Genomic DNA, 144,179 nt, shown 5'->3' with positions numbered 1-144,179 from the left:
ACTGTATATATAGCAGAAAAGGTGTAAAAAAAATATATATATATATGTATCCTCTGAAGAGGGGGGTGGCAATGGTTTGATAAAAAAATAAGAGGAAAAATTACTGTTGTTTCTACATTGATAAATCTTGATCATAACATTGCTGGTCTCTACCCCAATGTCAAACACTTGAATTAATTATTAAGGGGGCAAGATGACATCACTTTAACACACAATCTTTTAAATATAATTTGTGGATAAATCAAGGGGTCTTCAGATTTTAAATCAAATACCAAAAGGATCATTGCTATAAACTTTATTAAAACAATTCCATATAGCTTAGTAGTACCCCTCCGGGCTTACATTTATGGAAACATAAATACTGACATACATTTTTTATAAGACTTTATTTTGATGGCCTTGTTTCACCCTAATTCAGGGACCTCATACACATCAATTTAAACCAAAACCATTCCCCAGAATGCTCTAATGCTGGTTAAGTGTGCCTTGAATTCTAAATAAATCACTGACAGTGTCACCAGAAAAGCACCCCCACACCATCACACCTCCTCCTCTACGCTTCACGTTGGGAACCACACATGCGGAGATAATCTGTTCACCTACTCTGCGTCTCACAAAGACACGGCGGCTGCAAACAAAAATTCAAATTTGGACTCATCAGACCAAAGGACAGATTTCCACCGGTCTAATGTCCATTGCTTGTGTTTCTTGGCGCAAACAAGTCTCTTCTTATTTGTGTCCTTTAGTAGTGCTTTCTTTGCAGCAATTTGATCGTGAAGGTCTAACTCACGCAGTCTCCTCTGAACAGTTGATGATGAGATGTCTCTGTTACTTGAACCCTGTGAAGCATGTATTTGGGCTGCAATCTGAGGTGTAGGTAATGAACTTATTCCCTGCAGCAGAGGTATCTCTGAGTCTTCCTTTACTGTGGCGGTCCTCATGAGAGCCAGTTTCATCATTTGTAGTTATTATGGATCCCCATTAGCTGTTGTCAAGGCAGCAGCTACTCTTCCTGGGGTCCAGCAGATTTAAGGCAGTTATACAATTTTAAAAACATTACAATACATTCATTACAGAATTCACAACACACTAGCTGTGTGCCCTCAGGCCCATACTCCACTACCACACAAAATCCACGTGTATGTGTGTGTATAGTGCATGTGTCTGTGCCTGTTTGTGTTACTTCACACCTCCCATAGTCTGTCAGTCTTGGTGACTGTGGAGAGACCTCTGGGGGCATGGTCTTGTAAGGTATGCATGGGTGTCCGAGCTGTGTGCTAGTATTTTAAACAGACAGCTCGGTACCTTCAGCTTGTCAACCTCTCTTACGGAAACATGTACTGATGTTAATCTCTCTTCCACTTTGAGCCATGAGAGATTGACATGCATGTCATTAATGTTAGCTCTCTGTGTACATTTAAGGGCCAGCCGTGCTACCCTGTTCTGAGCCAACTGCAATTTTCCCAAGTCAATGCACTCTTGGAAATATTTGAAAACAGCTTTACCAATAGATACCACACAATTTGGGAGAAAAAAGGGTAAAAAACATCAACATTTAACACGGTTCCTGTTTCTCTATGGCTGCATTTACACAGGCAGCCCAATTATGAGAAACAGAGCTGATCTGATCGGTCAAAAGACAAATTAGTTAACATGTAGCCTATGGGTCCACAGACAACACACTCAGTGTTCATTTGTCCTTTTTATTTTAACACTGGAGAATTTGCTTGTGGTACGCCATCAGGACCAACACTATAAGCTTGTTTTACTCCGTTGTTTTTAGAATCCCACTTTGACCCTTTAAACAGCAGCCAAACCATCATTTCACAGCTATTTCTTGAAATGAAGACCAGATGTTGCTTTATTTTTAAGAAATATCTTGGTGTGAATTAAGTCATGTTTTGAATGTGAACTGCCATTAATAAACCTGCTCCACTCTCTAGATTTCATCTCCCCAGGTGTGAGATTCATGAGCTAGCAGGAGGGGAGGATGAATTCATCTTTGACATTGCTCTCTCAGCTAATTTTTAGCTTTCTCTCGCACTCTTTTGTTCTCTACCCATTGTTTTTCCTCCCTCCAGGGGCTATGCAAATCTAACCTTCCATCAAAATAGTTTCAACAGCCAACAGTGGGGGCCTATTTATTTAGATTTTAAAAACAATTCCATTAAAGTGTATTAGCTATAACGATAATGGGCTCCACAGCACAGCTGCACATTAGAATTGCATTAGAGAGGCCAGCATTACTTTTTAATAAGCCTAGCCTCTGGAATTATAGAGAAATAAGTGAGCCTTTTACTGAGTTCCCTTGTCCCTCTGTCTCCCTGCTTGTTTGTTTGTTTACCAAAGCCTCTTCTCCTCTCACCACTGACAGGCTGGATCACTGCGGCTCAGCCTCTGGCTCCCATTTTGTGTTCCTCCAGTCTGTCTGTCTCTGTAGTGTTGATCAGCAGACTGTGTCCCAGACTAGACCAGATAACCCTTTGATGTTCCCAGACACCCAGACCAAACCCTGCTCTCAGAGGCTCGGAGCCCCCAGCCCTCCGGCCCTGGCAGAGATCGTGAGAACAAACTTTGAGGTAGATGACTCCCAGGCAGGCTAGGTGAATCTCAAAGGCCTCTGAGGGAAATTCAATCTCAGGTTAGATTACAAAACTGGCAAATTGAAGCATTATAATAATCCCCTACCTGTCCCTATGCATCTATTACTTTATTATATGTGATTTTTCATTGAAGAGCCAGAGCATCCCAGGTTTCGGACATTAGCCACAGAGGATCTTGTTATGGGATTACTTGCATGCAACCAAGATGCTTTTTTTAAATGAAATATGTAGGTACATTCAGATGCCCTACACACAATCTGCCTGAGAGGATTGAAGAAATGTGTTTCATCTCTGTGTTTGTTGAATGAGGAAACCAAAGCGTGTCTAAAAGAAACTTCTCTCCTGTTTAAAGGTAAGTTAGGTTGTTCTCAGCTTGCCCAAGGCTCTATCCGGAGCAGATAGATAAGAGCTGACACGGTAGCTACTCATTACTGTCTCATTAGCAGCCCAAGGACAAGGTAAATAACCCTCACTACCCACTAACACACACAGACCCCACAGGACCCACTTCCCAAACACACATCTGACATCAGCAACACATTCATATATTTACCCCTGTAGCGTAGTCTTTTTCTGAGCATATTTGGCGAGCCAGTTGGGGGGGTTGGATGTTATAACTCGGGCTCATTCCCAAATGGCACCCTATTTACTGTATAGTATACTACTTCTGACCTGAGTGCTGGTCAAAACAAGTGCACACGTAGGGAATAGGCTGCCATTTGGAAGGCACACTGACTTTGTTGTGGTTCAGACACTAGCTAGCTCAGAGCTGTTGATGCGGCTGCATTCATAAACAGGTGATGGGCCTGTGTGTGGTTGCGGTTCATGAGGAAAATACAGGGTATTTTCAGTCTACTAATATAATGATAAATGTCGTAGCACTTATATGCCACTGGCAAATGCTGTTATCCAGAGCAATTTACGACTTGGTGAGTTCATACTTGTTTAGTATGTGTATTCTAAATTCTAAATTCTATTACATCAGAAGATGTTAAATATTTGTATTCACCATTCATTAACAATTTGATTGATTAATCAAAATACTGTAGCTTTAATCCAGTTTTTGTCCCGAGTTGAACTCAGAACTCAGACCAAACTTACCTTGCTAACTCCTCAAACCTGCTTCATAGAATACCTATCAGGGCTCTCCAACCCTGTTCCTGTAGAGCTGCCCTCCTGTAGTTTTTTTTTTAACCCAACCCCAGTTGTAACTAACCTGATTAAAACTTGTTGGGGACAGGGGGCTGTATTTTCACTTTGGATGCCCATAGTGAACTGCATCCTACTCTGTCCTATTATTATTACTATTGGATAGAAAACACTGAAGTTTCTAAAACTGTTTGAATTATGTCTGTGAGTATAACATAACTCATAGGGCAGGCAATCTTCCAAACAGGAAGTGAAATTCTGAATGAGTGTCTAATTTTAAGTCATCGCCTCTTCCCTTCCCCTAGGGGAACTCCTCGCCATAACAGATTTTTAAGTTCACCAACCAGCTAATTATTAGAATCAGGCGCGAGAGCAGGGTTGGAGATAAAACCAACAGGACGGTAGCTCTCCAGGAACAGGGTTGGAGAGCCCTAAGAGGTATTCTAGGAAGCAGGTTTGGTCAACTCTGAGTTCAACTCGGGACAACCTGTCATACGAAAGTGCCTCAACTTTTAGCAAGATACAGTGCCTTGCGAAAGTATTCGGCCCCCTTGAACTTTGCGACCTTTTGCCACATTTCAGGCTTCAAACATAAAGATATAAAACTGTATTTTTTTGTGAAGAATCAACAACAAGTGGGACACAATCATGAAGTCGAACGACATTTATTGGATATTTCAAACTTTTTTAACAAATCAAAAACTGAAAAATTGGGCGTGCAAAATTATTCAGCCCCCTTAAGTTAATACTTTGTAGCACCACCTTTTGCTGCGATTACAGCTGTAAGTCGCTTGGGGTATGTCTCTATCAGTTTTGCACATCGAGAGACTGACATTTTTTCCCATTCCTCCTTGCAAAACAGCTCGAGCTCAGTGAGGTTGAATGGAGAGCATTTGTGAACAGCAGTTTTCAGTTCTTTCCACAGATTCTCGATTGGATTCAGGTCTGGACTTTGACTTGGCCATTCTAACACCTGGATATGTTTATTTTTGAACCATTCCATTGTAGATTTTGCTTTATGTTTTGGATCATTGTCTTGTTGGAAGACAAATCTCCGTCCCAGTCTCAGGTCTTTTGCAGACTCCATCAGGTTTTCTTCCAGAATGGTCCTGTATTTGGCTCCATCCATCTTCCCATCAATTTTAACCATCTTCCCTGTCCCTGCTGAAGAAAAGCAGGCCCAAACCATGATGCTGCCACCACCATGTTTGACAGTGGGGATGGTGTGTTCAGTGTGATGAGCTGTGTTGCTTTTATGCCAAACATAACGTTTTGCATTGTTGCCAAAAAGTTCAATTTTGGTTTCATCTGACCAGAGCACCTTCTTCCACATGTTTGGTGTGTCTCCCAGGTGGCTTGTGGCAAACTTTAAACGACACTTTTTATGGATATCTTTAAGAAATGGCTTTCTTCTTGCCACTCTTCCATAAAGGCCAGATTTGTGCAATATACGACTGATTGTTGTCCTATGGACAGAGTCTCCCACCTCAGCTGTAGATCTCTGCAGTTCATCCAGAGTGATCATGGGCCTCTTGGCTGCATCTCTGATCAGTCTTTTCCTTGTATGAGCTGAAAGTTTAGAGGGACGGCCAGGTCTTGGTAGATTTGCAGTGGTCTGATACTCCTTCCATTTCAATATTATCGCTTGCACAGTGCTCCTTGTGATGTTTAAAGGTTTTTGTATCCAAATCCGGCTTTAAACTTCTTCACAACAGTATCTCGTACCTGCCTGGTGTGTTCCTTGTTCTTCATGATGCTCTCTGTGCTTTTAACGGACCTCTGAGACTATCACAGTGCAGGTGCATTTATACGGAGACTTGATTACACACAGGTGGATTGTATTTATCATCATTAGTCATTTAGGTCAACATTGGATCATTCAGAGATCCTCACTGAATTTCTGGAGAGAGTTTGCTGCACTGAAAGTAAAGGGGCTGAATAATTTTGCATGCCCAAATTTTCAGTTTTTGATTTGTTAAAAAAGTTTGAAATATCCAATAAATGTCGTTCCACTTCATGATTGTGTCCCACTTGTTGTTGATTCTTCACAAAATAATACAGTTTTATATCTTTATGTTTGAAGCCTGAAATGTGGCAAAAGGTCGCAAAGTTCAAGGGGGCCGAATACTTTCGCAAGGCACTGTACATTTATATGGCAACGAATCCTTCAGAACCAACCTGCTCTGGGACAGGCTTACTCACAGGTAACTCCACCTACCCGGAATGAAATGACTAAGCAGCGAGTTGAGGACCAAGGAAATCAGAATCACTCCCACTTGCAAAGAGTGTGCCATCATCACCTTCATTTGAGGAAGACGATTGATTCAATATTTATAAATCAAATGTTTTTTGTGTAAAAAAAATAGTTACAGTGCCCTCGGGAGGTATTCCTTGACTTTTTCCAAATGTTGTTATATTTTACCAAGATGGCATAGCAGTCAGACATTTGTCCTCGTTTTGTCTTGTCCCGTGTATATTTACATCTTTCTTCGCATATCTTTTACATATTTTCTTTTCCAAAAACTCAACTTCAAAACACAACCCGCCTCACCAATTTAAAAAATGGTATTATTCACCTCAAATCTGAAATCCACAATAGAAGCTAGCCAGAAGCTAACGTTAGTGGTCATCAGCTATCCTTTAGCTCGAAAAGCTATCGGCAGTTTTGTACAACGCGACTCAGACCAGAACATAACGGACCTATTTTTCTCTCCATATCCCCGGATTTCTACCACAAGCTCTGGACATTTACACCTGGATCTCGCAGATAGCTAGCTGCTATCAGTGTGACTATTGGCTTACGTCGATCCCGGAGCAAACATCAATTATTCTGGAGCTAGCCAGCTAAAGAGTTCCATCAGCCACTCCTGGGCTCCAATCACCTATCCGGACTCCCACCAGGCCTTCACGACTGGACTACCGACGTTACCCGCCCCGAGGGAGTCATCCAACTGGCCCCTCCGTTGTGACATTACCTGAACAACCATCTGCGGCCCGCTAATCGTTAGCTGTCTTATCGGCTGCTATCTGAATAGGTCTATCAGACCATTTTTTCTTGGATCACTATAATTATATATATTTTGCCAATTGGATTGATCCCCTCTACCACATGGTACCCCACTAATCTACTGACAGAAATGCACGAGGTGGCTAAAACAGACCTCCAACCTCTTCTAGCTTGTTACCCATGGCCCGGCTTGCTGTCTGAATCGCCGTTACCCCAACCAACCTCACCACTCACTGGACCCTTATGATCACTTGGCTAAGCATGCCTCTAGTGACTCCCCATCCCGCATGAGGGAGCGTAATCATCGACTGACATTAATTAGCATAACGCAACGGACATAAATATTCCTAGAAAATATTCCTATTCATGAAAATCACAAATGAATATACTGAGACACAGGTTAGCCTTTTGTTAATCACCCTGTCATCTCAGATTTTCAAAATATGCTTTACAGCCAAAGCTAGACAAGCATTTGGGTAAGTTTATCGTTAGCCTAGCATAGCATTTTGTCCAGCTAGCAGCAGGTAACTTGGTCACGGAAATCAGAAAAACAATCAAACTAAATAATTTACCTTTGATGAGCTTCGGATGTTTTCACTCACGAGACTCCCAGTTAGATAGCAAATGTTCCTTTTTTCCCAAAATATTATTTTTGTAGGCGAAATAGCTCCGTTTGTTCTTCACGTTTGGCTGAGACATCGCCCGTAAATTGCAGTCACGAAAACGGCTAAAAATATTCCAAATTAGCTCCATAATATCGACAGAAACATGGTAAACGTTGTTTATAATCAATCCTCAAGGTGTTTTTCAAATATCTATTCGATAATATATCAACCGGGACTGGTGGCTTCTTAGTAGGAGAGAGAGAAACAATGGCCTCATTTGTCCCTTACGCACCAAACACTATGAGAGACTTCAGCTGACCACTGACACAATGTTGACGTTCAGGCTCATTTTTCTAAATAAAAGCCTGAAACTATGTATTGTGCACTAGACACATTAGGGAAGCCATAGAAAAAGTAATCTGGTTGATAGCTCATTCACTGCTCAATAGGGACGCATAGGAACGCAGAGCCTTCTAAATAAGAGTCCCTTCCTGTTTGGATTTTTCTCAGGCTTTCGCCTGCAATATCAGTTCTGTTATACTCACAGACAATATTTTTACAGTTTTGGAAACTTTAAAGTGTTTTCTATCCTAAGCTGTCAATTATATGCATATTCTAGCATCTTGTCCTGACAAAATATATTGTTTACTAAGGGAATGTTATTTTTCCAAAAATGAAAATACTGCCAATATGCCTTGTCCGTTGCTTTTCTGGTTAGTGTTTATTGGCTTATTTCACTGTAGAGCCTATAGCCCTGCTTATTATACCTTATCCAACCTTTCAGTACCACCACCCACACATGCGATGAAATAACCTGGTTTCAATGATGCTTCTAGAGACAATATCTCTCTCATCCTCACTCAATACCTAGGTTTACCTCCAATGTATTCACATCCTACCATACCTTTGTCTGTACATTATACCTTGAAGCTATTTTATCGCCCTCAGAAACCTCATTTTACTCTCTGTTCCAGACATGCTAGACAACCAATTCTCATAGTTTTAGCCGTACCCTTATCCTACTCCTCCTCTGTTCCTCTGGTGATGTAGAGGTGAATCCAGGCACTGCAGTGCCTAGCTCCACTCCTATTCCCCAGGCGCTCTCTTTTGATGACTTTTGTAACCGTAATAGCCTTGGTTTCATGCATGTTAACATTAGAAGCCTCCTCCCTAAGTTTGTTTTATTCACTGCTTTAGCACACTCCAACACGGAGGTTCTAGCTGTGTCTGAATCCTGGCGTAGGAAGACCACCTTACTACAACTTTTTCAGACAAGATAGAACGGCCAAAGGGGGCGGTGTTGCAATCTACTGCAAAGATAGCCTGCAGAGTTCTGTCCTACTATCCAGGTCTGTACCCAAACAATTTGAACTTCTACTCTTAAAAATCCACCTTTTAAAAACAAGTCCCTCACCGTTGCCGCCTGCTATAGACCACCCTCTGCCCCCAGCTGTGCTCTGGACACCATATGTGAACTGATTGCCCCGCATCTATCTTCAGAGCTTGTGCTGCTAGGCGACCTAAACTCGAACATGCTTAACACCCCAGCCATCCTACAAACTAAGCTTGATGCCCTCAATCTCACACAAATTATCAATGAACCTACCAGGTACCACCCCAAAGCCGTAAACACGGGCACCCTCATAGATATAATCCTAACCAACCTGCCCTCTAAATACACCTCTGCTGTTTTCAACCAAAATCTCAGCGATCACTGCCTCATTGCCTGCATCCGTAATGGGTCAGCGGTCAAACGACCTCCACTCATCACTGTCAAACGCTCCCTGAAACACTTCAGCGAGCAGCCCTTTCTAATCGACGTGGCCGGGGTATCCTGGAAGGACATTGATCTCATCCCGTCAGTAGAGGATGCCTGTTTTTTTTTTAAATGCCTTCCTCACCATCTTAAATAAGCATGCCCCACTCAAGAAATTTAGAACCAGGAACAGATATAGCCCTTGGTTCTCTCCAGACCTGACTGCCCTTAACCAACACAAAAACATCCTATGGTGTTTTGCATTAGCATCGAAAAGCCCCCGTGATATGCAATTTTTCAGGGAAGCTAGAAACCAATATACACAGGCAGTTAGAAAAGCTAAAGCTAGCTTTTTCAAGCAGAAATTTGCTTCCTGCAACACAAACTCAAAAATGTTCGGGGACACTGTAAAGTCCATGGAGAATAAGATCACCTCCTCCCAGCTGCCCACTGCACTGAGGATAGGAAACACTGTCACCACTGATAAATCCACTATAATTGAGAATTTCAAAAAGCATTTTTCTACGGCTGGCCATGTTTCCACCTGGCTACCACTACCCTGATCAACAGCACTGCACCCCCCACAGGAACTCACCCAAGCCTTCCCAATTTCTCCTTCTCCCAAATCCAGTCAGCTGATATTCTGCAAAATCTGGACCTCTATAAATCAGTCGGACTAGACAATCTGGACCCTTTATTTCTAAAATTATCTGTCGAAATTGTTGCAACCCCTATTACTAGCCTGTTCAACCTCTCTTTCATGTCGTCTGAGATTCCAAATTCCAAATTCCAAAGATTAGAAAGCAGTTGCGGTCATCCCCCTCTTCAAAGGGGGCGGATACTCTTGACCCAAACTGCTACAGACCTATTTCTATCCTACCCTGCCTTTCTAAGTTCTTCGAAAGCCAAGTCAACAAACAGATTACCGACCATTTCGAATCCCACCATACCTTCTCCGCTATGCAATCTGGTTTCAGAGGTGGTCATGGGTGCACCTCAGCCACGCTCAAGGTCCTAAACGATATCTTAACCGCCATCGATAAGAAACAACACTGTGCAGCCGTATTCATTGACCTGGCCAAGGCTTTTGACTCTGTCAATCACCACATTCTTATTGGCAGACTCGACAGCCTTGGTTTCTCAAATGATTGCCTCGACTGGTTCACCAACTACTTCTCTGATAGAGTTCAGTGTGTGAAATCAGAGGGCCTGATGTCCGGGCCTCTGGCAGTCTATATGGGGGTGCCACAGGGTTCAATTCTTGGACCGACTCTCTTCTCTGTATACATCAATGATGTTGCTCTTGCTGCTGGTGAGTCTCTGATCCACCTCTACGCAGACGACACCATTCTGTATACTTCTGGCCCTTCTGTGGACACTGTGTTAACAACCCTCCAGACGAGCTTCAATGCCATACAACTCTCCTCCCGTGGCCTCCAATTGCTCTTAAATACAAGTAAAACTAAATGCATGCTCTTCAACCTATCTATGCCTGCACCTGCCCGCCCGCCCGTCTAACATCACTACTCTGGACGGTTCTGACTTAGAATATGTGGACAACTACAAATCCCTAGGTGTCTGGTTAGACTGTAAACTCTCCTTCCATACTCACATCAAACATCTCCAATCCAAAAGTTAAATCTAGAATTGGCTTCCTATTTTGCGACAAAGCATCCTTCACTCATGCTGCCAAACATACCCTTGTAAAACTGACCATTCTACCGATCCTTGACTTGAGCTTTTGAGCTCCTCTGTGGAGATGGGAGCAATCTCTGCAGCACTCCACCAATCAGGACTTTATGGTAGGTTGACCAGATGGAAGCCACTCCTCAGTAAAAGGCAAATGACAGCCCGCTTGGAGTTTCCAAAAGGCATCTAAAGATTCCTTGGTTTGATGATGCCATGCATCACGTCTGGAGGAAGCCTAGCACCATCCCTACTGGGAAGCATGGTGGTGGCAGCATCATGATGTGGGGATAATTTTCAGGGGCAGGGACTGGGAGACATGGTGGCAGCATCATGCTGTGGGGATAATTTTCAGTGGCAGGGACTGGGAGACTAGTCAGGATCGAGGCAAAGATGAGCAGAGCAAAGTACAGAGAGATCCTTGAAGAAGACCTGAAAATGTCTGTTCAGCAACGCTCCCCCAATCAGACTCAAAACTGTAATCGCTGCCAAAGGTGCTTCAACAAAGTACTTAGTAAAGGTTCTGAATACTTATTTAAATCTGATATTTCCGTTATTTACATTTAACAGCAAACATTTCTAAAAACCTGTTTTTGCTTTGTCATTACGGTTTACTGTGTGTAGATTGATGAGAAAAAAAGGATTTAATCAATTTTAGAATAAGACTGTAAACTAACTAAATGGATAAAAAGTCTAGGGGTCTGAAAACTTACCGAAGGCAATGTATGAACCTCTACAGGATCGCACCCGTGGGACTGTTGAGCTAATGTAGGCTAATGTGATTAGCATGAAGTTGTAAGTAACAAGAACATTTCCCAGGACATAGACATCTCTGATATTGGCAGAAAGCTTAAATTATTGTTACTCTAACTGAAATGTCCAATTTACAGTAGCTATTGAAGTGAAATAATACCATGCTATTGTTTGAGGAGAATGCACAGTTATGAACTTAAAATGTATTAATTAACCAATTAGGCATATTTGGAGAGTCATGACACAAATTCTGAACAGAAATTCAACGCTTCATTGGATCAGTCTAAAACCTTGCACATCCACTGCTGCCATCTAGTGGCCAACATCTAAATTGTGCCTGGGCTGGAATAATAAATTATGGCCTTTCTCTTGCATGCTTTTTTCATTGTATTATCTTTTACCAGATCTAATGTATTGTATTCTCCTACATTGATTTAACATTTGCACAAAATTCAAAGATATGCATATCCTTTCTTCAGGTACTGAGCACAGGCAGTTAGATTTGGGTATGTCATTTTCGGCGAAAATTATATAGAATTAATTTTAAACTTCTCACAATGTGATACATTGGTATGACTTAATAAAAAAAAGATTGATGGAGTGGGGAAAGGTGCTTGTGCATTTCAATGCACACCAAAGACGGCATTAACAATAAGATATAAAATAAAGACAGCATTTCTAAAAGCCTCTTTCAAACTGTGGCCTGCTGAATTTGCAAGATACAATTTCTTTCATTTTGATTTCGGCACAAATGAAAAAGTGGCACTAACTCGCGCATTGATTGACGGTTCAGCATTGTCTCAATTAATAGTTTGGCGATCGACAAGCCATGTGCGACATGTACACACAGTTACAAACCTGCTACAGTTAGTGGCAGGGGGACAAAGAATATCTACCGTCATAGTACGGGTGAAGCCTGAGCTGGAATGTGAAGCTGGAGAATGGTAGACCTGCTGAGTTTCAGATGTTGGATCTTAATTGAGCCAGTTTGTTACAGCAGGAAAATCATCCTACAGCAATGGGAAATGTGAATTAATATGGGAATTATAGTTCATGGACATCTTTGTAGAGGTTTCTACATTTTTTATATGGGAAAATCTAGTCTGACTTTGCAAAGTGGAAATGACAAACGTCAGAAGCCTTTTAAACCTCAAATACACTACAGTTTATACATATCCTGCAACAGGGTGATGAAATTAAAACCCTACATGTGTATCTTTCTATTTAACCTTCATTTAACTTGGCAAGTCAGTTAAGAACAAATTCTTATTTACAATGACGGCCTACTCAGGCCAAACCCTAACGACGCTGGGCCAATTGTGCGCTGCCCTATGGGACTACCATTCACGGCCAGTTGTGATACAGCCTGGAATCGAGCCAGGGTCTGTTGTGACGTCTCTAGCACTGAGATGCAGTGCAACCTGTTAAGGATATGGCAGACATACGCCCCCTTTGGAGAGATTGGGTACCCCTAGTAAACTGGAAAAAAAATCTGTCAAAAATTGCTAATATATGCAAATAAAAATTATTATTGGATAGAAAACACTCTAAAGATTCTAAAACCGTTGGAATTATGTCTGTAAGTATAGCAGAACTCACAGGGCAGGCATTCTTCCAAACTAGTTTTTGTGGCCATGAAAGTTGGAGCAACTTTGACGTCATGGCCCCCACCCTTCCCAACGAGCTATGATTCTGGGGACACTTTCTATCTCTTCCGCTAGATGTCCTCTTTCATTAGAGCTTCAAATCGTTCAAACCCTATGGGAGTGAAATTAGTGCGTGCCACGAGAGAATAGGCTGTGCGTATGGGCGCGAATTGGTCCCAGCCATTCCTTTGTTTCCAGCACTCAAGAGAAGGGCAAACGATGGCCGATTGAATTGAAGTTTGTTTTGCATGTCTAAAACATCATAAAGCTTGCTTCTGCACTTAGTTTGACCTGTTTAGTCGACATATAATGTGTAATTTTGAAGTTTTGATGCGCAACTTATCCGGACCAGAGGACGTTTTGGGTGCATTTCAGCTGATGTTATTAGCAGTAGCTAATACAAAGACGCAAGACTTGAAACCAAACGATGTATTGGGTAAGTATGAAGCCTTCCATAACATTCTGAACGAAGACCATCGAAGGTAAGGGAATATTTATGCTTAAATCTGTGTTTCTGTTGACTCCAACATTACGTGGAAATGTAGCTTGGAACTGAGCGCTGTCTCAGCATATGGAATAGTGTGCGATTTCTGTAACGTTAAAAATAAATCTAACACAGCGGTTGCATAAAGAAGCAGTGTATCTTTCTAACTATATGTAGAACATGTATATTTAGTCAATTTACGTTATCTTGCCGCGCTACATAGATTTCCTGCGGGCATTTTTGAGTAATTTCTGAAGGTGAACTCACTGTAAATGGACATTTATGGATATAAATGGCATATTATTGAAAAAAAAAATATGTACTGTGTAATATGTCATATTACTGTCATCTGATGAAGATTTTCAAAAGGTTAGTGAGCGATTTATTTTTTAATCCTGCGTTTGTTGATTGCATGTTTTGGCTATTGAAATGAGCTGTGTCTGGTGGTGGTTTTACATATATATGTGCTATGTTTTCGCCGTAAAACATTTTAGAAATCTGACTTGCTGGCTAGATGAACAAGGTGTTTATCTTTCATTTGAGCTATTGGACTTGTTAATGTGTGGAGGTTAAATATTTTTAAGAATATTTTTGCGTTCCATGCGCCACCGTTTCAGCTGAACGTGGGAGGGTTGATCCCCAATTGGGAACCAGTATCGTAGACAGGTTAAACCGCTGCACCACACAGGAACCCTAAAGGTGAGGCAGAGGTGGAGTCTACATCTAGGTAGAAATGTAACACCAATCAGGCCCCCAAGGACTGATTTAGATAACTGCTAAGTGTTTCGTGATAATCCAGAGATTGTGCATATGTGTATTCATCCTAGCTTCCTGTTATAGATCCTGAAGCAAATGTTATAAATCCTTTACGAAAGGGTTCTGGTCAAAAGTACTGATATACAAAGAGAATACGGTGCCATTTGGAACACAGCCTTTAGGCGCAAGCCCCACATCTACCTCCAATATAATACCAAGCTGAACTCATTAATCATTTAGGGAAAGCAATTTGTAGAGCACCTGTCCCAAGCAGGAGGATATAAGGGCCTCCAACAGTGGAGGCTGCTGAGGGGAGGATGGCTTATAATAATGGGTGGAATGGAGGCAATGGAATGGCATCAACCACATGTGTTTGATACATATCCATTAACTCCATTCCAGCCATTATTATGAGCCATCCTCCAATCAGCAGCCTCCACTGGCTTCCAATGACAGGAGCACTGCAGCTCTAATGGGTGAGAGCAGAGCTAGTTTAGAGAAATATTGCATTCGTTTGTATTGTGTGATCAGCTGGCTATATTGGTTAGCCAGCAATTTTTTCTCTGCAGAAGTGGATCTGCGTTTACACAGGCAGCCCATTCTGATATTTTTTTCACTCATTTGTCTTTTGACCAATCAGATCAGTGTGCGAAAATATCTGATGCGATTGGTCAAATGACCAGCTAGTGGAAAGAAGATCAGAATTGGGCTGCATGTGTAAACGCAGCCTTAGACCCTGTGTTAAAAGCCTGTGATTTCCAGGTGAAATGTATGCTTAGTGCTTAGTGTAGGGAGAGGAGAGCTGCTGATTGTGATTAATGGTGCTGCTGCGAGCTTCCACACTGAGCCAAGGTCTCTGGAGTCTTTACTCTCAGGGATCGACTTAACATGGATACGGTCAGTCAGGGTTCCTGCGCAACAAAAATACTAGATATCAAGCAACAAGGTATCAGACCTGACCTCAAACATTCCAGTTACAGTAAATTACAACTTACATGAATAGATTGTTTTTATTAACACATACAAATGCATGTGAAAACAGAATTGCAGTTCATACTGTACCTAACCAATAAACCTCCATCTAAAATCAGTTTCTGTTGGTTACTAAATTTCTTCCCATCTTACTGCAATCTATTATTCCTGTTTTCCTCTTTCCAGGATGCCAGCTTAGCAGAGCAGGGGCGAAAGCATAAAGGATTACTGCTGTTTGGATGCCAACCCTCCTCTCAGAGGAGTGTCCAGAGTGCCATGCAGTCAGCACTGGGCAGAGAGAGGACACAGGATGCTGTTCTCTTCTAGGCTCACAGCAGTTAAGTCCTACAGTGTTGCCAGCCAGGGACAGACTGGGATCAGTAATCATCCCGGGCATTTACAACACTGGCTCATTTTTGCCCTAGCAACAACCACACTGGGCCATTTTACTCCCTGAGAGGTCCATGTTGGCCGATCTAGTGGAAATCACTCAATTCTGCATCCAGGACGAGACTCATCTCAATAAACATCAACCTGTCCATTTTTTGACAAATAATGATAATTCTGTGCAAAGCCCCCAATTCACACCGTCCCACTGAGCTAAAGATGGCCCAGCTCATCTAGCATTTGCCAGAATTGCCCTTTGGCCAGTCCGTTTCTCCTGAAAAAAATATCCCTTGCCCCCTCTTGTTTTCTGAGCTGAGCTTATGAGGACCTCTCAGCTGTGGTCATAACGGGAATCATAGCAGACATCTTGTCCCAACAGACATTTTAGAATGTTTCCCCTAAGAAACCAAATGACTTTTTCAAATAACGCCACTCTTCTCCCATGAGATAGACTGGAGGAGAGTGGAGGGTTCTGTATGTGTAATAGCAATGGTGTCTGAAATTATTATTATTAGGATAGATACTGTATGAGTTTCATGTGTGTTAAGGGGGTTGACAAGCTGGGCATGATGTTTTCATGTGAAAACCAGCTACAGTACCAGACAGACAGACATTGTTCCAAATGTAGAGTAAAACTATACCCAACATAGGGCACTACTTTTGAGCCCTATGGGTGCCATTTGGGACATAACCTTAGGAAAGAAATCTGTCGTAACACTTCAAATGGTCATTCTTCCCTTTATCCCTGAGGACAGATGGAAGTATATCTGCTCCTTATCATCCAATGTCAGGGGCTCCCCATGAACTCCCCTCTACAGTATCAATACAGGCATGGCTGATAAACAGATAGTATTTTCCCATCAAAGCTGATAGAGACAACCTTAAATGCAAATAGTCAGCGACAATGACCTTGCAAAAGTCGAGTGAGTTTTATTTCCAAAGTGTTCATTAAAAATACATAATACACTATATAAAATACATTTGAAACTAAACTTAAGTAAGTAGAAGTTTAACAGCCCTGAACAGAGATGACATTATAGGTTACATTAATGACAGGTGTAGAGAGGCTTGGGGAGTTTGTGTGTGTACGTGCATGTACAGCAAATTAGGAGTGTTGATTTTTTAAGGTTGATTCAGGTGTTAAATGAACTCTGTAAGTGTAAGGTGTGCGTGTTGGCGGCAGGGCAGTCAGGTGCAGGAGAAAGAACTTGGTATAAACAGAGTCATATAATAAGAACTCAAACTCCAAAAACCAAAATATACCAAAAATAATCAAATGGGTACAAAACCCATCGCGCACTAACATACAATCAAACAATCTCCAACAAGGACATGAGGGGAAACAGAGGGTTAAATACACAACATGTAATTGATGGGATTGGAACCAGGTGTGAAGGAAGACAAGACAAAACCAATGAAAAATGGATCAGTGATGGCTAGAAGATCGGTGACTTCGACCGCCGAACACCGCCCTCGGTAGAAGTCGTGACAGTAACCCCCCCCCCCCCCCCGGAGGGTAGACGCAGGGCGATCCGGATGGAGACGCTGGAAATCTCACAGCATTGAAGGATCCAATACGTCCTCCACCGGAACCCAGCATCTCTCCTCCGGACCATACCCCTCCCAGTCGACGAGGTATTGAAGGCCCCTCGCCCGACGTCTCGAATCCAGTAGGGAACGAACGGAGTACGCCGGGGCCCCTCGATGTCCAGAGGAGTGGAGGAACCTCCCGCACCTCAGACTCCTGGAGTTGGCCAGCCACCACCGGCCTGAGGAGAGACACTTGGAACGAGGGGTTAATGCGGTAATCGGGGGGGGGGAGCTGTAACCTTTAACATACCTCGTTCACTCTCCTCAGGACATTAAATGGCCCCACAAACCGCGGACCCAACTTCCGACAGGGCAGGCGGAGGGGTAGGTTTCGGGTCGAGAGCCTGACCCTGTCCGGGGCCTCACTGCGGTGACGGTCTGCGCCCCTTTTCTGGCGCAGTACGGCATGCTGAAGGTGGACATGTGCGGCATCCCATGTTTCCTCCGCGCACCGGAACCAGTTGCCCACCGCAGGAGCCTTGGAGTGACTGATGCCAAGGAGCCAGAACTGGCTGATACCCCAAGACACACGGAAGGGAGAAAGGTTAGTGTAGGAGTGGCGGAGCGAGTTCTGGGCCGTCTCTGCCCAGGGCACGAACGCCGCCCACTCCCCCGGCCGGTCCTGGCAATAAGACCTCAGAAACCCATCCACATCCTGGTTAACTCTTTCCACCTGCCCGTTACTCTCGGGGTGAAAACCTGACCCTTGACGTGAACTGGGGACCCCGATCAGACACTATATCCTCAGGCACCCCGTAGTGTCGTTAGACGTGTTTAAATAGGGCCTCCGCAGTTTGTAGGGCTGTAGGGAGACCGGGCAAAGTGAGGAGATGACAGGACTTAGAAAAACGATCCACAACGACCAGGATTGTGGTGTTACCCTGTGAAGGTGGAAGATCGGTTAGGAAAAATCCACCGACAGGTGCGACCACGGCTGTTGTGGAACGGGTAAGGGTTGTAGCTTACCTCTGGGCAGGTGTCTAGGAGCCTTGCACTGAGCGCACACCGAGCAGGAGGCAACATAAACCCTAATGTCCTTAGCTAAAGCAGCGCACCGTCCGACCGATCCCAGGATGACTAGAGGAGTGTGACGTGTGGGCCCAATAGAACAGCCGGTAGCGGACAGCAGACGGAACGTAGAGACGCCCATCTGGACACAAAGGGGGAGCGGGCTCTGCGCGTGACGCCCGCTCAATGTCTGTGGCCAGCTCCCACAATACCGGCGCCACCAAGCAAGAGGCGGGGAGTATGGGAGTGGGATCCATGGGCCACTCCTCTGTGTCACAGAGCCGGGACAATGCTTCTGCCTTAATAACTTCTTTGGGATAGGGGGCAGCATTTTCACTTTTGGATGAATAGAGTGCCCAGAGTAAACTGCCTCCTACTCAGTCCCAGATGCTAAAATATGCTTAGAAAACACTCTGAATGATGTCTGTGAGTATAACAGAACTCATATGGCAGGCAAAAACCTGAGAAAAAAATCTAACCAGAAATCTGAGGTTTGTATTTTTTGAACACAGCCCCCATCGAATACAGAGTGGGATATGGGTTATGTTGCACTTCCCAAGGCTTCCACTAGATGTCAACCATCTCTAGACCGTTGTTTCAGACTTCTACTGGGAAGTGGGAGCGAATGAGAGCTGTTTGACTAAGGGGTCTGGCAGCAGCCTTGTTCTAAGTCACGCGCGTTCACATGAGAGGTATCTCTCGTTCCATTGCTTTTCTACAGACAATGGAATTCTCCGGTTGCAACATTATTGAACATTTATGATAAAACATCCTAAAGATTGATTCTATTCTTAGTTTGACAAGTTTCTTCGACCTGTAATATAACTTTTTGTCCGACTGGACCTGAACGCGCGTTTGGATTTGTTTACCAAACGCCCCAACAAAAGAGGCTATTTGGACATAAATGATGGACATTATCGAACAAAACAAACATTTATTGTGGAACTGCGATTCCTGGGAGTGCATTCTGATGAAGATCATCAAAGGTAAGTGAATATTTATAATGCTATTTTTGACTAATGTCGACTGGCGCAACATGGCGGATATATATTTTGGCTGGTTTGGGCTCTGAGCGCCGTACTCAGATTATGCTTTTTCCGTAAAGTAAAAAAAAAAATCTGACACACTTCTCCTTAATGCAACCGCTGTATCTAAAGTACCATGCATAACACTTGAATTTTCATCAACATTTATATTGAGTATTTCTGTGAATTCATGTGGCTCTCTGCACAATAACCGCATGTAACGCGCCAATGTAAAATGAGATTTTTTAAATATAAATATGCACTTTATCGAACAAAACATACATGTATTGTATAACATTAAGTCCTATGAGTGTCATCTGATGAAGATCATCAAAGGTTAGTGATTAATTGTATCTATATTTCTGCTTTTTGTGACTCCTCTTTGGCTGGGTTTTTCTGTGGCTTGGTCGTGATCTAACATAATCGCTTGTGGATCTTTCGCTGTAAAGCCTATTTTCGCTCCAATAGGCTGAGCTTCTTCGAGAAGAAGGCAAAAGGGCGGAGCTTCGGTGGCGACCCGAGCACTGAGAGAGCACAACTCCTATCCCAGCCTCGGACGTGTTCACCTCCACTTTGAACACTAAAAAGGGATCCGGACGAGCCAGCACTGGAGCCGAGGTAAACAGAGCCCTCAGGTGACTGAAAGCCCTGTCCGCCTCAGCTGTCCACTGCAAGCAACCTGGGCCCCCCTTCAGCAGTGAAGTAATGGGAGCTGCTACCTGACCAAAACCCCAGATAAACCTCTGGTAATAGTTGGCAAACCCTAAGAATCGCTGCATCTCCTTTACCGTGGTGGGAGTCGGCCAATTACGCACGGCTGCAATGCGGTCACTCTCCATCTCCACCCCTGACGTGGAAATGCGATACCCTAGGAAGGAGACGGACTGTTGTAAGAACAGGCATTTCTCAGCCTTGACGTACAGGTCATGCTCCAACAGGCGACCAAGCACTTTGCGCACCAGGGACCCATGCTCAGCGTGTGTAGTGGAGTATATCAAAATGTCATCAATATACACCACTATAGACCCCGGTAGTCAATACACGGACGCAGACCGCAAACTCGAGGAGAAGGTTGAAGTGGAGGACCAAATGTACCCCTGACGCAGGGATTCGGAGACATGTTTCCATAGCCTCCATCTCCGCCTGTGAGAGGGGATACTTGTGACTCCTGGGAAGTGCAGCGTCTACCAGGAGATCTATCGCACAATCGCCCCATCGATGAGGTGGTAATTGAGTCGCCTTCTTTTTAGAGAAGGCGAAGCCAAATTGGCATGTTCAGGGGGAATGCGCACGGTGGAGACCTGGTCTGTACTCTCCACCATAGTAGAACCAACGGAAACCCCTAAAAACCTACCTGAGCACTCTCGTGACCATCCCGTGAGAGCCCTCTGTGGCCAAGAAACAGTGGGGTTATGACAAGCTAACCAAGGTAGGCCCAGCATCACAGGAAATGCAGGAGAGTCAATAAGGAATAAGGAAGGAACCAATAAGGAACAATCTAAGGCGTGAATGGGGAAGGGCACATCCAAGGGAACAATAGTGATCCCTAAACTATGAGCTAACGCTCTAGCAATGAAATTCCCAGCCGCTCCTGAATCTACGAGCGCCTTGTGCTGGGAATGCGGGGAAAACTCAGACAGGAAAAGTGACAGACAGAAACATATGTGCAACAGAGGACTCTGGGTGAGAATGGTGCCAGCTTACCTGGGGTGACGCCAGAGCACTCTGCCTGCTGTCTCGATTCCCAGAGGAACCAAACCGGCACCGACCAGCAGTGTGACCTCTGCGGCCACAGATGGTGCACGAGGGGAAACCCCTCCGGTCTCCCTGCGCTCCATGCCTCCCAGCTTCATGGGTATCGGAGAGGGTGTGCGGGAGGATGGAACCACCAGACCCCGATCTGGATGTCCGCGAGTAGCCAGCAGGTTGGCCAGCCGGATGGACAGGTCCACCAGCTGGTAAAACGTGAGGGTGGTGTCTCTGCAGGCAAACTCCAAAAAACATAAATAATACAATGGGTACAAATCAAATCAAAATCAAATCAAATCAAATGTTATTTGTCACATACACATGGTTAGCAGATGTTAATGCGAGTGTAGCGAAATGCTTGTGCTTCTAGTTCCGACAATGCAGTAATAACCAACAAGTAATCTAACTAACAATTCCAAAACTACTGTCTTATACACAGTGTAAGGGGATACAGAATATGTACATAAGGATATATGAATGAGTGATGGTACAGAGCAGCATAGGCAGGATACAGTAGATGGTATCGAGTACAGTATATACATGAGGTGAGTATGTAAACAAAGTGGCATAGTTAAAGTGGCTAGTGATACATGTATTACATAAGGATGCAGTCGATGATATAGAGTACAGTATATACGTATGCATATGAGATGAATAATGTAGGGTAAGTAACATTATATAAGGTAGCATTGTTTAAAGTGGCTAGTGATATATTTACATCATTTCCCATCAATTCCCATTATTAAAGTGGCTGGAGTTGAGTCAGTGTCAGTGACAGTGTGTTGGCAGCAGCCACTCAATGTTAGTGGTGGCTGTTTAACAGTCTGATGGCCTTGAGATAGAAGCTGTTTTTCAGTCTTTCGGTCCCAGCTTTGATGCACCTGTACTGACCTCGCCTTCTGGATGATAGCGGGGTGAACAGGCAGTGGCTTGGGTGGTTGATGTCCTTGATGATCTTTATGGCCTTCCTGTAACATCGGGTGGTGTAGGTGTCCTGGAGGGCAGGTAGTTTGCCCCCGGTGATGCGTTGTGCAGACCTCACTACCCTCTGGAGAGCTTTACGGTTGTGGGCGGAGCAGTTGCTGTACCAGGCGGTGATACAGCCCGCCAGGATGCTCTCGATTGTGCATCTGTAGAAGTTTGTGAGTGCTTTTGGTGACAAACTGAATTTCTTCAGCCTCCTGAGGTTGAAGAGGCGCTGCTGCGCCTTCTTCACGATGCTGTCTGTGTGAGTGGACCAATTCAGTTTGTCTGTGATGTGTATGCCGAGGAACTTAAAACTTGCTACCCTCTCCACTACTGTTCCATCGATGTGGATAGGGGGGTGTTCCCTCTGCTGTTTCCTGAAGTCCACAATCATCTCCTTAGTTTTGTTGACGTTGAGTGTGAGGTTATTTCCCTGACACCACACTCCAAGGGCCCTCACCTCCTCCCTGTAGGCCGTCTCGTCGTTGTTGCTAATCAAGCCTACCACTGTTGTGTCGTCCGCAAACTTGATGATTGAGTTGGAGGCGTGCGTGGCCATGCAGTCGTGGGTGAACAGGGAGTACAGGAGAGGGCTCAGAACGCACCCTTGTGGGGCCCCAGTGTTGAGGATCAGCGGGGTGGAGATGTTGTTGCCTACCCTCACCACCTGGGGGCGGCCCGTCAGGAAGTCCAGTACCCAGTTGCACAGGGCGGGGTCGAGACCCAGGGTCTCGAGCTTGATGACGAGCTTGGAGGGTACTATGGTGTTGAATGCCGAGCTGTAGTCGATGAACAGCATTCTCACATAGGTATTCCTCTTGTCCAGATGGGTTAGGGCAGTGTGCAGTGTGGTTGAGATTGCATCGTCTTTGGACCTATTTGGGTGGTAAGCAAATTGGAGTGGGTCTAGGGTGTCGGGTAGGGTGGAGGTGACATGGTCCTTGACTAGTCTCTCAAAGCACTTCATGATGACGGAAGTGAGTGCTACTGGGCGGTAGTCGTTTAGCTCAGTTACCTTAGCTTTCTTGGGAACAGGAACAATGGTGGCCCTCTTGAAGCATGTGGGAACAGCAGACTGGTATAGGGATTGATTGAATATGTCCGTAAACACACCGTCCAGCTGGTCTGCGCATGCTCTGAGGGCGCGGCTGGGGATGCCGTCTGGGCCTGCAGCCTTGCAAGGGTTAAATGTCTTACTCACCTCGGCTGCAGTGAAGGAGAGTCCGCATGTTTTCGTTGCAGGCCGTGTCAGTGGCACTGTATTGTCCTCAAAGCGGGCAAAAAAGTTATTTAGTCTGCCTGGGAGCAGGACATCCTGGTCCGTGACTGGGCTGGATTTCTTCTTGTAGTCCGTGATTGACTGTAGACCCTGCCACATGCCTCTTGTGTCTGAGCCATTGAATTGAGATTCTACTTTGTCTCTGTACTGACGCTTAGCGTCAGTCTCTGTACTGACGCAATTCTCCTGTGATATTTCAATTACATGCTGGGAGATAGTTAAAGTGTAGCTTCAGTATAAGAGACACACGGCACAAATTTTGCGTGAGACACACATGGATATCATTTGAATTTGAGGTGTAAGAAATAAGTTGTTCATGCAAAGTCAGTGTTAAATTGATTTAGGATGAACAAACTGCCATGACACGGATTGATCTAAATTAAAATATTTTTTCAATCATATCATTGTTTTGTAGGATATGTAATGACATATGTAGCATTAACCCATTACAGTCTAAGCCCTGTCTACACTGGGGGCGTCTACTAAGCTATATGGAAATGTTTTAAGAATATCATACCAATGATCATATTGCTATTTGATTTTGAATTTTAAGACCCCTTGAAGAAACAAAAAAATATTTTGATTATTTGATTCAATGTTTCATCAAATGGCCTTAATTGTAACGATCATCATTGCATGAAGAAGTGGACCAAAGCGCAGCGTGGTACGTGTTCATGATTTTTAATAAAACTGAACACTAGAAATAAAAAACAAACAAAGCGGAAACAAACTAAACAGTTCTGTCTGGTGCAGACACACAAAACAGAAAATAACTACCCACAAAACACAGGTGGGAAAAGGCTACCTAAGTATGGTTCTCAATCAGAGACAACGATAGACAGCTGCCTCTGATTGAGAACCACAACCGGCCAAACACACAGAAATAGAAAACAAAACATAGAATGCCCACCCCAACTCACGCCCTGACCAAACCAACATAGAGACATAAAAAGGATCTCTAAGGTCAGGGAGTGACATTAATGCTTAATGCTATTATGCTTAATACTATTGGCCTTAATGCTATTAGCCCAAACAAATTAATTGAATAACAGATTACCTACATGGAACAACAGATAGTCCTGAAATGTAAATCAAAAGGAAGTTTGTTCTGAAGTGTCTGTCCTATATCTTAGAGATAGAAGATATATATATATACAGTGCCTTGCGAAAGTATTCGGCCCCCTTGAACTTTGCGACCTTTTGCCACATTTCAGGCTTCAAACATAAAGATATAAAACTGTATTTTTTTGTGAAGAATCAACAACAAGTGGGACACAATCATGAAGTGGAACGACAGTTATTTGATATTTCAAACTTTTTTAAAAAATCAAAAACTGAAAAATTGGGCGTGCAAAATTATTCAGCCCCTTTACTTTCAGTGCAGCAAACTCTCTCCAGAAGTTCAGTGAGGATCTCTGAATGATCCAATGTTGACCTAAATGACTAATGATGATAAATACAATCCACCTGTGTGTAATCAAGTCTCCGTATAAATGCACCTGCACTGTGATAGTCTCAGAGGTCCTTCAAAAGCACAGAGGGCATCATGAAGAACAAGGAACACACCAGGCAGGTCCGAGATACTGTTGTGAAGAAGTTTAAAGCCGGATTTGGATACAAAAAGATTTCCCAAGCTTTAAACATCCCAAGGAGCACTGTGCAAGCGATAATATTGAAATGGAAGGAGTATCAGACCACTGCAAATCTACCAAGACCTGGCCGTCCCTCTAAACTTTCAGCTCATACAAGGAGAAGACTGATCAGAGATGCAGCCAAGAGGCCCATGATCACTCTGGATGAACTGCAGAGATCTACAGCTGAGGTGGGAGACTCTGTCCATAGGACAACAATCAGTCGTATATTGCACAAATCTGGCCTTTATGGAAGAGTGGCAAGAAGAAAGCCATTTCTTAAAGATATCCATAAAAAGTGTTGTTTAAAGTTTGCCACAAGCCACCTGGGAGACACACCAAACATGTGGAAGAAGATGCTCTGGTCAGATGAAACCAAAATTGAACTTTTTGGCAACAATGCAAAACGTTATGTTAGGCGTAAAAGCAACACAGCTGAACACACCATCCCCACTGTCAAACATGGTGGTGGCAGCATCATGGTTTGGGCCTGCTTTTCTTCAGCAGGGACAGGGAAGATGGTTAAAATTGATGGGAAGATGGATGGAGCCAAATACAGGACCATTCTGGAAGAAAACCTGATGGAGTCTGCAAAAGACCTGAGACTGGGACGGAGATTTGTCTTCCAACAAGACAATGATTGTCACGGTCGTCCTCCTCTTCGTCTGAAGAGGAGAGGCGAGATGGATCAGAGGACCAATATGCGGCGTGGTAAGTGTCCATGGTAAATCTTTAATAACGAAAGACTGAACACTATACAAGAGAGTAACAAAAACAATAAACCAAATTCGACCGTGAAGCTACAAAATGAGACCTGTGCTGAAACAAGCCATCAACATAGACAATCACCCACAAACAAACAGTGCAACCCAGGCTACCTAAGTATGATTCTCAATCAGAGACAACTAATGACACCTGCCTCTGATTGAGAACCATACTAGGCCGAAAACATAGAAATGCCCCAAAACATAGAAAAACAAACAGACTGCCCACCCAACTCACGCCCTGACCATACTAAATAAATACAAAACAACGGAAATAAAGGTCAGAACGTGACAATGATCCAAAACATAAAGCAAAATCTACAATGGAATGGTTCAAAAATAAACATATCCAGGTGTTAGAATGACCAAGTCAAAGTCCAGACCTGAATCCAATCGAGAATCTGTGGAAAGAACTGAAAACTGCTGTTCACAAATCCTCTCCATCCAACCTCACTGAGCTCGAGCTGTTTTGCAAGGAGGAATGGGAAAAAATGTTAGTCTCTCGATGTGCAAAACTGATAGAGACATACCCCAAGCGACTTACAGCTGTAATCGCAGCAAAAGGTGGCGCTACAAAGTATTAACTTAAGGGGGCTGAATAATTTTGCACGCCCAATTTTTCAGTTTTTGATTTGTTAAAGTTTGAAATATCCAATAAATGTCGTTCCACTTCATGATTGTGTCCCACTTGTTGTTGATTCTTCACAAAAAAATACAGTTTTATATCTTTATGTTTGAAGCCTGAAATGTGGCAAAAGGTCGCAAAGTTCAAGGGGGCCGAATACTTTCGCAAGGCACTGTATATTTCTCCATGTATTTAACCCCTAATTTTTAGCACTAAACAGTCTCCATATATACACTTCTATACATTTTTTCAACTGGTACTGGGGGACCTTCCGACGAGTCTTGTGATGCCTGTGGCAAAACATGTACGTATTCATGAGAGTCTCACCTTTCCACACAGAGGTCATATTAGTGTGTAGCTCAGACTTTTCGGACGCTAAAGACAGAACTTGGCATATCGTCTGTATCGACTTCAGACGAGTCCCAAGATGCTTGTGGTGGACGTATAGCAAGCTCCGTCACCTTTCACCGCATATATCTCTAGTTTAAACGGACACATTTTTTCCGGGGATTTAATTATTATGCAAATTAGATTTATGTGGGGGTGCGGACGTTGACTCCAGGGGGTAATGTACATTGGTCACACGATGAACCCAATTCAAATAGTTCCTGGCTGAAATATCACTTATATTATTTAAAAAAAGGCAAATGTGTCATCCCAAATAAATTGGTTCGTTATTCATTACTAGCTAATCTCTATAAGGCTTGAGGAAGGAGTTAGATGGCATAGTAATGAAACAAGGGACTTCTAATGTAAGGGGAGACAAAGCTAGAGGAAATTAGTTCACATTTGATCGCTATGGCTATTGTTCCACACTTTAAGTTTTGAGTGAGGAGCATTATACTGTATCAGAATATCATTTTCATTTCCTACTCTAGATGGATGATAACACAAAGAAGGCTTTGTGTAAGGGGCTTTAATTAATGTTTTCCTTTTTCACCTTATTGGTGGGAAAGACTGGGCCTGGGAAATGAGTTCATGGCAATGGATTGACTGACTGGAGTCATCTTTGTGTTGTTTTGGTGTTTAAAGATACTTTCATGGTTTTGCCACCATTTGCCACCAGCCTTATAAAGATGAGTGCATGTATAAATCCATAATGTTAATGGGCTGTGTGGAGATGTTGTTTCATCGTCATCAGAGATGGTTCTGTCCGTGGAGTAAAGTTTGGCGGTTTGGCCTGTCATCTTTTAGGTAGACAGGAGCAGGACAGAGACTGGGGGAATACAATACTAATTCATGAGGCAATGCACTGCCAGCCACCATTAATCTCATGCCACCCCAATGCCTTACTATTAAACATTTATTTAATTTACATACAAATCGGAATTGCAAAGTAATCTGATGTCAAAGCAAATGCCTGGGAGTGAAAAGTTTCTCTGGGCGTCTATCCCTGGCTTGGTGTTGTGTGGCCGTGTGACTGCTGGCCGATCAGTGTTGAAGTGAGAATGTCTAGCAAGGTCAATTTCATTTCCAGTGTTTGAAACAATTTGGTGAAATAATGTATCATTATCCCACAGTGAGTTCTGAAAATAACAAATCATCCTACACGTCATCATATACGTCACCTGTCAAACATTTTGTTTTTTACTTTTAATAATCGTTTAGTTAAAACTCTGCATTTAACAAATCTACCAACATCTTAGTTTTGTCCTTGCCCTACTTTTTTCATTCAACTTTCTCAGCCCGGACGCTTTATCTGGACATTGTTCTGCAGGACACCCGCCAGCCGAAAAAGCTAAGTAGTAACATTAACACTCTGCCATCTAATTGCAATTGCTGTACTCAAAATATACAGGATAAATGTTGCCTTATGGTGAGGATAGCCGAGTTGCAAGCCCAGCTTCAGATGCAATCATTAGGCAAGGGCAATTTAAGTGTAGGAAAGGATGAAATGGTGTCTGTGCCACCAGTAAGTACAGATAATAGTATTTGAAAGCCCTAGTCATTGGTGACTCCATTACCCACAATATTAGACAAAAAAATGATCATCCATAAATCATACTGTTTACCAGGGGGCAGGGCTACCAACGTAAAGGCTAATCTGAAGATGGTGCAGGCTAAGGCTAAAACTGGCGAGTGTAGAGAGTATATATCGATATTGTTATCTACGTCAGTAGCAACAGTGTTAGGATGAAACAGTCAGAGGTCCCCAAGCTCAAGTGTCGGCATCGAGTAATTGTCTCTGGCCCCCTCTCATCTTATCTATCAACATAGACAGGATTCTAACTCCTCTAGCTCCACAATAAGGTAGGGTGCAAGCCAGGCAACAGGCTGTGTAGTCAGTGTAGTTTTCCCCATTGAGACAGTGTCTGCGCCTGGATCTTGGTCGGGAAAAATCTAAACATGGCGGTGTTTGCCTTAACAATCTCACTGGAAGACCTCCTCAATCCATGTCATTTTTGAAAGAGACTGTGATAATACCTCACAACTCCGAATAGGACTACTTAATCTTAAATCCCTCACTTCCAAGGCAGTCAGTCAATAAACTAATTACTGATCATAACCTTGATGTGATTGGCCTGACTGAAACGGCTTTAGCCTGGTGAATTAGTTAAATGAGGTCTCTCCTCCAAGTTACACTAGTGACCATATCCCCCATGCATCCCACAAAGGCGGAGGTGTTGCTAACATTTTGAACAGCAAATTTCAATTTATATATATATATATAAAATATTTCTAGGGCAGCTTTTTTCCACCTAAATAATATTGAAAAAAATCTGAAACTTTATTTTAAAATATTATACAGAAAAGCTAATCACTTGTCACTTAGATTAGAATACTGCAATGCTCTGCAATGCTCTTCTCTTCAGCTAGCTAGATAAATAAATACACTTCAGTTAGTGCTAAATACAGCTGCTAGAACTAAAATATTTTACTCCAGTGTAAACCTCTCTACACTGGCTTCCTGTTAATTCTAGGGCTGATTTCAAGGTTTTACTGCTATCCTATACAGCATTACATGGACTTTCTCCTACCTATCTCTCTAATTTGGTCCTGCTGTACATACCTACACATGCACCACGGTCGGAAGACGCAGGCCTCATGGTCCCTAGAATTTCTAAGCAAACAGCTGGAGTCTGGGCTTTCTCCTTTAGAGGTCAATTTTATGGAATGGTCTTCTTATCCATGTGAGAGACTCAGAATTGGTCTCGACCTTTAAGTGTTTACTGAAGACTCATCTCTTCAGTAGGTCCTATGATTGAGTGTAGTCTGGCCCAGGGGTGTGAAGGTGGATGGCAAGGCACTGGAATGATGAACCACCCTTGCTGTCTCTGCCTGGCCGGCTCCCCTCTCTCTACTGGGCTTTTTTTTGCTATACTCAACATGAGGGGGTTGAGTCACTGATGTGATCTTGCTGTCTGGTTTTGCTCCCCTTCAGGCTTGTGCGGTGGAGGAGCTCTTTGTGGGCTCTACTCAGTCTTGTCTCAAGGTAGTAAGTTGGTCTGTTGTGATCCCTCTAGGGGTGTGGGGGGCTGTGCTTTGGCAAAGTGGGTGGTGTTGGGCCAACCTGCCTGGTTGGCCCTGTCCGGGGGTATTGTCGTACTGGGCCACAGTGTCTCAGACTCCAGCATCTATGCTGCACTAGTCTATGTGCCTGTTCTGTATGGTGAAATTCTCCTGTCTTATCTGCTGTCCTGTGTAAATTAAGTATGCTCCCTCTAATTCTTCGATCTCTCTCTGACGACCTGAGCTCTAGGACCATGCCTCAGGACTACCTAGCCTGAAGAGGGAGTACAAAAAAGGTCAGATTAATACTGCCATTGAGAAAATTCAAAACAAAATCGAGACATGATCTTTCAAGGAGTCTCGCAAAAATAAGCATTATTGCGGTCTAACTACTCGCTTTTCAAAGTGCTCTGAACAAATTAAGGGAATCGTTCAAACATTGGCACATTCTAAAATCCGATGACAGTATCTCTAATGTGTTTTCGGACCCTCCCTTGGTCATGTTCTCGTAGGGCAGAAATCTCTGAGATCAATTGGTAAACTCTGATTTACCCCACCAAATATTGCATCACAAATGTGTATTTACGCCTCTACTGGATGGAAACTACAAGTGTATTGGCTGCACTCAATGCAATGGCACTTAAACATTTAGATCCGTCAAACAGCCCCAAACAGGGAAACAGATCCCAATCAAAGGTGTTATCACGTGCTCCACTAAGGCAGTTATTTATCTTATAACTTGTCCTTGTGGTAAAAATGATGTGGGTAAAACAACGTGTGAATTTAAAGTGCGAATCTCGGAGCATCGTTGTCACACCATGATCTGTTTCCCCTTTCTTTGTGATTTTCTCCACCCCCCTCCAGGTGTCACCCGTCTTCCTGTGTGTATTTATACCTGTGTTCTCTGTTTTTCCGTTGCCAACTCGTCTTGTTTGTCAAGTCAACCAGCATTTTTGTTCTCAGCTCCTGCTTTTCCTAATCTCTCATTTTCTCACCCTCCTGGTTTTGACCATTGCCTGTCCTGACTCTGAGCCCGCCTGCCTGACCAGTCTGCCTGACCAGTCTGCCTGCCCCTGAGTCTGCCTGCCGTCCGGTACCGTTGCCCCACCTGTAGTTTACTGACCCTGCCTACCTTGATATGTCTGTTGCCTGCCCCTGTTGGAATATTAAACCATTGTCAATTTGACGTGTCTGCATCTGGGTCTTACCTTGATTCCTGATAATCGTAGTGCCATTAAGTGCAGGAACTCGACTTACCCAGTTGCAGCCCACTTTTTGGAAGTGAACTACTTGATTTCGTTCCTACGTTATGTCGGCATTGAACATGTCACCTCCTTGGAGAAGTGGTGACCTCGACAATTTATTGCTAAAATGAGAGGCTGCCTGGATCTTTAATTTAAAAGACCCTTGCTCCATTCGGTCTCAACATAGACTTTGATCTGAGGCCATTTTTGTGATTTTGCTATTCATTGTAAATGTTTGTAAGCCTATGTAGCTAAATTGTATCTATGATCGTATGCTCTCATTCATGTCATTTTTATATCTAAGAATTAACCAATGATATCAGGCCACACCCAGCAATGATTACAGACCCCTCTGTTTGTCATTTGACACTGTGTTTGTCATTATACCCTGATGTAGACAGCTTGTCTGTCGAAAAGTTGGATATTAGGTTAATAATTTATTGCACCTGAGCTCCTAGTGTGCGGCTCTCCTTTTCTTTTTAAAACTGTAACTCGACCACTCAGCAACATTCACTGTCTTCTTACTAGGCAACTCCAGTGTAGATTTGATCTGTGTTTTAGGTTATTGTTCTGCTGAAAGGTGAATTAATCTCCCAGTGTCTAGTGGAAAGCAGACTGAACCAGGTTTCCTCTAGGATTTTGCCTGTGCTTAGCTCCACTTCATTTTTTTAATCCTGAAAAACTCCCTCCCTGATACAGCCACCACTATGCTTAAAAATCTGAGTGGTACTTAGTAACGTGTTGTATTGGATTTGCCCCGAACATATCACTGAATTCAGTACAAAAATTGTATTGCTTTGCCACATTTCTTGTGATATTACTTTAGTGCCCTGTTGCAAAATTTCAAATATTGTATTATCTACAGGCTTCCTTCTTTTCACTCTGTTAATTAGGTTAGTATTGTGGAGTAACTACATTGTTTTTTTTTATCCTCTCTCATTTCTCCATTGAACTCTAATTGTTTTAAAGTCATAATCCCTGAGCGGTTTCCTTTTTCTCTGGCAACAGTTAGGATGGACGCCTGTATATTTGTAGTGACTGGGTGTATTTATACAGAGTTTAAAGTGTAATGAATATCTTCACTATGCTAAAAGGGATATTCAATGTCTGTGTTTATTTTGACCCATCTACCAGTAGGTGTACTTCTTTGCGAGGCATTTGGTAATATCACTGGTCTTTGTGGTTGAATCTGCGTTTGATATTCACTACTGACAGATAATTGTAGTGGGGCAAAAAAGTATTTAGTCAGCCACCAATTGTGCAAGTTCTCCCACTTAAAAAGATGAGAGAGGCCTGTAATTTTCATCATAGGTACACTTCAACTATGACAGACAAAATTAGAAAAAAAATCCGGAAATCACATTGTATGATTTTTAATTAATTATGGTGGAAAATAAGTATTTGGTCACCTACAAACAAGCAAGATTTCTGGCTCTCACAGACCTGTAACTTCTTCTTTAAGAGGCTCCTCTGTCCTCCAGTCATTACCTGTATTAATGGCACCTGTTTGAACTTGTTATCTGTATAAAAGACACCTGTTCACAACCTCAAACAGTCACACTCCAAACTTCACTATGGCTGGTTCTTTCAGCATGACAATGATCCCAAACACACCACCCGGGCAACAAAGGAGTGGCTTCGTAAGAAGCATTTCAAGGTCCTGGAGTGGCCTAGCCAGTCTCCAGATCTCAACCCCATAGAAAATATTTGGAGGGAGTTGAAAGACTGTGTTGCCCAGCAACAGCCCCAAAACATCACTGCTCTAGAGGAGATATGATTGGAGGAATGGGCCAAAATACCAGCAACAGTGTGTGAAAACCTTGTGAAGACTTACAGAAAACGTTTGACCTCTGTCATTGCCAACAAAGGGTATATAACAAAGTATTGAGACAAACTTTTGTTATTGACCAAATACTTATTTTCCACCATAATTTGCAAGTAAATTCATAAAAAATGTTACAATGTGATTTTCTGGATTTTTTTTCTCATTTTGTCTGTCATAGTTGAAGTGTACCTATGATGAAAATTACAGGCTTCTCTCATCTCTCATTGGAGTGGGTCTAGGGTATCAGGTAGGGTGGAGGTGATATGATCCTTGACTAGTCTTTCAAAGCACTTCATGATGACAGAAGTGAGTGCAGTGTGGTGATAGTCCTTCAGTTCAGTTATCTTAGCTTTCTTGGGAACAGGAACAATGGTGGACATCTTGAAGGATGTGGGGACAACAGACTGGGATAGGGATTGGTTGAATATGTCCGTAAACACACCAGCCAGCTGGTCTGCGCATGCTCTGAGGAAGTGGCTAGGGATGCTGTCTGGGCCGGCAGACTTGCGAGGGTTAACACGTTTAAATGTTTTACTCACGTTGGCCACGGAGAAGGAGAGCCCACAGGCTTTGGTAGCAGGCTGTGTCAGTGGCACTGTATTGTCCTCAAAGCGAGCAAATAGCCTGTTTAATTTGTCTGGGAGCAAGACATCAATGTCCGCGACAGGGCTCATTTTCTTTTTGAAATCTGTGATTGACTGTAGACCCTGCCACATTGTCTCGTGTTTGAGCCGTTGAATTGCGACTCTACTTTGTCTCTATACTGACGCTTTGCTTGTTTGATTGCCTTGCGGAGGGAATAGCTGCACTGTTTGTATTCGGTCATGTTTCCGGTCGCCTTGCAATGATTAAAAGCAGTGGTTCGTGCTTTCAGTTTTGCACGAATGCTGCCATTAATCCACAGTTTCTGGTTAGAGAAGGTTTTATTAGTCACAGCGGGTACGACATCTCCGATGCACTTGCTAATAATCTCGCTCACCGAGTCAGCGTATACATGAATGTTGTTGTCTGAGACTATCCGGAACATATCCCAGTCCACGTGATAGAAGCAATCTTGGAGCTTGGAATCCAGCGTTGTATTGATCTGAGCACTGGCGTTTCCTGTTTTCGTTTCTGTCTATAGATTGTTAGCAACAATGGTCAGATTTGCCAAAGGCAGTGCATGGGAGGGCTTTGTATGCATGGCGGAAATTCGATTAGCAATGATCCAGAATTCTGAAAACTCGTGTCGCACATTTTTTATGCTGAAAGAATTTAGGGAGTATTGATCTTAGCTTTGTTAAAATCCCAAGCTACAACAAATGCAGCCTCAGGATGAATGGTTTCCAGTTTACATAGAGTTCTTTCAGTGCCGACGATCTTCAGTGTTTGAAGTGATTGTCTTTGCTGTGTTGTGGGCTAGCTCCTGTGAACAACAGTGTCCTGATGAGAAAGCATATTTTCTACGACAGGGGAAATCGTGCCTCACTAGCTCATTGTCATCGATTTATCCAAATAAATGTCACTAGTAAACAGCTTAAACAATTGCAAATGCAGCTGATGTTGTTATTCTTTTTGACTTTTGGCATGACTAGCTAGCAAGCAAGGGATAAGAATGTTGCCAGCCAGTATGGCAATAGAACATTTAGAACGAACAATTGGGTTGCGTCCATAGATACAGAACAAAAAGACTGAACGACTGGGTCATGTCTTTGGCACCGAAACCAATAGAACAAACAACCGGCCGGCATGGGTAGCAACCCAATAGTTGTGTCGGGACTATATCTTGAGGAAAGATCATATAGTATGAATAGATTCATCCAAATAAAGTTAATGAAAATACGTCAATCATTATTTGAATGTTGGTAACCCGTATAAAATTGATAATTCCCTCGAAGCCCTCAAGCATTATCACTTAATAGTTTAAGCTTCTGTCTTAAGCATCCTACATAATGCCATAGATTCAGTTTTTGAAAATTGTAAACTTGAAGTCAAAAAAGTGAAGCATGATGTAAGATGCATACCTAGTATTCCAACTGATTATAGTCTACTAAAGCCAATGACTTACCATGGTAAAAAAAACAACGTCTATCAGATAATCACATAACTCTACTTATTGCTGACTCAGTAATGTGGATTGTGAACCAATAATGAAGCTTTGACTAATGAAACGTTTTTTGACACAATTTGGTGAAAGCTCCACAACATTCAGGAAGCATCGGTTTCCCATCACTAAATACAGGGCTAAACAGATCATATGGACCTAGTTAACCATTAAACTTTTAAAATACACTTCTAATCCAATTTGATCCCAATAGATATTTAATTGTCAGGGAAATACTACCACATACAGTATATAGTTTAAATTGGTAAAGGACTCTCACTAACGGGTGCCACAAATATAGCCACTTACAAGGCACGGCTTAAAATATTGTACTTAACTAGGCAAGTCAGTTAAGAACAAATTCTTATTTTCAATGACATCCTAGGAACAGTGGGTCAACTGCCTTATTCTGGGGCAGAAAGACAGAGTTTTACCTTGTCAGCTCGGGTATTCAAGCTTGCAACCTGTTGGTTACTAGTCCAGCGCTCTAACCACTAGGCTACCTGCCGCCCCTATTAATTATCCTGTGATTATTTCCCCTCCCACAATGCACCAGGATTTACAGTATACTACATTAAATGTACAGCAAAACTGCGATACCATACTTTTTTGTTGAATTGTATTGACAAACTCAGATGTGACCTGTTCTTGAATTCATTGAATGTCCTTTTGGCTGGTGCATTCAGCTGTTTTAATTTGCTCTCAGGATGGATTTGATCATTCTTAGTTGTGAGTTCCAGCATACAGCAGATGGAGGCTGTATCTTCTTCTCTTCATCCAGAAGGTCTACTGCAATGGTGGACTTGTGGGCCAAGAGCCCCTGTTTGGCAAGAACCTTCTGTGAGGTTCGACACATTGAAATTCCATCCTTGATAACGAGCTGTAAAAAGTGCAAAACAGGACTCACAGTCGGGTATTAAATCAATAGTTACAGGATCATTCTCCGTTTTTGTCCCGTGTGACACCCCTTAAACATTTTGATGGACAGCATGCCATTCTACATGTCTCAGTCATGAATGAAATAGCCAGTAATTCCCAAGAATTACTTAATCTGGGATGATGACCAAAAATCCACAGTGACACATACACTAGGAGCAAAGCTGGTTCTGGGGGACCTTCAGACGATTCTTGTGAGGCTTGTGGGCATCCTTGAGTAAAACAACCGACATGTACGAGTTCGTAAGAGTCTCACCTTTAATAATACTTTGTAGGCCAACCCGTTCGGACGCTACATGTGATTTAGTGATAAGAGCGATTTTCGCGATGTCTCCTGGTCTGACAAACACTGCTAGAGGTCTGCCTGCCACCTTTCACCGCAGATGCGGAAGTATGACATCGGCTGATGCTGTGGGATTGAGATGCATCTAATGGTAAATATCTCTACCTGAAATTGACGGATTTTGATGGGAATGGTTGTAAAATGCTAATTTAATTTCCGCGGGGCCTTGAAATTGACTCTAGGTCATGTTAAATCAACACTGAAAGTGTGGAGCCTGTGGACCCACACCGGAACAGTGTAAAGATTTATTCAAATATTTCCCAGAGTGCCTTGCCTTTTGAGTAAATTGTAGAGTTACCATCGATGACTGTATTTGTTAGTGACAGAGACATCCTTGTTGCATTCATCTATTTTCAGTCCTGTGGACTTCAAGTGAAATACTAAGCGTGTATGTTATAAAAACACAAGAACAACATTTCTTTAACACAATACCATATGAAAGGGTCTACCGTAATTGCTGGACTATTAAGCGCACCTGAATATAAACCGCACCCACTGAATTATTAAAAAATATGTATTTTGTACATAAATAAGCCACACGTCTATAAGCCGCAGGTGCCTACCGGTACATTGAAACAAATGAACTTTACACAGCCTTTAAACGAAACATGGCTTGTAACAAAAATAAATAGGCTTTAACGAAACACGGCTTGTAACAAAAATTAAACAGTAGCCTACCAAAAAAGTCATTGGACACTATCTTCCTCCTCCTGTGCACTCAGAATTGCTTCATCCGATGTTGGATCGCTGCCCTCTTCAACACGCAGCAGTCCAGCCTTTCGAAACCCGTTGATGATAGTGGATTTTTTGACAATGCTCCACGCTGTCAGCAGCTCTATTTCCTTTTCCAACAGCCAGATCGATCTCCTTCAACTTGAAAGCTGCATCATATGCATTTCTCCGTGTCTTTGCTATGATGAGGGTGACAAAATGACTACCGTAATCAGAATGATGGGAAGTTTGAGCGCGCTCGATTTACATCACTTTATGTGACGGTGCTCAGTTTTTTGGTGGCATGAATCTTGTGAAAGCGGGAAAAATCCATAAATTAGCCGCGTCATTGTATAAACCGTGAGATTCAAAGCATGGGAAAAAAGTAGCAGCTTATAGTCCGGAAATTACAGTAGTTGTATCCGAATACAGGGGCCTGAAATGAGTGATGGGGAAATTAAGCTTCCTGAAGCATTGATCATGTCCAGCCAATTGTGTCGAAAATCTGTGAATTACTCTAGGCATTGATCTACACGTTGTACACTAGCGGAACCCCATGGTCAAAATCATTAGGAGCAGCCAAATTATTATAAATAATAACGCCATAGTGTGTGTTCAGGGTAACCTTTTGTCTTCAACCGAAACCAATACCAAACCAATCAGGTGGTTGTTTGACAAAACAAAGCTTTTGACTTCAAAGAATACGTGCTTCTGATAAAGTGACACAAGCATCGGCACACTGCTTTGAAGTAAACTCCTTAGTGTTTTCGACGCATACTTCGGAACAGCAATATTAAACTTAACATCACTACTATTTACTAGTGATGGGAAACCGAGGCTTTCTGAAGGCTTTGGCGCTTTCACCGAATTGTGCCGAAAGACGATTCATTACACGAAGCTTCATTATTTGATCACAATGCACAATAGTGACATCTACTGGTTAGCAATAAATAGTAGTCTATGATTATCACTTAGAAAACATTGTGGCGAAGCGGTAAGTCTCTGCCTTTAGTAGCCTATAATCATTTGGAATACCAGGTTTGCATCTTATATCATGCTTCCATTTTTTGCCCTCAAGTTGACTGTTTTTCAAAAACGGAATCTATGGCATTATTTAGGGTGCCTAAGACAGAAGCTTATAGTATAATAAATGCATCAAATGATTTTAACAACATTGCAGAAAGTCCAGAAACAATTTTCAAAATAGTGTGTCTTCAATGAGACTCAACGTAATAGCATCACGTCCCTGAATATTCCATAGTTCTCTACTACACCTGCTATGGTACTGGTTATGAGAAACATTTTGTGCAAAAACTGAAATATATTGGTTAGAACGGTGTCCAGTATAGGTCAGTGTTTGAAAGTAGCTTGGAATCAAAGAAATCACTGGAACCTTGGCGAAATCAGTGGGATCTCGCATTTTGCAACACACACGGTTTGAAAAGCATGTGATCAAATGACACTTCGGGCGTCATTGATGAATACTTCTGATAAAGTGCACACTGCTTCAAAGTTAGCGCTTAGTGATTTCGATGCATGCCTCGGAGCTCTGGTATCAAATGTAACATCACTTCTATTTGCAGAGTTTGCTCCAGGTAGATGATGCCATTCCAAGTTGTTGTTTGCAAAGTTTACAAATGGCTTTGAATTTCTCTCCAGTATTTTCAGGTATCATAAAATGAATTTAAAGCAGCCAATCCAATAGTTTCTGAAAAGTAGTCACTTCCTGACATCTGTATTCAAATATTTTAAAAGTAGTAGCCACAATCACCCGACGTCAACCCAATTAAGATGGTTTGGGATGAGTTGGACTGCAGAGTGAAGGAAAACAGCCAACAAGTGCTCAGGATATGTGCGAACTCCTTCAAGACTGTTGGAAAAGCATCCCAGGTGAAGCTGGTTTAGAGAATGCCAAGAGTGTGCAAAGCTGTCATCAAGGCAAAGGGTGACTACTCGAAAAATCAAATATAAAATATAGTTTGATTCGTTTAACACTTTTTTCGTTACAACATGATTCCATTTGTGTTATTTCATAGTTTTGATGTCTTCACTATTATTCTACAGTGTAGAAAATAGTAAAAAAAAAAAAAAAAACCCTGGAATGAGTAGGTGTGTCCAAACTTTTGACTGGTACTCTATAAAACACAGGAAAGGTATTTTACTGTTGAAATTACAGAAAAGTCTCAGTGTGCTGTAAAACACATTTAGTAGTTTACTGTGCATTCTACAGTATTCTACTGTTGAAATTACGGAAACAAATGTAACTACTGTGTAACTATTTCTGCCATCATACAGCTATACTACCATATGATTGTGTTCCTGGTCAATCAAAGACATTACAGTAGTTAAGCTGGCTTTGATTAGAATCAGGCTGGTTGGTTCTCATTCATTCCTTCACAGCTGGGCAGCCCGGTTGACTCAATGTCTGCTGTTGATTGACGTCTTCTCATTCTGCAGAAGTCTGCATCCCAGTCAATCATTGACCCACTCAGAGAGGTGGCACAATGATGTGAAATATTCACCGCCAGCCAATGGTGGCTACTTAAATAGTCTAAGACCTTCAATCATCATAAGAAAAAATTGCTCCCTTTCTCCTTTCAAAGGTTTTCCTTTCCGTTCAATTTCTCATCCCTCACTGGAACCAACAGATAAGTCTTTGATCCCAATCTACATAACCGTGTCATAGCACCACTCATATAGTGAGCATATACTGCTAGCCTTATAAAATGTTACAAATAAATCCATGATCCAATAATATGATATATATTATGACGAACATCTGCTCAAAATGTATAACTTACATACACTAGATTATGATACAAATATTATGATTTAAAAATGTAAAATGTCTGAGCATTATAATTTCTGTCTGGTGTAAAGGATGTAATTATTCTCCGTCTTGATTTACAGAGCAAATGGATAGAGAGCTTAAAAATTCACTCATAATCCTCCTTTTAACTATCATTAGTCAGCTCACTGTGCTATTCAGTACAGTGCCCTCTGGTCTCTATGCTAATGTAAGATATGCTCCTTCTCATAACAGGTTACCAGTGTGCTCTGCTGCTCGTTACGCCTTAAATCACTTGAGCCAGGCGAGCCTAGAGATGCTGGTTGAATCATGAGAGAGGGGCAGGAAGAGCAATACATCATGTCTCATCATCTCAGGTTGCCTTAAGTAGGTAAACATCTCTGTAGACCAAGTGTAAAGACTTCCGATGTTCACAAACCGTCTACTCTACCTATCGGGGGAAGCCATAGTCCCAAAACGAATTTGTGTCATGAATACAACAAGAGGTTAACTTTTGTGTCACTAGTTTAATATTGAACGATTACAGTCAATTTAACCTTTCAAAGTCACTTTGTCAGTTATTGTGTTGTTTATTCAAACAGTTTACAGCTCTGTAGTTTTCCATAAAAAAACAGAAGACAGAAAGGATGTATGCTCCTATCTAACAAATAGAGAAAACAATTCACAGAAGACATAGTCTGCTTAACATAACAAGTGATGTTGCGAGTTGTTTCATCTTCTGCATTGGATCTGTGCAATGTGGATTCTCATCAGCATGTGTAGCAATTGTCTGTTTGTTTGATAAGAGTATCCCATTGCACCTTGAAAATAATAAATCCAGCCATGCATGAAACAAAAGTGTTGGTGCAAGATGGTTTCTCTACTCCAGTGATTACCAGAGAATGCAATGTAGCGTAGCATTCATAATCACATAGTTGGTGCTAATTATCATAATACACATGACTTACAAATCTCTTCCAAAGTCTCACTTCCCTTCATGGCAGAAAAACAATCCAGTGTAGGCTACAGCCATTCAAATACAAAACAACAAATGATCCTAGCGTACATTGAAAGGAAACCAGTAACTGTTGTATATGATTGGGAAATTGTGTATAGATATCATGGAAAAGTGACTTCGTTTTTTGTTTTTCAGTCATAACTGATGAGGCATGAGCGAGTCAAATCAAATCAAATTGGTCACATACAAATGGTTTGCAGATGTCATTGCGAGTGTATTGATATGCTTGAACTTCTAGTTCCGACAGTGCAGCAATATCTAAGAAGTAATCTAACAATTCCACAACTACTACCTAATACACACAAATCTAATATATACATATAAATATATGGATGAGCAATGACCGAGTGGCATACACAAGATGTAATAGATGGTATAAAATACAGTATATACATATTAGATGAGTAATTCAAGATATGTAAACGTTATTAAAGTGGCATCATTAAAGTGACTAGCGATTCATGTGTTAAAGTGGGCAATGATTTCAAGTCTGTATGTAGGCAGCAGCCTCTCTGAGTTAGTGATAGCTGTTTAACAGTCTGATTCACTTGAGATATAAGCTATTTTTCAGTCTCTCGGTTCCAGCTCTGATGCACCTGTACTGACCTCGCCTTCTGGTCGGTAGCGGGGTGAACAGGCAGTGGTGGTTTTTGGCCTTCCTGTGAAATCGGGTGCTGTAGGTGAACTGGAGGGCAGGTAGTTTGCCCCCGGTGATGCGTTGTGCAGACCGTACCACCCTCTGGAGAGCCCTGCGGTTGTGGGTGGTGCAGTTGCCGTACCAGGCAGTGAAACAGCCCAACAGGATGCTCTCCATTGTGCATCTGTAAAAGTTTGTTAGGGTTTTAGGTGACAAGCCAAATTTCACCCGTGGGCGGCCCGTCACGATGTCCAGAGTTGAGACCCAGGGTCTCAAGCTTAATAATGAAGTTGTTTGTGGCTGGTGCTAACAGTCTATATTGTGTGTGTGTTGGTGTGAGATAGGCAGGGGACAGACACAATGAGGAAATGGATCATGGCACCTGAGAGGGAAGGATTTGCAATGGTAATCTCCCTGTTTGGCCAGGCCTCCATTCTTACCCCTTTAGCTGTTTCGCAGATTAAATGTTTATCAAGCACATATCGTGACTTGACTTTAACATTAATCTGAATACTTATTTAATTGATTACCTAAATGTGTTTAACTGTTACCCAATGAAATTAATCATGTAACATTTAACTATTGTACTAACTAACTAACTACTGTGCTCCCAAGATGGCATAGCAGTTCAGACGTATTTTTGTCCTCGTCCTGTCGTGTCCCGTATATATATATATATATTTACAACTTTTTTTTCACATACATTTTTAATTTTCCAAAAACTCATCTTCAGAACACTCTCCTGCAATCCGTTTCACCAATTTATATTTATATAAAAAAGTATTATTTACCTCAGATCTGTGATCCTCCGAGCGGCTAGCCAGAAATTAGCCAGAAGCTAGCCAGGAGCTAGCCAGAAGCTGGTCCAGAAGCTACTCTGAAGCTGGTCCAGGGGCTAGTTCAGAAGCTAGTTAGCTTATTTACTGGCTAATCGTTGGTACTCAGCTGACCACGGTTTGTGGTCATCGGCTGTCCTTTGGCTCGAGAATCTATCGCCAGTTTTGTACGGCGCGGTGCAGCGCGGCTCGGAGCGGAACATATCGGACCAATTTTTCCCTCCATGTCCCTGGATTTCGGCCGCTGGCTCTGGACGTCCATGCCTGGATCTCGCAGCTAGCTAGCTGCTATCCCTGTGACTATCGGCTTTCGTCGATTCCGGAGCTAACATCAATTGTTCCGGAGCTAGCCAGCTGAAGAGTTCCATCAATCACTCCTGGGATGCAGTCATCTATCCGGACCCGTTTTGCTGCCTACGCGGTGCCCCACCGAGCCTTCACGGCTAGACTGCCGACGTTGTCTACCCGAGGGAACTGTCCGGCTGGCTCCTCCGGCGCAACGTTGCCTGGGCGCCCATCTGCGGCCTGCTAGCCGTTAGCTATCTTATCGGCTGCTATCTGAATAGACAATCGGACAATTGTATTTTTATTGATTTATTTATTTTTCTTCTTGGGCCTCTATAACTATATCTATTGTTTTTATTTTTGTTGTTTTTGTGTGATTTGGATTCATCCCCTATACCACACGGAAACCCACTAATCTACTGACGGAACGCAAGAGTTGGCTAATAACAGACCTCCATCCTATGCTAGCTTGCTCCTATGCTAGCTTGCTACCGATTTAGCTGTCTAAATCGCCGTGACCCCCAACCAACCTATCCACTCACTGGACCCTTTTGATCACTCGACTGAGCATGCCTTTCCTTAATGTCAATATGCCTTGTCCATTGCTGTTCTGGTTAGTGTTTATTGGCTTATTTCACTGTAGAGCCTCTAGTCCTGCTCATTATACCTTATCCAACCTATTAGTTCCACCACCCACACATGCAATGACATCTCCTGGTTTCAATGATGTTTCTAGAGACAATATCTATCTCTTCATCGCTCAATACCTAGGTTTACCTCCACTGTATTCACATCCTACCTTACCTTTGTCTGTACATTATACCTTGATGCTATTTTATCGCCCCCAGAAACCTCCTTTTACTCTCTGTTCCAGACGTTCTAAACGACCAATTCTTATTGCTTTTAGCCGCACTCTTATTCTACTCCTACTCTGTTCATCTGGCGATGTAGAGGTGAATCCAGGCCCTGCAGTGCCTAGCTCCACTCCTATTCCCCAGGCGCTCTCTTTTGACGACTTCTGTAACCGTAATAGCCTTGGTTTCATGCATGTTAACATTAGAAGCCTCCTCCCTAAGTTTGTTCTATTCACTGCTTTAGCACACTCTGCCAACCCAGATGTTCTAGCTGTGTCTGAATCCTGGCTTAGGAAGACCACCAAAAATTCAGACATTTTAATTCCAAACTACAACATTTTCAGACAAGATAGAACTGCCAAAGGGGGCGGTGTTGCAATCTACTGCAAAGATAGCCTGCAGAGTTCTGTCCTACTATCCAGGTCTGTACCCAAACAATTTGAACTTCTACTTTTAAAAATCCACCTCTCTAAAAACAAGTCTCTCACCGTTGCCGCCTGCTATAGACCTCCCTCTGCCCCCAGCTGTGCTCTGGACACCATATGTGAACTGATTGCCCCCCATCTATCTTCAGAGCTTGTGCTGCTAGGCGACCTAAACTGGAACATGCTTAACACCCCAGCCATCCTACAATCTAAACTTGATGCCCTCAACCTCACACAAATTATCAATGAACCTACCAGGTACCTCCCCAAAGCCTTAAACACGGGCACCCTCATAGATATCATCCTAACCAACTTGCCCTCTAAATACACCTCTGCTGTTTTCAACCAAGATCTCAGCGATCACTGCCTCATTGCCTGCATCCGTAATGGGTCAGCGGTCAAACGACCTCCACTCATCACTGTAAAACGCTCCCTGAAACACTTCAGCGAGCAGGCCTTTCTAATCGAACTGGCCAGGGTATCCTGGAAGGATATTGATCTCATCCCGTCAGTAGAGGATGCCTGGATATTTTTTTTAAATGCCTTCCTAACCATCTTAAATAAACATGCCCCATTCAAGAAATTTAGAACCAGGAACAGATATAGCCCTTGGTTCTCCCCAAACCTGACTGCCCTTAACCAACAAAAAAACATCCTATGGCGTTCTGCATTAGCATCGAACAGCCCCCGTGATATGCAGCTGTTCAGGGAAGCTAGAAACCATTATACACAGGCAGTTAGAAAAGCCAAGGCTAGCTTTTTCAAGCAGAAATTTGCTTCCTGCAACACTAACTCAAAAAAGTTCTGGGACACTGTAAAGTCCATGGAGAATAAGAACCCCTCCTCCCAGCTGCCCACTGCACTGAAGATAGGAAACACTGTCACCACTGATAAATCCACCATAATTGAGAATTTCAATAAGCATTTTTCTACGGCTGGCCATGCTTTCCACCTGGCTACTCCTACCCCGGTCAACAGCACTGCACCCCCCACAACAACTCGCCCAAGCCTTCCCCATTTCTCCGTCTCCCAAATCTGCTCAGCTGATGTTCTGAATGAGCTGCAAAATCTGGAACCCTACAAATCAGCCGGGCTAGACAATCTGGACCCTTTCTTTCTAAAATTATCTGCCAAAATTGTTGCCACCCCTATTACTAGCCTGTTCAACCTCTCTTTCGTGTCGTCTGAGATTCCCAAAGATTGGAAAGCAGCTGCGGTCATCCCCCTCTTCAAAGGGGGTGACACTCTTGACCCAAACTGCTACAGACCTATATCTATCCTACCATGCCTTTCTAAGGTCTTCGAAAGCCAAGTCAACAAACAGATTACCGACCATTTCGAATCTCACCATACCTTCTCTGCTATGCAATCTGGTTTCAGATCTGGTCATGGGTGCACCTCAGCCACGCTCAAGGTCCTAAATGATATCTTAACCGCCATCGATAAGAAACATTACTGTGCAGCCGTATTCATTGATCTGGCCAAGGCTTTCGACTCTGTCAATCACCACATCCTCATCGGCAGACTCGACAGCCTTGGTTTCTCAAATGATTGCCTCGCCTGGTTCACCAACTACTTCTCTGATAGAGTTCAGTGTGTCAAATCGGAGGGTCTGCTGTCCGGACCTCTGGCAGTCTCTATGGGGGTGCCACAGGGTTCAATTCTTGGACCGACTCTCTTCTCTGTATACATCAATGAGGTCGCTCTTGCTGCTGGTGAGTCTCTGATTCACCTCTACGCAGACGACACCATTCTGTATACTTCTGGCCCTTCTTTGGACACTGTGTTAACAACCCTCCAGGCAAGCTTCAATGCCATACAACTCTCCTTCCGTGGCCTCCAATTGCTCTTAAATACAAGTAAAACTAAATGCATGCTCTTCAACCGATCGCTACCTGTACCTACCCGCCTGTCCAACATTACTACTCTGGACGGCACTGACTTAGAATACGTGGACAACTACAAATACTTAGGTGTCTGGTTAGACTGTAAACTCTCCTTCCAGACCCATATCAAACATCTCCAATCCAAAGTTAAATCTAGAATTGGCTTCCTATTTCGCAACAAAGCATCCTTCACTCATGCTGCCAAACATACCCTTGTAAAACTGACCATCCTACCAATCCTCGACTTTGGCGATGTCATTTACAAAATAGCCTCCAATACCCTACTCAACAAATTGGATGAAGTCTATCACAGTGCAATCCGTTTTGTCACCAAAGCCCCATATACTACCCACCATTGCGACCTGTACGCTCTCGTTGGCTGGCCCTCGCTTCATACTCGTCGCCAAACCCACTGGCTCCATGTCATCTACAAGACCCTGCTAGGTAAAGTCCCCCCTTATCTCAGCTCGCTGGTCACCATTGCATCTCCCACCTGTAGCTCACGCTCCAGCAGGTATATCGCTCTAGTCACCCCCAAAACCAATTCTTTCTTTGGCCGCCTCTCCTTCCAGTTCTCTGCTGCCAATGACTGGAATGAACTACAAAAATCTCTGAAACTGGAAACACTTATCTCCCTCACTAGCTTTAAGCACCAACTGTCAGAGCAGCTCACAGATTACTGCACCTGTACATAGCCCACCTATAATTTAACCCAAACAACTACCTCTTTCCCTACTGTATTTAATTAATTAATTTATTTTGCTCCTTTGCACCCCCATTATTTTTATTTCTACTTTGCACATTCTCCCATTGCAAATCTACCATTCCAGTGTTTTACTTGCTATATTGTATCTACTTTGCAACCATGGCCTTTTTGCCTTTACCTCCCTTATCTCACCTCATTTGCTCACATCGTATATAGACTTGTTTATACTGTATTATTGACTGTATGTTTGTTTTACTCCATGTGTAACTCTGTGTCGTTGTATGTGTCAAACTGCTTTGCTTTATCTTGGCCAGGTCGCAATTGTAACTGAGAACTTGTTCTCAACTTGCCTACCTGGTTATATAAAGGTGAAATAAAATAAATAAAAATAAAAAACTCATTAGGATCTGGGGCACCACAAGAGTGGTTCTTTAAGACTTACCATTTCCCATATTTACACTCTAAAAGGTATTTACCTATCACATCTATAAATCGTCAACGTATTAATCATAACCTCATGTCATATCATAATTCTGAACAGTCATAACCTCCTTGCATCTGCTAAAACCCGAAACTTACTTATGATTCAGTACTACACAAATTGGTTTAATTGTTTATTTACTAACTAATTAAATGGTAACTCAGGATAAACATACACATGTAATACAGTAAAACAGGTCCCAAGCAGACTGACAACAAAATGGCTGCTTGTTAGAAAAGACATGGAAAGGGCAACACTTAACATCACATTTAGAAACTACTCTCATTTATAGTACTCCTATGCTTGCACACAAACTGCCACCCGCTTGGATTAACACGTCATGAATGTATTTACGTGAAATGCCTTGGTTTCTCTAGGTGGACAGGGCCTTGGAAAGGGGGTAGTGCCTTTTCACAGCACGCTTGTAAGGCTATGACTGTCCCACAATGGTTCCAACAAGTCTTCTACTGTTGTTCTTCTCTGTAGTTGTCCGGTATCTGGTGACATGTCATTTAGTCCTGAACAGAACTAAAGAGTTGAATTTCCTTCCAATCACTCCTGAATCTGCCTCTTTAAAGATAGGCTAACCAGCCATGTTGATGGTTCGCTGTGGGGGGATGACAGTACCGTAATACGATAGTTAGAGCAGAGTAGTAGAATAGTCCCACTTCAATTCGCTTTCTAGATACTTTACTTAGGACAGCTAATCAGCCGTACCAGTGATTGTCTGGGAGGTGAGTTTATCGTCTCTACCTCATGTTGAGATTCAGAGTTCAAACTACTTTAAGTGTAAAGCTGCAGCTCTACGTCTCTCTGATCTGATATGTTAATTCTTAACCCATTTATACAGTTTGTTCAAAAGGGGCGGGTTTTGTCAGGCTGATATGCTCTCTGACCTCACTCAATGGTGTGAATGGTCCCTGTGGAAAGCTTATGTAAAACAAATCTCATAGTTTCTCAAATCACAACCCACTCTTTGTCATGTTCTGACCTTAGTTCTTTGGTTATGTCTTTGTTTGAGTATGGTCAGGGCGTGAGTTGGGTGGGTTGTCTATGTTCCTTTTACTATGTTGTGTTTTGCATTTGGCCTGGTATGGTTCTCCATCAGAGGCAGGTGTCGTTAGTTGTCTCTGATTGAGAATCATACTTAGGTAGCCTTTTCCCACTTGTGTTTCATGGGTGATTATTTTCTGTTTCGTATCTGTACCATACAGAACTGTTTCGGTTTCTTTAGATCACCTCTGACAACGTTCAATGTTAGAAATATTGTTTCAGTAGTTGCTTTTGAACGTGTTAGTGTTTCGGTGTGAAAAGGTATTCTTGAAAATAAGCACATTTCTTGGGTGAATTTGGAGATGGAGACCTGAATCTTCTCCATTTGATTTACAACAGGGCATGAGTTGTTAATCCACACAGTTCCCTCCTCCCCCCACCTGCGGGTGAGAGGGGGTCTGGTTGAAGTCATTCATTGTAAACCTGATCTGACCTATTTGGGTCCTCACATGACAGTCATAACACACAATTTCCCTGCAGAGAATATGGAAACTGTAGAGTGGTATCACTCTTCTTTAAACTTAATTTTTATGTCCAAGGCTGTGAACATACCCATATATTTGTAAAGAAAATGGAAATACCACAGAAAAGGGTTGGGAATGTCAAAGTTAGAAACTACTTTTGCCCTTAAATAATAGCAAACTATACACACTTTTGTCAACAACAAAAAATATCATAAAGTATAAGCCAAAGGATAGTATAGTTGTCTGTATAGAAGTCTTAATTACACTTCACTATAAAATAATAATTTAAATGATTCTCTCCCAATGGATACTCTATAGCAGCTTGTCATGATTAATCAACGATCTTCAACTACATATCAAAACTAAGAGTCAGAGAAAAAGTCCCCCCTCATAAGGGCTGCTGCCTCCCTAGTGTTTTCTGTCTACAGCTCTCTCTGAAGTCATCTGAGAAGTAAGGATTGCTGAAATCTCAAATAAATGAGAGAGAGAGAGAGAGAGAGAGAGAGAGAGAGAGAGAGAGAGAGAGAGAGAGAGAGAGAGAGAGAGAGAGAGAGAGAGAGAGAGAGAGAGAGAGAGAGAGAGAGAGAGAGAGAGAGAGAGAGAGAGAGAGAGAGAGAGAGAGAGAGAGAGAGAGAGAGAGAGAGAGAGAGAGAGAGAGAGAGAGAGAGAGAGAGAGAGAGAGAGAGAGAGAGAGAGAGAGAGAGAGAGAGAGAGAGAGAGAGAGAGAGAGAGAGAGAGAGAGAGAGAGAGAGAGAGAGAGAGAGAGAGAGAGAGAGAGAGAGAGAGAGAGAGAGAGAGAGAGAGAGAGAGAGAGAGAGAGAGAGAGAGAGAGAGAGAGAGAGAGAGAGAGAGAGAGAGAGAGAGAGAGAGAGAGAGAGAGAGAGAGAGAGAGAGAGAGAGAGAGAGAGAGAGAGAGAGAGGAAAATACATGAAAGGAGGAAGAATCAGAATTCTTCACTGATCTCTTTCACTATGAAGTTACAGCATTAACTAAGGCGTTTCAAAGAGCTGTCAGTCTAGACGAGGTCAGGAATGTCAGTCTAGACGAGGTCAGGAATGTAAGCCACCCGCCCACTCAGCCTGTCTTTCAAACTTCCTGGTTGTAAGAAAATAATTATCAGAATGACCATTCACGACCTATAAATATATTTTTAATGATGACATATTTCCTCAGAATGTCACTTGGTGAAGTCCATGGGATTAAAAGCAGATGAATGTAACATCCATGTTTCTCTCACTAACAAATACATTAATGGGTGGTAACTCTACAACCCACTCTAAAGGCAAGGCATTCAGGGAAATATTTCAAATAAGGCTTTATACTAAGCAGTGTGTTAATTTAACATTTCTAGCGCTAGCGGAACCCCTCGACAACATTCCGCTGAAAAGGCAACGCGCAATATTCAAAAATATTTTTTAGAAATGTGTAACTTTCACACATTAACAAGTCCAATACAGCAAATGAAGGATAAACATCTTGATAATCTACCCATCATGTCCGATTTCAAAAATGCTTTACAGCAAAAGCACAACATGATTGTTAGGTCAGAGTCAAGTCACAAAAACACACAGCCATTTTCCAGCCAAAGAGAGGAGTCCCAAAAATCTGAAATATAGATACAATTATTCACTAACCTTTGATGATCTTCTACAGATGACACTCATAGGCATCATGTTACACAATACATGTGTGTTTTGTTCGATAATGTGCATATTTCTATCCAAAAATCACAGTTTACATTGGCGCGTTACGTGCAGTAATCCAGTGATTTTGCAGAAATACTCATAATAAACATTGATAAAAGATGCAAGTGTTATTCACAGAATTAAAGATAGACTTATCCTCTATGCAACCGCTGTGTCAGATTTCAGCGCTCAGAATCCAATCCAGCTAAATAAAATTCCGTCATTGGAGTCAACATAAGTTAGAAAAAACACTATAAATATTCACTTACCTTTGATGATTATCAGAAGGCACTCCCAGGAATCCCAGTTCGACAATAAATGACTGATTTGTTCCATAAAGCCCATCATTTAGCCACTTGTTGTTAGCGCGTTCAGCCCAGTAATACGTCTTCATGAGGCGCTTCCTCAAGACAAAAACTCGAAAAGTTCCATTAGAGTCCGTAGAAACAAGTCAAATGATGTATGCAATCAATCTTTAGGATTTTAACATGAATCATCAAAAATGTTCCAACCGGAGAATTTCATTGTCTGAAGAAAAGCATTGGAACGAGAGCAAACTGTGTCGGGAGAGCGCGTCATGAGACGGAGGCTCTCTGCCAGACCACTCACTCAGAGCTCTCATGAGCCCCTCCTTTATAGTAGAATCCTCAAACATCTAGTGGAGCCCTAGGAAGTGCAACCTCATCCATATCTGACTGTGATTTCAATAGGCACTGTTTTGAAAATCGATTTCTCACTTCCTGTTTGGATTTCGTCTCAGGTTTTTGCCTGCCATATGAGTTCTGTTATACTCACATACATCATTCAAACAGTTTTAGAAACTTCAGAGTGTTTTCTATCCAATACTAATAATAATATGCATATATTAGCATCTGGGACAGAGTAGGAGGCAGTTCAGTCTGGGCACGCTATTCATACAAAAGTGAAAATGCTGCCCCCTATCCCAAAAAGGTAGTGTCTGTATGAGTCCATAGAGGCAACCCTTTCAGTTTTGATTTAACAAAAATGTGGGACAAATTACTTTTTTTAACAATGGAGAAATTTGCTGGGCACTTAACAAAAGACACACCGGCTCAAAGAGCTCTCTCCATGATTATGGAAAACTGCTATAAACTAAAGGCAATTTTCACAAAATGAGACACTCTCTAGGTTCAGGCACACTCTGACTAAGGAGGGGTTGGAGAGAGAAATGGTCGGACAGAGTGGAGAAGCTAGATAGATAACACTTTATAATAAGTCTAATTTATACACCATTGTAAATGTGTATCAATGCTTTATTAACGACTACTATACTTCCACTGGAATAAGCACTGTTCCATGGATGGGTGGGTGGTCTGGCATGTGTGTGGGTGCGTGGGGTTGGTGGTCTGGTGTGGGTGCGTGGGGTTGGTGGTCTGGCGTGTGGGTGGGTGCGTGGGGTTGGTGGTCTGGTGTGTGTGTGGGTGCGTGGGGTTGGTGGTCTGGCGTGTGTGTGGGTGCGTGGGGTTGGTGGTCTGGTGTGGGTGCGTGGGGTTGGTGGTCTGGCGTGTGTGTGGGTGCGTGGGGTTGGTGGTCTGGCGTGTGTGTGAGTGCGTGGGGTTGGTGGTCTGGCATGTGTGTGGGTTTCGTGGGGTTGGTGGTCTGGCGTGTGTGTGGGTGCGTGGGGTTGGTGGTCTGGTGTGTGTGTGGGTGTGTGGGGTTGGTGGTCTGGTGTGGGTGCGTGGGGTTGGTGGTCTGGTGTGGGTGCGTGGGGTTGGTGGTCTGGCGTGTGTGTGGGTGCGTGGGGTTGGTGGTCTGGCGTGTGTGTGGGTGCGTGGGGTTGGTGGTCTGGTGTGTGTGTGGGTGTGTGGGGTTGGTGGTCTGGCGTGTGTGTGGGTGCGTGGGGTTGGTGGTCTGGTGTGTGTGTGGGTGCGTGGGGTTGGTGGTCTGGTGTGTGTGTGTGGGTGCGTGCATGCTTGTGTTGTGGTTGATAAAACACTGTTCATCCGGTACATACAGAAATGGAACAACACTATTGTGTGCTGCTCATTATTTGCCATCCTTATGCAGGAGGAAAAAGGGCAACACTAATGCTGAGGGCTGAAGTGGGTTATAGTCCCTCCAAGAAGGACAGTGTGTGTTCCAAATCTCACCTTTTTCCCTATACAGTGCACTGCATTTGACCAGAGCTCTATGGGTCCTGGTCAAAATTTGTGCACTATAAAGAGAATAGGATGCCATTTGGACCAGAGAGGAGAAGCTAGTATATCACCATTACCATGAGATAGTAATATATGAAGACAGATCTGCTGCTTACTTGAGGGTTTTAAATACTGACAGCAACCTCACCACCACACCACACGTTGCCAGTTTCAACTCTGATCCTACCAATTAAAGTTAATTAAGGAAAAGCCTACTCAAACCATTTCTATAATGTTTTGACATCAACAAACAAAGTTTTTAAATATAATTTTTCTGAGCACCATCCATATATTATATACAGTACATGGTTATTTTTCACACATCACTAATTTCACTTGAAATCCAGCTCCAACAAACAAATGAAGCTCCTGCAAGCCATTACATGTATAAACAGTAAAACAAGAGGTTTAGATGAAGTTGTATTTGTTGGGCATTTTTCTTTCCCAAAGTAGAGGCTGGCAATAAGTAATCAAATCTGTATTTTACTTTACCTCCTCTCGATGGTCCTATTTCCCCACTACTTTCTCCATTAGGGGAAGTGATGAATGTCAACATGTGTTTAAGCCATTTGATGTGTTCTTTTAGTAGCGTCTCCTTGTCTCTGCTTATTTCTCATCCAGCAGTAAATATCTCTCTATGGCGTCTCTCCTCCTCCGGTAAGCCTACAGTGCTGATTTACACAATCTAGTCACAAATGCCACCCTATTCCCTATATTGTCTATATATTACTTCTGACCAGAGCCCATAGGGAGTAGGGTGCCAATTGGGATGCCGCCACAGATTAAGAGCATATGGTACAGGTACAAATGTAGGTTTTTAATTTGATCACACTTTTGTTGCTGAGAATTGTCCTGCACAACAGGAAATGCGAATTACCTATAACACATGGCCCTTTTGGCCAGATAATAGTCTAACTAGCAATCAAGCAACATTATGGACTAAGCATTCAAATCCTGTTGTTGCAGGATTATTTTGCTGTGACAATTTACAGTACCAGTCAAAGGTTTAGACACACTTACTCATTCAAGGTTTTTATTTTATTTTAGATTCTTCAAAATAGCCACCCTTTGCCTTGATGACAGGGTTGATGTCAGATGATTGTGAAGGTCAGGTGATCTGGTGCAGGACTCCATCACTCTCCTTCTTGGTCAAATAGCCCATACACAGCCTGGAGGTGTCATTTGTTAAAACTTCTCTAGGATAGGCGGCAGCATTAGGAATTTTGGATGAAAAGCATGCCCAAATTCAACTGCCTGCTACTCATCCCCAGAAGATAAGATATGCATATTATCAATATATTTTGATAGAAAACACTCTGACATTTTTAAAACTGTTTGAATCATGTCTGTGAGTATAACAACTTATTTAGCAGGCGAAACGCCGAGGACAAACCATTCAGATTTTCTATTTTTTGAGGTCACTCTCTTTTCAATGTGTTTTCATTGGGAATCCAGATTTCTAAGGGACCTTCTTGCAGTTCCTACCGCTTCCACTGGATGTCAACAGTCTTTAGAAACTGGTTTAGGTTTTTCCTTTGTGTAATGAAGGTACGGCCATCCAGAACGAGGGTAACTTGAAGTGTATGGTTAGATAGAACAGTTTGTTTTCCTCCTGTATTGAACACAGATCATCCCGTCTTCAATTTTATTGATTATTTACGTGAATAAATACCTAAAGTTGTATTACAAAAATAGTTTGAAATGTTTTGGCAAAATTTACAAGTCACTTTTGAGATATTTTGTGGTGGTCATGTTGCGCAAGTTGGAACCGATGTTTTTCTGGATCAAATCAATTGACATTTTGGATATATATTGACGGACCATTTGTGATGTTTATGGGACATATTGGAGTGCCAACAAAAGAAGTTCATCAAAGATGAGGAATTAATTATATTTTTATGTCTACGTTTTGTGTCGCGCCTGCAGGGTTGAAATATGCTTCTCTCTCTTTGTTTACTATGGTGCCATCCTCAGATAATAGCATCGTTTGCTTTCGCAGAGAAGCCTTTTTGAAATCTGACATGTTGGCTGGATTCACAACAAGTGTAGCTTTAATTTGGTATCTTGCATGTGTGATTTCATGTAAGTTTGATTTTATAGTAATTTATTTGAATTTGGCGCACTACATTTTCACTGGCTTTTGGCCAGGTGGGAAGCTACATATCCAAGAGAAAACAAATGATAGTCCCACTAAGCGCAAACCAGATGGGATGGCGTAACGCTGCAGAATGCTGTGGTAGCCATGCTGGTTAAGTGTGCCTTGAATACAAAATAAATCCCTGACCGTGTCACCAGCAAAACACCCCCACACCATCACACCTTCTCCATGCTTCACGGTGGGAAGCACACATGCGGAGACCATCAGTTCACCTACTCTGCGTCTCACAAAGACAAGACGGTTGGAACCAAAAATCTCAGATTTTCACCCGTCAAATGTCCATTGCTCATGTTTCTTGGCCCAAACAAGACTCTTCTTATTATCGTTGTCCTTTAGTAATGGTTTATTTGCAGCAATTCGACCATGAAGGCCTGATTCACGCAATCTCCTCTGAACAGTTGATGTTGAGATGTGTCTGTTACTTGAACTCTGAAGTATTTATTTGGGCTGCTATTTCTGAGGCTGGTAACTCTAATTAACTTATACTGTGCAGCAGAGTTAACTCTTGTTCTTCCTTTCCTGTTGCAGTCGTCATGAGAACAAGTTCCGTCATGGTGCCTGATGGTTTTTGCGACTGCACTTGAAGAAACGTTCCATGTTCTTAAAATTTTCCGGATTGACTGACCTTCATGTCTTAAAAGAAATGATGGAATTTCATTTCTCTTAGCTTATTTGTGCTGTTCTTTGCTTAATATGGACTTGGTCTTTTACCAAATAGGACTACTATATTCTGTATACCACCCCTACTGCACCTTGTCACAACACAACTGATTGGCTCAAATGCATTAAGAAGGAAATAAATTAATTATCTTATCAAGTCACATCTGTTAATTGAAATTCATTCCAGGTGACTACCTCACGGAGCAAGCTGAGATAATGCCAAGAGTGTGCAAAGCTATCATCAAAACAAAGGGTGGCTATTTAAAGAATCTCAAATAAAAAATGTATGTTAATTTGTTGAACACTTTTTTGGTTACCACATGTTACCATATGTGCTATTTCATTGTTTTCATGTCTTCACTATTATTCTACAATGTAGAAAATAGTCCAAATAAAGAAAAATCCTGGAATGAGTAGTTGAGTCCAAACTTTTGACTGGTACTGTAAAGGTCAAATTAAGATTCTACATCTATACAGTACTGTAGACAATTGTTAGATCCATTGCTTGGCCTGATGCTTTTTAATAAACACTTCACTCAACTTTTTTATCACAGGTTTAATTAAGCCATCTGTGTGTGCTAGAGGTTTCTGTCTGTGGTAGGAGATCAGGAATCTGTGGTATGAGACCAGGACTCTGTGGTTTGACACCAGGAGTCTGCTCTGAGAGCCGACAACGGGTCCTCATTAGCATGTACAGAGCAGAGGTTTGGTGGGAGGAGGAGGAGGAACGACTGCAGCGCATCTGATGAGATGTCTGAGTCATTCACCTTTTCAGACCAAATCAAACAGAAAGAGATGAATAAATGCATTAGTGATGAACACACTGACAGCCAGCAATCAAGAAGGTCTTTGCAGATGGAGCCATAGATAATTTTTTCTTCTCTTCAATTTTGTTCAGAAGTTCCGCTAAATGTCAACATCCCACTTCAATAAGGAAAGGAGCAATTCTTCCACCATTAAATTGTGAGTGTTGACACTAAGAGAAAAGAGGAAGCAAAAACTGTTTATACTCACACTTCCATTGATTTATCCTTTATTGCTTTAGATTTATGAATGATTGTAAATCTGATGGCGTCTCTCATAATACAGTGACCAGCCTTTAAATCAACCTGACAGCCTTATTATTGGTCTACTGTCAGAGGGAGGGAGGGAGGGAACAGCTCGGTTGGCGGATTAGGAGAAATATAGCACACGATTCCCTGTCATGAGGTGTTGATCAGGAGAGCTAGAAACTGATGGCGGAAGTTAATGCCGAGTTTGAAATGAGAAGTGCGTTGAGTGGAGTTGGAGAAGAGGAATGACCACAGTAGTGTCAAAGAATAGAATGAAAAATAAAACAGTTTTGATATTTGAAGTGGATGTGTTTATTTTGGGATGCAATTTTTTTAATGAGGATGTTTATCTGGGAAATTTGTTTGGGGTCTCGAAGAGTGTGAATCGTGTGTTGAGAAAAGTTAACTCAGTCAGAGTGAACAGGAGTGGGCTTGTGCTAATTAATTGGTTTTCTGAGGAACAGAGGAAGAGGGCAGTGGGCCTCACAAGAATTGAGTCATCTGAAGTATCGTGCTTTGAACTCCGAGTGGGGCACCTGTTAAGGGAGTCACCTCCGGGGTTTCGATGGAGGTTATGTGAGGAAAATCGCACAACAGGAATACCAGGTGTGGTTTGTGCCTGTCGCTTGACTCGCATGGTGGATGGAAGAAAGGAAGAAAATGTGTTGGTTCCATTGTTTTTTTTTTAATGATGAGCACCTCCCTACACATGAAAAGCTGGGGTATATGGGGTTTGACTCCGAACCATTACAGTGTAAACATTTTAAAGAATTTGGCCATGTTTCAAGTGTGTGCAGATGGGAAGAATATACAGAAGATCGGAGTGAAGAGCAGCCGAGTTGCAATTGTGGTGGGGATCATGACCCAGAGTGCTTGAGGTGGCAAAAGTTAGGGCAGTCCATCGGATCTCTTTTGCAGAGGAAATCCAAAGAACTGAGAGAGCAAGTGATGTTGAAGAAATGATGGTGTGCCCATAGTGAATAGACCAAGAGAACCAAAAGAACCAGACATGCTGTATGTAAAGAAAGTGGATTTTGTGGCATTCGTTGCAACTGTGATAAACTGCCCTGCTCAATTAGAAAGGAAATCAAAGAGATTGGACATCATTGTGGTTGCGGCAGGAAAGTATCCAGGGCTTCACAGCGGATTTAGAAGGGTTATTGGCAACAGAAGATGTGCCACCCTCCCAGGCTCCTGAGCCTGTGTATGGATCAGATTTTTAACAGATGATCCAAGGAGCATGTTGTTGATTGAGTTTCAGGCCGTCAATATGAGTATTTTTAGCCACATAGATTGTCTTTTGGGATATTTTATGTTCATCCTGCCCAGTTGGTGGTGACATTACGCATTTTTGCTTGTAGTTCACCATAAAACCCAAAGAAGAAGGCGGCGTTGATCAGTGTAACGTTGTCTTCAAACAATGTTGTGGATTTTTTTCACTCACTCGCTGAAGTCAATTACCTTTGGGAGCCACAGTAGTTCTATCACACAAGCACACAGGCAGGCACACACACAGTAGATCCTTTCACCTCTCAAGTGTTTATGATTAGGACAGACCACAGTGGTTAATCATCATCATCAATATCACAGCTTTGGGAACTTGGCCTTATGACTAAGAGCTTATCACACAGAAAGGTATATATAGACTTGTTTGAAAGCAAGAAATTACTATGTCTTACAGGACTTCATGAGAGAGCTGCTGCTATAATCAGAGGCAGTGTTCTTGTTCCTGGTCATCAGTGTATAACCTCTCTGAACCACTGACTCTTCTCTGTACAGCAGGAATGATTGAAGGGCAGCATGGGTCTTATACTGGGTCTCAGCATGGGCTTAGTTCTCCCTTTAAACCCCTTCTGTGCAGAGTAATGTCCCTGACACTAAAGGTAGAGTAACATGTGATGTTGCTCTACTGCACCTTTAGCTCTCTCACACGTTCATGCAGCACACATACAGTACTATATCTAAACTGTTGTTTACTGTACCAAACTTAACAAAGACATTGTGTAAAGTGAATGAGAGATATGTTTAGAGAAAGGTTTACAAGAAGAAGCTTGCATTAATGCGCTGTACACTGTAGAAGTTGTTGTTTTAAAATATATATTTTTATATTTTTATTTCACCTTTATTTAACCAGGTAAGCTAGTTGAACAAGTTCTTATTTACAACTGCGACCTGGCTAAGATAAAGCAAAGCAGTGCGACAAACAACAACACAGAGGTACACATGGAATAAACAAGCGTACAGTCAATAACACAATAGAAAAAAAGAAAGTCTGTATACAGTGTGTGCAAATGGCGTGAGGAGGTAGGCAATAAATAGGCCATAGTAGCGAAGTAATTACAATTTAGCAGATTAACACTGGAGTGATAAATGAGCAGATGATGACGTGCAAGTAGAGATACTGGTTTGCAAAATAGCAGAAAAGTAAATAAAAACAATATGGGGATGAGGTAGGTAGATTGGGTGGGCTATTTAGATAGCTAATGTTTAAAGTTAGTGAGGGAAATATACTGTAAGTCTCCAGCTTCAGCGATTTTTGCAATTTGTTCCAGTCACTGGCAGCAGATAACTGGAAGGAAAGGCGGCCAAAGAGGTGTTGGCTTTGGGGATGACCAGTGAGATATACCTGCTGAAGTGCATGCTATGAGTGGTTGTTGTTATCGTGAGCTGAGATAAGGCGGAGCTTTAACTAGCATAGACTTATAGATGACCTGGGGCCAGTGGGTCTGGCGACGAATATGTAGCGAGGGCCAGCCGACTAGAGCATACAGGTTGCAGTGGTGGGTGGTATATGGGGCTTTGGTAACAAAACGGATGGCACTGTGATAGACTGCAGCCAGTTTGCTGAGTAGAGTGTTGGAAGCTATTTTTTAGATGACATCGCCGAAGTCGAGGATCGGTAGGATAGTCAGTTTTACTGACTTTTACTGAGTTTGGCGGCATGAGTGAAAGAGGCTTTGTTGCGAATTAGAAAGCCGATTCTAGATTTTATTTTGGATTGGAGATGTTTAATATGAGTCTGAAAGGAGAGTTTACAGTCTAGCCAGACACCTAGGTATTTATAATGTCCACGTATTCTAGGTCAGAGCCGTCCAGGGTAATGATGCTAATCGGGCTGGTGAGCGGGCAGCGAATGGTTGAAAAGCATGCATTTGGTTTTACTAGCGTTTAAGAGCAGTTGGAGGCCACGGAGGGAGTGTTGTATGGCATTGAAGCTCGACTGGAGGTTAGTTAACACAGTGTCCAATGAAGGGCCAGATGTATACAGAATGGTGTCGTCTGCGTAGAGGTGGCAAGAGCGACATCGTTGATATATATAGAGAAAAGAGTTGGCCCGAGAATTTAACCCTGTGGAACCCCCATAGAGACTGCCAGAGGTCCGGACAACAGGCCCTCCAATTTGAAACACTGAACCTCTGTATGCAAAGTAGTTGGTGAACCAGGCGAGACAGTCATTTGATAAACCAATGCTATTGAGTCTGCCGATAAGAATACGGTGACTGACAGAGTCCAAAGGCTTGGCCAGGTCGATGAAGGCAGCTGCACAGTACTGGCTTTTATCGATGGCGGTTATGATATCATTTAGTACCTTGAGCACGGATGAGGTGCACCCGTGACCAGCTCGGAAACCGGATTGCACAGCGGTGAAGGTACGGTGGGATTTGAAATGGTCAGTGATCTGTTTATTAACGTTACTTTCGAAGACTTGAGAGGCAGGGCAGGATGGATATAGGTCTATAATAGTTTGGGTCTAGAGTGTCACCCCCCTTGAATAGGGGGATGACCGCGGCAGCTTTTCAATCTTTAGGGATCTCGGGTGATACAAAAGAGAGGATGAACAGAGTTGGAGTAGGGGTTGCAACAATGGCGGCGGAAGGTTTTAGAAAGAGAGGGTCCAGATTGTCTAGCCCAGCTGATTTGTACGGGTCCAGCTTTTGCAGCTCTTTCAGAACCTCTGCTATATGGATTTGGGTGAAGCAGATGCTGGGGAGGCTCGGGGGTTGGGTAGGCAGGAGGAAAGCATGGCCAGCCGTAGAGAAATGCTTATTGAAATTATCATGGATTTATCGGTGGTGACAGTGTTACCTAGCCTCAGTGCATTGGGCAGCTGGGAGGAGGTGCTCTTGTTCTTCATGGACTTTACAGTGTCCCAGAACTTCTTGGAGTTAGAGCTACAGGATGCAAGTTTCTGTTTGAATATGCTATTCTTTACTTTCCTGACTGACAGCGTGTATTGGTTCCTGACTTCCCTGAACAGTTATCGTGGGGACTATTCTGTGCTATTGCAGTCTGCCAGAGGAAGTTTTTGTGCTGGTCAATGGCAGGCTTAGTTCTCCATCTCCATTGGACTTTACAGTGTCCCAAAACCTTTTGGAGTTAGAGCTACAGGATGCAAATTTCTGCTTGAAAAAGCTTGACTTTGCTTTCCTGACTGACTGCGTGTATTGGTTCCTGACTTCCCTGAACAGTTGCATATCGTGGGGACTGTTCGATGCTATGGCTGTCCGCCACAGGATGTTTTTGTGCTGGCCACGGGCAGTGAGGTCTGGAGTGAACCAAGGGCTATATTTGTTCTTAGTTCTGCATTTTTTGAACGCGGCATGCTTATCTAACATGGTGAGGAAAGCACTTTTAAAGAACTACCAGGCATCTTCGACTGATGGGATGAGGTCAATATCCTTCCAGGATACCCGGGCCAGGTTGTTTAGAAAGGCCTGCTCGCAGAAATGTTTTAGGGATCGTTTGACAGTGATGAGGGGCGGTCGTTTGACCACGGACCCATAGCGGATGCAGGCAATGATGCATTGATCGCTGAGATCCTGATTGAAAACAGCAGAGGTGTATTTGGATGGCAAGTTGGTCAGGATAAAATCTATGAGGGTTCCCAAGGTTATCGATTAGGGTTGTACCTGGTGGGTTCCTTGATGATTTGTGTGAGATTGAGGGCATCTAGCTTAGATTGTAGGACTGCCGGGGTGTTAAGCATATCCCAGAATAGGTCACCGAACAGAACGGAAGTTTCTTGAGAAACTTTGCGTAATTATTAACTATTATTATTAAAGGGAATAGCAGAGGATATCTCTGACAATCTCTGACAAGGGAAAGGAACAAATATTCTCTAGTGTCTCGAGTGTCTCTCTGACTCACTGCTGTCTCACCTCATTAAACATAAGTAATTACTCCTTGAAGACAGTTGCAGACCAGGAGACAGTCCTTTCCTTTTCAGACTCTCCTCCTCCTCTTCCTCCCCCTCCTCTCTACCCAACAGCCTACCACTCCACTCTGAGTGCTCATCTACTTTCAAATAAATATTCTAAGCAGCACACGATGGATTTACCTCATGAATAAAATGCCAATGTTTAAAATGTCCTTCTCTCACTTTTCTGTCTCCTTCTTCCACTCCATGCTCTATGAAGTATTCTTAAAGAGAGGGGACTATTCCTAGCTTTCTGATGGGGGAAGATTTATCTCAGATACTGAAGATGTGACTACTGCCGCTTTATTGAGCAGCGATTGCTTTTTATTGGGGAGACTTGGTTACCCCCCACTACCTCCTTCTCCCCTCCCACAACTCACCACTTCATGCCATTTGATATTGCAAATATTTTTCCATATAATTTCAAAGTTTAATCTATGTTAATCTTTTGTCAGGTCAAACTGATTTAAATGATCCAGTATTCACAGTCCTATTGAAGCAGGAGATTAAACAGCATATTGAGAATAATAGAGCAAACCCTTAGAGAAACCCTCGGCACATTGAAGCAATATTACATCTGATCAGCGTTGGCCACCAATTGACCTGATGTATTGAACACATGCTGAACCTTGCATTTAGTCAAAGTTAACGTCACTATTTGGTTCATTTATTGAAAGCATCTCAATTGCTGAAATAAAGAGTGTTAAGCAATCATGGTTTGACTGAATGTTGGGTAAGTGCACTGGATATTTAAAAGGTATGTCTCATTTGATAGACACTGAGTCTAGATGTCATTCCGATAGTATTGCTATGAACTATGTCTAGATATCTACTTAGAATTGGTCCTACAATCATATTTCTGTGGAGGTTTCATGTTTTATGGTCTTTGTGATGATACAAACCTGTCACAGCTAGGCTTCCAATTCTGCCATATCTATAAATAGCAGAATGGGTTAAACAAAGTCTTTTGTCTGTCTGATATTATTTTAGTGGTAATCCTTTTAGAGATGTATTTCTGCACTTATGATGAATACACATCTTTTTATTATTATTTATTTCAACTTTATTTAACCAGGTAGGCTAGTTGAGAACAAGTTCTCATTTGCAACTGCGACCTGGCCAAGATAAAGCAAAGCAGTGTGACACAGAGTTACACATGGAGTAAACAATAAACAAGCCAATAACAAACAAGTCAATGACACAGTAGAGAAAAGAAAGTTGAAATACAGTGTGTGCAAAAGGCATGAGGTGGTAGGCAATAAATAGGCCATAGGAGCGAATAATTACAATTTAGCAGATTAACACTGGAGTGATAAATGAGCAGATGATGATGTGCAAGTAGAGATACTGGTGTCTAAAAGAGCAGAAAAGTAAATAAAATAAAAACAGTATGGGGATGAGGTAGGTAAATTGGGTGGGCTATTTACAGACAGACTATGTGCAGCTGCAGTGATCGGTTAGCTGCTCAGATAGTTGATGTTTAAAGTTGGTGAGGGAAATAAAAGCAATTCATTCCAGTCACTGGCAGCAGAGAACTGGAAGGAAAGTACCTTAGTACCTTGAGCGCGGCTGAGGTGCACCCGTGACCAGCTCGGAAACCGGATTGCACAACGGAGAAGGTACGGTGGGATTCGAAATGGTCAGTGATCTGTTTATTAACTTGGCTTTTGAAGACTTTAGATTGGCAGGGCAGGATGGATATAGGTCTGTAACAGTTTGGGTCTAGGGTGTCACCCCCTTAGGAGAGGGGGATGACCGCGGCAGCTTTCCAATCTTTAGGAATCTCGGGTGACACGAAAGAGAGGTTGAACCGGCTGGTTATAGGGGTTGCAATAATGGCGGCAGATAGTTTTAGAAAGAGAAGATCCAGATTGTCTAGCCCAGCTGATTTGTACTGGTCCAGGTTGTGCAGCTCTTTCAGAACCTCTGCTGTCTGGATATGGGTGAAGGAGAAGCCTGGGAGGCTCGGGCGAGTAGCTGCGGGGGGAGGGTGGGGGAGGCAGGAGGAAAGCATGGCCAGCCGTAGAGAAATGCTAATTGAAATTATCATGAATTTATCAGTGGTGACGTGTTACCTAGCCTCTTGTGCTAGGTAACACGGTGCTCTTGTTCTCCATGGACTTTACAGTGTCCCAAAACCTTTTGGAGTTAGAGCTACAGGATGCAAATTTCTGCTTGAAAAAGCTTGACTTTGCTTTCCTGACTGACTGCGTGTATTGGTTCCTGACTTCCCTGAACAGTTGCATATCGTGGGGACTGTTCGATGCTATGGCTGTCCGCCACAGGATGTTTTTGTGCTGGTCACGGGCAGTGAGGTCTGGAGTGAACCAAGGGCTATATTTGTTCTTAGTTCTGCATTTTTTGAACGGGGCATGCTTATCTAAGTTGGTGAGGAAATTACTTTGAAAGAATGACCAGGCATCCTTGACTGATGGGATGATGTCAATATCCTTCCAGGATACCCGGGTCAGGTTGATTAGAAAGGCCTGCTCGCAGAAGTGTTTTAGGGAGCTTTTGACAGTGATGAGGGGTAGTCGTTTGACCGCGGACCCATAGCTGATGCAGGCAATGAGGCATTGATCGCTGAGATCCTGATTGAAAACAGCAGAGGTGTATTTGGAGGGCAAGTTGGTCAGGATAATGTCTATGTTTACGGATTTAGGGTTGTACCTGGTGGGTTCCTTGATGATTTGTGTGAGATTGAGGGCATCTAGCTTAGATTGTAGGACCGCTGGGGTGTTATCCCAGTTTAGGTCACCTAACAGAACAAACTCTGAAGCTAGATGGGGGGCAAACAATTCACAAATGGTGTCCAGGCCACAGCTGGGAGCAGAGGGGGTCGATAGCAGATGGCAACAGTGAGAGACTTATTTCTGGAGAGTTTAATTTTTAAAATTAGAAGTTCAAACTGTTTGGGTATAGACCTGGAAAGTATGACAGAACTTTGCAGGCTCTCTCTGCAGTAGATTGCAACTCCCGCCTTTTGGCAGTTGTAGCTGGGTATGGAAATCTCAGAATTGTTGGTGGCCTTCCTAAGCCAGGATTCAGACACGGGTTGGCGAAGTGTGCTAAAGCAGTGAGCAAAACAAGCTTAGGAAGGAGGCTTCTGATGTTGACATGGATGAAACCAAGGTTTTTTAGATCACAGAAGTCAACAAATGAGGGTGCCTGGGGATACGCGGGGCCTGGGTTTACCTCCACATCACCCGAGGAACAGAGGAGGAGTAGGATGAGGGTACTGCTAAAGGCTATCAAAACTGGTCGCCTAGAGTGTTGGGGACAAAGAATGAAAGGAGCAGATTTCTGGGCGTGGTAGAATAGATTCAGGGCATAATGTGCAGACAGGGGTATGGTGGGGTGCGGGTACAGCGGGGGTAAGCCCAGGCACTGAGTGATGATAAGAGAGGTTGTATCTCTGGATAAGATGGTTATAATGGGTGTGGTCACCGCATGTGTGGGAGGTGAGACAAAGGAGGTATCAGAGGTATAATGAGTGGAACTGGGGGCTAGTAGAAGCGTCTGCTCCGACGGAGACTGGTTGAAGGTACAGCGGATGGAGTATTCGTCGGCTGACCTGTCGTGGTGGTGCGGCGGGGCGCCGTGTCGACTAAGCAACAGGCTCACGGCTAACTGGTGCTAGATTCGGGGCAGAGGCGTTAGCCGCTCGGTTGCAGCGTTGATCCGGTGCCAAGGTCCAGAGCTTACTGCATGGATCCGGTGGAGTAGTGTGTTCTAGCCGTGTTTGGGTGGAGTCCGAATTAACAATTGAGTAGGCCGGGAGGTGGTCCTCAGGGATATCTTTGGTACTGGGTAACTCGGTGGGTGCTAGCTAGCTGTGAAGATCAGGAGAATGGTCCAGGGATTACGGCAGGAATCCGGCGTTGTAGTGGAGAGACAGTCCGATACTGGTAGACTGGCGAGTATTATCCAGGCTAAAAAATATGTATTTAAAAAAAGGTCTGGTACCTGTGCAGAATGTAAAGGCCGCTAGCAGTGGCTAACAATGACTAAATAGCTTGTAGCTAATTGGCTGATTAGCTTCTGATGGCTGTGGTTCCTGCTATAAGGTCTAAAAATGACAAATAATAGCAGTTTCATATCACATTGGGTGAGGCAGGTTACCGGAAGGTATAATTGAACTAAAATGGAGAAGAGATTGAAAATAAAATTGAAATATTTACAAAAAAGGACAAAAACATTTACACGAGAGGACGAACAAAACACATCTGCACTGCTACGCCATCTTGGAAAATCTTCGCACTCTGTTATTAGTGTGAAAGTGCAACAATATAATTTGTCAATAATTTTAGAGGTATACTGTAGAACTTAAGACATTTGCTAATTATTTATTGAGCACTACTAACTAGATACTGTGTGTGACTGACTGTGATTTCATCTAACTTCTACTACTTCAATTCAAGGGCGTACACACATTGATTTTCAGCATTGACCTTCAAGTTCTGGGCATGTGTAGACATGCTGATTTAATAAGGGAGGTAAGCAGGGTCACTGTATGCCAGGCCTGGAGTCAGTTTCTGCTATGTCTAATTAGTACCACTACAGGACCTCAGGCTTTTTACAGGTAACAGATCAGATCTGTCTGGTCTAATTTACAGGACTACTGACACCTGGGTCACCCATGAGACTTCTCTCTCTGCCATTGCCTTTGCTGCTGTTTCACAGAAGTCAAGCCTTTGCTGAGTAAGGCTTGAAACATGCAACAATGTAACATTTCCAATTATACAACGGGTGGGTCTAATCCTGAATGGTTAAAACCACATTCCAGACAGTGTCTATTCCACAAGTTACCACCGGCTAAATCTATGATGTTTAAATGCTTATTTACTCTGTTCCATCTGACTGTGGAATCCACACTCATCAGCCCAGCCAGGCAGTTTATCAACTTTATATCCACCATAAAAAGCATCTAGACATTCTCACACTTCTTTTAGACTAACATTTAGTTTTCAACAGCAGAGATTTGTATTAACTTGCTGTCTGTCTCTCCGACATTTGCAACATTGAATTTCAATATTGAAACAATCTCCAGCTGTCCCATAGTAATGAACGTGTTGGGAGTCGGGACGAGACAGACAGGCAAGCATCTATTCTCAGCCAATTGAAATCATGAATCAGCTGGCATCATTTCTATGGATATACTATATACAAAGAAATGTAAATAGAAAACGGGTAAAATGAAACAATGCAGCTAGTTAAAAGCTCTTGGGCCTTAGTGCATGTAATGTTTGTCCCCTCTGGAAAAGCTCAGCGTGTGCATTAAAATACTCCCAGTCTGGCTTTACTTGACATCCAGTGTCGTAACACTTTATGACACGGTCATAACCATGTCATAATACTTCATAATATGGTCATAACACTCTCATAACCTGTATATTGCGTTATTTTATGACTGGTTGTGTGTATAAGAGTGCCCTATAAGAGTGTCAAAACCCAAGTTTCCTTTCATTTGAAAGTTTGTTCGTTAAATTCTTTGTTGTTGTAATGATTTCTTTACGGTCAAGTTAAAATGTTTATCCTATTTTCAATAACATGTAGAACATACATGATGACCATCCTGGGTCACTTTACTTGAACAAAGAAAATACAATTTTTTAAAATATATTTATTTATTTTTATTTACCCCTTTTTCTCCCCATACTCGTGGTATCCGATTGGTAGCTAGTTTTGTCCCATCGCTGCAACTCCCGTACGGACACAGGAGAGGCAAAGGTCGAGTGCCGCGAGTCCTCCGAAACACAACCCAGTCAAGCCGCCCTGCTTATTGACAACGCCCGCTTAACCCGGAAACCAGCCGCACCAACATGTCCAAGGAAGCACAGTACACCTGGTGACCATGTCAGCTTGCATTGCACCCGGCCCGCCACAGGAGTTGCTAGTGTGCGATGGGACAATAACATATCTACTGGCCAAACCCTCCCCTAACCCGTGCGATGGGTCTCCCGGTCCCGGCCGGCTGCGACAGAGCCTGGACTCGAACCAGGATCTCTAGTGGCACAGCTAGCTCTGCGATGCAGTTCCTTCCTACCACTGCCACTCGGGGAGCCTGAAAAAGCACTTTATGACCGTCATAATGATGTAAGCCAGATAGGCCTATCATGTAAATGCCCTTATATCAGTCATCATTCAAAAAGTGGGCGTCTTGTCCTGCTCCTGAAATCTGCTCCGGCATTCATCCCAGTAATCAGCAACAGAGCATTGGGGGAGGTGTATGTCTGACATCAGTGTGTAAACAATTACAACAATCATTTAATATGGTGCACTTCTAAAAAATGTATACAACATGAACATACTGTTGACATGCAGGCTATGGTGTAATGGAATGTTTTTCCTTGTGTTGTGGGTTTTCATACTCTTTCAAACTCTTAGGTGTCATAACCAGCCAGAAAATAACAATATATGTCACAGCAGGTGTAAAATAAGTCAAATCAAATTTATTCGTCACATACACATGGTTAGCAGATGTTAATGCGAGTGTAGCGAAATGCTTGTGCTTCTAGTTCCGACCATGCAGTAATATCTAACAAGTAATTATACACAAAAGTGTAAAGGAATTAATACGAATATGTACATAAAAATATATGAATGAGTGATGCACGAACGGCATAGGCAAGATGCAGTAGATGGTATAGAGTACAGTATATACATATGCGATGAGTAATGTAGGGTATATAAACATTATATAAAGTGGCTAGTGATAAATTGATTAAATCAATTTTTCCATTATTAAAGTGGCTAGAGTTGAGTCAGTATGTTGGCAGTAGCCACTCAAATGTTATTGATGGCTGTTTAACAGTCTGATGGCCTTGAGCTAGTTTTTCAGTCTCTCGGTCCCCGCTTTGATGCACCTGTACTGACCTCGCCTTCTGGATGATAGCGGGATGAACAGGCAGTGGCTCGGGTGGTTGTTGTCCTTGATGATCTTTTTGGCCTTCCTGTGACATCAGGTGGTGTAGGTGTCCTGGAGGGCAGGTAGTTTGCACCCGGTGATGCGTTGTGCAGACCTCACCACCCTCTGGAGATCCTTGCGGTTATGGGCGGAGCAGTTGCCGAACCAGGTGGTGATACAGCCCGACAGGATGCTCTCGATTGTGCATCTGTAAATGTTTTTGAGTGTTTTTGGTGACAAGGCACATTTCTTCAGCCTCCAGAGGTTGAAGAGGCGCTGCTGCGCCTTCTTTACCACGCTGTCTGTGTGGGTGGACCATTTCAGTTTGTCTGTGATGTGTACGCCGAGGAACCTAAAACTTTCCACCCTCTCCACTACTGTCCCGTCAATGTAGATAGGGGGTTGCTCCCTCTTCTGTTTCCTGAAGTCCACGATCATTTCTCTTTTTTTGTTGACATTGAGTGTGAGGTTATTTTCCTGACACGACACTCCGAGGGCCCTCACCTCTTCCCTTTAGGCCATCTCGTCGTTGTTGTTAATCAAGCCTACCACTGTAGTGTCTTCTACTAACTTGATGATTGAGTTGGAGGTGTGCATGGCCACGCACTCGTGGGTGAACAGGGAATACAGGAGAGGGCTGAGAACGCACCCTTGTGGGGACCCTGTGTTGAGGATCAGCGGGGTGGAGATGTTGTTACCTACCCTCACCACCTGGGGGCGGCCCATAAGGAAGTCCAGGACCCAGTTGCACAGGGTGGGGTCGAGACTGAGGGTCTCGAGCTAAATGACGAGTTGGGAGGGTACTATGATATTAAATGCTGAGCTGTATTCGATGACCAGCATTTTTACATAGGTATTCCTCTTGGGTGGGTTAGGGCAGTGTGCAGTGTGATGGCGATTGCGTCGTCTGTTGACCTATTTGGGCATAAGCAAATTGGAGTGAGTCTAGAGTGTCAGGTAAGGTGGAGGTGATATGGTCCTTGACTCGTCTCTCAATGCTAGTCAAGGACATGATGACGGAGGTGAGTGCTACAGGGCGGTAGTCATTTAGCTCAGTTACCTTAGCTTTCATGACAGTGTTATGAGCATATTATAACAGGTTATGACAAATGATGTCAGCTGTTATGACATATTATAACATGGTTATGACTGTGTCATAGCATGTTATGAAGCTGGGTGTCAAGTAAAGTGTTACCGAATGATGCTTTCTTAATAGCTTAATGTGTTTTCATGTTGTCCTTTCTCCATTGTCTTTATTATCTATTTTATCTTAAACAGAATAGGAAATGTACTGTAGGTTCGTTGCGTTGCCCGGTTATCTGGAATGTAATTTTTCATATTGCCGTTTTATTTCCCAACACCACAAACAGCTGTGCAGGTCGAAGATAAGTGGCAGTAAGTACATCTGCATCCCAAATGGCACCCTATTCTTTATAAAGTGCAGACATTTTCACCAGGGCCCATAGGGTTTTGGTCAGAAGTTGTCTTCTATGTAGGGAATAGAGTGTAATTTAGGATAGAGCCCATGTGTCTGTGGGTATCAGCATCTGAGAAGTGTGTGTGTGGAGCTGACAGGTTCAGAGTTCACCCAGAGGTATCAGTGGCCAAGGCTTGTTGCTCTGCCTGTCTCTGCCTGTCTCCAGCCTCCTCTGTATGTCAAATTATTTTTAGACAACTAATGAAAAATGTTCCTGAGAAGTTCCATGCGATGAGCTTTTGCGGTGCCAGGCTTAACAAAATAATTTACCAATATTTCTTTTTTTAAAATAATTTATCTTTGTGTTGTCATAATTGTCCTTCAATTCGCAAGAGGCTGAATGTATCTCACAGAAGAAAGCATCTGAGTGAGTGAAACAGTACCCCTCTGTCTCTGTATGTATAGGCCATCTATCTGATGCGTTTTGGTCATAAAGAGTATGACATTGTTTCCGCCCATAGCATTGAATTCAAGGGAAGCTAGAGTGCTTTTAGCTTCCCTTTATAAAATGTCAAATAATAGCCAATCAGCTTTATGCTAAACTGAGTGAGCTGAACTGTAAATGGTCCTGGCGCACACCAAAAAAAGTGTCAAGGGAAGCCAGCTTGGATTTGGCTTCATTCCTATCACTCAACAATACGTCATCGACAGAAACAACTTGAATTGTTGCATCTCGTTGTGTTGTTGTCCTCCAATAGCTAGCTAGCAAAAATATGCCCTTCCCTAAATTAGCCATTAATGTAGATAAGATTTTGGACTTGGACTAGATTCTCCGTACTGACTGGCCAATGATTATTACTGTAATTCTGGTCCAACCTTAAAATACATTGTGCCCCTGGACTGAAAGGATGGAAGTTTAATATGTAGCTAGATGTAGAGGACTAATGTTAACTAGATAATGTTCCCCATGAAAGGAAGTTAGCATTTTAGCATAGGACAACAAAAAATAAGTGTGTACTGTATGACAGAGTTATAGACATTTCGGAAACATGAAAGAGAGGAGGATGACATTGGCGTTCCGCTACAACATGAGTCAACATGATTTTTCTACTTGCACGAATGAACGCACACACACACACACACACACACACACACACAAATCAGAACCATAGACAGCTACATCATCTTACGTTTTTGGTATCTTTTAGTTGTCACCATATTAGACTAAGCATTGGTCAGTTGAGGTGTTGAAATGGTGAAGTTGAAATGGTGCTTGTAACGGTTCTCTTGTTGTGAAGTAGAGGCGGACCAAAACGCAGCGTGGTGGTTGTTCATTGTATTTTAATGAAGACACTATACATGAACAAACTAACGAAAACAAGAAACGTGAGAACTCAAAACAGCCCTATCTGGTGCAAACACAAAGACAGGAACAATCACCCACAAACACACAGTGAAACCCAGGCTACCTAAGTATGATTCTCAATCAGAGACAACTAATGACACCTGCCTCTGATTGAGAACCATACTAGGCCGAAAACATAGAACTGCCCCAAAACATAGAAAAACAAACATAGACTGCCCACCCAACTCACGCCCTGACCATACTAAATAAATACAAAACAAAGGAAATAGAGGTCAGAACGTGACAGTACCCCCCCCCCCCCCAAAGGTGCGGACTCCGGCCGCAAAACCTTGACCTATAGGGGAGGGTCTGGGTGGGCGTCTGTCCGCGGTGGCGGCTCTGGCGCGGGACGCGGACCCCACTTCGCCATTGTCTTAGTCCGCCTTATTGTCCGCCTCCGTGGCTTACTCACCATGCCCACCCCTCTCAATGACCCCACTGGACAGAGGGGCTGCTTGGGACAGAGGGGCAGCTTCTTGGGACAGAGGGACAGCTGCTCGGGACAGAGGGACAGCTGCTCGGGACAGAGGGACAGCTGCTCGGGACAGAGGGACAGCTGCTCGGGACAGAGGGACAGCTGCTCGGGACAGAGGGGCAGCTGCTCCGGGCGGAGGGGCTATAGCGGCCCCTGGCTGACTGGCGGCACTGGCGGCCCCTGGCTGACTGGCGGCCCCTGGCTGACTGGCGGCACTGGCGGCCCCTGGTTGACTGGCGGCGCTGGCGCTGGGCTGACTGGCGGCACTGGCGGCCCCTGGTTGACTGGCGGCACTGGCGGCCCCTGGCTGACTGGCGGCACTGGCGGCCCCTGGCTGACGGGCGGCACTGGCGGCCCCTGGCTGACGGGCGGCACTGGCGGCCCCTGGCTGACGGGCGGCACTGGCGGCTCCTGGCTGACGGGCGGCATTGGCGGCTCCTGGCAGACGGGCGGCACTGGCGGCGCTGGGCAGACGGGCGGCACTGGCGGCGCTGGGCAGACGGGCGGCACTGGCGGCGCTGGGCAGACGGGCGGCACTGGCGGCGCTGGGCAGACGGGCGGCGCTGGCGGCGTTGGGCAGACGGGCGGCGCTGGCGCTGGGCAGACGGGCGGCGCTGGCGGCGTTGGGCTGAGTAGCTCTCCTAGCGCCGAACAGGCGGGAGACTCCGGCAGCGCTGGAGAGGAGGAAGGCTCTGGTAGCGCCGGAGAGGCGGGAGACTCCGGCAGCGCTGGAGAGGAGGGAGCCCCTGCAAGGATGGGCCGGAGAGACAGCCTGGTACGGGGAGCTGCCACCGGAGGGCTGGTGCGTGGAGGTGGTGACGGATAGACCGGGCCGTGCAGGCGCACTGGAGCTCTTGAGCACCAAGCCTGCCCAACCTTACCCGGTTGAATGGTCCCGGTCGCCCTGCCAGTGCGGCGAGGTGGAATAGCCCGCACTGGGCTATGCAGGCGAACCGGGGACACCGTGCGCAAGGCTGGTGCCATGTAAGCCGGCCCAAGGAGACGCACTGGAGACCAGATGCGTAGAGCCGGCTTCATGGCACTTGGCTCGATGCCCACTCTAGCCCGGCCGATACGCGGAGCTGGAATGTACCGCACCGGGCTGTGCACCCGCACTGGGGACACCGTGCGCTCCACAGCATAACACAGTGCCTGCCCGGTCTCTCTAGCCCCCCGGTAACCACAGGAAGTTGGCTCAGGTCTCCTACCTGGCGTAGCCATACTCCCTGTTAGCCCCCCTCCAAGAAATTTTTGGGGCTGACTACCGGGCTTCCATCCACGACGCCGCGCTGCCTCCTCATACCAGCGCCTCTCCGCTTTCGCCGCCTCCAGTTCTTCTTTGGGACGCCGATATTCTCCTGGCTGAGCCCAGGGTCCTTTACCATCCAAATCTTCCTCCCATGTCCATTTCTCCAAATAGTGCAGCCTCTCCCACTGCTGCTGCTGCTGCTCCTGTTGCTGCTGCCTCTGTTGCTTCTCCTGCTGCTCCTCTTGCCGTTGCCCGTTACCACGCCGCTTGGTCCTGTTGGGGTGGGTGATTCTGTAACGGTTCTCTTGTTGTGAAGTAGAGGCGGACCAAAACGCAGCGTGGTGGTTGTTCATTGTATTTTAATGAAGACACTATACATGAACAAACTAACGAAAACAAGAAACGTGAGAACTCTAAACAGCCCTATCTGGTGCAAACACAAAGACAGGAACAATCACCCACAAACACACAGTGAAACCCAGGCTACCTAAGTATGATTCTCAATCAGAGACAACTAATGACACCAGAGGGGCTGCTTGGGACAGAGGGGCAGCTTCTTGGGACAGAGGGGCAGCTTCTTGGGACAGAGGGACAGCTGCTCGGGACAGAGGGACAGCTGCTCGGGACAGAGGGACAGCTGCTCGGGACAGAGGGACAGCTGCTCGGGACAGAGGGACAGCTGCTCGGGACAGAGGGGCAGCTGCTCCGGGCGGAGGGGCTATAGCGGCCCCTGGCTGACTGGCGGCACTGGCGGCCCCTGGCTGACTGGCGGCCCCTGGCTGACTGGCGGCACTGGCGGCCCCTGGTTGACTGGCGGCGCTGGCGCTGGGCTGACTGGCGGCACTGGCGGCCCCTGGTTGACTGGCGGCACTGGCGGCCCCTGGCTGACTGGCGGCACTGGCGGCCCCTGGCTGACGGGCGGCACTGGCGGCCCCTGGCTGACGGGCGGCACTGGCGGCCCCTGGCTGACGGGCGGCACTGGCGGCTCCTGGCTGACGGGCGGCATTGGCGGCTCCTGGCAGACGGGCGGCACTGGCGGCGCTGGGCAGACGGGCGGCACTGGCGGCGCTGGGCAGACGGGCGGCACTGGCGGCGCTGGGCAGACGGGCGGCACTGGCGGCGCTGGGCAGACGGGCGGCGCTGGCGGCGTTGGGCAGACGGGCGGCGCTGGCGCTGGGCAGACGGGCGGCGCTGGCGGCGTTGGGCTGAGTAGCTCTCCTAGCGCCGAACAGGCGGGAGACTCCGGCAGCGCTGGAGAGGAGGAAGGCTCTGGTAGCGCCGGAGAGGCGGGAGACTCCGGCAGCGCTGGAGAGGAGGGAGCCCCTGCAAGGATGGGCCGGAGAGACAGCCTGGTACGGGGAGCTGCCACCGGAGGGCTGGTGCGTGGAGGTGGTGACGGATAGACCGGGCCGTGCAGGCGCACTGGAGCTCTTGAGCACCAAGCCTGCCCAACCTTACCCGGTTGAATGGTCCCGGTCGCCCTGCCAGTGCGGCGAGGTGGAATAGCCCGCACTGGGCTATGCAGGCGAACCGGGGACACCGTGCGCAAGGCTGGTGCCATGTAAGCCGGCCCAAGGAGACGCACTGGAGACCAGATGCGTAGAGCCGGCTTCATGGCACTTGGCTCGATGCCCACTCTAGCCCGGCCGATACGCGGAGCTGGAATGTACCGCACCGGGCTGTGCACCCGCACTGGGGACACCGTGCGCTCCACAGCATAACACAGTGCCTGCCCGGTCTCTCTAGCCCCCCGGTAACCACAGGAAGTTGGCTCAGGTCTCCTACCTGGCGTAGCCATACTCCCTGTTAGCCCCCCTCCAAGAAATTTTTGGGGCTGACTACCGGGCTTCCATCCACGACGCCGCGCTGCCTCCTCATACCAGCGCCTCTCCGCTTTCGCCGCCTCCAGTTCTTCTTTGGGACGCCGATATTCTCCTGGCTGAGCCCAGGGTCCTTTACCATCCAAATCTTCCTCCCATGTCCATTTCTCCAAATAGTGCAGCCTCTCCCACTGCTGCTGCTGCTGCTCCTGTTGCTGCTGCCTCTGTTGCTTCTCCTGCTGCTCCTCTTGCCGTTGCCCGTTACCACGCCGCTTGGTCCTGTTGGGGTGGGTGATTCTGTAACGGTTCTCTTGTTGTGAAGTAGAGGCGGACCAAAACGCAGCGTGGTGGTTGTTCATTGTATTTTAATGAAGACACTATACATGAACAAACTAACGAAAACAAGAAACGTGAGAACTCAAAACAGCCCTATCTGGTGCAAACACAAAGACAGGAACAATCACCCACAAACACACAGTGAAACCCAGGCTACCTAAGTATGATTCTCAATCAGAGACAACTAATGACACCTGCCTCTGATTGAGAACCATACTAGGCCGAAAACATAGAACTGCCCCAAAACATAGAAAAACAAACATAGACTGCCCACCCAACTCACGCCCTGACCATACTAAATAAATACAAAACAAAGGAAATAGAGGTCAGAACGTGACAGTGCTGGAATAGTGGATGCAGCTCCTGTTTTCTTTGAGTTGCAGTAGCTCTCCAGTGGTTCTAAGTCAATAGTTTAGTAGTCAGAAAATGTCGGAAACATTAAAAAACCTCTTCATTCTTATGGCTGCAATCCCGTTAACGGGATCGATATGACAACAGCCAGTGAAAGTGCAGGGCTCCAAATTCAAAACAACAGAAATCTCATAATTAAAATTCCTCAAACAAACATGTATCTTATACTGTTTTAAAGGTAATCTTGTTGTTAATCCCACCACAGTGTCCGATTTCAAATAGGCTTTACAGCGAAAGCACCACAAAAGATTATGTTAGGTCACCACCAAGCCACAGAAAAACACAGCCATTTTTCCAGCCAAAGAGAGGAGTCACAAAAAGCACACAGAGATAAAATGAATCACTAACCTTGATGATCTTCATCAGATGACACTCATATGACTACATGTTACACAATAGATGTATGTTTTGTTTGATAAAGTTCATATTTATATAAAAAAAATCTGTGTTTACATTGGCTCGTTACGTTCACTAGTTCCAAAAACATCCAGTGATTTTGCATAGCCACATCGATTCAACAGAAATACTCATCATAAATGTAGATGACAATACAAGTTATACACATGTAATTATAGATATACCTCTCCTTAATGCAACCGCTGTGTCAGATTTCCAAAAACACTTTACGGAAAAAGCAAACCATGCAATAATCTGAGAAAATAATCTGAATAATCTATTTTTGTTAGGGCTTAGGTCCCGCATAACTTTGGACAAAAACTTCAAAAAGATATATTACAGGTCTTACAAACATTTCAAACTAAGTATAGAATCCATCTTTATGATGTTTTCATCATAAATCTTCAATAACGTTCCACCGGGAGAATTGCTTTGTGTGTAGAGAAGCCATGGAACGCAGGCCGATATCATGTGAAATGCTTGTGACCAGGAAATGGCTCTCTGCCAGTAACCTGACTCATTCAGCCCCACAACACAGTAGAAGCCTCATTCAAGTTTCTAAAGACGGTTGACATCTAGTGGAAGCCCTAGGAAGTGCAACTATCCATATCCCACTGTGAATTCAATAGGGGCTGGGTTGAAAATCGACCAACCTCAGATTTCTCACTTCCTGTTTGAATTTCTTCTCAGGTTTTTGCCTGCCATATGAGTTCTGTTATACTCACAGACATCATTCAAACAGTTTTAGAAACTTCAGAGTTTTTTCTATCCAATACTAATAATAATATGCATTTATTAGCAACTGGGACTGATGAGCAGGCTATTTATTCTGGGCACCTTTCATCCAAGCTACTCAATACTGCCCCTGCAGTCATAAGAAGTTAAAGGATTGGACCCTTTTTTCAATTTCCGCTTAAAAGGACATATCCAATCTAACTACCTGTAGCTCAGGACATGAAGCAAGAATATGCATAGTCTTGATACCATTTGAAAGGAAACACTTTGAAGTTTGTGGAAATGGAGAATATAGCACATTAGGTCTGGTAAAAGATAACAGATCATCTTTGAATTGCAAGAGTGATCTAGGATTCTAGGTGTATTATAGATGTTGTCCACAATATGGGAACAGTGTGTGTGCAAAGTTTCAGACTAATCCAGTGAAGAATTATATCACTACACAATATTTTGTATCAAGTCTGCCGGGAGTTTGCCCAAATGTGCTGAATTGGTCAATTTATACATATTCAAGTACATAACTATAGAGAACATGCAAAAATGCTATCTCAATAATAACATATTAGTTTACACACTCACAGGAATGTCATACATGATGGATAATTTGCTTCCTTACAGAAAATACAATAACATTCACACATCTAGATAGCCAGGCAGGGTTGATGTTGAGCCAGGGACAGCAGTAGTGTCAAACTGTAGAACCCAGTTCATACATTTGAATATAAAAATGTATTTTCTCTTCCAAAACTACATTACATTTTATCTCTGCGACCCTCAGGATGACACATCAGAGCAAGATTACTGAATGTAAATACATTACCTTCAGAGGTGAATGTATCAAACCAGTTGCAGCAATAAAAGTGTTTTGTTGTTGCGCACTATCCTCAAACAATAGCATGGCATTTTTTTTGCCCCGGAAAGTAGGTTGTTGTTTACAACTGTCCCGGATTATGGACACCGATCCAGTAGAGGTTTCTCCTTTCTTGACCTTGCTGTAGGTCATGTACTGGTAACTGTTGCTTGCATGCAATATGCTTTGTAGACTTCACCGGACAGGTTGCTCTCCGGTTTTGTGATGAAATGAAGGTGTGATTGATTTTATTCTGCCACTGTGTTTTCTTATTGTCCCGGCCTTTGGCCTAAATATTCCAATTGCAAGGCATATGAACTAAAAGGTTAAAGAGCAAACAATTCAATCACCACAACAGGTTTGAATGTTTTTTCTTTCTGGCTTGGCTTCCCCAGTGATTTTACCCATGCATCACTACTGATGGTTAAACATAAAATCCCCTTTAAAGTAACTGAAGACATATTGCATGGGGTTCTACTTTGTCTGTTACAAGGCACTGTTTACAGTCTGTAACGAGGTACTGTTTGTTATGAGCAAGGCTGTAATTACATATTAAGACACTGATGTCCAGACCTCTGAAATGTTTTTGGAAGAAAAAGTAATTATACAAAAAATAAAATCAAAATATATATATTTCATTTGGAACTCAGTCAGGGTCTCAACTTAGTGTTGAGAGTTAGAATAGTAGAATTCACAAGGTGCTATTTCAAAACTTGTACATCAGCAGTGTTCCTATATGTCACTCACCGACAGTCAGCCATCCAGACAAATTTAATTGAGTATCTAAACTTGTAGTAATCATGTCCAAATTAAAACTGCAAAAAAATTGCCCAACCCATGGTAAAATGTGTAGATTTGCAGAATATTTGCTGTAAAACTGAAGAAATGGTTCTGCAAATCAAAGTCATTTGTTTACATATCCCAGTGCTGAGTTAACGTGAGGTAATGTGTAGCGGCTAATTGTATAGATAAGTCTATGTATTTGTACATTGACTGCGGTGAATGAAGCTAAAGCAACCAATGATAATGGCTGGGGTCATTTTTTGCTTGTTTTTGCTGTTCTCCAAATAGCATTTTAGAGTTTAACTGTATAGAAATGCAGTAAATCATCTGCAACTTTCTTAACATTAATTGGAAATGTATAAACGTATATGAGTAGCTTAGTCAGTTGAATGAAAGAGCTAACTAAAAACTGTATTGAAAAGAAAAGCACCAGATGAACTAATTATTTTAAATCTTATGTTCAAGGTGTCAGACTATTCATTCTTCTCACCACACCTTATCCACATCCCAAGGTTTAAAAGAGTACACTACTAGACCATGTGTGTTGTGGTTGTTCCCTATGAGCTAAATAGGCTTCAGAAGGTACACTAGGCCTACACTTTGCCATTGCAGAGTAGTCAATGTTGCATTATGTAGCTACCATACTACTACGTTTTTGGTCACTTTACACAAAAAATGGTGGGACCATCATTATAATAGATCATAAACAACTACCATGCTTTTCATGTTTCACTACATGCGGCTGTTGCTAAACCATGGTATTTGTTTTTATTCTACTACAGTACCATGGTGCATTTCTGTACCATGGTAATATACATTTATTTAGTCACTACCATAGCAGAAGAACACCATGTTACTAGTGCAAATACCACAATGTTTTCCTGTCATGGTAGTACAATGAAAAAAATACCATGGCATTATGCTTTTTTTGGTCACTACCATGGCAGGAAAATACTGTTGCATTTGCATCAGTACCATAGTATTTTCCTGCCATGGTCGTAACCCAAAAAACATGATAGTACCATTTTTCTACCACGGGATGTTTTTGTAAGAGGACTGGGGTTCAAATAGATAGAGCTCAGTACTGTTTTTCAAAGCTGTCAAGTCCAATGATGACATCATTGGACTTGATGAGGTGTGAAGTCTCCTAGGCTAGGCTGACTCCTGAGAGGGAAGTGACGGGACACAGTAAATATGCTATCTCTACCGATATACAGTGTATTCCATATGAATTTATATGAATAAATACTTAAAATCAAGTAATGCATCATACAGGCAACGAAGATAACACCATTTGCATGAAAGCTATTTCCATGGCAGCAGTTCAGTTTTAATTAGCACAATGTGCCAATATGTTTGCTTCAAAATGTGTTTGTTTTCAGTGCCTTTCGAGAGATCTTGAATGGTGGAAGTGCAGAGAGAGGCATTTGCAGTAGTGGGTTGTGGTGTTGGCCACTCAGAAAACAATCACATCTTCTCCATCCATTGTTCAGTGGCCACTACCTAAGCTCATATTAGGCCTGGCAGCGCTCTGTAGGAAAAGCAGTGAAAAGATGATAGCTGCCACAGAAAGAGAACATGTTCCTCAACACAAGGTTAACACAGTGCATCTGGGGAAAGATGGAGGGCAACAGACAATAAATTAAACATAGGTGGGGAAAAATACAATCTATTTCATATCTGTCATCTACACAATATTTATTTCAGATGAATCAGATTGAAAGTATCCATTCTACAGTATCATTTTTGTCTTTCTGTTGTCTAGTACTATCTTTACACTAACTTGGGCCATCTACTTTAATTTAAAGACAGGAGGTATACCAACAAGGTGGGGCAAAATGAAATCAGATAAAGGATTGTTTGCTAAAAATCTAAATAGAGAGCGACATCTATCAACAACAATAAAAAAACAGCAACACTGGGCCAGCCACTCTTAAATAGCACCTGGGCCAGCAGGTGAAACACCTTCCCACTAACGAGATGGCAACCAGCACAGGTGTAACACATGCTGACTAACGTGGTGACACCAATCGGAGCGCCCTATGTGCTAACGAGCTATAAGTGCTAAAGTCCAACCTCAAAACACAAATGGAAAAACCCAAACCTTCAACATACAGAGCATGAAGCTTTGTTTCCACAATGTGCCATACCGATTGGAGAAAAACAACTGTATAACATAATAATGAATAATATAGTAGTCACTACCGAGTGGAATTGAGTATTTTGCATTTTCAGCATTATTAAACAACTTCAACTTATCAATGAAATTCATTAAATGGCTATTTAGGACAGTGTTGTACATCTTTATGATTGTATGTTTTACTTTGAAAAGCATCTTACTTGATCTATTTTACATGTTTAGCTAGTTCCCCAAATTCCTGAACGTTTTCAGCATTCAGGGGATATTTTGAGGCAGGAATATTCCCTCATATTTCGCTAAGAGGTAATGTCGGTCTTTGGAATCTGCTATAAATTGAAATAGTTGAGATTGGCTTGAGTTGAAAGAAGTGAAGAAATAACAATTCTGGGAATTAGTCCAGAGAAGTAATTGAATTATGTACATTTGTTGTGGCAGAATATTACATTTGAAATTTTAGTTTAGATTTGACTTAGAATTGGAATTCAAGTTGAATTGATTCAATTGAAGAACTACTCAGTAGTTTTGAATTTAATTTATGGAATGTAATTAGGGAGAATGAATTGCATTGAAATTTAATTTATAGAATTTATCCAAACCTGCTGGAAATGTGAAATTAACTGATGTAATTTTTAGGGAGAGGTCACTGAATAGGAAATACTAATTTGTGGAATTTACCACAACCTTTTATAAGGTATCTGATTATTTGATTGAGTATGACTTAGACAATGCCAATGAGTGAAACAGAGCAAGCACACATAGACAAAAGCAAACTCAAATAGGAAAATGTACAAACAGTAAAAACATTTTTGTTAAAGAGCCAAATGTATGCAATCTATATGCAATCCGTTGGCTTTATATAGAGCCTCATTGTTTACGATTTGAACATCAATCTATTGGGACTTAACCACAATGCTTTTAGTCTCAAATGACTTTTATCTCAACTGTGGGCTATTGTTTCGAAAAAAGCAATCAATGCATGCTTTATGTCCCTGTGATGATAAGGTTGTACATTATTCAAAGGGTCGACCTCTGTTTCAACATGGGAGTAATTTATTTCAATGGACTTAATAGAACATTATAAAAGGACCCCATTCACAGGCAAACCTCGTATAAGTCTGTCTGCTAATGGTTTAGCTCCAAGTTATTCAGAACAAACACTAGAGTTGTGCAATGCCAAAATAGGAATTAAGAATACATTTGCAAGTTAATTTTCATGCAAATGAATCCAATGAAAGTTCAAAGCGGTAAAACAAAATGTAGCCAGGGCCATGGATGGAAGGTAGGCTAGCTTGGTACAGGCGATTGTAATCTCTGGTGTTGAGGAAAAGAATAACCAGTGGAAATGTTTAGGAATTAGAAATGGCAAATAATACTTTAGGATTATATATTTGTGGTATAATTAATTAAAGGACGACAGGAAACATAACCATGTTGTGTTTGAAATGGGGTATACTGTTATGGCCTGATTTCGACCCGAGTTAAGTGCACGTAAATGGAAAATATTTCTCTTTAAAATGCACTTTTCTCTCTATGCATATTCTGACCTTGAATAGAATGCTATTCACCCGCCAATCGTTTGGGGTGGAGATATGTCTACAGGTTCCGCAAGAGGCACCCCTCGACAACATTCCGCTGAAAAGGTAGCGTGCGAAATTCAAAAATATTTTTTAGAAGTATGTAACTTTCATACATTAACAAGTGCAAAACACCAAATGAAAGATAACTTCTTGTTAACTTCTTGACGCACCCATCCTGTTAGCGGAATCATTTTCATCAACACCCGCTGAATTGCAGCGCGCCAAAATCAAATTAAATTACTAAAAATATTTAATTTTCATGAAATCACAAGTGCAATATAACAAAACACAGCTTAGCTTGTTGTTAATCCACTTGGTGGGTCAGATTTTAATACAGCTTTTTGGCGAAAGCATAACAAGCGTTTATGTAAGAACATCTCTCTCAGTAGACAAAATATTACAAACACCTAGCAGCCAAGTAGATTGGTCACGAAAGTCAGAAAAGCAATTGAATAATAGCTTACCTTTGATGATCTTCGGATGTTTGCACTCACAAGACTCCCAGTTACACAATAAATGTTCCTTTTGTTCTATAAAGATTATTTTAATATCCAAAATAACTCCATTTGTTTGGTGCATTATGTTCAGAAATCCACAGGCTCGAGCAGTCACGACATCGCAGAGGAAAATTCCAAATAGTATCCGTAATGTCCACAGAAACATGTCAAACTTTTTTTATAATCAATCCTCAGGTTGTTTTTAAAATATATAATCGATATATATATCAATCGGGACTGTCGCTTTTTCAATAGGAGAGGGAGAGACAATGGCTGCCCCACTCTGTTGCGCAAGAAAAACTCTGCGAACACCCAGCTATCCACTGACGGATGTTATCTTTCTCGCTCATTTTTCAAATCGACCTTGCATCTGCAGTGAAAGGTGGAAGAGCTAGAGCGGTGTTTGTCAGTAAATCCCGAAAATCGGCATCCTCACGAAAACGTCTGTAGCTTCCGAAAGGTTTGGCCAACAAACTATCATGACCAGTCTATTGAAAGATGAAACACTATCACGAACACGATGGTGTTCTCCATTTTGCTGTAGGACGCCAACAAGAATGGAAGTACAGTATACAGTGCTTATGGAAAGTATTCAGACCGCTTGACTTTTTCCACATTTCCACAGTTACGTTACAGCCTTATTCTAAAATTGATTAAAATTAACATCCTCAGTAATTTACAAAGAATACCCCCTAATGACAAAGCAAAAACTGTTTTTTAAAAAGAAAGTACAGAAATATTCAGACCCTTTGCTATGAGACTCAAAATTCAGCGCAGGTGAATCCTTTTAACCATTGATTATCCGTCAGATGTTTTTGCCTGTGGCAAATCTAATTGATTGGACATGATTTCGAAAGGCACACACCTATCTATATAAGGTTCCACAGTTGACAGTGCATGTCACAGCAAAAACTAAGCAATGAGGTTGAAGGAATTGTCTGTAGAGCCCCGAGACATGCATGTGTGGAGGCACAGATCTGGTGAAGGGAACCAAAATATTTCTGCAGCATTGAAGGTCCTCAAGAACACAGTGGCCTCTGTCATTCTTAAATGGAAGAAATGTGGACACACCCAGACTCTTCTGTACGGCCAAACTGAGCAATCGGGGGGGCAAAGGGCCTTGGTCAGGGAGGTGACCAAGAACCTGATGGTCACTGACAGAGCTCTAGAGTTCCTCTGTGGAGATGGGAGAAACTTCCAGAAGGACAACCATCTCTGCAGCACTCCACCAATCAGGCATTTATGGTAGAGTGGCCAGACGTAAGCCAATCCATAAGATTCTCTGTTCTGATGAACCCAAGATTGAACTCTTTGGCCAAAATGCCAAGCGTCACCTGGAGGAAACCTGGCACCATCCCTACGGTGAAGAATGGTGGTGGCAGCATCATGCTGTGGGGATGTTTTTCAGCGGCGTGGATTGGGAGACTAGTCAGGATCGAGAGAAACGTGAACGGAGCAAAGTGCAGAGACATCCTTGATGAAAACCGTCTCCAGATCTCTTAAGACCTCAGACTGGAACAAAGGTTCACCTTCCAGCAGCACAACAACCCTAAGCACACAGCCAAGACAACGCAGGAATGGCTCTGGGACAAGTCTCTGAATGTACTAAATGTCTTCCCAAATACAGGTGTCAAGCTTGTAGCATCATACCCAAGATGACTCAAGTCTGTAATCACTGCCAAAGGTGCTTCAACAAAGTACTGAGTAAAGGGTCTGAGTACTTATGTAAATGTAATATTTCAGTTTTTAACTTTTTATTAATTTGAAAATTCTAAAAACCTGTTTTTGCTTTGTTATTATGGAAAATTGTGTGTAGATTGGTGAGGGGGACAAAAACTATTGAATCCAATTTAGAATAGGCTGTAAGGTCAAGGGGTATGATTACTTTCCGTATTTCGCACTGTATGTTTGTCATATAATGTTATACAGAAATATATGTTGTTAGGACAAGGGTATGTATGCTTGTGCATATGGAAGTCAGTGATTTATGTGTACTTTAGGCTAATGAGGCAATACAAATATGTGCCTAAATTGAAAAGGAATTTAGGTGACCAGATCCCTATGTAATGGACTATATAAGGAATAGGGTACCATTTTAATGTGGGCTTCTTTCTCTCCTCTTTAAGGACTTTATTTAGTACTCTCAGGAGAGAAGAGAAGTATTAATTTCACACTGCCACACAACCCCTCATACGACCAGATTATATATTTGATTACACATTACGGACCCATCCTGTCTGGAATCAGAACAGTAGACAATTACACCCATCTAGGCCTGGTAATGAATTAATGCACGTCAATACAAAAGGTAATTTCCTAGTACTATTCAATCATACTGACGCGTGGTGAATCCCTCTTCCCCAACTGAATGATTTAGACACATTTATCAAAACAGATTCATCACACTGATGAAAGCTCTGACTCAAAGAAACTACTATGTAGAGGGCAACATGAATTATTTTGTGACTGAGATAGCAGAATGCTGCTGAACTTTAGGATAAGAAATACAGTCCAATATACAAATGTGATGGCGAGCTGTGTAATTATTATCTAGATTTCATCAAAGACAGGAAAAGGGTTGCCAAATGAGTAGAGAGATTAAGATAGATAGAGAGAGAAAGAAAAGTGAGTGTGAGAGAGAGGAAGTGAGAGAAAGAGAGAACAAGAGAGAGGAGGGGTGCCGTTGTGTGTAATTCAATTTACAGCTGCAGTGGCATAATCTCCATTTAGGGCTGTTTGGCAGAATACTGATCTCATATTCTAGAGACATAAATGCATAAAAGGATTATCTACCTCTGGTTTTGATGGAAATGACTCAAGCCTTCCTCGGCCCATGCAGAAATTCAACCCTGTCCCAAGTCTATTCGGGCTATTGTGATGTTGCTGATTAATATATACAGGTCTGTTAGTGTGTGCCCTAGGTCCCTGATTCAAAACACCATTCTGACCTGCATTCACAACAATGTTTACTTTTTTAGACTCCGTCAATCCGCCGTTGACCTGCAACGTCACAATATAATGCCATGCAAAAAATTAAACTGAGCAGAGCAGTCTGTGACTGTGGCTCCTTGGCTAAACTGTGTTCAACACAAACAAAATGTGAAAGGAAATGTGTGAAATGTCACACTATTACAGCCTGACATTCTGTTCTTGTTGATCACACATATTACAACAGGCATGTCCCTTTTGCTTTGCGTCCTTTCTGCTCTGTGCTTCCACGCCCAGTCCCGTTGACTGCCTTCCTCCGGCCGCCTGCCTGCCTTTGAGTGTTTTAATTCAGAGTGTTGGGTTTGTTTATGCTCTGAGGGTAATTACGGTTATCAGTCATTCCAAGGTTCCGGAGCGTGACGGTGGTTCTAGCACTCTGGAGTCCATTCTAATGATCAATTCTGTGGGATGCCTAGCGTTTATGGGGTATTACTTTATTCCCCCTCACTATTGTTCCTTATACTGTGTTGTTCCATTGCCCTCACAGCAGCCATAAGCTTACATCGTTGTGTGTTAAGTTTGGATTCCATGACAGGAATTCAAAGACATAGGGTTATCCTGAATACCAACCTTTGATGATTTCTTCAGTCTATCTCAAGGACACAATGTCCTTTAAAATGTTTGTTTTTTAACCTTTATTTAATTAGGCAAGTCAGTTAAGAACAAATTCTTATTTACAATGATGGCCTAAATATAAATACATGCTCAAACACAAATTCCTTAATTCACAGAAGGGCGATAGGTTACCCTCTCTGCAGTAGTTGTAAAGTAGTTGCTGAGAAGGTTAAGACTCAGATGGTAAGGAAAATTTGTTCTATTAAATTATAGACTTTGAAAAGGCAAGGCTGTCTTGTAGTCTTTACTGCTGATAGGGTTTGAAGAATAAGATGGCACCGACAGAGATAGTCACCTCACTTCGAGTCTTATTACATACAGCCGAGAATAACTATTGGATATAAGAGCGACGTCAACTTACCAACATTACGACCAGGAATACGACTTTCCCGAAGAGGATCCTTCGTTCGGACCACAACCCAGGACATTGGATCTAATCCCAGAAGCCGACCTAAAACAACGTTGGGGCAGACGGAGCGGCCTCCTGGTCAGGCTCCGTAGACGTGCACATCGCCCACCGCTCCCGAGTACACTACTTGCCAATGTCCAGTTACTTTACAACAAGGTAGATGAAATTCGACAAAGGGTTGCCTTCCAGAGAGACATCAGAGATTGTAACATCCTCTGTTTCATGGAAACATGGCTCTCTTGGGATATGTTGTCGGAATCGGTTCAGCCGCGGGCTTCTCCATGCATTGAGCCAATAGAGAGGAAGGGCGGGGGTGTTTGCTTCATGATTGACGACTCATGGTGTAATCATAACAACATACAGGAACTCAAGTCATTCTGCTCACCCGACCTAGAATTACTTATAATCAAATTCCGGCTATATTAACTCCAGAGAGAATTCTCATCAGTTATCGTCACAGCGGTGTCATTCCCCTTCAAGCAGAGAGCACGACGACCCTCAACGAACTTCACTGGACTCTACGTAAACTGGAAACCATATATCCTGAGGCTTCATTTATTATAGCTAGGGATTTTAACAAAGCAAATTTGAGAAGAAGGCTACCTAAGTTAGATCAGCATATTGACTGCACCACGATGCATACAAAGCCATCTCTCTTTGGCAAATCCAACCACAACGCCATCTTGCTCCTAACGTCTTATAGGCAGAAACTCAAACAGGATGTACCAGTGACTAGAACCACTCAACGCTGGTCTGACCAATCGGAATCAATGCTTCAAGATTGTTTTGATCACACGGACTGGGATATGTTCCGGTCAGGCTCAGATAACAACATCGATCTATACACTGACTCGGTGATTGAGTATATTAAGAAGTGCATTGGAGATGTTGTACCACCTGCGACTATTAGAACCTACATGTACCTTAACCAGAAGCTGTGGATGGATGGCGGCATTTGTGCAAAACTTAAAGCGCGAACCACCACATTTATCGATGGAAAGAGGTCTAGAAATATGGCTGAATTTAAACAGTGTACTTATTCCCTCCGCAAGACAATCAGACACGTGAAATTCCGTTACAGGGACGAAGTGGAGTTGCAATTCAACGGTTCAATTCAATGAGAAGTATGTGACAGGACCTACAGGAAATCACCGACTACAAAAAGAAAACCAGCCATGTCATGGACACCGACATCACGCTTCCAGACAAACTAAGGTTAAATAAAAACACCTTCTTTGCCCGCTTTGATGGCATCCCTAGCCGCATCCTCAGAGCATTTGCAGACCAGCTGGCTGGTGTGTTTACGGACATATTCAATTGCTCCCTATCTCAGTCTGCTGTACCCATATGTTTCATGATGGCCACCATTGATCCTGTACCCAAGAAAGCAAAGATAACTGAACTAAATTACTATCTCTCCACAGCACTCACTTCTGTCGTCATGAAGTGCTTTGAGAGACTAGTCAAGGATCATATCATCATATCACCTCCACCTTACCAGCCAACCTAGACCCACTTCAGTTTGCATACCACTCCAACAGGTCCACAGTATATGCAATCCCCATCACACTGCACACAGCCCTACCCCATCCCATCTGGACAAGTGGAATACCTATGTAAGAATGATGTTCACTGACTACAGCTCAGCATTCAACACCATATTACCCTCCAAGCTCATCATCAAGCTGTAGGCCCTGGGTCTCAACCCCACCCTGTGCAATTGGGTCCTGGACATTCTGACGGGCCGCCCCCAGGTGGTGACAACATCTCCACCTCACTGACCCTCAACACTGGGGCCCCAGTGGGCTGCGTGCTCAGCCCCCTCCTATACTCCCTCCTCACTCACGACTGCGTGGCAATGCACACCTCCAACTCCATCATCAAGTTTGCAGACAACACATCAGTATTGGGCTTGATTACCAACAATGATGAGACAGCCTACAGGGAGGAGGTGAGGGCACTGGGAGTGAGGTGTCAGGAAAACAACCTCACACTCAACATCAACAAAACAAAGGAGATGATCGTGGACTTCAGAAAACAGCAGAGGAAGCACCCCCCCATCCACATCGACAGGACAGCAGTGGAGAGGGTGGAAAATGTTTAGTTCCTTGGCATATTCATCACAGACAAAATTAAATTGTCCTCTCACACAGACATTATGGTGAAGAAGGTGCAACAGCACCTCTTCAACTTCAGGAGGCAGAAGAAATTTGGCTTGTCACCCAAAACCCTGACACACTTTTACAGATGCACAATCGAGAGCATCCTGTCAGGCTGCATCACAGCCCAACCGCAAGGCTCTCCAGAGGGTGGTGTGGCCTGCACAAGGCATCACCAGGGGCAAACTATCTGCCCTCCAAGAGACCTACAACACCCGATGTCAAAGGATGGCCAAAAAGATCATCAAGGACAACAACAACCCAAGCTACTGCCTGTTCACCCCGCCATCCAGAAGGTGTGGTCAGTACAGGTGCATCAAAGCTGGGACCGAGAGACTGAAAAACAGCTTCTATCTCAATGCCATCAGACTACTAAACAGCTATCACTAACATTGAGTGGCTGCTGTCTACATTGAGACCCAATCACTGGCCACTTTAATAAATGGATCACTAGTCCCCTTAAACAATGTCACTTTAAACAATGCCACTTTAATTTTGGTTACATCGCTCATTTCTCGTATATGTATATACTGTATTTTATACCATCTATTGCACCTTGCCTATGCCGCTCATCCATATATTTATGTGTGCATATTCTCATTCACCCCTTTAGATTTGTGTGTATTAGGAAGTTGTTGGGAAATTGTTAGATCACTTCTTTGATATTACTGCACTGTCGGGAACTAGAAGCACAAGCATTTCACTTCACTCACATTAACGTCTGCCAACCATGTGTATGTGACCAATAAAATTTGATTTGAAGAAGTCAGGTAGGTGAAGGAGATATTAATTCTATACCCTGAAAAGGCAAGGTTGTGTTGTAATGCTGCTGGTGTCAAGGACATAATCCCATGGCACAGGGACAAAGCACTTAAAGAGGAGACAGTGCCACAAAGACGCTCACCCTGCTGCATACTCACTCACCTTGGGGATGGGTGCACTTCAGACTGTCTGCTCCCAGACTAAAGGTGAGTTAAGAAAATAAAATACAGTTGACAAAATAGCAGCTATGTGTTCGCTAATGGAACTCTACATTTCTGTTTCGCAAGGTCAACCATATAATATACTATTCAAAGGGTTCCAAATTTAACCCCACCCATCAATAATAGCTTCCGGTTTGAACACAGATATTGAAGCAAACAATTCTGAAAATGAACCTGCAATAGAGCAAGCTGGGATACATGATAATGACGGGCGTGGTTTGAGCAAACATACATTTGTGATTTTACTCAACATGCTTTTTCAAGTTCAGCTCACTTTCATGCAGATATTCTTAATTCAATGTCAAATTAAAAGACAAACAGCTGCAATATGATTGTGAGTTTGCTCAACATTTGGGCATATACAGTGTCTTCATAAAGTATTCACACCCCTTCACCTTTTAAAAATACAGCAAAAATGTTCTTAACAAGTCACATAATACGTTGCATGGACTCACTCTGTATACAATAATAGTGTAACATGATTTTTGAAATACTACCTCATCTCTGTACCCCATACAGTGCGTACAATTATCTGTAAGGTCCATCAGGCGAGCAAGGAAATTTCAAACACAGATTAACCATAAAGATCAAGTAGGTTTTCCACTGCCTCACAAAGGGCACCGATTGGTTGGTAAAAATAAATAAAGCAGACATTGAATATCCCTTTGAGAATATTAATTACACTTTGGATGGTGTATCAATACACCCAGTCACTAAAAAGATACAGGCTTCTTTCCCAACTCAGTTGCCGGAGAGGACGGAAACCTCTCAGGGATTTCACCATGAGGGTAATTGCTGTGATAGGAGGAAACTGAGGATGGATCAACAACACTGTAGTTACTCCACAATACTAACCTAATTGACAGAGTGAAAGCTTGTACAGAATAAAAATATTCCAAAACATGCATCCTGTTTGCAATAAGGCAATACTGTAAAGAATGTGGCAAAGCAATTCACTTTTTATCCTTAATACAGTGTTATTTTGGGGGCAAAACCAATGCATTACTGATTACCACTCTTTGTATTTTCAAGCATAGTGGCTGAATCATGGTATGGGTACACTTGTAATCATAAAATACTGGTGAGTTTTTCAGGATAAAAAATAAACAGATTGGTGCTAAGCACAGGCAAAATCCAAGAGGTAAACTTGGTTCAGTTAGATTTTGAAAATAATAATGGGCAAATATTGTACAATCCAGGTGTGCAAAGCTCTTAGAGACTTATACATAAAGACACAGCTGTAATCACTGTCAAAGTTGATTTTAACATGCATTGACTCAGGGGAGTAAATACTTATGTTTTCACTTTGTTGTTATGGGGTATTGTGTGTTGATGGGTGAGAAAAAAAATATTTCATACATTTTGAATTCAGGTTGTAACACCACAAAATGTGGAGGGGTCAAGGGGTATGAATACTTTCTGAAGGCACTGTAAGTGAACAAACAGTGTTACCTTCACAGCAAATTGGCTAGTGTTCCCTAGTGCTGATTTTTCACTGTTGATTCAGTTGTTTAATTAACTTTGCAAATGTTAAGTTAACCCTAGCTGGTGTAAAAGAAAACCAGTGTTAAACCAAAACCACACCCATCATCATCATATTTTTCAGCATGCCCCATTGCAGGTTGATTTTTTGAATTGTTTGTTTCAATATACTGTATATGTTTTTGCATGTACATTGATAGATTTATTAATCCTATACTACTCAAATATAATTAACATACATTTTTCTGAACTAATCCAATTTGTTAGTTGGATTTATTGCACCCATTGCTGAAATGGTTGTTCCAGTTGAGATAGTTTAGGTAGTCCCATGTGTTATGCCTCATAAGCTGACCATTGTATGCATGTTGTGGGTGAATAAAATGTTGAACTGTTGTATAGCTCAACTTGGAGTCCAATAGTAATGACACATCACTTTTTAAACCTGTGTAATGTGTATCGCAGGCCTGATGTTTCCTGTAAAGCATTAGTTTCAGGTAGTGATGAGAAAGCTTTCTAAAGACTTTGGAGCTTTCACCAAATTGTGCTGAAAAACTCAGATCTTCATTATCGGTTCACAATGCACGTTAGTGACATCTGCTGGTCAGCAATAAGCAGCAGAGTGTGATAATTAGATCCACTATTTTAATCAAAACTCTGTGGCACAATGGTACGTTGTTGGCTTTAGTAGCCTATAAACAGTTGGAATTGCTGATTTGCGTCTTACATCATGCTTCCTTTTGTGCCTTCAAGTTGACTATTCTTCAAAAACGTGATCTATGGCATTATTTAGGATGCTTAAGACAGAAGCTTTGTATTTTATACATTTAACCTTTATTTAACTAGGCAAGTCAATTAAGAACAACTTCTTATTTACAATGACGGCTTACCAAAAGGCCAAAGAACTCTTGCGGGGATGGGGGCTGGGATTAAAAATAAAAACAAGTTAAATAAAAAAAAGCTGACAGTGTACTAAATAAAACAAATTATTTCAACAACAATGCAGAAAGTGAGGTTTCACATTAAAAAAAAAATATATAGTTTGCCTTCAACAGGATTCAAACTCATACCCTCAAGTCCCTGAGTTCCCTACTCTACCTGCTAAACTACCAGTCAGGTGAAACATCTACAAAAGCCTACCTATATTTGAAAGTTCAGTGTCCAGTAGAGGTCAGTGTTGGAAAGCAGCTTGGAATCGAAGAAAGCACCGGAACTGCAGTGAAATCAATGGGATCTCGCATTTTGCAACACACGCTTTGAAAAAGCAAGTGATCAAACAAAACTTTGGACGTTATTGATTACATACTTCTGAAAAAGTGATACACACATCGACACACTGCTTCAAAGTTAGCTGCTTAGCGACCCATGCCTCTGGGCTCAAATACCAAACGTAACGTCACTAGTTTCAGGCAGTACACTGTATGTTTATTTTTGATACATCATTTATTTTTAAAATAACATTTTGGCTTAGGAACTTACTTGGTGAAGGCCATAGTACTACAAATGTATTAAGGCAACAAATATCTGTCTGTCACTAACAAACACAGTCATGGGTCGTAAGGCAAGGCACTCTAGGTTGATTGCATTTGATGTGGAGCCGGGCTGCCTCCCAGGCGTGAGCCAGGAACACCGCTTTATCCGACGGCGAAGTCGGCTCAAAACGAATGACGAGTGACGTAATTAAGCATGTGTAGTGATGAGTAGGATTTAGTTTTTCCCATGCAAACGATGATTGCTTTTAATAAAATTGCGTTATTTTCCTTCCCAATAAAAACTTGTTTCAAACATGTAATTTATACAACAAGAGTTTGTGGATGACAACATGACAGAGTGGTGTAGGTTACTCTGCAATTTGAGAAGGATGCTCCTCCCCGCTTTCGCCCAACGATATGATAGGCCAGATGAACCGAACCCCCCCATTGTGTTAATTTAACAATGAAAAGTATGGACTTGTATAGATACTGGACTGGTTTTAAGGCGAACATGAATCTGTAATTCGACTCAGCATGATTTTACATTCAGTTCACAGTGAGCAAAGTTTGTTGAGTTAATAACAAACATTCACAATGTTTCTTGTCCTTCTGAAGTCCACCCAACTCACAGAATAATTCTGATTAAGCAATTGGTTAAACTGGCTTTTTTACAATGTGTGATTATCAGGCTGTTCACCTGTGTATGTCTTCCTGCTTTCAAAGGACTGCATGAACACTGTAGTTATTTTCCCTGCTCTTCCTCCTCTTCTTCCCTAGAATCTTAGCCCACTAGGAGATTCCCAATCCAACACAAAGCTTCACAGGTCAGTCAGGTAGCCCATTCCAACAGACTGTGACAGTCAAGCCCAAGAAAGGTATGACTCAGCAAAAAAAAGGACTGTCAGCCCAGAGGTGCCAACGACTCGTGGCTGTCCCTCTTCTCCAGTCCACCTGGTCATGCTACTGCTCCAGTGTCTGCTGCTCTGCCTGTGGCTATGGAACACTGACCTGTTCACCGGCTGTGCTACCTTATCCCAGACCTGCTGTTTTGACCTGCTCTCCCTCTCCCCCTCCCCCACCACACCTGTTGTCTTGACCTCTGAAAGCTTGGCTATGAAAAGCCAACTGACATTTACTCCTGAGGAGCTGGCCTGTTGCACCATTTATAACTAACCACTCAGATTATTATTTGACCATGCTAGTCATCTATGAATGTTTGAACATCTTGAAGAACGATCTGGTTTTTATTAATGGCCATATACTCTTAAACCTCTTTGGACTGAGAGCCCGCTAATGGGATCGATATGACAACAGCCAGTGAAAGTGCAGGGTGCCAAATTTAAAACAGAAATCTCATAGTTAAAATTCCTCAAACATGCAATTATTTTACACCATTTTAAAGATAAACTTCTTGTTAATCCCACCACAGTGTACCGATTTCAAAAAGGCTTTACAGCGAAAGCAAACCAAACGATTATGTTAGGTCAGAGCCAAGTCACAGAAAACACAGCCATTTTTTCAGCCAAAGAGAGGAGTCACAAAAAGCAGAAATAGATCAAATGAAATCACTAACCTTTGATGATCTTCATCAGATGACACTCATAGGACTTCATGTTACACAATACATGTATGTTTTGTTCGATAAAGTTCATATTTACATCCAAAAATCTGTTTACATTGGCTTGTTATGTTCAGTAGTTCCAAAACATCCAGTGATTTTGCAGAAAGCCACATCAATTTACAGAAATACTCATTGATAAAAGATGCAACTGTTATGCACGGAATGATAGATACACTCTCCTTGATCAGATTTCAAAAAAACTTTACGGAAAAAGCACACCATGCTATAATCTGAGTACGGTGCTCAGAGACCAAAACCATGTTGTGTAGTCAACAGAAGTCTGAAATAGCACTATCAATATTCACTTACCTTTGATGATCTTCATCAGAATGCACTGCTAGGAATTCCAGTTCCACATTAAATGGGGGGGTTTTCCGATTATGTCCAAATACCTCCTTTTTGTTCGCGCGTTCAGCCCAGTAAACCAAAATCATGACGCGCGATCACTAGGAGCAGACGAAACATAAAAAAGTTCTGTTACAGTCTGTAGAAACATGTCAAACGATGTATAGAATCAATCTTTAGGATGTTTTTAACATAAATCTTCAATAATGTTCCAACCGGAGAATTCAGTTGTCTTCAGAAAGCTAACTCTTAAGTGAACGCACGTCACCAGCTCGTGGCTCTCTGGCAGGACTCTGACTCATTCCCCTCTCACTCTGGTTTTTGCCTGACAAATGAGTTCTGTAATACTCACCGACATCATTCAAACAGTTTTAGAAACGTCAGAGTTTTTTCTATCCAAATCTACTAATAATATGCATATATTAGCAACTGGGCCTGAGTTGCAGACAGTTTAATCTGTGCACCTTATTCATCCAAGCTACTCAATACTGCCCCAGGCCAAAGAAGTTAAAATCTCGGGCACAGCCAGAAGAGAACTGGCCACCATCTCAGAGCCTGGTTCCTCTCTCGGTTTCTTCTTGGGTTCCTGCCTTTCTAGGAAGTTTTTTCTAGCCACCGTGCTTCTACATCTGCATTGCTTGCTATTTGGGGTTTTAGGCTGGATTTCTGCATGAGCACGTTTTGACATCTGCTGATGTAAAAAGGGCTTATAAATACATTTGATTGTTTAAAAGGGAAGAGTTACGATCTAAATCCTGCATCCCAAACGGCATCCTATTCAAATTGTATTTTGACCAGAGCTCACTGACCAAAAATATGAGCTGAAATAAAAGATCCCTGAAACTTTCTATATGCCCCAAAAAAGTATTCCACTCAATTTTGTGCACACATTTTTTACATCCATGTTAGTCAGAATTTCTCCATTACCAACATAATCCATCCACCTGACAGGTGTGGCATTTCAAGAAGCTGATTAAACAGGTGCACCTTGTGCAGGGGATAATAAAAGGCCACTCTAAAATGTGCTGTTTTGTCACACAACACATTGCCACAGATGTCTCAAGTTTTGAGGGAGCGTGCAATTGGCATGCTGACTGCAGGAATGTGACAGAGAATTGAATGTTCATTTGTCAACCATAAGCCACAGCCAATGTTGTTTTAGATAATCTGGCAGTATGTCCAACCGGCCTCACAACCGAAGACCATGTGTATGGTGCCGTGTGGGCAAGCAGTTTGCTGAAGTCAACATTGTAAACAGAGTACCGGTGAGACTACGGACAACAAACATGATGGCAATTTGAATGAACAGAGATACCTTGATGAGATCCTGAAGCCCATTGTCGTGCCATTCATTCGCCGCAATCCCATAATATTTCAGCATGATAATGTATGGCCCCATGTCACAAGGGTCTGCACACAATTCCTGGAAGCTGAAAATGTTCCAGTTCTTCCTTGACCTGCATATTCACCAGAAATGTCACCCATAGAGCAGGTTTGGGATGCTCTAGTTCGACGTGTACGACAGCATGTTCCAGTTCCCTCCAATATCCAGGAACTTCACACAGCCGTTGAAGAGGAGTGGGACAACATGTATTTGATACCATTCCACCGCTCCAGCCGTTACCACGAGCCCGTCCTCCCCAATTAACGTGCCACCAACCTCCTGTGATATGTCGTGTCTTTGGCTATGCCGGATGAAGTGATATGACATGCTATTCTATAAAATAATTTCTCTGTAATTAATATTACCTGATTAAGCTAATCAGGTAAATGTAATTAACTAGAAAGTCAGGGCACCATGAAATAATGTTTATAGAGCTGTTTTATTCCGAATAAACTCTTAAAGACCTAGTAACCTTTTACATCAGAAGCAGTCAATATTTAATCCTTTATTCAGTGTTATCTGAAAGTTGTAAATTCTTGGTTATCTTCACGAACCCTGGCTAACAAGTTGAATCAGCAATACAAAATGTGGTTTAATTATTTGATTTACTAAATACCTAAATAATCACACAGAATTACATCTACATAGAATGGATCATACATTGATTACAAATTATGTCATAAAGGAAAACTTTCCTAGCGGACAGAACAGATATGACGGCTGGTTACACAAAGAAAGGGGTTGGGTTTTGAATGAAAGAGCGGGAAGACTGAGGAACAAAAAATATGTTGTGTCTCTTTCGGGCCGTAGGCAACTATGCTATCGTGAATACAGTATCTTATGCATTCTAAATAACCAGCCATTTGAAAAAGGAAAATGCAATAAATATTTACTCTAAGCTGCGCTTCGGTAGATGGTAATTTCATTAGGTTATTATCTTAGCGCTTTTAACGTTAGGCCGTCGTCCTCACGCTCTCGGAACACAAAGTTACATTTTCGTAAAAGGGGCTTTTATAGGGTTGGGAGAGAGGGCCGTGTTTCATAGTTTACAACCGATGTCTGTTCACATGGGCGGGGCCACTGAGTTGAGCATTGTTCACTCATGAAAAACAGTTCTCTCATTTGGAAGCTAAAATTGCATTTAATCTTTTCACATTTAAATTGAACAACCATTCCATGTGAATCTGATAACTAGAATGTGTAGACTTTCCCTGTTTACTCATGATGGCACGGCCAGGCACGACTCCAACAACATCATTCAATTTGCCGATGACACAACAGTGGTAGGCCTGATCATTGTCAACGACGATAGAGCCTATAGGGAGGAGGTCAGAGACCTGGCCGGGTGGTGCCAGGACAATAAGCTTTCTCTTAACGTGATCAAGACAAAGGAGATGATTGTGGACTACAGGAAAAAGAGGACCAAGCATGCCCCCGTTCTCATCGACGGGGCTGTAGTGGGGCAGGTTGAGAACTTCAAGTTCCTTGCTGTCCATATCACCAACAAATTAGAATGGTCCAAAGATACCAAGACAGTCGTGAAGAGGGCACGACAATACGTATTCCCCCTCAGGAGACTGACAAGATTTGGTATGGGTGCTCAGATCCTCAAAAGGTTCTACAGTTGCACCATCGAGAGCATGTTGACTGGTTGCATCACTGCCTGATATGACAGGTGCTCGGCCTCTGACCGCAAGGCACTACAGAGGGTAGTGCGATTGGCCCAGTACATCACTGGGACAAAGGTTCCTGCCATCTAGGACCTCTATACGAGGCGGTGTCAGAGGAAGGCCCTAAAAATTGTCAAAGACTCCAGCCACCCTAGTCATAAACTGTTCTCTCTGCTACCGCACGGCAAGCGGTACCTGATCGCCAAGTCTAGGTCCAAGAGTCTTCTAAACAGCTTTTACTCCAAGCCATAAGACTCCTGAACATCTAGTCAAATGGTTACACAGACTATTTGCAGTGCCCCCCCTCACCCCCTCTTTACACCACTGCTACTCTCTATTGTAGCAGACACAAGAGGTATGTGTCAGTGTCTACAGTCAATCACGGATTACAAAAAGAAAACCAGCCCCGTCACGGGCCAGGATGTCTTGCTCCCAGGCAGACTAAATAACTTTTTTGCCCGCTTTGAGGACAAAACAGTGCCACTGACATGGCCCGCAACCAAAACATGCGGACTCTCCTTCACTGCAGCCGACGTGAGTAAAACATTTAAACGTGTAAACCATCGCAAAGCTGCAGGCCCAGACGACATCCCCAGCCGCGCCCGCAGAGCATGCGCAGACCAGCTGGCTGGTGTGTTTACGGACATATTCAATCAATCCTTATCCCAGTCTGCTGTTCCCACATGCTTCAAGAGGGCCACCACTGTTCCTGTTCACAAGAAAGCTAAGGTAACTGAGCTAAACGACTGCTTTGAGAGACTAGTCAAGGACCATATCACCTCCACCCCACATGAAACCCTAGATCCACTCCAATTTGCTTATCGCCCAAATAGGTCCACAGACGATGCAATCTCAACCACACTGCACATTGCACACTGCCCTAACCCATCTGGACAAGAGGAATACCTATGGGACAATGCTGTTCATCGACTACAGCTCAGCATTTAACACCATAGTACCCTCCAAACTCGTCATCAAGCTCGAGACCCTGGGTCTCGACCCCGCCCTGTGCAACTGGGTACTGGACTTCCTGATGGGCCGCCCCCAGGTGGTGAGGGTAGGTAACAACATCTCCACCCCGCTAATCCTCAACACTGGGGCCCCACAAGGGTGCGTTCTGAGCCCTCTCCTGTACTCTCTGTTCACCCACGACTGCGTGGCCATGCACGCCTCCAACTCAATCATCAAGTTTGCGGACGACACTACAGTGGTAGGCTTGATTACCAACAATGACGAGATGGCCTACAGGGAGGAGGTGAGGGCCCACAGCAGAGGGAGCACCCCCTATCCACATCGATGGGACAGTAGTGGAGAGGGTAGTAAGTTAAGTTCTTCGGCGTACACATCACAGACAAACTGAATTGGTCCACCCACACAGACAGCATCATGAAGAAGGCGCAGCAGCATCTCTTCAACCTCAGGAGGCTGAAGAAATTCAGCTTGTCACCAAAAACACTCAAACTTCTACAGATGCACAATCGAGAGCATCCTGTCGGGCTGTATCACCGCCTGGTATGGCAACTGCTCCGCCCACAACCGTAAGGCTCTTCAGAGGGTAGTGAGGTCTGCACATCACAGGGGGCAAACTACCTGCCCTCCAGGACACATAAACCACCCGATGTCACAGGAAGGCCATAAAGATCATCAAGGACAACAACCACCCGAGCCACTGTCTGTTCACCCCGCTATCATCCAGAAGGAAGGAGGTCAGTACAGGTGCATCAAAGCAGGGACCGAGAGACAGAAAAACAGCTTCTATCTCAAGGCCATCAGACTGTTAAACAGCCACCGCTAACATTGAGTGGCTGCTGCCAACACACTTACTCAACTCCAGCCACTTTAATAATGGGAATTGATGGAAATTGATGTCAAAGGTATCACTAGCCACTTTAAACAATGCTACTTAATTTAATGTTTACATACCCTACATTATTCATCTCATATGTCTATGTATATACTGTACTCTATATCATCTACTGCATCTTTATGTAGTACATGTATCACTAGCCACTTTAAACTATGCCACTTTGTTTACATACCCTACATTACTCATCTCACATGTATATACTGTACTCGATAGCATCTACTGCATCTTGCCTATGCTGTTCTGTACCATCACTCATTCATATATTTTTATGTACATATTCTTCATCCCTTTACACTTGTGTGTATTAGGTAGTTGTTGTGAAATGTAGGTTAGATTACTCGTTGGTTATTACTGCATTGTCGGAACTAGAAGCACAAGCATTTCGCTACACTCGCATTAACATCTGCTAACCATGTGTATGTGACAAATAAACTTGATTTGATTTGATTTTGATTTGATTTTGTCATCTATGCATAGTAACTAAGTCGCACTATTGTAGTTTTACTGCTGCTTTAATTACTGTTATTCTTATCTGTATTTTTTTTTTACTGCATTGTTGGTTAGTATATAAGCATTTCACTAAGTATTTGGTGCATGTAACTAATAACATTTGTTTTGATTTGATAAACATCATCTCCAAAGATGAATGCCAGTTATGAAAAGTGGGTGAAAGTATTCTTGATTCTCTTCGTCCTTTGTTTCACTATGTGAGGGAATATGAAATTAATCCTGATTACCCCCAGACAGAGAAAAATGCCTGGTTTAACATCATTGAACAATAACAGTCCTTTTCTATACAGCAATAGCACTGAGTATACCAAACATTAGGAACACCTTCCTAATATTGAGATATTCTTTATATTTTGCTTACTCAGTGTACAGTATATTGACTCAAGCTATACCGTACATACAAAGCTGTGTCTTTGCATTGATTGACCTATAGACATGGAGCTACAGTAAATATACAGTATCATACGATGCTGGAATCTGTGCATTGATTGCTCTTTAGTTACATACAGTATATGGAGCTATCCGCTAAACTGCAAGTCTTTCCATTGATTGACCTTCAGTTCATTACCATGGTAATATACAATCATTTAAACCACAGCCCATACAACAAAACAACTTCCTGATTCACACTTAATTCCCTACCTGAGGAGTCTCACATTTTAAAACACAGCTAGCTTCCCAGAGCCTTGACACTTTAGATTATAATAGTGCTGCATGCATCGTATCTGTATCAGACTAGTGAAATATAACAGGAGAATATTCTTCTTCTCTCTAACGAGGCATCTCATCCCTGACTCTGCAGAACATCGCTGGGAAAACCATTCTCCTGGGGATGGTAATGAATGTTTGGGCCGCAGAGAGAGAGTAAAGCACAAGAAGATTTACTCCCCTGCTCCATCCCATGACTCTCTCTCAGCTTCTCTCTCAGCTTCAGCTTCTCTTTCTCTCTCTCTCTCTCTCTCTCTCTCTCTCTCAGCCTCTCTCTCACTCTCATTCTCTCTCTCTAACAGCTTCTCTCTCTCACTTTCTCTGTCTCTCTCTCATCTGTTTCCATGCACCAAGCCACAAACTCAGTTTTATACGATGCTGATCCAATGCTGTGACTGACGATATGAATAATTAATAATAATACAATCTACTTTACAATGTAATCTATCCATCTATTATTTATCTAATATACAATTTTCTGTAAATACCAATCAGCTAGTTATGTCAACTAACATCCAGTTATGCCAATCTAAGTCTTCAATCATTGTTCTGCTATTTTTTTTCAATGTATGGAAAATAATGTACTCTACTCTCCTTCCCTCCTGGGACAGGGTTGCCTCCCAAAAATCTCTCATTTCTCCCGAACTGTGGACTCGTTCACTTCCCTTCTTGGATTTGAAAGAAAATGACTGGTACTGTATATGGAAACTCCATGTAGCCCATGCTTGCACCAATCCAGGGCTTTTAAATTTGTGGGTAGTAGTGAACGAGGAGAGATTCTTGGGATGCAACCTGGATAAAATTATTCTCCACAATTGAGCATTCGCTAAGCCCTGCCCCCCTTGGTTGCTGTTGCAACCCCAGACAAAAAAATGTTTTTGTGTTTCTAATGCACAATGAAATTAAACACAGACTACACCTTACTAATCAGGAGACTCTCTTGTATGTTGAGGTGGAATGTAATTACAATTGCTTTATGGTAACTGGGTAAAATGAACGTTGCAGTGTGGGTAGTTATTGGATGGCTCCGAATGCACTGTCAGCATACAGCCACAGTTAGTAAACACATTTGGAGCAAACTCATGCTCTTAAATTGTATCCTGATGTCGACAGCAGATGAGCGTTGTATTCATAATATGGCTAACTTAGCTAGCTAACATACATAAAAAAAAATTATATTAAGTTATATTAACTAGCTAGCTGTGTTAGCACCGTTTGGTGTTCAATTAGACTGAGCTAGCAAACAACATAGCCAAAGGAAGTATGGGTGCTGAGGGTGCTGCATCACCCACCCCCTGATAAATAAAAAAAATAATAAGTATACTAAAAAGAAATTGCAAACAATGTTGCAAAATTATTTTTTTTAATGTATAAAGAAAAATATTCCAACAGGCTCTGCATTTCAGGAATTACAGTAGCATGTACCCCTGTTGCACTGTTGAATTATTTAGACATGTAAAGAATTTGTTTTTGTAATGACTTCAATGGCTTTGAAATGTGAGCTTGTCTGAGCTGTCAGAGTTGACGACATTTGCTATCCATTGTTTGCCCAACATTCTGGGGCGGGAATTAGCAAAGGATTAATTGAGGTTTCATTTAAAAGCAATAGGGAAAATTGTCCCTCTGACAATCTCTATTTTCGTGTTCACTGCACCGTTCCGCTGACTGTCGTCACTTTATGTAAAGTTTTTATCAAAGCAGACCTCAGCTCCTTTTAGAACACTTATAATTAGCATTTTCCCTAACAGTAGTGTTCCTTTCAAATCCTATTTTTATTTGTCACATACACATGGTTAGCAGATGTTAATGCGAGTGTAGTGAAATGCTTGTGCTTCTAGTTCCGACAATGCAGTAATAACCAACGAGTAATCTAACCTAACAATTTCACAACAACTACCTAATACACACAAGTGTAAAGGGATGAAGAATATGTACATACAAATATATGAATGAGTGATGGTACAGAACGGCATAGGCAAGATGCAGGAGATGGTATAGAGTACAGTATATACATATGAGATGAGTAATGTAGGGTATGTAAACATTATATTAAGTGGCATTGTTTAAAGTGGCTAGTGATACATTTTTTTTACATCAATTTTTCCATTATTAAAGTGGCTGGAGTTGAGTCAGTATGTTGGCAGCAGCCACTCAATGTTAGTGGTAGCTGTTTTTCAGTCTCTCGGTCCCTGCTTTGATGCACCAAAAGCCTTCTAGTGCATTGTTAATTGTCTGGACCTTCTTTACTTCTATTTAGGGAGGGGAATTGTTGCCAGAATGTACTGTAGATGCACTTTAAAAATATGTTATTATTTTTGGGGGTTTCTCAATAAATCTCAGAGGAGTTAATTGTGATATTGCATTTAACATATTTTTTAAAAGCAGGGAAGTTCAACAAAAAATAATAATTTTACAAAGTTAATCTTCTCTGTCTGGTATTAAGACTGATTCTGCATTCCCTTAGTCTACATAGAACTGTCACCCAGACCCCAGAGTGGCATCACTTTACATCAACTCTACCCTTCACCATCATTGTGTGCTATATTTTGGTTGAATCAAACAGAGAGTTTGTTGAACTCTAAATATGTCTCAGGTGTCACCTATCCACAACTGTGTAATATGTTCATGTTGTATACAGTGGAGGCTAACTCATAACAATGGCTGGAACGGAGCATATGGAATGGCATCAAACTCATGGAAACCATTCCACCCATTCCGCTCCAGCCATTACCATGAGCCCGTCCTCCCCAATTAAGGTACCACCAATCTCCAGTGTTGTATACTGTGCCTTCAGAAAGTATTCACAATCCTTGACTATTTCACATTTTGTTGTGTTACGGCATGTATCAAACTCATTCCATGGAGAGCCGAGAGCCTACGGGTGTTTGCTCATTCCTTGTACTTGATTGATGAATAAAAGGTCTGTATTCTGTATACAGTGAGGGAAAAAAGTATTTGATCTCCTGCTGATTTTTTTTACGTTTGCCCACTGACAAATAATTTTAATGGTAGGTTTATTTGAACAGCGAGAGACAGAATAACCAAAAAAAACAGAAAAACGCATGTAAAAAATGTTATAAATTGATTTGCATTTTAATGAGGGAAATAAGTACTTGACCCCCTCTCAATCAGAGAGATTTTTGGCTCCCAGGTGTCTTTTATACACACTCTTAAAGGGAGTGCTCCTAATCTCAGTTTGTTACCTGTATAAAAGACACCTGTCCACAGAAGCAATCAATCAATCAGATTCCAAACTCTCCACCATGGCCAAGAGCAAGGAGCTCTCCAAGGATGTCAGGGACAAGATTGTACCTACACAAGGCTGAAATGGGCTACAAGACCATCGCCAAGCATCAAAAGAATTGTCAATCTCCCTCGGCCTTGGGCTCCATACAAGATCTCACCTCGTGGAGTTGCAATGATCATGAGAATGGTGAGGAATCAGCCCAGAACTACACAGGAGGATCTTGTCAATGATCTCAAGGCAGCTGGGACCATGGTCACCAAGAAAACAATTGCTACACATTACGCAGTGAAGGACTGAAAACCTGCAGCGCCCGCAAGGTCCCCCTGCTCAAGAAAGCACATATACATGCCCATCTGAGGTTTGCCAATGAACATCTGAATGATTCAGAGGACAACTGGGTGAAAGTGTTGTGGTCAGATGAGACCAAAATGGAGCTCTATGGCATCAACTCAACTCACCGTGTTTGGAGGAGGAGGAATGCTGCCTATGACCCCAAGAACACCATCCCCACCGTCAAACATGGAGGTGGAAACATTATACTTTGGGGGTGGTTTTGTGCTAAGGGGACAGGACAACTTCACCGCATCAAAGGGATGATGGACGGGGCCACGTACTGTCAAATCTTGGATGAGAACCTCCTTCCCTCAGCCAGGGCATTGAAAATGGGTCGTGGATGGGTATTCCAGCATGACAATGACCCAAAACACACGGCCAACTAAACAAAGGAGTGGCTCAATAAGAAGCACATGAAGGTCCTGGAGTGGCCTAGCCAGTCTCCAGACCTTAATCACATAGAACATTTGTGGAGAGAGCTGAAGGTTTGAGTTGCCAAACGTCAGCCTCGAAACCTTAACGACTTGGAGAAGATCTGCAAAGAGGAGTGGGAGAAAATCCCTCCTGAGATGTGTGCAAACCTGGTGGCCAACTACAAGAAACGCCTGACCTCTGTGATTGCCAACAAGGGTTTTGCCACCAAGTACTAAGTCATGTTTTGCAGAGGGGTCAAATACTTATTTCCCCCATTAAAATGCAAATCAATTTATAACATTTCTGACATATGTTTTTCTGGATTTTGTTGTTGTTATTCTGTCTCTCAATGTTAAAATAAACCTACCATTAAAATTATAGACTGATCATTTCTTTGTCAGTGGGCAAACGTACAAAGTCATCAGGGGATCAAATACTTTTTTCCCTCTTTGGACACTGTGTTAACAAACCTCCAAACAAGCTTCAATACCATACAACACTCCTTCCATGGCCTTAAATGCTAGCAAAACTAAATGCATGCTTTTCAACCGATCACTGCCCGCCCGACTAGCATCACTACTCTGGACGGTTCTGACTTAGAATATGTGGACAACCACAAATACCTAGGTGTCTGGCTAGACTGTAAACTCTCCTTCCAGACTCACATTAAACATCTCCAATCCAAAATGAAATCTAGAATCGGCTTCCTATTTTGCAATAAAGCCTCCTTCACTCACGCTGCCAAACATACCCTCATACCGATCCTTGACTTTGGCGATGTAATTTACAAAATAGCCTCCAACACTCTACTCAGCAAACTGGATGCACTCTACCACAGTGCCATCCATTTTGTCACCAAAGCCCCATATACCACCCACCACTGTGACCTGTATACTCTCGTCGGCTGGCCCTCGCTACATATTCGTCGCCATACCTACTGGCTCCAGGTCATCTATAAGCCTTTGCTAGGTAAAGCTCCGCCTTATCTCAGCTCACTGGTCACCATAACAACACCCACCCATAGCAAGCGCTCCAGCAGGTATATCTCACTGGTCATTCCCAAAGCCAACACGCACTTTGGCCGCCTTTTCTTCCAGTTTTCTGCTGCCAATGACTGGAAAGAATTGTAAAAATCGCTGAAGTTGGTGACTTACAGTATATCTCCCTCACTCACTTTAAGAATCAGCTATCTGAGCAGCTTACCCATCGCTGCAGCTGTACACCGCCCATCTCTAAATAGCCCATCCAACTACCTACCTCATCCCTATATTGTTTTTATTTACTTTTTTGCTCTTTTGCACACCAGTATTTCTACTTGCACATCATCATCTGCACATCTATCACTCCAGTGTGATAGATGTGTGGGTAGCTGGACAGGTAGGATGACTGACAGTGAAGGTGAACAGGTGGTCACATGTCAGGTGACAGAGGAATGGATGAGACTGAGGCAGGAATTCCTTTAACCATAAAGTGGCATATTTACTGAGTAGTGTGGATTCATGGACGCACAGAACTTCTGGATCAGATGGAGTTAAGGAAGAGAAAGCAGGGAGATCAGGCAATGGCAATTTCCTCCTTTTATGGAGTTGAGATCTGTCAGACATTTCCACCTGACCTAATTAAAGCGCCCCTGGCCCAGCTGAGTAAATGGCAATGAATTAAATGATTATTCCACCAACTCCATGGGCCTTTTCTACAGTCACCCCGGAAATGTGTTAAATTCCACACTCCTCAAAAAAGGCTCATTGCTCCCCGTCCTCTGTCAACTCAGGGAGAGGAATTAGTCGGGCAACTGGCCGGATATATGTCCGGTTCTTCACCTGGATCTCCACTGATCTAACACGACCATCGGTCCCAGGCATGGTCTTAGTTATACGGCCCACCGGCCAGGAGGCTCGAGGCAGCTGAGGGTCCACCATCATTACTACTTGGCCAGTTTCCAGGCTGGTCATTTCTCTCCACCATTTCCCTCTGTGCTGTAGACTTGGTAGGTAATCCCGAATGAATCGGGCCCAAAAATGGTCAGCTAAGATTCGGTTGTGTCGCCACTGGCGTCTGCCGACGAGGTTGGTATCAGCATACATAGCTTGAGGAAGTGACTCATCTCGGCGTCCCATCAAGAGCATATTCGGTGTAACCGGATCGGGGTCAGCGATGTCTGCAGAGAGATATTCCAAGGGTTTGGAGTTCAGAATCCCTTCCACCTCTATCAGGACGGTCCTCAAGACAGTTTCAGTGACAGTTTGGTCCCCCAGGACGACTCGTAAGGCCGTCTTTACAGATTTGATCTCTCGCTCCCATGTTCCTCCAAAATGAGGAGCGCCTGGAGGGTTAAATTTGAATGAGATTTGTTGGTCCATCAGCTGATCCTGGAGGCTGGGTTCCATGGCTTGGAAGGCTTCCTCCAACCTGGCTTCTCCTGCCTTGATGTTCGTACCTCTGTCAGCCAGGATCTCGTAGGGTTTCCCACGTCGGGAGATAAACCGCCGTAGGGCCATGAGGAAGGCTTCAGTATCCAAACTCTCCAGTAGGTCCAGGTGGACACATCTGGTTGTCAAACACTTGAATAGAATGCCCCAGCGCTTTTCCACACGACGACCTAACTTGATCATCAAGGGGCCAAAGCAATCTCCCCATAGACCCTCTCTGGCCCTGGGTGGAGAAGCCTCTCATCATAACTCTTGATGAGGAGCCTGGTAAGAGGGTGTCTAGAGTCAAGGATAATTGGGTGGATAGCATCTGGGTCCAAAACCTCTGCTTGGCGCAGCCTCCCTCTGACTCTGATCACTCCAAGGATTGGATCATATTCTGGGGCAAGAGAGAGAAGACGGCTGTCCTTAGCCACTTCCCTACCGGCTTTCCGAGATGTTAACTCCTCAGGGAAGCTAACTGCTTGTGCTTGCTGGAGGAGTAGTGTCTCTGCCGCAAGGGAGGTGGGTATAGAAGCCACCCCATCTGAGGTCCGGTTTGTGGCGGCGATCAGATCCGGCAGTGTTTGAGATTGTGTTAGGTCAGGGAGAGCCGTTGTTGGTTCCGTAGAAATGCTGTAGCATTGGGCGGACCTCGTTAACTCATGAGCTTCAGTTGGTTGCGGAGGGGCCGTACGCCTGGGGGCTGTCGGCCACTCGTTCTCTGGTTGGGACAAGAATGGTGGTCCCAAGCTCCAGCAATGGGGTTGAGCCAGTTCCTGAAGGGTTTTACCTCTAGTAATATCATCAGCAGGGTTGTTTATGCTATCAACATACCTCCAGTCCTGGACTTCTGTTAGGTCTTGGATTTCCGCAATGCGAGTTCCGACGAACACCTTATACCTGCAGGACTCCGACTTGAGCCAGGTCAATACAGTGGTCGAATCACCAGTAGATGACCCTTTGGATTGACAAGGTGAGCTCGGCTCGCAAGGTAGAGGCCAACTGGGCTCCGGAAACGGCAGCACTGAGTTCCAGCCTAGGCATTGACAACTGCTTCTTGGGTGCGACTCTGGACCTGGCCATGACAAAGGAGACATGGGTGTGGCCTGCCTTATCCTCCACTCTAAGATAGGAAACTGCCCCATAAGCTCGCTCCGAAGCGTCACAGAACACATGCAGTTCCAGGCATGATCCCAGTTGGTCAGCACAGGATGATACATAACATCTTGGCATTTGGACATCAGAGAGCTCCGTTAACTCCGTTTCCCAACAGATCCATTGTTCCACTAGGTCAGCCGGGTGGATTGGTTCATCCCAGTCAATCTTGGTCTGCCACAGGTCCTCGACTAAGACTTTGGCCCGTGTTGTGTATGGCAGGATATACCCAAGGGGATCGTATTGACTGGCCAGGGTCCGATAGATGGTGCGCAGAGTGGGGGTTTCAGTACTCGGGGATGAGCGGTGCTTATACCCCAGGGTATCCGGTATGCAGCTCCACCTCAGTCCTAGAGTGGGCTCTTCTGGGTTAGCACCAGACTGCGTTAGCCATAGTTCACTGCTACTGGACCTAGCTTGTGGAGGGAGGTGCTGGAGAACCTCCGCTCTGTTACTAGCCCACTGTCGGACCTCAAATCCCCCTTTGGACAGGAGATTCCGTACTTTATCAAGGAGTGCTTTCGCTTCAGCCGTGGATGGGATGCTCTGTAAGCAGTTATCCACATAGAAGGCATTTTCCACTGAATCCAATACTTCTGGGTCACTGTCTGGATGCTCCCGTGCGTGTCTCTGCAGAGCGTATATGGCACAGCAAGGACTGCAGGTGGTGCCAAATGATAGTACCTGCCATTCATAGATTGTGGGCTCTGCATCTCGTTCCATATCTCGCCATATGAACCGGAGCAGTGTGGTGTCGGAAGGCAGTAAAATAATCTGATGAAACATGGCTTTGATGTCTCCACTGATGGCTGTAGAGTGCTGCCGGAACCGCAGAAGGACACCGAGCAAGGAAGGACCTAAGGTTGGTCCGGGGAGTAGACAGGCATTCAGGCTTTGACCAGTAGCTTGGAATGAACAGTTGAAGACAAGTCTATACTTCCCACCATGTTGCTGGATAACATGGTGAGGGAGATACCAGGATTCACGGAGTGCATTTCCCTCTTCATGAGCTGTCACTTCAGTGACGTAGCCTGCCTGTACAAGGTTATGAATCTCTCGGTTATGAACTTCTGCAAGCTCAGGATTCTTCACCAGGCGTCGCTCCGTTCCACGCAGTAGTGGGAGTACAGCCAGTGTCGTGGTTGCCAGAGGAGGATGGTTGGGCACCCGTAGCAGTGGGGTTGCATACCTGCGAACGCCATCCATTTCAGTGGTGGTGGTGCTCTTCTCCAGTAGGTCTAATGCATAGGAGTCATGTTTCGAGCGAGTGACCTCCTGTAGCTTCCGGTTGGAGAATGTGTCCTTCTTCCAGAGCATCTCAACATTCCGAAGGAGGTCAGTAGCTGCACAGGGGGATGGATCTGGATTGCTTCTGGTGAAGAAGACTTGCTGTGACTGTACAGCTTGGGTGGAGAGAAGTAGATGGGATGGACCTTGTACAGCCCAACCCAAGGATGTATGGACAGCAATGGGCCCTTCTTCTGGTCCAGCTCGTATAGGCTCAGTCGGGGTGACGAGATGTGGGTGGTCTGACCCAATCAGGATAAGTGGCGCTACTCTGGCCAGGTTAGGAAGAGGCAATCCTCGTAGATGAGGATATTGTTTCTGTAGAACACTTACCGGGCAGGAGTGCTCTGCGAGATTCAAGCCATCTGCCGTGAAGGCATTGGTGATGTTATAGGCGACGCCCCTTTTTCCTGAAGGTGAAATGCTAAAGGTTACAGCAGAGCCTTTCATTTGGATAACATCATGTCGCACCGTTCTGAGATTAAGGGTCTAGGGGGTCCCATCCAGGTTAAGCTGACGGGTGGCCACCGTGAGAATGATTGTTCTTTCTGACCCATCATCTAGAACGGCGAATGTATCAATGCTTCTCCCTTCATTTTGCAGAGTGACCTTGACCACCTTCAACATGACCCTTGGAGACCGGTTCTGCTGGTCGAGGTACAGCTCCTTTGCAGCTCCTACCATGAGCATACTCTGCTCCTACTGTGCTTGGGGAATTAGATCATGCAACACAGTGAGATGGATTTCTTTACAGCGGTTGCAGGGTTTCCTCAATGTGCAGGTCTCCGCCTTATGGCTACGGGCACACTTGTAGCATCGCTCGCCTGAAGTGATCCAGGCCTTCAATTGAGTTTGAGTGAGCTTTTTTACCCTGGGGCATGAGCCAAGGAAGTGCCCCTTACTACTGCAATATGGGCAGTAAGGCTGGAATTTGATGTTCTTGCTTTTGAGAGGGGTCTTCTTCCCGGGTTCCTCCCCGGCCTCACTATTTAAGTACATGGTAGTGGGATTTGGCCTTTTCTGTCCCTCCTGGCGTTCATACTCCTTCCTTCCCCCGGTGGCTATGGCTGAGATTGTGGCCTGGTGAGCGATGCTCTTCGCCTTTGCCTTCACCTCCAACCATACGGCCAGGTCTCTGACAGCATAGGTGCTTCTCGAGCCCTCCTTCAGGATGCCCTTATTCAAACAATGTTCAATGAAACTGTCTCTGAGGTACACTGGAAGTTTGCTAAGAAGCCTGTCCACGTGGGAGCCACATTTCAGCTCGTTCCCGTCTTCTCCTTCAACGGATTGGAGCATCGAGGTCAGGGATTGGACAGCCAGGGAGAATTCTTGGAAGGCAGCATGGTCTCCCATTTTAATTGGAGACGTGTTCAGGATGTTGTTTAGTTCATTCTGGACTAGCTCAAGTGGCTCACCATATCTCGCCTTCAGGGCCTGGAGAGCAGCAGTGTATGGTGTTGCGGAGTGCATACAGGATGGGGCCAGCCTGTATGCACTGGGAAACCGCAAATTATCCATTAGTACTTGGTATTTGTAGCATTCTGACAGATGACTGTGAATACCCAGTAGGCTCTCCAATGCCATTTCCAAAAGGACAAATTCACTCTCCTTTCCGTTTTCAAAGTATGGCAGTCTGGGTCTGGGAATTCCATAGGCTGAGGCTACTAGAAGTTTCATAATGTTGGCTCCCTCTTCTGGTTGCGTGAAGGATAAACCCGGGACTTCTGATGAGCCCACTGGGGCCTCATTGGGCCGGTCCCCTACTGTCCCAGATCCACAATTTGTGGCAGCCGGAATTGGGCGAGAGCCCTCCGACCTGTTGTTTGAGGACTGGCCTGGCCCTGGACGAAAGGAACAATTTGCTTTGGTTGGTAATTGGCGGAAAGGCGACGGAGTGAATCTTTGTCCAGATGGAGGAATGCTAACTTGTGTCACTGGCATAGAGGGCGTTGGCGGAGCGGCCTGTCTCCCGTGCTCCGTGTTGGCTGTTGACCCCGGAGCCTCTGGGGACTGTGTGCCATGCTGTACCAGAGGGGCAGATTGGGAAAGAAAGGCAGACAGGTCAGGTCCATGTGGAGGGGTGGTTAGGTCAACTCCCTGTTCATTCCTCTCCAGGAAGGATGAGACCATCCGTGCCTCCTCCAATTCCCTTCTGGCTTGACGGTGCCGTCGCTGCTGTGCCAGGTCCTTGGCAATGAATTCCCTTTCCTGTAGAGCTCTACGTGCCTGCACATCCAATTGGTGACATCGTTCGTCAGCCTGTCGTTCCTCCTCAATCTGACGCTCAATTTCCTCCAAAGCTAATAGTTTCATCCTCTCTTGTAGGACAGCGGTCTGTGAATCGCTGAGGGCTCGTGAATGACAGCTGCCATGGCGATTTCCAAAGTGGTATCCACTGGTCGAACTCCCACTCCGTCTAGAGTGCTTCGACGATTTCCCATTAGTTAAGGGGTGAGCGGAGCCTGCCTCTTGAAGCTGGTCAACCTGTGCAGTGGGAGTTACCTCCTCCATAGGTTCTTCATGTAGACCACTTTCCTGCTCCAAAGCAGTTTCCAGTCCTTGGCTCAAAGGAGATGGTTGATGGCTGAAACGTATAGTTGATCCATCAACTCTTTGAGCTCTGGTGGGCTTGCCCTTTGATGTCGGAAACTCGACCACATAATCCTTAAGGTCAACCAGGTGCTTGCCTGGTTCTTCTGGTGCTGCTGGTGGTTGAGGATGAAGCCTTTGTTGCTTTAGGCTTAGCTCCTGGATATTTCCTTTGTTCCAAGACCTTTCCGTCAGCTGCTCTCTCCTCCTCTCTTCTTCCTTCCAGTGGAGACAATTCTTCCCTCTCCGCCTCCATTTCCTTTTCACCTGTCTTTGGTTCAGTCATCATCCAGCTCGAAGGACCATTGAAAGATTAGTGGAATCTGTGTGGGTAGCTGGACAGGTAGGATGACTGACAGTGAAGGTGAACAGGTGGTCACGTGTCAGGTGACAGAGGAATGGATGAGACTGAGGCAGGAATTCCTTTAACCATAAAGTGGCATATTTACTGTGTAGTGTGGATTCATGGACGCACAGAACTTCTGGATCAGATGGAGTTAAGGAAGAGAAAGCAGCTAGATCAGGCGATGGCAATTTCCTCCTTTTATGGAGTTGAGATCTGTCGGACATTTCCACCTGACCTAATTAAAGCGCCCCTGGCCCAGCTGAGTAAATGGCAATGAATTAAAGGATTATTCCACCAACTCCATGGGCCTTTTCTACAGCTACTATGGCCTATTTATTGCCTTCCTCCTCATGCCATTTGCACACACTGTATATAGACTTTTTCTATTGTGTTTGTTTATTCCATGTGTAACTCTGTGTTGTTGTTTGTGTCGCACTGCTTTGCTTTTTCTTGGCCAGGTTGCAGTTGTAAATGAGAACTTGTTCTCAACTGGCCTACCTGGTTAAATAAAGGTTAAATAAATCAAATAAAAAATCATTTAAACTTAGGATCTCACTTGGTGAAGTCCACAGTACTGAATATGGATATGTGTAACAATAATGTCTATGTCAGTACCAAATTCAGTCATAGGTGGTAACTCTATGATTCACTCAAAAGACAAAACATTCTGGGAAATATGCAAATAAAGCTTTAATCTAAGCAATGTGTTAATTCAAGTCCACACTTTCAGTGTTCATTTAACACGGGGGAATTTGCTGTGTAGGTAAGGGTATAAAATGCAGATAGGTAATCTGACTAACATTAACGTAACCATTTTATGTAAGGAAGGAAGCTAAACAATATCAGTGATCCTTATTTTGATTTGTAAATCCTGACAGAACAAATGTCTCTTTATGGAGAGACATTATGGCAAGGCAGTTCCATGGATCCTGGCTGCCCCTTAGATTTCAGTCACGTCTCTGTCCACCCCCCACGCGGCTGTCTGAAGGCAATTTGTCTCCCCTGATAAAACGGGCACACAATGGCCGAATCAATGGCAGTAATCAAACACATTCAATCAGGTCTTTGTACCTGTGACGGGGACGAGATGGCGGCGTTACCAAAGAGAGGAGCGTCTCTCTCTATTCTCATCACACCTGGACTAAATGTAGGGAATAGGATTCCATTTGGGATGCAGCCTTTAAATCCACAGGACTTATATTTCCATTTAGGGCTACATTACATCCCCTCCTATTATCAGGTATTGGTATTGAACACTATGAAGAGAAATGGCTTCATTTTCGCAACTATACATGGCCAGACGTGGAATATTAGATGACTGACACAGGACTAGTTTACATAGGACTAGTTTTAAGCATCAGTAAAACATTTGAGTGCAACTTCATTGTTGTCTAATTACAGTATAGGGTGAAGTTGCCCCTAGACACTGATCTTGGGTCAGTTTAGCATTTTCTCTGCTAATGGCTAAGGTTAGGGGGAGGGTAAGCTGACCCTAGATCTGTAACTAGGCCCTAGGGAAAACTTCACCCTGGAGCAATGGTAAAGTTTTAACCTGCCAAATATGTCCAGACTCACATACTTCATTTGAATTTCAACCATTTGATATCTATCATGTATTAAGTGCCTTGCTAAAGATTGATGTAAAAAAGTCCACACCTGACCCCTTCTTACTACAACTCTCTGCCCCACTCATTGCTGAACCTTTAACCTCTATTTTTAACTTGATTTGGAATGTGACAATGTCCTACCCTGCATAAAGGCAGATATCCTCCCGAATTAGATAATTAGCACCCAATCTCCAAGTTATTTTGCCTAGCCAAGGTACTAGAATATCTGACCAACTCCCAGCTAATACCTTTTTCCTACTTCTCACTCTATTCTAAATATGCACCAGTCTGGTTTTAGATCTGGATGTAGCACTGTTTCAGCCACTATTCTTGTTTTAGATTATGTGTTAAATTACCTAGATCATTAAAAGAAACATTGTGCCGCCCTATTTTATTCCAAAGCATTCAATATTGTAACCAATTGTTTACTTATTCACAAACTGTCTGAAATGGGCCTGGACAAGGAGTCTTGCAAATGGTTTAAGAGCTATCCGCAGACAGGGCACAACGTGTGCTTTCTGATGTTGTCAAATCTAGTCTCCTCGATATTACAAAAGGTGCACCGTATTGGGACCTGTTCTCTTTACTATTTATATAAATAATCTTGGTCTATGTATTAAATCCTGTAATAATATTAACCTGTATGTATGCCATTGCACTGACTGTTGACCAAGCTATGTTGGAGCTGCAATCTGATTTTGTTGCATTACAAGTCTAGTTTATATTTTCTATGTGGGGTTCTTGTTTTTTTTTTCTATGTTGGTGTTTTAGTATGATTCCCAATTAGAGGCAGCTGGCTATCGTTGTCTCTAATTGGGGATCATACTTAAGTAGCATTTTTTCCACCTGTGGGTTATGGGATATTGTTTTGAGTAAGTGTATGTAGCACCTCTGTTGTCACGGTTTGTTGTTTCGTTTGTTTTGCTAAGTTTCACTATTAAATATGATGTGGAACTCAACATACGCTGTGCCTTGGTCCATCTATACAAACAACCATGACAGAATATCCCATCAACAAAGGACCAAGCAGCGTGCCCAGGAGGTGGAAGTGTTTCTGGATGGGAAGGGATCCTGGACTTGAGAAGAAATCCTGGCAGGACAAGATCGCCTTCCATGGCAAGGAGCGAATGGAGGACAGCAACGGGTTCGCGGCCACGACGCAAGCCCAAGAAGCAGCAAAAAAAAAATGGGGAGAGGGGCACACGTGGTGGTCAAAGACGCTGAGGGGTGAGTCAGAGACCGAGGAGGAATATTGGGATAGATTGAGCGAGGAGTGGTTGGCGAAAGTTGAGGAGAGTGATGAGAGAGAGCTGTTGGTTTGGCGTAGTATGCACGCCATTCGCCCTGAGGAGCGTGTTAGCCGTCCGATGCCACCTGAGTCAGCTCCCCGTACTCGTCCTGAGAAGTGTGTTAAAGTTCCGGTACAATTGATGCTGGCTATACGCACCAGGTCTCCAGTGCACCTTCACAGCCCAGTACGTCTTGTGCCAGCTCCTCGCCCTTGCCGGGCGAGGTGTGTCATCGAAACGTTACCATTGATGCCGGCAATATGCACCAGGTCTCCAGTACGTCTCTACAGCCCGGTACGTCCTGTGCCTGCTCCTCGCACTCTCCCTTCCCAGTCCAGTACGTCCGGTGCCTCCTCCCTGCACTCGCCCTGAAGTGCGAGTCACTAGTCCGGTGTCACCTGTACCGGCCCCACGCATCAGGCTTCCAGTGTGCCTCCCCAGTCCAGTAGTCCTGTGCCTGCTCCTCGGGTTCGCCCTGAGGTGCGTGTCACCATCCCGGTACCACCAAGTATGAACCCCAATCAGAGACAACGATAGACAGCTGCCTCTGATTGGGAACCATACTCGGCCAAAAACAAAGAAATAGACAACATAGAATGCCCACCCCAAATCACACCCTGACCTAACCAAATATAGAGAAATAAAACGGCTCTCTAAGGTCAGGGCGTGACAGTTATGGGATATTGTTTTGAGTAAGTGTATGTAGCACCTCTGTTGTCATGGTTTGTTGTTTCGTTTGTTTTGCTAAGTTTCACTATTAAATATTATGTGGAACTCAACATATGCTGCGCCTTGGTTTGTCTATACAAACAACCGTGACAATGGGCTACATATTTACTCATTGGATGACTCTCTCACCGAGTTGGTTCCCGCCTATAAATATCTGTGCGTCTGGATTGATAAAGATCTAACGTTTAAAAAACATACTGATGAGCTAGTGAAAAAAGCAAAGATTTCAAGTGGGCTTCTTTTTTAGAAATATATCTTGCCTCTTAATGAACAGCAGGTAGCAGATTGTGCAGTCAACTTTCCTGCCAGTTCTTGACTATAGTGAAAATATTTACCAGAATGCAGCAGCCACTACTCTTAAACCATTGGATGCCATCTAACACAGCGCCCCCCGCTTTATTATACAGTAAGAGACCGTTTTAATACCCATCACTGCATCCTGTATCAGAAGGTCGGCTGGACCTCACTAAAGTTCCATAGATCACTTCATTACTCCCTTCTCGTTTACAAAGCTCTGCTCCATAAGTTTCCAACAGACCTCATTTTCCTGTTGAAATATAAAATATGAGATATCAACATGTTTGCAAGGTTGAGTAACTCTGGAGGTCCCTCTTGCCTTCACAAAGTTTGGTAAATTTAGTTTTAATGCACCAGAGTTAAGGAAAACCATACAAAACCAATTACACCTGGATTCCCTGGTGCCGATAGGGCAGTTGAAAACTCTGTTGTTAAATGAGTTTACTGAAGTGATAAATGGACTATCATGACTTGTAATAACCTGTTGTAATGTATTTATATTTGTCTTGTCGTTGTGTTGATGGAATTTTGTCCTCAGGGCATCATTACAAACGAGACACTGGTCTCAATTGGGTTCTCCTGAATTAATAAAAGTAAATAAAATAAAAAGACGGCATCACTTTTATAACATCTCTCTGCCTGGAATGAGAATAAGATGCTCGCATATACTGTAGTGGGGAGTCGTCCTATGTAGGGAGCCAAGGCTGACTAAGGCATAACAAATTCATAAGTAAGTGCGCATTTAGAAAATATTAACTTCTTATGGCTGGGGGCAGTATTGAGTAGCTTGGATGAATAAGCTGCCCAGAGTAAACTGCCTGCTACTCAGTTCCAGAGGCTAAGATATATTATTAGTATATTTGGATAGAAAACACTCTGAAGTTTCTAAAACTGTTTGAATGATGTCTGTGAGTAACTCATTTGGCAGGAAAAAACCTGAGAAAATATCCAACCAGGAAGTGGGAAATCTGAGGTTTGTAGGTTTTCAACTCATTGCCTATTGAAGATACAGTGGGATATTGGTCATATTGCACTTCCTAAGGCTTCCCCACTTCCTAAGGCTTCCCCAGTCTTTAGAACCTTGTTTGATGCCTCTACTGTGAAGTGGGGGTGAATGAGAGGGGAATGAGTCAGAGGTCTGCCAGAGAGCCACGAGCTGGCCACGCTCGTTCACATGAGAGCGAGTTCTGTTCCATTGCATTTCTACAGACAAAGGAATTCTCCAGTTGGAACATTATTGAAGATTTATGTTAAAAACATCCTAAAGATTGATTCTATACATCGTTTGACATGTTTCCACGGACTGTAACGGAACTTTTAGGCTCCTAGTGATCGCGCGTCATGAATTTGGATTACTGGGCTGAACACGCAAACAAAAATGAGGTATTTGGACATAATCGGAAAAACCCCCCATTTATTGTGGAACTGGAATTCCTAGCAGTGCATTCTGATGAAGATCATCAAAGGTAAGTGAATATTTATAATGCTATTTCTGACTTCTGTTGACTACACAACATGGTGGATATCTGTTTGGGTTGTTTTGGTCTCTGAGCACCGTACTCAGATTATAGCATGGTGTGCTTTTTCCGTAAAGTTTTTTAAAATCTGACACAGCAGTTGCATTAAGGAGAAGTGTATCTATAATTCCTTGCATAATAGTTGTATCTTTTATCAATGTTTATTATGAGTATTTCTGTAAATTGATGTGGCTCTCTGCAAAATCACTGGATGTTTTGGAACTACGTAACGAGCAAATGTAAACTGAGATTTATCGAACAAAACATACATGTATTGTGTAACATGAAGTCCTATCAGTGTCATCTGATGAAGATCATCAAAGGTTAGTGATTAATTTGATATATTTCTGCTTTTTGTGACTCCTCTCTTTTGCTGGAAAAAATGTTTGTGACCTAACATATTAGTTTGGTTTGCTTTCGCTGTAAAGACTTTTTGAAATTGGAAACTGTGGTGGGATTAACAAGAAGTGTATCTTTAAAATGGTGTAAAATAATTGTATGTTTGAAAAATTTTAATTATGGGATTTCTGTTGTTTTAAATATGGCGCCCTGCACTTTCACTGGCTGTTGTTACATCGATCCCGTTAGCAGGATCTCAGCCCAAAGAGGGGCCTTGAGGGGAGTGGTGCACAAGTCAGAGTAGATGTTTCTTCTTTTCTTCTTGTTCCAGCCCAAAGACAGATATAATCAGTTAGCTCATTGTGATTAGGGGCCAGTCTCTCGGTGGTGCTGATGGCCCTGCTTCAATTTGCAGTCTAAATGTAATGGCTGCCAGACAGATTCAGGGCTATCGGAGGGAGAATCACACATTTCTCCAGGCTATAATATTTACTCTGCTAAGCCAAGGCTGCTTTTATCAAACCATCTCCAGAGGGAAAACATTGCAGAAGAGACTGGTGAGAAAGAAATGAAAATACAAATATTGATGTAGTCAAGTTATGGATATGATATAGACGGTGGCCAGACCACAAGAGCGCCAGTGTTCAACCCAACATGTTTTGTCTGTCTTCTCTCTATCCCAACACTATTATTATATTTGTTTGAGCAGAAGATAGGGAGGTAATTTTGTATTATTTCAATTTCTGCTCCTCATTTTGATTAAATTGCCTTTAATCGATTTTGACCCTCACCTTTGCAGCTTCTACGTCTGTCATATTTTTTTGTAATACCTGTCTAATCCGAATACATGCAATGTTTGCAACTAAAGCCCATCTTAATGGCACCTTTTCAAATGGTCTCATTTTAAGCCACATGCAGCACATTGTAAACCCCAAGGCATTTGTAACTCAAATATGGTTAGTAAATTGTACTTAGTCAATTAAAAATCATTATTACTTCAAATGTTTGTGGTACTGACTCAAAACCTAAATGAGAAGTCACACCAACTACATTTTTTAAAGATATGATAACAATTAACTTTATTCCCAGCATGGTCTATTTTTGGTAATTTTCTTTCATGTTTTTGCATGTACATTGAGTGATTGATTAAATGTTATGCTACACAAAGATACATATTTGTTATTCTAAACCAATCCAATAATTGAATTTTTGCATACGTTACTGAAATAATTGTTCCAGTTTAAATGAGTTAGGTAGTCTCCTCACAATATATTAAGCTCTGGAAGTCAATATAAATGCAGGTTGTGGGTGAAAACAAATGTAAACTATTGGATAGCTTAATGGCTGGGTTCCAAAAGGAATTACACGTAATTTTTTAAGCCAGCATAAAGTAATTTACAGTTATGATTGCAAAATTCTGGTAAATCTCCCAAGTTTACCAGAAATCCTCACTGGAATTTGTTTTTTTGGGGTGGGGGTTGTGGAATTATGCAACCTTACTTGCAGGCCAAATATGGCTTGTAAACTGAGTTTGATTAAATGTTATGCTACACATAGATAAATACCTGTTTCTAAACTAATCCAATCATTGAATTTTGTATACGTTACTGAGATGGTTGTCCCAGTTTAAATGGCTCAGGTAGTTTCCTCCCACTGTTCTTAACCCTGGCAGTAATTATGAATGCAGGTTACGGGTGATTACAAAAATTAACTGTTGGATAGCCTAATGCTGGCTATATTCCAATAGGAATTACACATCATTTTGCAAGCCAGCATCATAATGATTTACAGTTAGTGTTTAAAAATTCTGGTAAATCTCCCAAGTTTTTCAGAAATCCTGGTTAGAAGATTACTCAGGGTAATGTTTGTGGATTTTTGAAACCCTGATATGGCCTGTAAACTATGAGTTTCAGGCCACTGAATAAGGCCGTATGATATTCAGTGCCTTCGGAAAGTATTCAGACCCCTTGAATTTTTTCAGATTTTGATAGGTTACAGCATTATTCTAAAATTGATTAAACAGTTGTTTTCCCCCTGATCAATTTACACATAATCAAATCAAACTTAATTTGTCACATGCACCGAATACAACAAATGCTTACTTACAAGCCCAACAGTGCAGTTCAAAAACAGTTAAGAAAATATTAACCAAGTGTACTAAAGTAAAAAAAAGTAATAATAAAAAAGTAATAATAAGAATAACAATAACGAGGCTATGTATACAGGGGGCACCTGTACCGAGTCAGTGTGCGGGGGTTCAGGTTAGTTGAAGATATTTGGTAGGGGTGGGGTGTAGGGGTGAAGTGACTATGCATAGATAATAAACAGCGAGTAGCAGCAGTGTACAAAAGGGGGGGGCAATTTAAATGTAAATTGTACGATGGCGATATTATTAATTGTTCAGAAGTCTTATGGCTTGGGGGTAGAAGCTGTTGAGGAGCCTTTTGGCCCTAGACTTGCCGTGCTGTAGCAGAGAAAAGAGTCTATAACTTGCGTGACTGGAGTCTCCGACAATTTTATGGGCTTTCCTCTGACACCACATATTATATAGGTCCTGGATGGCAGGAAGCTTGGCACCAGTGAATTACTGGGCCGTTCTAACTACCCTCTGTAGCACCTTACGGTCAGATGCCGAGCAGTTGCCTATACCAGGCAACCGATCAGGATGCTCTCGATGGTAGAGCTGTAGAACCTTTTGAGGGTCTGGGGACCCATGCCAAATATTTTCAGTCTCCTGAGGGGGAAAGGTTTTGTCGTGCCATCTTCACGACTGTCTTGGTACATTTGGACCATGATACTTTGTTGGTGATGTGGACACCAAGGAACTTGATACTCTCGACCCGCTCCACTACAGACCCGTCAATGTTAATGAGGGCCTGTTCGGCCCACACTTTCCTGTAGTCCATAATCAGCTCCTTTGTCTTGCTCATATTGAGGAAGAGGTTGTTATCCTGGCACCATGCTGCCAGTTCTCTGACCTCCTCCCTATAGGCCGTCTCAATGTTGTCGGCGATCAGGCCTACCACTGCTGTGTCTTCAGCAAACTTAATGATGGTGTTGCAGTTGTGGGTGAACAGGGAATACAGGAGGGAATTAAGTACACACCCCTGAGGGGCCCCAGTGTTAAGGATCAGTATGGCAGGCTTGTTGTTGCCTGCTCTTACAGCCTGTGGGCAGCCCGTCAGGAATTTCAGGATCCAGTTGCAGCGGGAGGTGTTTAGTCCCGGAGTCCTTAGCTTAGTGATGAGCTTCGTGAGTTGTAGTCAATGAACAGAATTCTCACATAGGTGTTCCTTTTGTCCAGGTGAGACAGGCAGTCTGGAGAGCGATTGAGATTGCGTCATCTGTGGATCTTTTGGGGCGATATGCGAATTGAAGTGGGAATAGTGTGTCAAGGAGGACGTTGTTGATGTGAGCCATGACCAGCCTTTCAAAGCACTTCATGGCTACAGACGTGAGAGCCATGTTATGGTAATCATTGAGGCAGGTTACCGTCACATCCTTTAGTGGTCTGCTTGAAACATGTAGGTATTACAGACTCGGTCAGGGAGAGGTTGAAAATGTCAGTGAAGACACTTGACAGTTGGTCCATGCATGCTTTGAGTACATGTCCTGGTATACCTTCTGTCCCAGCGGCTTTGGGAATGTTTTTTTCACATCAGCTACCGAGAGCGTTATCACACAGTCATCCAAAACAGCTTGTGCTCTCGTGCATGCTTCAGTGTTGCTTGCCTCAAAGCGAGCATAAAAGGCATGTAGCTCATCTGGTAGAATTGTGTCACTGGGCAGCTCATGTCTGGGTTTCCCTTTGTAGTCACTTTTTTATTTTTTCACCTTTATTTAACCAGGTAGGCTAGCTAAGAACAAGCTCTCATTTACAACTGTGACCTGGCCAAGACAAAGCAAAGCAGTGAGACACAAACAACAACACAGAGTTACACATAGAATAAACAAACATACTGTCAATAACACAATAGAAAAATGTCTATATACAGTGTGTGCACAGGAGGTAAGGCAATAAATAGGCCATAGTGGCGAAATCATTACAATTTAGCAATTAAACACTGGAGTGATAGATGTGCATAAGATCAATGTGAAATGATGAAATAAATAACAGTATGGGGATGAGGTAGTTGGATGGGCTATTTACAGATTGACAATGTACAGGTGCAGTGATCCGTGAGCTGCTCTGACAGCTGGTGCTTAAAGCTAGTTAAGGAGATATAAGTCTCCAGCTTCAGTGATTTTGCAATTCGTTCAAGTCATTGGCAGCAGAGAACTGGAATGAAAGGCGGCCAAAGGAGGAATTGGCTTTGGGGGTGACTAGTAAAATATACCTGCTGGAGCGCGAGCCACGGGTGGGTGATGCTACCAGTGAGCTGAGATAGGTAGGGATTTACTTTTCATATATATATTTTTTATTTCACCTTTATTTAACCAGGTAGGCTAGTTGAGAACAAGTTCTCATTTGCAACTGCGACCTGGCCAAGATATAGCAAAGCAGTTTGACACATACAACAACACAGAGTTACACATGGAATAAACAAAAATGCAGTCAATAATATAGTATGTGCAAATGAGGTAGGATAAGGGAGGTAAGGCAATAATTAGGCCATGGTAGCGAAGTAATTACAATATAGCAATTAAACACTGAAATGGTAGATGTGCAGAAGATGAATGTGCAAGTAGAGATACTGGGGTGCAAAGGAGCCAGATGAATAAATAAATACAGCATGGGGATGAGGTAGTTGGATGGGCTATGCATAGGTGCAGTGATCTGTGAGCTGCTCTGACAGCTGGTGCGGGAGATATGTCTCCAGGTTCAGTGAATTTTGCAGTTCGTTCAAGTCACTCACAGCAGAGAACTGGAAGGAAAGGCGGCCAAAGGAATAGTTGGCTTTGGGGGTGACCAGTGACGGGTGTCTGCTGCTATGGTGATGAGTGAGCTGAGATAAGGAGGGCTTTACCTAGCAGAGACTTGTAGATTACCTGGAGCCAGTGGCGACGAGTATGAAACGAGGGCCAGCCAACGAGAGTGTACAAGTCTCAGTGGTGGGTAGTATTTGGGGCTTTGGTGACGAAACGGATGGCACTGTGATAGACTGCATCCAATTTTTTGAGTAGAGTGTTGGAGGCTATTTTGTAAATGACATCGCCAAAGTTGAGGATCAGTAGGTTGGTCAGTTTGGCAGCATGAGTGAAGGATGCTTTGTTGCGAAATAGGAAGCCGATTCTAGATTTAATTTTGGATTGGAGATGCTTAATTCTTACGGGTACGTGGGACGGTAGCGTCCCACCTGGCCATCATCCAGTGAAATTGCAGACCGCGAAATTCAGAAATTCAAATATTTAACATTCTTGAAAATATATGTGTTATACATCAAAATAAAGCTTAACATCTTGTTAATCCAGCCGCCGTGTCAGATTTCAAAAAGGCTTTACGGCGAAAGCAAACCATGCAATTATCTGAGGACAGCACCCCGCATACAAACACATGAAAATCATATTTCAACCAGGTAGGTGAAATAGCGATATAGTCAGAAATAGCGATATAAAAAATCCCTTACTTTTGATACTCTTCTTCTGTTGACACTCCAAAAGGTCCCAGTTAAATCACAAATGTAGTTTTCTTCGATAATGTCCTTCTTTATATCCATAAAAACTCAGTTTAGATGGCGCGCTTCAGTCAATAATCCACTCAGTTTCCATCCATCAAAATGCACACAAAATGAATCTCAAACGTTACTAATAAACTTTTCCAAACAAGTCAAACAACGTTTATTATCAAACCTTAGGTGTCCTAATACACAAATAAACGATCAATTTAAGATGGAGAATAATATGTTCATTACCGGAGATAAATCAGAAAGAACGTGCTTTCCTCCACGCGCTTGGAAACAATACAGCCAAAATGAGAGCCACCTAGAAAAACTTCAATTTCTCTGTCATTTTTCCAAAGACCAGCCTGAAACTCTTTCTAAAGACTGTTGACATCTAGTGGAAGGCCTAGGAACAGCAGTTTGAGAGGACGGGCTTAAGAATTATAGTACTAGCAATTGAAAATAGTGGTAAACTGAATTGTTTTTTTTGGGGGGGGGGAGTGGTTTGTCCTCAGGGTTTCGCCTGCCATATCAGTTCTGTTATACTCACAGACATAATTGTAACAGTTGTAGAACTTTTAGAGTGTTTTCTATCTAAATCTACCAATTATATGCATATCTTAGTTTCTGGGCCTGAGTGAAAGGTAGTTAACTTTGGGCACGCTTTTCATCCCCCCAAAAACTGCCCCCTACCACAGAGAGGTTAATGTGAGTCTGGAAGGAGAGTTTTGAGTCTAACCAGACACCCAGGTATTTATAGTTGTTCACATATTCTAAGTCAGAACCGTCCAGAGTAGTGATGGTGGACGGGCGGGCAAGTGCGGGCAATCGGTTGAAGAGCATACATTTAGTTTTACTTGCATTTAAGAGCAGTTGGAGGCCACCGAAGGAGAGTTGTATGGCATTGAAGCTCGTCTGGAGGTTAGTTAACACAAGTGTTCAAAGAAGGGCCAGAGGTATACAGAATAGTGTTGTCTGCATAGAGGTGGATCAGAGAATCCCCAGCAGCAAGAGAATTGAACCCTGTGGCACCCCCATAGAGACTGCCAGAGGTCTGGACAACAGGCCCTCCGATTTGACACACTAAACTATATCAGAGAAGTAGTGAACCAGGTGAGAAACCAAGGCTGTTGAGTCTGCCGATAAGAATGTGGTGATTGACAGAGTCGAAAGCCTTGGCCAGGTCGATGAAGACGGCTGCACAGTAATGTCTCTTATCGATGGTGGTTATAATATTGTTTAGGACCTTGAGCGTTCCTGAGGTGCACCCATGACCAGCTTGGAAACCAGATTGCATAGTGGAGAAGGTATGGTGGGATTCGAAATGATCGGTGATCTATTTGTTAACTTGGCTTTCGAAGACCTTAGAACGGCAGGGTAGGATAGATATAGGTCTGTAGCAGTCTGGGTCTAGAGGCAGGGTAGGATAGATATAGGTCTGTAGCAGTTTGGGTCTAGAGTGTCTCCCCCTTTGAAGAGGGGGATGACCGCGGCAGGTTTCAAATCTTTGGGGGTCTCAGACGATACGAAAGAGAGGTTGAACAGGCTAGTAATAGGGGTTGCAACAATTCCGGCTAATAACATCCAACCAAGTGTTAGAGCCTGTGTAGTGGCATTAAATCTTCATCCTGTATTGACTCTTTACTTTGTTTGATGGTTCGTCTGAGGGCATAGGGGGATTTTTTATAAGCATCCGGATTAGTCTCCTTCTCCTTGAAAGTGGCAGATCTAAACTTTAGCTCAGTGAGGATGTTGCCTGTAATCCATGGGTTCTGGTTGGGATATGTACGTACGGTCACTGTTGGGACGATGTCGTCAATACACTTATTGATGAGGCCGATGACTGAGGTGGTGTACTCCTCAATGCCATTGGATGAATTGCGGAACATATTCCAGTCTTTGCTGGCAAAACAGTCCTGTAGTGTCATCTGGCCACTGTATTGAGCAAGTCACAGGTACTTCCTGCTTTAGTTTTGGCTTGTAAGCTGGAATCAGGAGGATATAATTATGGTCTGATTTGCCATACGGAGGGCGGGGGAGAGCTTTGTATGCATCTCGGTGTGTGGAGTAAAGGTGGACTATGTTTTTTTTTTCCACTGCTTGCACAAGCTGGAAAAAATGTGATAAAAATTATTTAAATTTGCCTGCGTAAAAAGTTCACGGCCACGAGGAGCTCCACTTCTGGGTGAGCATTTTGTTCTTTGCTTATGGCCTTATAGAGTTGGTTGAGAGCACACTTAGTGCCAGCTTCATTCTTTGGTGGTGATGAAGCAAAAAGCAAGAAAATTACAAAGCATAACAGGTTTTTAGACATTTTTGATAGTTTATTACAAAAAATACACCTAAAATATCACAATAACATACAGTTGAGGTTGGAGTCATTAAAACTCGTTTTTCAACCACTCCACAAATTTTTTGTTAACCAACTATAGTTTTGGCAAGTCGGTTAGGACATCTACTTTGTGCATGACACAAGTAATTTTTCCGACAGATTATTTCACTTATAATTCACTGTACCACAATTCCAGTGGGTCAGAAGTTTACATACACTAAGTTGACTGTGCCTTTAAACAGCTTGGAAAATTCAAGAAAATTATGTCATGGCTTTAGATGATTTTGCTAGGTTAATTGACATCATTTGAGTCAATTGGAGGTGTCCCTGTGGATGTATTTCAAGGCCTACCTTCAAACTCAGTGCCTCTTTGCTTGACTTCATGGGAAAATCAAAAGAAATCAGCCAAGACCTCAGAAAAAAAAATTGTAGACCTCCACAAGTCTGATTCCTCCTTGGGAGAAATTTCCAAATGCCTGAAGGTACCACGTTCATCTGTACAAACTATAGTATGCAGGTATAAACACCATGGGACCACGTAGATGGCATCATAAGGGGAGAAAATTATGTGGAGGATTATGTCAGGAAGTTAAAGATTCGTCACAAATGGGTCTTCCAAATGGACAATGACCCCAAACATACTTCCAAAGTTGTGGCAAAATGGCTTAAAGACAACAAAGTCAAGGTATTGGAGTGGCCATCACAAATCCCTGACCTCAATCCTATAGAAAATTTGAGGGCAGAACTGAAAAGCATGTGCGAGCAAGGAGGCCTACAAAGCTGACTCAGTTACACCAGCCAAAATTCACCCAACGTTTTGTGGGAAGCTTTTGGAAGGCTACCCGAAACGTTTGACCCAAGTTAAACAATTTAAAGGCAATGCTACCAAATCAAATTGAGTGTATGTAAACTCCTGACCCACTGGAAATGTGATGAAAGAAATAAGCCGAAATAAATCATTCTCTCTACTATTATTCTGACATTTCACATTCTTAAAATAAAGTGCTGATCCTTACTGACGTAAGACAGGGAATTTTTACTAGGATTAAATGTCAGGAATTGTGAAAAATTGAGTTAAAATGTATTTGGCTAAGGTGTATGTAAACTTTCTGGCCCTTTACTAGGTATTTTGTTAAAGCACCTTTGGCAGCTATTACAGCCTCAGGTCTTCTTGGGTATGACACTACACGCTTGGCAAACAGGTATTTGGGGAGCTTCTTCCAATCTTCTCTGCAGATCCTCTCAAGCTATGTCAGGTTGGATGAGGAGCTTTGCTGCAGAACTATTTTCAGGACTCTCCAGAGATGTTCCATATGGTTCAAGTTCGGGCTCTGGCTAGGCCACTCAAGGACGTTCAAAAGACTTTAAGTCCTGAAGCCACTCCTGCATTGTCTTGGCTGTGTGCTTAGGGTTGTTGTCCTGTTGGAAGGTGAACCTTTGCCCAAGTCTGAGGTCCTGCTCCAGAGCAGGTTTTCATCAAGGATCTCTCTGTACATTGCTTAGTTACTCTTTGCCTCTATCCTGACTAGTTTCCCAGTCCCTCCCACTGAAAAACATCCCCACAGCATGATGATTCCACCACCGTACTTCACTGTAGGGATGGGGTCAGGTTTCCTCCAGACGTGATGCTTGTCATTCAGGACAAGGAGTTCAATCTTGGTTTCATCAGACAAGACAATCTTGCTTCTCATGCTCTGAGAGTCTTTAGCTGCCTATTGACAAACTCCAAGCGGACTGTCATGTGCCTTTTACCGAGGAGTGGCTTCCGTCTGGCCAATCTACCATAAAGGCGTGATTGGTGGAGTGCTTCAGAATTGGTTGTCCTTCTGGAAGGTTCTCCCATCTCCACAGAGGAATTCTAGAGCTCTGTCAGAGTGACCATTGGGTTCTTGGTCACCTCCTTGACCAAGGCCCTTCTCCCCCAATTGCTCAGTTTGGAAAGGCAGCCAGCTCTAGGAAGAGACTTGGTGGTTCTAAACTTTTTCAATTTAAGAATGATGGAAGCCACTGTGTTGTTGGGGACCTTCAATGCTGCAAAAATGTTTTGATACCCTTCCCTAGATCTGTGCCTCGACACGATCCTGTCTCAGAGCTCTACGGACAGTTCCTTCAACCTCATGGCTTGGTTTTTGTTCTGATATTCACTGTCAACTGTGGGACCTTATGTAGACTGGTGTGTGCCTTTCCAAATCATGTCCAATCATTTGAATTTACCACAGGTGAACTCCAATCAAGTTATAGAAACAGCTCAAGGATGATCAATGGAAACAGGATGCACCTGATATCAATTTCAAGTCTCATAGCAAAGGGTCTGAATACTTATGCATGTAAGGTATTTCTATTTTTTCTAAAAACTTGTTTTGGCTTTGTCATTGTAAGGTACTGTGTGTAGATTGCAGAATTTTTTGTTGTTGCTCAATAGATTTGCCAGTGACGCTGTAATATGTTCCAAAGGCACTGTATGTAAAATTTCAATTATAATAGTAATATTAATGTATTATCTTATTTTGTGAATGCCACAACGTTAAAACTAATGAATTCAACAAACATGTCTCTGTCTCTAACAAATACAGTCACGGGTGGTAACTTTACAATTCAATAGAAAAGGGAAACTGGGTAATTGTTGGAGGTGTGGCTTAGTGGGGGTGCTAAATTTAAGTATAACTTACTCAAAAACACTGCATTTGTGCTACTCATATGATGTAAGTACTGCTCACTTCAGTTATTTAAGGTGATCGGTTTCCTCAAAATGTTTGAGTGTCCAAAAATGTAGCTTCAGTTCCTATTTCAGTGTTGAAAAGATGCAGGGTTTAGCCCTAAAGGAATCTTAAATCATCTAGCTGACAGGGAGCTCAACAAGGTGTTTGAACAGGATTGGAGATGACGTGACACAGCCCTGGTGATGGGCTTCACACCTCGAACACCCCTTAGTCCCACAGAGCCCAGTAAGTGTCTGTCAACTAGGAGGATTGGGGCCTAGATGGCTGCTCTGCCGTGGTCATTAGAGCGAGATCAATTACATCTTGGGAGAGTCCCAAATGGCACCCTTTTCACTATATTGTGTACTACTTTTGACCATAACCCAAAAGGCCCTGGTCAGAAGGGGGAATAGGGTGCCATTTGGGATTCACTCATGGTCCAGGTACGTGTGTGTAGAGTAGAGGACATCACAGCAATCTTTCCCATTTGTTTTTTACATTGGCCAAGAAGAAAATACATAGTGATAAAATGTAAATAATTTTTGTTTTGTTTTGGGCCAAGTACTTGAAACAAGATAGATCAATGTTTCATATTGGAAAGATACAGTACAATATGAGTAAATGCATTCATAATTGGTAAAACCGTACAGCATACAGCCCAGCTGTCTGAGTGGAATGCAGATTGCAGTTTGATTAATCTATAGCAAGATTAGAACTAAACCAAATTAAGTCCAGTAAACAAATAACTTCATAAGTAGTCAAGTCACACACCCTACATTTCCTAATAAGAAAACATGAGGCGCACACCAAACCCACTCAGATGTGTAATTACCTCCACACATTTCATTCAAAATGGCTACTCTCTAAATATAGAAATAGAAAATAAATATATATTTCCTGTATCTAGGAGGGAGAGACAGATAGACAATATTCTATAGAGTTAAAAAGCATTTATAATGCATCCGTGCATGAGCCCCAAAAATGAAGTTTTTAACTAAAGGCTAGAGCTGCCACTTTCAAGGAGTGGGACTCTAACCTGGAAGCTTCTAAGAAATTCTGCTATGCCCTCCGATAATCCATCAAACAGGCAAAGCATCAACACAGAACTAAGATAAAATCGAACTAGACCGGCTCTGACGCTCGTCGGATGTGGCCGAGCTTGCAAACCATTACAGACTACAAAGGGAAGCACAGCCGAGAGCTGCCAAGTGACGCGAGCCTACCAGACGAGTTGAAATACTTATATTCTTGCTTTGAGGCAAATTACACCAGCTGTTCCCGGAAGACTGTGGGATCACCCTCTCAGCAGCCAATGTGAGTAAGACCTTTGGACAGGTCAACATTCACAAGGCCGCAGGGCCAGACGCATTACCAGGACATGTACTGTGAGCATGCACTGACCAACTGTCTTCACTGACATTTTCAACCTCTCTCTGTCCGAGTCTGTAATACCAACATGTTTTAAGCACACCACCATAGTCCCTGTACCCAAGAACACTAAGGCAACCTGCCTAAATGACTACCGACTCGTAACACTGACAGCTGTAGCCATGAAATGCTTTGAAAGGCTGGTCGTGGCTCTTATCAACACCATTATCCCAGAAACACTAGACCCACTCCAATTTGCATACCACACTAACAGATCCACAGATGACGCAATCTCTATTGCATTCCACACTGCCCTCTCCCACCTAAATGAGAATGCTATTCATTGACTACAGCTCAGCGTTCAACACCATAGTGCCTTCAAAGCTCATCAATAAGCATAGGAACCTGGGACTAAACACCTCCTTCTGCAATTGGATCCTGGACTTCCTGACGGACCGCCCCCAGGTGGTAAGGGTAGGTAACGACACAGGAGTCCCTCAGGGGTGTGTGCTCAGTCCCCTCCTGTACTCCCTGTTCACGCATGACTGCACAGCCTGGCACAACTCAAACACCCTTGTTAAGTTTGCCGATGACACAACAGTGGTAGGCATGATCACCAAAAACGACAAGATAGCCTATAGGGAGGAGGTCATAAACCTGGCCGTGTGGTGCTAGGACAACAACCTATCCCTCAACATTACCAAGACAAAGGAGATGAATGTTGACTTCAGGAAAAAGACGACCCTATTCTCATTGACGGGGCTGTAGTGGAGCAGGTTGAGAGCTTCAAGTTCCTTGGTGTCCACATCACTAACAAACTAACATGATCCAAGCACAATAAGACAGTCGTGAAGAGGGCGTGGCTTTCAGGAAGGTATTTTTGTCCACCCGTGAGAGTAAATACAATTTCTGTTCATCTGCCTGTTACAGTTGAACTCTGACACTTTGGTAAGTTTGCTGAAACTTGCCGAAGTGTAAGAGTTCATGAAAATCCAATGTAAATTACAATATGGTATTCCCAATGGGATAGGAACCACAGTGTTGCAATATGTAAATATATTTTTATAATAATTGAATATATCATTTGCAATGACCTTAAAAGACAATGAGACATTGCAGTGTAAAAACGTAGCATGATCAACAGGGTTGACATTTACTCCCATAGGTGGCCGAAAATATATATACATTAAAGCCATGCCCCTCAAAAGCCTCCTGAAAATAACATGGATTACATAAAATGTTAACCCATCATGAAAATCAATAAAAAACCAATTTATGTTTAAATTATATTCACGCAACCTGCCACATTATGTTGGCTTGCAAAGTGATGTGTTAGTCCTATTGAAATCCAGCCAGTGTGGATATGCAACCTTCAAAATAATCTGCACCCACAACCTGTATTCAGAATGAATGACAGGGTTATGAAGACAGAAATATGAGACTACCTAACGCATATAAACTGGAAAATAAACATTTTAGGAACGGGTGAATTAAGTCCAAATAACATATTAGATTAGTTTAGACAAAACCTATTCCCCCTCAGAATACAAAAAAAGGTTTGCCATGGGTCCTCAGAACCTCAAAAAGTTACACAGCTGCACCATCGAGAGCATCCTGACTGGTTGCATCACTGTCTGGTACGGCAACTGCTCGGCCTCCGACCGCAAGGCACTACAGAGATTAGTGCGTACGGTCCAATACATCACTGGGGACAAGATTCCTGCCATCCAGGACCTCTATACCAGCCACCCTAGTCATAGACTGTTCTCTCTGCTACCACATGGCAAGCGGTACAGGAGCTCCAAGTCTAGGTCCAAGAGGCTTCTAAACAGCTTCTACCCCTAGCCATAAGACTCCTGAACATCTAATCAAATGGCTACCCAGAGTATTTGTATTGTCAGCCCCCCCTCCCTTCTACTCTGCTGCCACATTCTGTTATCATCCATGCATAGTCACTTTAATAACTCTACCTACATGTACATATTACCTCAACTAACCGGTCCCCCCACACATTGACTCTGTACCGGTACCCCCCTGTATATAGTTTTGCTGTTGTTATTTTACTGCTGCTCTTTAATTACTTGTTACTTTTATTTCTTATTCTTAAACAGCATTGTTGGTTAAGGGCTCGTAAAGTAAGCATTTCACTAAGGCCTAAATCTGTTGTATTCGGCGGATGTGACTAATAAAATTTGTTTCGATTTTAAGTGAAATTCATTTCTAAATGTACCAATGTTAGGTGTCTCTGTCCCTCTCTCTCTCATATCAAATCAAAGTGTATTTGTGACGTGTGCCGAATACAACAGGTGTAGTAGACCTTACAGTGAAATGCTTACTCTCTCGCCCTCTCCATGTCTTTTGTAACAAGCAGCCATATTGTGGTCAGTCAGCTAGGGACCTGTTTTAACATATTAAGTGTGTATGTTTATCCTGTGTTACCATTTAGTAAGTAAATAAATAATTAAACCAATTTGCATAGTACTGAATCATGAATAAGGCTGATTTTGCAGATGCAAAGAGGTTACGACTGTTAAGAATGTTATGTTATTCAGGAGTTATGATTAATAAGTTGACTGTTTGTAGATGTGATAGATAAAGACCTTTTAGAGTTTAATTTGGGAGATGGTAACTCTTTAAAGAACCTCACTTGTGGTGCCCCAGATCCTAATGAACTGACTGTTTTTTTTCCCTTGCATTTCAGAAAAACAATTTGCCTGTCAAACACCTGCCAATCACCACCCACCAAGATGACCTAAGTGCCCTGATGCCTTCTGTGCTGTACATTTTGTTCTGTGCATGCTGTCTGGATCTTTAACACTCTCTCACTCCTCCTCTTCTCCTGATCCAATATCACAGTCTTCTCTCCATTTGGCTTACAGTCCGCTACGACAGAGCAAATTCCCCAGTGCTAATTTAACACTGAAAGCGTGGACCCATATAGACATTGTATAGTGATGGATTAACACACTGCTTAGTGTAAAGCTTTATTTGCATATTTCCCAGAGTGCTTTGCCTTTTGAGTGAATTGAAGGCTTACCAGCCATGACTGAATCTGTTAGTGACAGAGACATGATTGTTGCATCATCCATTTTCAATACCATGGATTTCACCAACTGAACACTAAGTAAATATGCTATCATTTAAATTTAACAAGGCCTTATTTTGAAATAGAAATTCATAGTTTGTTTGAAGGAAGAAATAGTTATCAGCGTTGTTATTTAGTTGTTGTTGTTCTTTTTAAAACAGCAAGGTTGTTTTGTTGATACTGGGTTATCCAAAAGACTGGAAGCTTGACTTAGTAGGGGCGTGGCTTTCAGGAAGGTATTTTTGTCCACCCGTGAGAGTAAATACAATTTCTGTTCATCTGCCTGTTACAGTTGAACTCTGACACTTTGGTAAGTTTGATGAAACTTGCCGAAGTGTAAGAGTTCATGAAAATCCAATGTAAATTACAATATGGTATTCCCAATGGGATAGGAACCACAGTGTTGCAATATGTAAATATATTTTTATAATAATTGAATATATCATTTGCAATGACCTTAAAAGACAATGAGACATTGCAGTGTAAAAACGTAGCATGATCAACAGGGTTGACATTTACTCCCATAGGTGGCCGAAAATATATATACATTAAAGCCATGCCCCTCAAAAGCCTCCTGAAAATAACATGGATTACATAAAATGTTAACCCATCATGAAAATCAATAAAAAACCAATTTATGTTTAAATTATATTCACGCAACCTGCCACATTATGTTGGCTTGCAAAGTGATGTGTTAGTCCTATTGAAATCCAGCCAGTGTGGATATGCAACCTTCAAAATAATCTGCACCCACAACCTGTATTCAGAATGAATGACAGGGTTATGAAGACAGAAATATGAGACTACCTAACGCATATAAACTGGAAAATAAACATTTTAGGAACGGGTGAATTAAGTCCAAATAACATATTAGATTAGTTTAGAAAATGTATGACATTATATTTGAGAAGCATAAGATTAATCAATCAATGTACACGCAAAAACATAGATATTGAAACAAATCATTATTCAAATCAACCTCCTATAGAGGATACTGTAAATATTATAATGATGGCCATGGATAAAGGGCTGTGCTGACAAAATAACTTGAGGTTAAACTCCCATGTACTAAATAAAGAATACAAGATAAATGGGTTTTCATCGCATTTTCAACTCTACTGATGGTTTTGTCCAACAAAAATGGGTTTTTGTAAACTTAAAAATGAAGAGTTGGGCTTTTAGGGTTAGGTTATCAATATGTTAGCACTTTTAGAATTAATGAGAACAATTTGAAATGTAATTTCAGTCAAAAAGAAAATATTTTTATCAAATTGTATTTGTGAGGTGCTGACTACAACAGGTGAAAGTGAAATGCTTACTTACAAGCCCTTAACCAACAATGCAGTTTTAAGAAAAATAAAATAAAAAGGAAGAGATAAGAATAAGAAATAATTGAAGAGCAGCAGAAAATAACAATAGAGGGGCTTTATTCAGTTGAAGTCAGACATTTAAATACACTTGGTTGGAGTCATTAAAACTCATTTTCAACCACTCCACAAATGTCTTGTTAATAACAAACTATAGTTCTGGCAACTCGGATAGGACATCTACTTCGTGCATGATACAAGTCATTTTTACAACAATTGTTTACAGACAGATTATTTCACTTATAATTCACTGTATCACAATTCCAGTGGGTCAGAAGTTTACACACACTAAGTTGACTGTGCCTTTAAACAGCTTGAAAATTCCAGAAAATGATGTCATGGCTTTATAAAATTCTGAAAGGCTAATTGACATAATTTGAGTCAATTGGAGGTGTACCTGTGGATGTATTTCAAGGCCTACCTTCAAACTCAGTGCCTCTTTGCTTGACAAATCATAAAAAATCAGCCAAGACCTCAGAAGGTTTTTTGTAAACCTCCACAATTCTGGTTCATCCTTGGGAGCTATATTCAAACGCCTGAAGGTACCACATTCATCTTTACAAACAATAGTATGCAAGTATAAACACAATGGAACCACGCAGCTGTCATACCGCTCAGGAAGGAGGTGCGTTCTGTCTCATAGAGATGAACGTAGTTTGGTGCAAAAAGTGCAAATCAATCCCTGAACCGCAAAGGACCTTGTGAAGATGCTGGAGGGAACAGGTACAAAAGTGTCTATATCCACAGTAAAACTAGTCCTATATCAACATAACCTGAAAGGCCGCTCAGAAAGGAAGATGCCTCTGCTCCAAAACCGCCAATAAAAAGCCAGACTACGGTTTGCAACTGCACGTGGGGACAAAGATCATACTTTTTGGTGAGAAATGTCCTCTGGTTTGATGAAACAAAATAGAACTGTTTGACCATAGTTACGTTTGGAGTTAAAGGGGGAGGCTTGCAAGCCGAAGAACACCATCCCAACCGTGAAGCACGAGGGTGGCAGCATCATTTTGTGGGGGTGCTTTGCTACAAAGTAGATGGCATCATGAGGGGAGAAAATTATGTGGATATTTTGAAGCAACAGCCAAAGTTGTGGCTAAATGGCTTAAGGACAACAAAGTCAATGTATTGGAGTGGCCATCACAAAGCCATGGCCTAAATCCTATAGAAAATGTGTGGATAGAACTGAAAAAGCATGTGCGAGTAAGGAGGCCAACAAACCTGACTCAGTTACACCAGCACTGTCAGGAGAAATTGGTCAAAATTCGCCCAACGTTTTGTGGGAAGCTTGTGGAAGGCTACCTGAAACGTTTGACCCAAGGCAATGCTACCAAATACTAATTGAGTGTATGTAAACTTCTGACCCACTGAGGATGTGATGAAAGAAATAAAAGCTGAAATAAATAATTCTCTCTATTATTATTCTGACATTTCACATTCTTAAAATGAAGATGTGATCCTAACTGACCTATGACAGGGAATTTTTACTAAGATTAAATGTCAGAAATTGTGAAAACTGAGTTTAAATGTAGTTGGCTAAGGTATATGTAAACTTCCAACTTCAACTGTACAGGGGTTACCGGTACAGAGTCAATGTGCGGGGGGCACCGGTGTTGAGGTAATTCCAGTAATATGTACATGTAGGTAGAGTTAAGTAAGTGACTATGCATAGATGATAACACAGAGTAGCAGCAGCGTAGAAGAGGGGGGGGGGGGGGGGGGGGGGGGGGACAAAGCAAATAGTCTGGGTAGCCATTTGATTAGATGTTCAGGAGTCTTATGGCTTGGGGGTAGAAGCTGTTAAGAAGCCTCTTGGTGCTCAGGTACCGCTTGCCGTAGCAGAGAGAATGGTCTATGACTAGAGTGGCTGGAGTCTTTGACCATTTTTAGGGCCTTCCTCTGACACTGCCTGGTATAGTGGTCCTGGATTGCAGGAATCTTGGCCCCAGTGATGTACTGGGCCGCACGCACTACCCTCTGTAGTGCCTTGAGGTCAGAGGACTAGAAGTTGCCATACCAGGCAGTGATGCAACCAATGCTCTCGATGGTGCAGCTGTAAAACCGTTAGGGTCTGAGGTCCAATGCCTAATATTTTTTGTCTCCTGAGGGGGAATAGGTTTTGTTGTGCCCTCTTCACGACTGTCTTGGTGTGCTTGGACCATGTTAGTCTGTTGGTCAGCTCTCTGTTTACATGATTACCTGAGACTTGAAGACTCATGTTATGCTAGCTAACACAGTATTCAGACTCCCTGATTCAACGCACAGTTGGTTACATTGCCTCTAATAAAAGCTTCAGTGGGGATAAAGCCTCAAGGACCTCTTCATGCATTTTTAAGAGCATGATATGGTTCTTGGAATGATACATTTTTATTTTACCATTTAGGCCAGTAGAGAACAAGTTCTCATTTACAACTGCGACCTGGCCAAGATAACGCAAAGCAGTGCGACACAAACAACAACACAGAGTTACACATGGAATAAACAAACATACAGTCAATAACACAATAGAAAAAAAGTCTATATACAGTGTGTGCAAGAGAGGTAAGGAAATAAATAGGCCATAGTGGAGAAATCATTACAATTTAGCAATTAAACACTGGAGTGATAGATGTGCAGAAGATTGGGGTGCAAAGGAGCAAAAAAAATATATATATATGGGCATGAGGTAGTGGGGATGGGCTATTCACAGGTGCAATTATCTGTAAAATGCTCTGACAGCTGATGCTTAAAGTTAGTGAGGGAGATATGAGTCTCCAGCTTCAGTGATTTCTGCAATTAATTCCAATCAATGGCAGCAGAGAGCTGGAATGAAAGGCGGCCAAAGTAGGAATTGACATTGGGGATGACCAGTGAAATATACCAGTCAGTTTTACGAGGGTATGTTTGGCAGCATGAGAAGGATTCTTTGTTGCGAAATAGGAAGCCAATTCTAGATTTAATTTTGGATTGGAGATGCTTAATGTGAGTCTGGAAGGAGAGTTTACAGTCTAACCTAGTCTAGTTGTCCACATATTCTATGTCTGAACCGTCCAGAGTAGTGATGCTAGGCTGGCGGGCAGGTGCGGGCAGCGATCGGTTGAAGAGCATGCATTTTGTTTTACTTGCATTTAAGAGCAGTTGGAGGCCACGGAATGAGAGTTGTATGGCATTGAAGCTCGTCTAGTTAACACAGTGTCCAAAGAAGGGCCAGAAGTGTACAGAATGGTGTCGTCTGCGTAGAGGTGTATCAGAGAATCACCAGCATCAAGAGCGACATCATTGAGTGAGGCCGAGAATTGAACACTGTGGCACCCCCATAAAGATTGACAGAGTTCAGGACAACAGGCCCTCCGATTTGACACACTGAACTCTGTTAGAGAAGTAGTTGGAGAATCAGGCGAGGCAGTCATTTGAGAAACCAAGGCTGTTGATTCTGCCAATAAGAATGTGGTGATTGACAAGAGTCGAAAGCCTTGGCCAGGTCGATATCTACGGCTGCACAGTACTGTCTTTTATCGATGGCGGTTATGATGTCGTTTAAGACCTTCAGCGTGGCTGATGTGCACCCATGACCAGCTCGGAAACTAGATTGCATAGCGGAGAAGGTACGGTGGGATTCGAAATGATCGGTGATCTGCTTGTTAAAGGGATCAAATCCCTTTAGCGGGATCGATTTGACAACATCCGGTGAAATGGCAGAGGGCCAAATTCAAATTAAATTACTATAAATATTAAACTTTCATGAAATCACACATGCAATACACCAAATTAAAGCTACACTTGTTGTTAATCCAGGCAACGTGTCAGATTTCAAAAAGGCTTTTCGGCGAAAGCAAATCATGCTATTTCTGAGTATAGCACCCCATCAAACAAACACAGACAATCATAATTCACCCCGCCAGGCGCGACACGAAACTCAGAAATAACTATATAATTCATGCCTTACCTTTGACAAACTTCTTCTGTTGGCACTCACTCCAATATGTCCCATAAACATCACAAATGGTCCTTTTGTTCGATTAATTCCATCGTTATATATGCAAAACGATCCAGAAAAACACCAGTTCTAACTCGCGCAACATGACTACAAATTATCTAATAAGTTACCTGTAATCTTTGTACAAACATTTCAAACAACTTTAGGTATATTTTAACGTAAATAATTGATAAAATTTAAGACTGGATAAACTGTGTTCAGTACCGGACGAAAACAAAGTGGAGCGTGCTTTCAGGTCACGCGCCTCTAACAAACAGTACACTTCACTCAACCCTCGTTCTGAACGTACTTCTTCATTTCTCAAAGGAAAAACATGAATACATTTCTAAAGACTGTTGACATCCAGTGGAAGCAATAGGAACTGGTTTGTCCTCGAGGTTTCGCCTGTCAAATAAGTTATGTTACACTCACAGACATCATTCAAACAGTTTTAGAAATTTCAGAGTGTTTTCTATCCAAATCTACTTATCTTCTGGGCCTGAGTAGCAGGCAGTATACTTTGGGCACTCTCTCCATCCGGATGTGAAAATACCACCCACCCCCTAGCCTATAGAGGTTTTAATTTGGCTTTCAAAGACCTTAGAAGGCAGGGTAGGATAGATATAGATGTGTAACATTTTGGGTCTAGAGTTTCTCCCCCTTTGAAGAGGGGGATGACCGCGGCAGCTTTCCAATCTTTGGGGATCTCAGGCGATATGAAAGAGAGGCTGAACAGGCTAGTAATAGGGGTTGTAATAATTGCGGTGGATAATTTTAGAAAGAGAGGGTCCAGATTGTCTAGCCCAGCTGATTTGTAGGAGTCCAGATTTTGCAGCTCTTTCAGAACATCTGCTATCTGGATTTGGGTGAAGAAGAAATGGGGAGGCTTGTGCAAGTTGCTGTGGTGGGTGCAGAGCTGTTGACAGGGGTAGGGGTAGCCAGGTGGAAAGCATGGCCAGCTGTAGAGAAATGCTTATTCAAATTCTCAATTATCGTGGATTTATCGGTGGTGACAGTGTTTCCTAGCCTCAGTGCAGTGGGCAGCTGGGAGGAGGTGCTATTGTTCTCCATGGACTTTACATTGTCCCAGAACTTTTTGGAGTTTGTGCTACAGTATGCACATTTCTGTTTGAAAAAGCTAGTCTTTGCTTTCTTAATTAACTGGCAGTATATATTGGTTCCTAACTTACCTGAAAGGTTTGCAGGGGCTATTCGGTGCTATTGCATTACGCCACAGGATGATTTTGTGCTGGTCAGGGGCATTCAGGTCTGGAGTGAACCAAGGGCTATATCTGTTCCTAGTTCTACATTTTTTGACTGGGGCATGCTTATTTAATAAGATGGTGAGGAAAGCACTTTTAAAGAATAACCAGGTCAATATCCTTCCAGGATACCCGGGCCAGGTCGGTTAGAAAGGCCTGCTCGCTGAAGTGTTTTAGGGAGAGTTTGACAGCGATGAGGGTTGGTTGTTTGTCCACAGAACCACTATGGATGCAGGCAATGAGGCAGTGATTGCTGAGATCCTGGTTGAAGACAGCAGAGGTGTATTTAGAGGGCAGGTTGGTCAGGATGATATCTATGAGGGTTTTCATGTTTACAGATTTGGGGTTGTACCTGGTAGGTTCATTGATAATTTGTGTGAGATTGAGGGCATCCAGCTTAGATTGTAGGACAGCCGGGGTGTTAAGCATGTCCCAGTTTAGGTCACCTAACAGTACGAGTTCTGAAGATAGATGGGGGGCAATCAATTCACATATGGTGTCCAGGGCACAGCTGGGGGCTGAAGGTGGTCTAAAACAAGCAGCAACGGTGAGAGACTTGTTTCTGGAAAGGTGGATTTTTTAAAGTGGAACCTCGAATTGTTTGGGCAGAGACCTGGATAGTATGACATAACTCTGCAGGCTATCTCTGCAGTAGATTGCATCTCCCCCTTTTGGCAGTTCTATCTTTTCGGAAAATGTTATAGTTAGGGGTGGAAATTTCTGGATTTTTGTTGGCCTTCCAAAGCCAGGATTCAGACACGGCTAGGACATTCGGGTGGCAGAGTGTGCTAAAGCAGTGAATAAAACAAATTTAGTGAGGAGGCTTCTAATGTTAACATGCATGAAACCAAGGCTTTTGTGGTTACAGAAGTCAACAAATGTGAGTGCCTGGGGAATGGGAGTGGAGCTAGGCGCTGCAGGGCCTGGATTAACCTCTACATCACCAGAGGAACAGAGGAGGAGTTGGATAAGGGTACGGCTAAAGGCTATAAGAACTGGTCGTCTAGTGCGTTCAGAACAGAGCGTAAAAGATGCAGGTTTCTGGGATCGGAAGAATAGATTCAAGGCATAATGTACAAACAAGGGAATGGTAGGATGTGAATACATTGGAGGTAAACCTAGGCATTTAGTGACGATTAGAGAGGTTTAGTCTCTAGAGACACCATTTAAACAAGGTGATGTCCCCGCATGTGTGGGAGGTGGAACAAAAGGGCTATAGTGAGCAGGGCTGGAGGCTCTACAGTGAAATAAGACAATAATCACTAACCAAAACAGTAATGGACAAGACATATTGACGTTAGGGAGAGGTATGCGTAGCCGAGTGATTGTAGGGTCCAGTGAGTAGCTAGGCGAGATGGAGACACGGAGATTCAGACATCTAGTGGGCCGGGGCTAGCAGGCTATCAGAAGGCCTTAGGGGACGTTGCGATGGAAGAGTCTGTTGAAGCCCCCTCGTGATGGATCGGCAGGGCTCCGCGTAGGCAGTAAAAGGGTCCAGGCCAATTGGCAAAATAGGTATTGAGGCCAAGGAATTTGGCTGATGGACCTCTTCAGCTTCCCGGGAGATGGGCCTAGCACAAGGATAGCTCCAGGCTAACTGGTGCTTGTTTCGGGACAGAGACGTTAGCTAGGAGTAGCCACTCAGATAGCAGCTAGCCAGCTGCAATTATCCAGGTGAAAAGGTTCAGAGCTTGCGGTAGGAATCCGGAGATGTGGTAGAGAAAAAGCAGTCCGATATGCTCTGGGTTGAATCGCGCTGTGCAGACTGGCAGGAGTTGTCCGGGCTGAGGTTAGCTGAGATGACCTCTATCAGTGGCTAGCTTCTGTTGGAGGTTCCGGTTCTAAAGTCATCTCTTCAGTGGGTCATATGATTGAGTGTAGTCTGGCCCAGGAGTGGGAAGGTGAACGGAAAAGCTCTGGAGCAACAAACCGCCCTTGCTGTCTCTGCCTGGCCGGTTCCCCTCTTTCCACGGGGATTCTCTGCCTCTAACCCTATTACAGGGGCTGAGTCACTGGTTTACTGGGGCTCTCTCATGCCGTCCCTGGAAGGGGTGCGTCACCTGAGTGGGTTGATTCACTGATGTGGTCATCCTGTCTGGGTTGGCGACCCCCTTGGGTTGTGCCATGGCGGAGATCTTTGTGGGCTATACTCAGCCTTGTCTCAGGATGGTAAGTTGGTGGTTGAAGATATCCCTCTAGTGGTGTGGGGCCTGTGCTTTGGCAAAGTGGGTGGGGTTATATCCTTCCTGTTTGGCCCTGTCCGGGGGTGTCCTCGGATGGGGCCACAGTGTCTCCTGACCACTCCTGTCTCAGCCTCCAGTATTTATGCTGCAGTAGTTTATGTGTCGAGGGGCTAGGGTCAGTTTGTTTTTTCTGGAGTACTTCTCCTGTCCTAATCGGTGTCCTGTGTGAATCTAAGTGTGCGTTCTCTAATTCTCTCCTTCTCTCTTTCTTTCTCTCTCTCGGAGGACCTGAGCCCTAGGACCATGCGCCAGGACTACCTGACATGATTACTCCTTGCTGCCCCCATCCACCTGGCCGTGCTGATGCTCCAGTTTCAACTGTTCTGCATTATTATTATTCGACCATGCTGGTCATTTATGAACATTTGAACATCTTGGCCATGTTCTGTTATAATCTCCACCCGGCACAGCCAGAAGAGGACTGGCCACCCCACATATGCTCTCTCTAATTCTCTCTTTCTTTCTCTCTCTCTCTCCGAGGACCTGAGCCCTAGGACCATGCCCCAGGAATACCTGACATGATGACTCCTTGCTGTCCCCAGTCCACCTGACCGTGCTGCTGCTCCAGTTTCAACTGTTCTGCCTTATTATTATTCGACCATGCTGGTCATTTATGAACATTTGAACATCTTGGCCATGTTCTGTTATAATCTCCACCCGGCACAGCCAGAAGAGGACTGGCCACCCCACATAGCCTGGTTCCTCTCTAGGTTTCTTCCTAGGTTTTGGCCTTTCTAGGGAGTTTTTCCTAGCCACCGTGCTTCTACACCTGCATTGCTTGCTGTTTGGGGTTTTAGGCTGGGTTTCTGTACAGCACTTTGAGATATCAGCTGATGTACGAAGGGCTATATAAATACATTTGATTTGATTTGATTTGATTAAAGTATAGAAAATAGTTGATCCGTACCACATTAGGGTGAAGCGGGTTGCATGAGAGTATGTTGAAATTGAGGTAAAAATATGTACCGAATATTTACGAGGAAAATATATATATTTACACATGGGACACGACAAGGCAAAATCAAAGACTTCTGACTGCTACTCCATCTTGGATCAAAAAAAGGGTGTCGTGTAAAACTAAAGGCTTCAAACATATGTCAGACTTCATTGAACCAAAAACTTTTAACCTCCTCCCAAAAACATGTCAAGTTCTCCCTGAGTGAGACTTCTGCTTTGATGGTGTCCCAAATGGGGCACTCGCTGGCAATTTCACCATGGGTCCCCAACTTGAAAACAAAATGATGCCATTTCGAGGCAAAGATAACAAGTCAAATAGTAGCTCCTTTCCTGTTTTCTTTTTCCCTGTTTTCTGACATGCTCAATTGGAAAAGCTTTAAAGTAGTTGTTGAATGTGGCTGTGGTCATGCATGTTTCAGTTCAAAGCAAAGCTTTGTGCCAAATGGCACCTTACTCCCTATTTAGTGCACTACCCATACGGCTCTGGTCAAAAGTAATGCACTATTTAGGGAATGGGGTGGCATTTGGGACACCCCGTTATCATCATGCTTTGCATAATGGGAAATACATGTACAGAGAGAGCACTTTGATAGACCTTAGAGGACTGAGGAAGCCAACAAGTGTCCACTGAATGTGTAATCACCTATCAAAACCAAGTGTTTTCCCTAATTAATTGGTGGTGGAGTATTAGGCAGAGCATGTTATTGACTAAGTTGCACAAAGCAGTATCATGAATATGGGAGCTACATGTTAAATTATGTAGCTAGAAAGTAATTAGAAGAATGTACGAGTAATGTCTCAAAACAACCAGCAATTTAAAAATAGCTAGTGTGTGTGTGTGTGCGTGCGTGCTTGTGGGTGTGTGGCTGGGGTAAATTACTAGGGAGAAAAACTGGATGGTTGCATGAACAAATGTGCTATACATCGGTGAGGTAAACAAACAAATGATCAATGGCTCACAAGTGTGACTGTCGCCACGTGTGTGTGTGTGTGTGTGTGTGTGTGTGTGTGTGTGTGTGTGTGTGTGTGTGTGTGTGTGTGTGTGTGTGTGTGAGAGAGAGAGAGAGAGAGAGGCTGCCATGGGAACACATGCAGCAGAGAAATCCAATTAACTAAGATGATAAACTGACATTCAAACGCCGCTCTGCCAGACTGTCTCCTT

Source organism: Oncorhynchus mykiss, chromosome 22, assembly GCF_013265735.2.
Source record: "Oncorhynchus mykiss isolate Arlee chromosome 22, USDA_OmykA_1.1, whole genome shotgun sequence".
Taxonomy (NCBI): Eukaryota; Metazoa; Chordata; class Actinopteri; order Salmoniformes; family Salmonidae; genus Oncorhynchus; species Oncorhynchus mykiss.
The sequence above is the reverse complement of the archived record's forward strand: the minus strand, read 5'-3'. Positions refer to the sequence as shown.